The sequence below is a fragment of the Mus caroli genome, unplaced genomic scaffold, assembly GCF_978045245.1.
Source record: "Mus caroli unplaced genomic scaffold, Mus_caroli_1 scaffold_18, whole genome shotgun sequence".
NCBI lineage: Eukaryota > Metazoa > Chordata > Mammalia > Rodentia > Muridae > Mus > Mus caroli.
In genome coordinates this window covers 67260100-67403664 of record NW_028227273.1, presented here as the reverse complement: position 1 = coordinate 67403664, position 143565 = coordinate 67260100, and the positions used below count along the sequence as shown (strand labels likewise).

The 143565-nt window shown below is 49.3% G+C and overlaps 1 protein-coding gene and 1 pseudogene across 1 annotated transcript; both read left to right on the top strand.

The window, feature by feature from the left end:
- The first annotated feature begins 24210 nt into the window (after positions 1-24210).
- On the top strand, positions 24211-25278 carry LOC110283989 (small ribosomal subunit protein uS5 pseudogene; annotated as a pseudogene).
- A 17473-nt stretch (positions 25279-42751) lies between these two features.
- Ergic1 (endoplasmic reticulum-golgi intermediate compartment 1) lies at positions 42752-139995 on the top strand. The gene is made up of 10 exons (XM_085832533.1): positions 42752-42902; positions 91788-91849; positions 97551-97623; positions 107569-107663; positions 112540-112664; positions 117305-117409; positions 118897-118957; positions 121590-121690; positions 124389-124511; positions 138111-139995. Exons 1-10 carry the CDS (start codon positions 42883-42885, stop codon positions 138216-138218), a joined length of 873 nt encoding a protein of 290 aa, XP_085688659.1. The 5' UTR covers positions 42752-42882; the 3' UTR covers positions 138219-139995.
- The last annotated feature ends 3570 nt before the right edge of the window (positions 139996-143565 follow it).

The following is a 143565-nucleotide window of genomic DNA, read 5'->3' as shown; positions in this document are numbered from 1 at the left end:
CCTAGTTACATTGCTTGAGAAAATACTATAACCACAAGCAACTTGAGGAGGGAAGGATTTATTGTGCATACATGTCCACATCACAGTCCATTATTGAGGAAAGTCAAGGCAGGAACTCGAGGCAGGAATCAAGAGACAAGAACTGAAGCAGAGGCCACGGAGGAGTGCTGCTTACTGGCTTGCTCAGCCTGCTTTCTTGTCGAGCCCAGGACTTATCTGCCCAAGGTTGGCACCCCCACCATGGTCTGGCCCCTCACATATTAATCACTAATTAAGACAATGCCCTGTAGGCATGCCTGCAGCCCGATTTTACAGAAGCAATTCCTCACCTGAGGGTCCCTCCTCAGATGACGGAAGCTTGTGTCAAGTTGACAGAAAAACCAGCCAGCATGGATCCCAGTACTCACAATGTGGGAGAGACCTGAGGCTTCATAGTTATCTTCTGACCCCACACATGCACGGGGACATGCATGCACACACAGACTTATACGCCAGATTCTAAAAAATGCAATTTAAGAAGAAAATGGAAGAATTGAGACCCCTCCCCCAACACACACACACACACACCTCACACCATTACAAAAATCAACTCAAAGGTATCATTAACTTAAATGTAAGGGCTAAGACAATGCATCCAGGTTCTAGAAAAATGGGGACTGGGGAAATAGCTCATGTGCAAGCACATCTATGTATGTGAACACACACACAAACATTTTTGGAAGGATACACAGGGGAGGGGGGTCTTCAAAATTCATAACCATGGCTAGGCAGGAGTCTTTGGTACAACTCCAAAAACATGATTTATAAAGGAAAAAAAAAAAGGTTCAAAACCATTGTACCTTAAAATTGCCATTCTATAGGTCTACCTTGACTGTGGCCATCTGTTCATAATTTATACACAGACCAAATCACATCATACCCATGATATTTATATAATTTTATGTCACTTACAACTCATGGAAATAAAATGGGGGTGTAGCCACCATTAAGCTGCCACACACATAGTGAGTGCACGCCCCTCCCACATAATTAAAAACAACAAAGATAAATTTAGAAATAGGTTTTTTTTTTTTTTAAAGAAGATAAAAATAGCTAGAGGCGGGAGTGCACGCTTTGTAGTCCTATGATCGGGAGGTAGAAGCCAGAAGAGCACCACAAACTTCAGACCGATCTGGCAATATTGTAAGATTATGTCAATAAATAAATAAAGATGCAAGAGAGACAGAGACAGAGGGGAGAAGGGAAGCAGCAGACGAGGAAGGGCTGGAGGTATGGTCAGAGTATCGACGGGCTTGCCACACAGCCTAAGGACTTGATCGGGATCCACAGTAAGAGCGAAGAGAGAAAAGACGCTACAACATGCTCCTTTGACCTCCACACGTACAACACGGCATGAGTATTCCTCCCCCCGACCCCCGTCAGATATGCAAGACCAAAAATAAATAAAATAATTCTTTAAAATGGAAAAAGAAGCCGGGTGGTGGTGGCACACACCTTTAATCCCAGCACTCGAGAGGCAGAGGCAGGTGGATTTCTGAGTTTGAGGCCAGCCTGGTCTACAGAGTGAGTTCCAGGACAGCCAGGGCTATATAGAGAAACCCTGTCTCAAAAAACCAAAAAACAAAAACCAAAAAAAAAAAAAAAATGAAAAAAATTTGCAAAAACAACTTTGGGAAAGGACCAGAAACTTAAAAAGACAAAAGACCCAATAAAAAACTGGACAAATGATACGTGTAGACATCTCTCGGAGAAGATATACCCCTAGCTGGCAAGCACAGGAATAGGACTCAGCTCATCATCCTCAGAGATGTGCCCATGGCAACCTCAGAAGACCTCCACACACAAGAACACGTGACAGCTGGGATGTGGAGAAGCAGGAGCCCCTGGTATGACAGGGAAAAGTGTAAAATGGTCCAAACTCTTTGGAAAACACTTTGAAGGTTTCCCAGAAAGTTAGGTGTATGTATAAAATAAATATGTAAATTTAAGATGAGTGTATGAACCAGCATTTCTCCTAGGCATCCATCCACCTAAGAGAAGTAGAAATGTGTTCACAGAAAGACTAAAGTCAGCACTGACCACAGTATTGTTCATAACAGCCCCAAACTGAAAGTGTCCTCATTTCTCATCAGTTGATATAATAACTTTATAATAGGAAAGCAGCTAGACCAAGAGGCTGTCAGACAATATATCATATTCCCACTTATATGTCCTGAAAAGGTAACTTTAGAGAGACAGATGCCTAGGGGTGAGATGGGGATTCTGAACTGTACACTTGCACAGAGTGAAATTTACAATATTTAAAGTGTATGAGGGGCTGGACATGATGGTACACATCTTTAATCCCAAGCAGAGGCAGGTGGGTCTTTGTAAGCTTGGGAACAGCCTGTTCTATATAGCCAGTTCCAGGCCAGCCAGGAAGACATAGTGAAACTCAAACAAATATATTAATTAAAATGTACCACAATATACCTTTTTATATTTTTAAGTGTGTGTGTGTGTGTGTGTGTGTGTGAGAGAGAGAGAGAGAGAGAGAGAGAGAGAGAGAGAGAGAGAGAGAGGCCAGAGCTCTTACCACATAAGCCTGTGTGCTAGTCATGCCCAAAGTGATGCAGCCTTAGCCACAAATCCATTCTTTTTTCCAATAGGATTCAGCTTAATGTTGCTCTTCATGGTAGAATTCTATTTTACAGATCCTGCCAACTGTTAGCTACTATTTGAGGATATTTACCTATTAGTGGAGCTTTAAAAGAAATCCAACTTAGAGGTTTGTTTGTTTGTTTGTTTTTTGCATCTCAATACTGATGTTGAAAAATAGTAAAAAAAAAAAATAAATAACTGGTCAAAGACTTCATATCACTATATCCCCAGTTGACTTCAAGAAACCACTGGCTTAGCATCTCTCTGCTTAGCTCAGGCGTGAGCATCTCTGAATCAGGGCCTCTTGTCTCTCCTGCTATTGTGTTGAGCCCTGACTTCTATGATTATCTGGATGAAGCAGCTAAGTGCTTAACCAGTCACTAATATGGTGGACAGACAACACAAGTCTTTGAGGACATTAGGGGGTTCAGCTGAGGGTTGGGGATAAAAGTCCGCAGGAGATTTCATGTGGAAGGAAATTGGAAGCTTAAAGAATTGCAAAACCATTTATGCCTCTTTCCCCACATTCCCAGTGACTTTAGTTAAAGTTGGAATGGATGCTGACTAGGAAGCTGGCAGCCTTGGGGTGAGAGTCCAAGGTTCTGTTTGGGCTTCAGTTTATACCTGAGCTACACCTCCAGGCCTTCCTTGTTTGTGATAGGCTGGGCGAGTTGCCATCTTTCTATTCTTGGTGGATCATGAAGTGTCATAACAGCACGTCTGCCATGAAGACTAGCATGTACACAGGGCTCTTCCCTTCCTAGGAGACCTTATTTTCAGAATTCCAGAACAAAGTCCAGCGGCATGAGATCTCACAAGGGCCAGCAAGTCAATGAATAAATGTGGTTGGCAGGCTAGAGGTCAGAGCCAGGATCACAAACAGCCGCTCCTGAGCTTCATATGAGATTTACATTTATGGGAGGAGGAGGAGGAGAAGGAGGGGGTGGGGAGGAAGGAGGAGAGGGGGAGGAAGGAGAAGGAGGAGGAGGAGGAGGAAGAGGAGGAGGAGAGAAGAAGAAGAAGAAGAAGAAGAAGAAGAAGAAGAAGAAGAAGAAGAAGAAGAAGAAGAAGAAGAAGAAGAAGAAGAAGGGTTTGACAAAGCATACTGATTAATAAAATATGATTATCCTACACATCTGAGTGCAGGCAAGAGAAAACATGTGAAGGCCGCAGCTAATGATCCACTCTTTCTGACCTAGGAGAGACAAAAGAAGAAAGAAATGACTGGAAACTGTCTGGAAAGTCGGATACGTCTGGATAATAAAATCGTGCTACTCAAGAGAGAGAAGAGAGTTGGGATGGAGAGAGAAAGGGAGCCAATATGGCCAGGGCAGGAGGCCATCAGCAGGCTTGGGCTTCTCCTGGGAGTAAGGTCAGAACCTGGAGGCAGACAGCAGAACAGTGGCCTTCGCCCAACCCCAGGACAATGAGACTCAAGATGCGAAGCAAACAGTTCACAGAGCAGGGCGGTGACACATGGGAAGCACGGAAGCAACTAATTACAGTCATGGCTAGTGCTTTATCCCCATAAAACCCATGGGTTCCAAGGGGCAAGGTCGCAGCTGCTTGTTTATCGGCCCAGGAGGAGCCAGGCTAAGATCCTGACCAGCAGAGGAGATGAAGGAAAGAGCAGCCAAAGTCAGGGTGATCGCTCATCCACCACCTCAGCTTGCTTGGCCTCTGAACTTGTTCCTTGTCTGGGGTAGGGAAATGGTTATGGTGGTTATGGTACCTCTTTCCTGAGTCACTGAGGTGTCCAAAGAAGGCGGACCCTGATGTGGGTACTATGCAGTCTTCTGAGCCTAAAGTCTGATACTAAGCACCTGTTTATTGACATTTGTCTCAGGCCACACCAGCATAGATAATCAGATATACAAAGAGGCAAGATATATTTCCCCAGAAGCAGACACAAACACAAACACACAGGGTGATGCAGATACCCTGGCACGAAGAAACACAACATACACTCAAACACAGCCACAAGTACACACACTCAGAAGCAGACACATACATACATACATACATACATACATACTTACTTACTTACATACACAAATGCACACAGACACACCCCCTATACACACAAACACACCCACAGACATACCCAGAAATATAGACATGTAGACACACACACACAGATACACAGCCATATTCATGAGCTGCCCAATTGTCAAAACACTGCATTCCAGATAGGGGTGAGTGCTTATAGAATGCTTTCTGTAGAAATTGGCAGAGGTGTGGCCTGGGCTGACTCACTGCAAGAGACACAGTAGGCTATCACAGGGCAGACCCTTCTGGGTTCCCTACTGTGGCACCTGCCAGTCCCCACTGGCAGCTTCTGGAACCATAGCAATTTACTCTAGGAGAAAGAGAAGCTATGACATTATAAAGAGAACATGGTTCTTTCACTCATGCTCCCAGACAGAAAGCAGTACTGAGAAGTTGGGTCAGGAATATTAGCCACATCAGTTTCTCTCCAGTGCTCCACATCTGGCATCTTCAGGGGCCCAGAGACCTGGACTTAGGAGCTTTGAACTTCCCAGGGGTCTCAAGGGACATACAGGGCTGGAGACAAGAGTCTATTCATTGTCTAGCACTGAGAAAAAAAAAGTGGGGGCTTGCCTGGGGCTAGCACGTAGTGAGTCTTCAATACAGGCTCACTGAAAGGTTGACACGCATAGGTTGGCTCCCTTCCTTCACTTCTTCTTTTTTATCTCCTCCGCAATCTGTTCCTTGGGATGGTTCCTGCTGATCTTCAATATGTGCCATTAGTGCAGCTTCCGTAGGAAGGACACCCTCCTATGAGATGTGTTTTTCGTCCTGTAGGCTAACAGACAACAGCAGAGCAGCCAGTACACAAGACGACCACTGTGCATGGCTAAAGACCATGGGGATTTTTATAGCATCCTGGACATTATCCCATAAAGTAGGGATTGGAGCTCTGCACCGGCGCTTCCTCTTACACTTGTTTCCTCTCACGTCTTATGGAGAGAGATGGAGACCTTTTGCAAGAGGCATGCTCTTGCAGGGAGGTGATCACCAGCAGGAAGCCTTCCTTCCTTTATTTTGTGAAAGTGATTGTGGACATTCATAGATCCATAATCACAGACCAACTGAGTGCCCCAGAGCACAGCATCTTAAGCAGTGAGTCCTGGAGCTGGAGGTAGTGCTTGCCAAAACCGTGGCAACGTGAAAAGCTTTCTGAACACGCAGTAAATCCGAGATGTCTCTGGCTGTGCTCACCAGTTACGTCATGTGCTTTCTCTGCTGTTGTGGCTCTGAACATGCGTGTGTACACTTTGCTCAGCGTGTGCCAACTGGCCTTGCAAAGCCATGAACATAGACTGAGATACCTTGGCCTGAGCACCAAGATTCCTGAGCACCAGGAGTCCCAGTGGTGTTTTGTGTATGTAAAGCTCCCACTCTTACAAAACAGTGGTTTCACTGGGGAAAACAAACAACTTGAATATTCTCTACAATTCTCTAATACTATTCCATCAGCAAATAAGCACTACCTTAGTATATTTTTGAATTTAAAAAAATTGCTGTTTGAGTTGCTGACTTGAATCATAAAAAAAAAATTAGTTGAATTTTATCTTAGGATCAAGACAGAATTCCCAACAATTTCTAAAATGGCCCTAAATGGTCTCTTGACATTTCCTATGAAGTATTTATGCTAAGCAGTATTCTAAGCACTGATGATTATTAAAAATCAATTAACTTTCAATTAATTATAATACCAATAGCGACTGGAAAATGTTAAAGACACTCTATGTCCTGTAGTATCAAATATTCAGCCACAGTTTAATTATTTCTTAAGCAAAGCTGGGTAAATTGATAGATACCATTTATTTATGTATTTATGTATGTATGTATGTATTTATTTATTATTAATTTAATTTAACTTAATATCCCCTCCCGTGTGTGTGTGTGTGTGTGTGTGTGTGTGTGTGTGTGTGTGTGTGTAAAATGAATGCTTGGTCCTCAGTTGATGGAACTATTTGGGAAGGATTAAGAGGTGTGGTCTTGTTGGAGGAGGTGTGTCCCTGGGAGCAGGCTTTGAAGTTTTAAAAACCCATTTCATTCCCAGTTAGCTTTCTCTCTCTCTCTGCTCCCTACTTGGATTAGATGTAATGATTATGAGCCAGCATCAGTGTTCTGGGAATCAAACTCAGGTCCTCTTCAAGAAAAACGAGTATTCTCCGAGCTCTCAGCTACTGCTCTAGTGCTATGCTTGCCTACCTGCTGCCATGGTGGTCATGGGCTCACCCTCTGAGCTGCAAGCAAGTCCAATTAAATATTTTATAGATTGCCTCGGTCATGGTGTTTCTTCATAGCAGAAGAATGGTAACTAAGACAGTGTGTATGGGTGTTTTGCCTGCATGTGTTTATGTGTACCTCATGTGTATTCCATGCCCATGGAGGCCAGAAGAGGTTGTCGGATCCTCTAGAGCTAGATTTGTGGACAACTGTGGGTGATAAACCCATGTCCTCTGGAAGAATAACAAGTGCTCTTAACCACTGAACCATCTCACCAGCCCCTGAGGTTTTATTCTTTGTATACAAATAAATAAACACATCCATCTCATTAATACTTTTATCTTTAATAAATAGAAAAATTATATGTATACCAAAGGACGATTTTGAAATTCTTTTTATGATTTATTATCAGCAAGTTTTGGTTTAATTATCTGTTTTAAATACCAATGTAAAAACATAAAGGTTTTTCAGGTAAAGAGGCAGCAAGTGGAAAAAGTTTAATGAGCCCTTTGATAGAAAGTGAGGGCTGGAAACCAGAGCTAGGCATGGGGGTTGGGAGCCAGGGTGGAATGAGGGTGGGGGAGGTACCATAGCAGTGTCCTTCCTTCTCCTTTCTTTACCTATCCCAGGGACAGGATGTGCCCAGAATGCCTAAGGCAGGAAAGACAGCAATAAAGGCCAAGGAGGGAACTGAAGTACTAAGCCTTTCAAATCCCCTTTGCAAGTCCCAGCCTCTCTTCTGGGCCTGGCTAACCAGAACCCCAAGTGTGTAATTGGGGTAATTGAGAATTGGGACAGAATGAGGAGGTTTCGGTTTCCTGAGACACCAGATCTTGCGTCTCCTTTGCATCATGGTTGTTAGGAAGGCATACATCTGGTGACCTCACCTTGATGATACAACCAACCATCAGGCCCACCGCTGGCATTTCAGGGAGCACAGAGTTCACCAAGAAGGTTCATAAAGTGCAGAGGCCAGGGGTGCTTTGTGAAGATCCTGTCCTTAGCTTCCAGGGATCGTGAAGAAATTCAAGAGTCCCAAAGGCTGGTCCTAAACCATGTAGGCCTGGAATCTGAGTACTTCATAGGCCCCAGGGGCTCAACCTTGGTCCTTGGCCTCTGTCTCTGGGGTCTCCCTGACAGACAGAGCAGGAGGACAGGTGATGCCTATGATCTAGGTGAGGCGTGTGAAGCACAAGTCACCTGGAGCAGCATCCTAGCATCTGCTCCCGGACTAGAAAGAAGTACAGAGTTCAGGGAAGCCAGGACCTCACTGCCCCTGGGGAATTATTTCCCTATGTACACTAAGCTAAGTGCCCTCAGGTTAAATGACCTGAGTTCCCAAAGGTAACTGTGCTAAGGCTGAAACACAGGCTTCATCATGTACACTTGATGAGTACAGACCCCAGAACTTTCTCCAAATTCTGATCACTGCCCCTGGACCTCAGTCACCTCTACCTCCCTGGGAAGGTCAAGAGAGATGGACCAGAGAAAGAAAACCACAGCAGAGCCTCGGAGATACCACAACTTGGCTAAGATAAGCTGGGCTAGAAACCAAATGCAAGGGCCAGCATCTGAGCTGAGAACCAAGCTGACCACTGGCCCTCTGGTCCTCTGGCCCTGAAGTCAAGGCACACACAGCCCCGCTACCCCTCCGTTTCTTAGAAGTCTTCTCAGCCCAGTACTTCCAAGAGTGGCAGCCTCCTTAACCTCTTGTCTCCCATTCGTCACCAGGTGATGTGAATCCCAAAGGGGAAGGATCCCAGAAATGCAGGGACAAGATGACACGTTCTCTGTCAACCCCAGCCCTTACTCTCGGAGCTTCCACTTCCTCTGCTGTCGTGTGGAATTTATAACAGTTTGGAAAGCCATAATCCTACCTCCAGCAGCTCCCTCTGTGGCCCTGGTATGGAGCAGAGGTTTACTGCCTAATGAGAAAGCTAAACGCTGACATAAGAGCCTCACAGGTCCATGCACCCAAGGACCATGAGGTTACAGAAGTGAAGTCGTGTGTATCTGTGAAGAAGATATCATGAGTAGGAGGAATTCAGGTGATAAGGTCCCGTGGAAGGTCACAGGTTCTGAGCCACACTCTCTAGTCCATGGGGACTGGGGACTTGAGAAAGTCCCTCAGTTTCTCAGAGTCTCTCCTGGCAGGCATCATGGAGCACCTAGCCACAGAGCTGTGTAAGCTAGGGAGACACATGAGCCAGGCACAGTGCCTGACATACGGTCAGTGCTCACCAAACAGGAGTCATCTCTATTGTCTAGTAGAGTCGTCACTAAGCCACGTACTTAGACACACAACTGGTGCGGTCCAGATACCCGGTTATTCCCACAACAGAGCTGTCACCTTGACTCATGGGGCAGAGCTTACAGGAAGGGACAGGCATTCTTCTGCTCTTGCTGTGAATCCCTCCATGTCTTTCCGGGAGACCCGTGCCAGCTTCTATCCAAATGTTCCTGCCCTGGATAGTCACAACTGCTGTGTCTTCTTGAGGGACAATGAGGCTGGCACATTTCCCAGGCCACAGGGTGAAGAACCTGGGTGGGAAAATGGGAGTCCCTCTCTCCCGATCAGTTTGTTGGTAGCCTCCATTTGGCTGGGCCTTTCCACTCCCTGAGCATCCACACTCCCCTTAGAAATGTAAGGAAATGAGCTAAAATAAGAGCCTTACGTTCTTCCTTTGATGTGAAGGCTGCAGCCCTATTTTTACATCAATAGAATCACCACCCTCAGGAGGGAGTCTATTGAACACTTGCTGCCTACCAGAGATCTGTGTCACTGAATGCCACTGCCTCCTGGCCATTACCAGACTGTTCCATTGACCCTTGGTGGCCACCTGGTGCGATGACCTCACTCTCCTGATCAGTGGCTGATGTGACCCAGGACACAGCCCTTGACGCTAAGTAAGGGTCCACGTTACTAAGCCTGGTGAGGTAAGAATTACCTTCTCCCTTTTATTGATAAAGAAATCTGTAGCCAGGAGAAGAGAAATGAGTCAGTCCACACCAGGCACCCTGTTGGAGACGATGACCGCCCCCCCCCAAGGACGCACTGCCTCAGATCCTTATCTTCATTTCTTCATTTCTCCTTATACATCAGGGGAGGCTTGAAGGAAGCCTACTTCAACCTCATGACTCTGATTCAAGGCTCAACATCCCCTAAATGAGTTCAGCCTTTCAGAGCCACCAAAACAACCCCAGAGGCTCTCCTTTCTTGGGGACTCAGGACGGGTGGGAGTTTATCTTTCCAAGGTGGTAAGCTGAGGCCCTCCTCTCCTTACCCTTTCTGCTGCCCTTAGTGACTTTGCCAAAACCCTGGGATGACTCTCATTTTGCGGCAGGGGAAATTGAGGTCATATGGTTTATCCACACTTTTTTAAATTCCTGTGCAATGTGGAATCGGAGAATGTTTTTCCACTTTTGGCTAAGGAATTTGGATGCAGGCTGCAGGCCACGCCTGGCTAGGCCGAGGAGGAGGCCACGGAGAGAGGTGCCCCAGGGCCTCCAGGACCCTTCATTTCCAGTCTGTCCCCAATCTCCCCCACCCCCTGCCTCTTTGCTGGCCACCCTGCTGGTGGCTACTGCTTTGCCACCCCTCCTAAACTCACCTGGCTTCCCAAAGAACATTGTAAGGAGACTGAAGTTTGCTTCAGGGGCCCACGCAACTCCAAAATCAGAGCCCCAGAAAGAAGGACAGCGTGACTCATTCCCAGCCCAGGGGACAAGAGCAGAGGCTGCCTTGGGAAGGCCTGGGCTTTTGTTCCTTCATGAACCAAAATGAATCATCCATGCTACAAAGTCACTCTGGCCAGCCCCAAACTTTCCTGGGTAGAACCAACATGTGTGCAAAGGCGAGCTGGGTCATCAGCAGGTGGGAAGGGAGCAAGGTGGACCCAGAGGATGGAGTTCTAGCGAGATGGCCAGCCAGAAGTGACCGATCACCTGTGCCCCACCCGAAGCGCCTTTCTTCTCCGTACTCTGTTGATTCAGGTAGCTGGTTGGTTCATAAGCATGATGAACCTCACATTCTCTGGGTGCCGGGCACTGAGCACACTGTCCCTGTTCCTGACCATACCACAGAGCAGACCAGGAAATTATCAGGGACCCCAAGCAAGACCCATGCTACTTTTGCTTTGTCCTTAGAGACCTGGTCTTCATCAGCAGGCTCAGAGGCCCATTTCACATGTCAGCACTGGAGCCGGGCTGAGACAAAGCAGCCGGGTCATTTAAGGGGGTAAGGCAGCTATGAGAAGCAGCAGAAGCCCAGGGGGTGGGGGTGGGGAGCCCTGTTGGGGCTCAGCATTCCTGAAGCCAGATGTGCAAGCCTGCCACGACTAGCATGGCCCCAATTAGACATCACTCACTGGCTCAGACACTGCTGTCCCCTCTCCCCTCTCCCTCCTTCTTCAGCATCAAAAAGATTCAGGGGTGCTGGCAGCTGTTCTCTAACATCTGGCAGAACATTCCGCCCTAAAGCTGGGCTTTCCTCCCTCCCCAGGGAGAGCTGGTGACTCATGTTTCCATTTTCGATGCAGAGCCAGGCACTGCATCTTTCCATGACCCCAAGGACTGGCAGTGTGGTTCTGGGACATGAATTGTGATGTCAGACATCTGAGTTCAAATCCCCTCCTTGAAGCTTGGTAACTAGCTGTGTGATTTTAAGCAGCTGGTTTACTCTCTCTGGTTCCCATTTGTAAATGAAGAGCACAACTGTCGATTTCGATATCATTTTGTTTTTAGACAAGGTCTCCCCCATGTAGCCTAAGTAAGCTTCCAACACTCTCTGTGTGTATGGTGTATGTCTATGTACAGGGATATGGGAGAGGGGCGTGGTGTACAAGGAGCACATGTGGAAGCCAGAGGAAGACAGCCAATGTCTCTAATGCTCTCTGACTTAGCCCCTTGAGACACTCTCTGTCCCAACACTGTCACCATCCTTTGACTAGGTTAGTTGACTTGTCAACAAGCACCATCAATCCTCTGTCACCATGAGTCCCCTCCCACCAACACTAGGGTTATATATGCATTGTACAAATGCCTACAAAAGCCCACCAACCCTGGGGCTTTTATGTAAGCCCTGGGGATCTGAACTCAGGTGTACTTGTGAGCCCATGCGTCAGTCCGCCTCTCCTGCAGTTTCCAACTCGATCATCCCGCCTCAGCTTCCCAGGGGCTGAGTTCATAGGCATGTGCACTGGGCCAACTTCTCTTCTACTCACAACTCTGAGAGTAAGCTGTTGCCTTCCACAGTTCTCTGTTTTGATGACCTCTCATAATCCAAGCAAAGAGGAAGTTGAGAGTTCCATGGACGCCACGAACGTTCTTCACCCTGTTGTAGCATCAGCTTGGTGGTATTTTCACCCGTGTGAGCTTCTGAGCAGGTTTAAAGAGGCAGGGCTGAGCTGCGATGCTCTATAGGTTAAGGGTATCAAATGCATTTTGACTTAATGATATTTTCCGTTACATTGTAAGTAGGGGAATACCGTGTACTGTTTACTGCTGCTACAGTGCTATTGTCAAGTGTGAGCACAGCTTGTCCTTGACTGAGAAACTGAGGCCCAGGCAGGTAAAGTAACTTCTCTGAAGTCACACAGCCAGGAAGTGGCAGAGCTGAAATTCATACCTGGGCTGTCTGGCCTCACAGGCCAACCCTGTTCTGATGGATGATGAAAGAGATGGAGGGGGAAGTTGGTCCTGATGCTGACCTGGAGTGGGTGTTGTGTTGGAGTTTGCTGCTGTTATGACCACTGTCACTTCAATTTCTCATTATCAGACTACATCTCCACTTTGCCCTGAGGAGGAGCCAGAGAGGACACTCGTCCTTCAAGCCAAAGCCAACAGTTGAGAGCCCTGAGCAGGAGAAACAGGTGGTCTATCCCAAATGCACTGCTCTCCCTGCTGCGTGAGTGCTAGTTTCTGAGGCCTTGGGGTCTCCCAGGGGAGATGATCGTGCTCGGCTCTAGGGTGGGAACAGGCATTGAGGTGCTTGGTAAGGTTAGAGCCTGGGAAACATTAGCACCCTGACAGACTACTCTTATCAAAAGCAAAGAGTGTGCTCTGGGCCTTAGCCCCACAAGCCAATAACTGCTATGGCAGAGGCATATGTGAGACCAAGCCAGGCTGGAAGGTTCCAGCGGTGCCACGCAGAACTAGCATGAATCACAAACAGAACACAGACAAAGCATCATTGGCAGGCACAGAATACTGCAGCTGGCTGGGGCAGCGCACACCAGGAACCCTAGCAACTGGAGCACTAAAGCAGAAGCATCGTTGAAAGCATGAGGCCAGCCTGGGTTACGGAGTAAGAGCCTCTGTCAACAAAACAAAACAAAACAAAACAAAACAAAACACACCAAAAAGCAGAAGTCAGAGATAAGGCACTAAAGAGAGCTGTGACCACAGCAGTGTCCCCATGTGCAAACCACAGCTGGCTTCCTCTCACTCTGCTCAGACCTCTTCACCTCACCTATCTCTGCAGTCCCCTCCTGCCCGGTGCTTGTCCTTGTGTGGCTCCTGCGGATGAGCCAGCCTCAGCCTCAGCCTCAACCTCATCCATACTCTGTCTCCGGGGGCCACTGTGCTCACCCCAGCCTCTGTTTTCCCAAGGACTCCAACCTTCCTGCCGGCAGGGAGCTCAGGACTCCCAGAAGAAGGGAGAGGGAGAGCAACACTCATGCTTGCCAAGCCGCCCCATGAATACACATTAAATGTGTACGGAGCCCTTTGACTGAAGGTTCTGCCATTTGAGCCCAGAAAACTGTCCTGAGGGGTCTTGCGTGGCAACACTCTCCTGGAGATTCTGAGAATTCCCCTTGCTGACTTCGCACTAACACACATGCGCATTGGGTTCTCCAGCCATGCCAGGGACTGACCGCTCCACTCAATGTGCAATGGATGCAAGTTGCTCTCGAGCACTTCAGGGAATGGGAAACAAAGCCGAGAAGCTTCAAGTGATCACAGGGAAAGGAGAGGGAGGCCCCTCGCCAGGAGTCAGCATCTGTAGGATTGAAGCGACTTCCAGATACAGTGCAGGACTCGATGGCATGGGAGGTTACAGTCTATGGGGCTCAACTGATGCCACAACCCACCTAGCAGCCATAGGGTCTGCAAATAGCCACCTTCCAGGTTCTGGCTTTGGAGCTTAGGGCAGGCTCAGCTTCTGATCCTTACCCTCTTCTTTTGTGTGACATCGGCTAGGCTCAGTTTGACAGTCTGTGAAGTGGACATAATGCTGTCTTCCTAGCGTTCTGGTGTGAACAAATGACTCTGAATGGAATCTGTATCATTTGGTCTATGTTGACAACAGAATAAACGTTAGGGAAATGGGGCAGGTCCCAGGGTGCCATGGATATAGATGACCCAGAAGGAAGCTGGTGATGGGGCTCGGCCCTGAGGGAGATTGAGTGGCTATACAAGGAAATGCAAAAAGTGAATCAGCTCAAAAGTAAAAAAAAAAAGTGAATGATTCACAAGGCATTCCAGAATAGCAAGCAAAGACTCCAAGCCAAGTGACTCGGTTCCTCAAAATGAGGACGTCGTTCTGCGGAGCTAGAGCATTAGTCAGGTGGGGGAGGCGGTTACTGGGAAATTTCGCCCTGTTCAGCATTATTGAGAAGTTGTGGGTTCCTGGAGTCTTACTGATGTTACACAGCCCTGCGGGGTTAAGATTACCCAAACCTTGGGCCAGAGCAGTGAAAAGGAAGTGTTTAGTGCAGGATCTATATTAGAAGAAACAAACAGAAAAAAAAAAAAAAAAGATGCTCCTTAAAAGGCAAAATGGCCTCAAGGGAAAGTAGTTAGATGTGTTGGAGCATCTGGGGCAGCTGCACAGGCCAGCCAACATCTGCTCCAGGGAGGCAGGACTTGGCACATCTGGGAAGCAGTGATGGGTTACTCCCAAGGTCTGGATCTGATGCAGTCTTTCTGTCCATTATGGAAAAAACCCTCCACTGGGGACATTCCTCCTGTCTAAGTGGTAGAACAAAGGAGAAGGGGCGGTATCCCAACTCTGCCGCTTGCTTACTGTGTGATCTCGGACAAGTCAGTTGCTTCTCTGTGCCCTGTCTGGCATCAACAAATACCATGATATCTACTTTGTCATTGTCACAGACGAGGTCAGTCCCAGGGCCCGGCCCTATTTTTTCCTCCGATGACTTCTTGTTAATGGTGATTATAGATTCTAGAGTCAAGTAACTGAATGCCCCATTTGGTGCTCTCCCAGAAGGTATTATGTCACTACATCTCCACTTATGTATAACTACACCATGAAAAGCCGTGTTCTTATAAAAGAAAATGTGATACCAGGACAAACAGATAGAGGCACACAAAATCTCAAAACACAGGATGAGGGAAGTCCACTTCTAAAATAATGCTACTGTGTGCTGTATGTGAAGATGACCCCAACTACCACCTCCCCCAGATCTGGAAATAGCCAGATAAGCTATTTGGAGCATTTCGGGGAACCAGGACTCAGAGAAGTGTCACCACCCAAGATCAGCTCTGGTTCATTGTTTCAGGAAAGCTGCGGAGGCCTGGACTCTAGAGGTGGATCTGAGGGAAGGACCTTGGAAGTAGAAGAAGGAGATGTGAGGCTGGGAAGTGACGACTGCCTCTGTGGGGGACTGAAATGCAATTTTTCTGCCCAGGCATCAAGTCATAGCTCAGTCTGGCCCTCTAGTTCATCTTTGATAGCTAATTCCTCAAAATTCCTCAATTATCCATGAATCTTCTCCTCTTTTCCCAGCTATGAGCAGCATTCCAGGATGAAGGCAAGTTCAAGGTCAGAGGAAGAGGAGATTTGAGCTTCAAACAGAAGTTGTGGTAGGCCCTGGCTTTGAGCTCACTTCCTGTTTTGTGGGGGCCTGAGTGGGTCTCTCTTCTAGCGCTGAACATTCTGTTCCCTTTCCCAACACAGAACGTCCAGCTCCAGCCTGCTGATCAGTGCTCATCTAGTGGGAAAGTGGACCCAGCTGTACCCCAAGATGTCAGTTCACCCTAAGATGCCTTGGGGATTTCACCAAGTGTTTAGAGAAGTAGAGGCTGCCCTGAGTCACAGGCCCTGTGAGTTCATTGCCTGTCAGAACTGAGAGGGGCAGCAAGAGGAAGAAGTGGATTGCGGCACTGCGAAGTAGAAGCTGGGCTTAGGGTCAGAGCTGTCTTCCCTGAGCTGATACCAGAAGGTAGTTATGTCATGTTCCCTGGTTCCTCCAACGAACATTGGGTGCCTGTATGTCAGGCAGTGTTTCTCAGTTCTGGAGATATAGGGAAGGGACAGAGGACAGATCCCTGCGTCAGACAGATAATCCACACTCACTCACAAGTTCTTCTTGCTTTCACGGAGTGATTACTGTACACTGCCTGCCTCCATACTGAGCTCTGGGCCAACAGGATCTCACACAGCCCTTCCAGCACTGTCCGGGATGCAGCTCTCTGCTGTCACCCTGTCTCACAGACACATTGTCCTGCCAGATATTCTTCTCCTCCTTCAACAGGTTTTGACCTCTGAAAGGCAATGAGTCAAAGTGGGGTTCATATGGTGACACCGCACCCTGCTCCCAGAGCTGGATGACCTAACAAGTAAGGAATGAGGGATTGTCATCTTCCGATAAGGCCAGTCCCTGCCCCCCTAAACACCCTCCCCAGCTTGAGAGGTCTTTCTTGTGCCGGGAGCCTCCAGCAGAACCTTTCTTAGCATTCCTTAATCATCCTCACTTGGAGGCAGGCATGCCTTTGCTCACCAGTTTCTCTGTCCTCTCACATAGAGAGAATTTGACTCTTTCTAGGCAAGAGGATCCATGGTAGCATAGGTGGGTATCTATCCCTTCCATCCCAGAAGCTTCTCCTGCAGGACATGATGTGTGTGAGCTCTGTTATGTATCAGAAGCCCCCACGGGCAGAGGAAGAAGCAGCTATCTGAGGGCAGGTGCTGGGAGCCCAGATTGAACACAACCACACAGAGGTGACAAGAACACAGGTGTCCACGCTTCTGGCTGAGTCTGTCTAGTAGCAGAAACCACCCAGGGTTGGGGCTGTTTGGCCTGAGATGTGACAGAACAAATGGCTGTTGGGAGAGCTGCACAGAGGGCTGCAAGCAAAGAGACCATCAGAATTACCAGAGCAGTGAGACAGCCAATTCACAAAACCCCCCATGCTGTGTTAAAGAATTCACTTTGTTTAATAGATAATTGCCAACCGTATGTTGGTCCTGGGGACTGCTAGACATTGTGACACTATGAGGAGTAGGAAGGCCAAGCTCCTTCCCTCAATGTCATCTGCATCCTGGTGGGGAGAGTTGGAGCCAGGTGACACCTGCTCTGAGAAATAGATTTACCTGTCTTAGTGTCATGTTGGTACATTACATTAAAATCTACCATTTTAAACCACAGAAATTGGCAAACACTATCAAACACCCTACCATCATCTTGCATCCAAAGACTGGTCATTAATTACTTAAAAGTTGATTATTTGTAAGTTTCTTCATGGTGAAGACCATGAACATGTGAAAACAAAAACCATAGTGATCTAGCACACCATATTACAAGACAGTGAGGTAGACTTTACTGTGAAGTTCCTGTAGAACCTAAGGCAGGTGTGACACACTGGGCTTTTAAAGTCTTCTGGAAACTCTATTTTAACATCCTTGGTGTTTTCTTAATCTTCCTTCTTTCCCATACAGGTCTTCACCCTCCATCCCATGACCACAGCTAAGAATCTGAACACTTGGTCACAAATCAGTGGGCTGGGCTACCACCCCCACCCCCAGGCCTTCCTCATGCTCAGAGAAGAGCGACAAGAAAAATTTTACAGAATTGCTAGGATCTGGGACAGAACTTCCACTCACACCCCCCACCCCCAACCCCCACACCTCCCCTCCCTGCCCCCAGAGTGGCATTATTCGAATGGGGCAGAACCTTTCAGAGGTAGGGCACTCTGAGAGGTCGTCTGGCTGTCTGTGAGAAGGAGGGAGGGAGGGTGTGCTCTTGAAGGTGATGCTGAGGCCTCGGCCATTTTCTTTCCCCCTTTGTTTCCCACTGCTGTGAGGTGGACAGCTGTGCTCCCATCGTGCACCTCTGGCATGATGTGTTGTGTCGCCATCATGCGTGGACTAGGACCTCAGCAAACGTTTTCTTGTTAGCAAGGGCTTATACACTCCACATATGCTGTCATCCTTATGGTTGTTCCAGGTCCTGGCCCCAGGTCACACTCTGAACCATTTAAACAGAGACAGGAGACTCTACCTCTAACCGCTTGGGCAGATGGGGATTCACACAACAAAGATACTGCCAGAGTTATTTAAGTCCATCATTGTTGCTTGCTCCCTTTGAATAGTTGTTACCCGGGTTCCTCTTGCTCACATGCAGAATTAGGACTTTCCTTACAAGTGGACAGGGAACTAAATGACAGACCAGGACTTACTGATGATTGGGACCCTTGTGCTGCCCTTAGAGACATATTCTCTATATAAGGATGGGGCTAACGACTGACTGTATGTCTGGGTTGTCTCCTTTTGTTATGGGAATTGAGCCCAGCTGGAGGTCAATCTTGGTGAATAAAACATTAGCATAAACTCTCAGCAAACCCTCAACTTCAATTCTGCTACACAATTTTCTTTCTGACAGATTCTAACAACCCTGATTAATACAGGGCTACCTTCCAGTCATATTGGAGGCAGTGCTCCTTTAGCCAAATTCTGGTTTGGGTAATTTATTATTTCCTAAGCAAATTAGTAAATCCCTTATACTGTCTTACGCCAGTACAAAGACTTTAAGATACACAGTTTCCAACACTTACTTCCTGGTTGTACTCACTTCCTCAATCCAGGCTAAAAGGCTACGTCATCCCGTCAGCCTCTCTGCTGACGTCACCTCTTGCCCCACCCTGCCCCTCCCATCCACATCATTGACTCCTAATCCGAGTTCAGCTTTAGGTGAGAAGAGCCAGGGAGCCACACTTTCTCTCCCCCAGGCTGCTGCTTTGACCTTTGTCCTGTCCCTGTCCTATTTCAGACCCTCAGGTTCACTCCCGCAGAAGCTAAGCAAACGAACTGGAATCAGTGGGTCTGTGTCCCAACCCCCGCCCCCCGGGGCCATTTGAATGTTAAGTTAAACCAGGTTTTATACTTTGGTGAAAGGAACAAGATTATCCAGTGATCCCGGGAGCCAGAGACTTGAATTCAGATCCAGCTCTGTACTTCCTGGCTGAGGGTATTGCTGATCTGAGTCATTTTACTTCCCTGAGCCTCGGGGTCCTTACTGTCAAAAGCGTGGCTCTCACTCAGCAATTTTGTGCTGTAAATGGCTGATGTGTATAAGCCACGGAGTGGGAGCCACGCCAGTCCATGCAGAACCTGGAGAGCGTGACCTTAGGCTTACATCCTTCAGGCACCAGGAGGTCGAGGAAGGCTTTTTGCCTTCAGTATCATCACATGGTAGAATTAAAATGGAAGACTTGTTGTTCGAGAGACAAGATGGGGTCAGGAAGGAGGCTGGGAGACCAGGGAAAGCATGTGAAAGCTGACGACAAGCAGAAGCTGAGAGTGGGAGGGGCCCTGGACTACAGAGGCTTCATGGAGGCAGCTTTGCTTGGGATGCAGGGTCCTCACTTCTCTAAGTCCTCCACCCAGCCATGGCCATTTGCCTTTAACTTCAGCAAGAGCAGGAGGAAAGAGTAGGAGGAGAGAAAGAAAGGGTAACAGAAAATGCAAACCCCACTTTTTCTTTCCCAACTTTTCAAACACTGACTTCAGCTAGAATAATCAAGTCGTGGCAAAACAGAAGGGAAGGAAAGACTTCTGTAGAGAAAGCCTAAGAGCAAGCGTGAACTGAGTTCACAGACTCCATGATAGCCATCCATTCTGCTCCCCCATGGAGTGGCTGATCAGCACCACCTGCGTTTGACAACCTCACCAACGCACTGGGCGGTGATGGGTGTGGATGCTGTTGGTCAGCATGGTGCAAGCTTCTCAGAGCCCAAACTCAAAGTGCTTGGGGGAAACTAGACACCAAAGGAGGCTAGAACCAAATAAAACCAATAAACCAAAGAAATACTGACCAATAATATCACTGACTCCTAATCCGAGTTCAGCTTTAGGTGAGAAGAGCCAGGGAGCCACACTTTCTCTCTCCCAGGCTGCTGCTTTGACCTTTGTCCTGTCCCTGTCCTACTTCAGACCCTCAGGTTCACTCCCGCAGAAGCTAAGCAAACGAACTGGAACCAGTTCTGCGTCCCAACCCCCGCCCCCCGGGCCATTTGAATGTTAAGTTAAACCAGGTTTTATACTTTGGTGAAAGGAACAAGGTGGTGAGATTATCCAGTGATCCCGGGAGCATTCTTTCCTGTGTGTAGCAGGAACTCTTAATAAACAGTGTCCTGTTAGAAGCAAACATGTTAGACACAGTGAAACTATAGTATATATTTTAACAAGCCTATACAAGGTATATGGGTAGTATTTCCACGGGGCTGGAGAGAGGGCTCAGCAATTAAGAGTTCCTGCTGCTCTTACAGAGGACCCAGGTTTGGTTCCTAGCACTCAGCCTGAGCAGCTCGCACCACCTGTGACTCCAGCACCAGGGAATCCCACTCCTTCCCCCACTTTCCATGGGCACCTGCTCTCTCTCCCCCTCCCCCTCCCCCTCCCCCTCCTCCCCTCCCCCTCCCCCTCCCCCCTCCCCCTCCCCTCCCCCTCCCCTCCCCCTCCCCCTCCTCCCCTCCCCCTCCCCCTCCCCCTCCCCTCCCCCTCCCCCTCCCCCCCTCCCCCCCTCCCCCTCCCCTCTCCCCTCTCCCTCTCCCTCTCCCTCTCCCTCTCCCTCTTCCTCCCTCTCTCTCTCTCTCTCATCTCACACACACATACACACATACACAATTTCTAAATAAATCAATCTTCTTTAAAAATACTATTTACAAACTCAATCACGGATATAAAATATCCCAACATAAGTTGTGACCATCTTTTCAGGAAAATTATAAAATTATAATTATAAAATTAGGTGATATTAAAGAAGATCTGGGTATAACATATAGAGATGAATTCATGTTCATTGTCAAAAAAAGGACAATGTATACAAATTATTGTCTGTTCCAATCAAAGTTCAATAGAGCTTTTCATATAATTCAGTAAGTTGAATGTTCAATTTAGACCGACAGCAAAGAGTCAAGAAAGGCTAAATGCCTGTAAATCAGAATTCTGGACAGAGAGCTGACCCATCAAATGCCAAATTTTATTATAGTGACATGAAATTGGCATAGGAATTAACAAATGATGTCTAGTAGAGAAAGCCCCTAGTGGGCCACATACATTAGAAAATCTGATTTCTGTTAAAGGCTAGATGTTGTGATTCTGTATCAAAAGTTACCCAGTTACACACATTCACACATGTACACTCACATATACACACACATACATGCACAAATATAGACATATACACACATATGCACACATGCATTCATACACATTCACATACAAACATGTGCACACAAACTCATACACACTAATGCATGTACAAATACCCCCCACACACACACACAATTCCAGGTGGCTCCAAGTCTTGCGCGTAAAGAAAAACCTTGAAATTCTTACAAGAAAATATAGACTATATGAATCATCTCAGGTAGAGACAGGGGTCTTAAAATACAGAAAGAACAACTACATTTGCTCACTTTGAAATAATTGCTGCCTGTCCAAAAAAAAAAAAAGCATCACAAGGGATTAAATGAAAAAGAAAAAATGTATAAGACATTTGCAATGGATAATCAATAACTAATTAAGATTCAGGCTGGGTTAAAACACCTTAAAACTAAAACAGGTAATCCATTAGAAACAGGTATAGAAACCTAAATATATCTTCCATAAGAGGAAACAAATGTGACCAAGAGACATGTGACAAAATAGTCAGTCTCATTACTCATAGAAATACAAATCGAAGCCACAAGGAAGTGCAATGTCATGCCCGGTAAGCCAGTGAAAATTGAGAGTCTGGGCTGGGAATGTGGCTCAATGGAGAAGTCCTTGCCTCCATGGAGACTCCCTTAGCTGAGCAGGGAACTGACCCGTCAAATATAAAAAATGCATTCAACCAACCACACAAATCAATAAGGAATTGGCATGGGGATTAACGAACAGACAGCTAAAGTCGAGTGGAGGTCAACCCCCAGAACCACACAGTAGACAAAAAGAAGTGGCAAGTGCCAGAGCCATCTGCTTGATCCTGGTGGCAATGTAACTGGCACTGCCACTGTGAAGATGTCATACATATCTCACCTCCCAGTAATTTCACTGCTAATTATAGTTTCTGGGACATTTTCACAGGTGCACAGATGTATGTTAGGGTGTCAGTACATTAGGGAACAAGAATGGTTAATATCCTAGACTCACCTCATCTATATCTATTAAAGAGGAGGAAAAAACCAACCACACAGAAAATAACAAGTGTTAATGACTGTATGGGAAAATTGGATTTCTTGGGCATCACTGCCAAGAACGTAAAACAGCTCAGCTTCCCTGGAAAGCAGTGCAGTGATTCTTCAACCAGTCAGAAGTAAAACCATTACAGAGCAGTCGCACTTTGGTATCCACCAAATCGGCACTGGAGATTTGAATGGACATCTTGTCAGCAGGAGGTGAAGCACATAAAAGTTTATCCAGAGTGGATGGATACACAGAGGGGGTAGGCACAGGCGGTCCCAGACTCTGATCACGGCACTGAGCTGGTTTTCGTGTTTATAACGGTGTGAAATCGGTAGGAATCATGCTTTCAGTGTTGGCGTTTCCCAGGGCTTCCTCCTACCTCTGCACGTCAGTAGTGAACTGACGTTTCCAGTTGGGAGGTGAGACAGCAGAATCCATAGAGGGCTGCATGGCCAGGAGGTGCACTTGGTGAGCTGGGCTTCCATTCCCAGCTGATGTGTTTGTCAGCACATCCTTCCATGTTATTGTAAGAGCAGCTCTCAATACAGTGGGATAGATAGATAGAGAGATAGAAAGAAAGATAGATAAATAGATAGATAAGAGAACATAGACAGACATATATACATACACACACACACACACACACACACACACACACATGCTTTACTCATTTTTTTTCCTGCCTATAAAATCCCGAGTTCTAAAACAAACCCCCTAATGAGTATAGCAACTTTAAACTATAAGGTTAATACAAAAATATCAACTGTAACAGAAGAGGGCAGGACAGTTTCTCATAGACAAACCGGGAAGTCTGCTGTGAGATTTCCCCTCCTAGAAACATCAGAGAGGCTATGTCCATAAAGGCTCATCGACATGACTGCCTCTGCATGACCTGAATGGGGACAGCAGCCATAGACACAGAAGGGGGAAGCACGTGAGTCCTCAGCCCTAGGATAAGAACCACAGACACCTAAGGCGTGCCAAGAGCAGGAGAAACAGTGGGGGAACCCCCAGAGTGTACCCAACACCGACCCAATCCCTAAATCTTATATCTTATACATACAAGGAACTTATATGGACTAGGCATGAAATACATACATACATACATACATACATACATACATACATACATATCAATCAATGCTTAAAGAATGAAGGCCATGAACTTGGGAGAGAGCAAGGGTGGGTGCACAGGAAGGGTTGGAGGAAGGAAAGAGAAAGGGGGAAATGATGTGATTATGGAAAAAGACACAAATTAATTTCAAAAATAAAAATATTTGAACGTGTCCATTACTTATCTCTAAGTTAGCAATGAGCGGTTGGAGACATTTCACACTAAAATTAATAAAATACACATGATGGGGTGTTACTCAAGCTTTGAAAGGAAAGGATTCTCCACAGGTGGCTTTGTGCTAATGAGACAACACAGAGACTGGAACACCCTGCTTGTGTTTATTCGAGGTCTCAGGGTAGTGAGATCCACAGAAGCAGAAAGCAGAATGGTGGGTGAGGCCAAGGGCCAGAGCAGTGGAGTTATTCTTTACATTTTATTTGTTTTCGGGGGGGGGGGGCTGTGGAGGCCAAACGAGGGCTGGTGGGAGTTGGTTCTCTTCCCACCGTGTGGGTCTCAGAGAGAGAACTCAGGACACTGGGTTTACAGTAAGCACCTTTCCCCACTGAGCCACCTTGACGACCTGGGAGTTACTGCTGAGTTGGCACAGTTTCGGTCTGGGAAGATGGAAAGGTCTGGGGGTGAGTACTAAGTCGTTGGGTTCCTGTTGCTACGAAAAACACCGTGACCAAAAGCCTGAAGGCCATTTCAGAGAGGCATTTTCTCAGTTGAGGTTTCCCTTTTCCCAAATGTGTTGTGGTCACAACAACAACAACAACAACAACAAGCCTATATGGCACAAGGTGATGGAAACACATGAGAATGTGTTATATTTAATGCCACTAAACTGTCCATGGAAAACGATTATTTCAACCCCCACTAAAAAGATAGAAATAGTTTCTTCTTCGGGAAAACACCAAATGGCAGAGGATCCAGGGGCCCAGGATTAGGAGGCCGTGGCGACCTCCGCGGAGGATTCGGCAGCGGTCTTAGGGGCCGCGGACGTGGCCGAGGCCGAGGCCGTGGCCGTGGTCGAGGTCGCAGGGCTCGTGGAGGTAAAGCTGAAGACAAGGAGGTAGGTCTGGGCCGCTGGCGGGGCGGGCTGCTCGCCCCTGCACCGAGAGGCAGCCCTTTGACTGGTGTCTTCTTCCTTCAGTGGATCCCTGTCACCAAGCTGGGCCGCCTGGTTAAGGACATGAAGATCAAGTCCTTGGAGGAGATCTACCTGTTCTCCCTGACCATTAAGGAGTCTGAGATCATTGACTTTTTCCTGGGTGCGTCCCTAAAGGATGAGGTTCCGAAAATCATGCCAGTGCAGAAGCAGACTCGGGCTCGCCAGCGGACCAGCTTCAAGGCATTTGTCACTAATGGACACTACAATGGTCACGTTAGTCTTGGTGTTAAGTGCTCCAAGGAGGTTGCCACTGCCATCCGAGGGACTATCATCTTGGCCAAGCTTTCCATCGTCCCTGTGCGGAGAGGCTACTTGGGGAACAAGATTGTCAAGTCCCACACTGTTCCATGCAAGGTGACAGGCCACTGTGGCTCTGTGCTGGTGCGTCTCATCCCTGCCCCCAGAAGCACTGGCATTGTCTCTGCTCCTGTGCCCAAGAAGCTCCTGATGATGGCCGGTATAGATGACTGCTACTCTTCAGCCAGAGGCTGCACTGGCACCCTGAGCAACTTTGCCAAGGCCACATTTTATGCCACCTCCAAGACCCGCAGCTACCTAACCCTTGACCTCTGGAAAGTGACTGTGTTCACCCAGTCTCCTTATCAGGAATTCACTGATCACCTTGTGAAAACCCACACCAGAGTCTCTGTTCAGAGGACGCAGGCTCCAGCTGTGGCTACCACATAAGGGTTTTTATACAAGAAAAATAAAAGAATTAAGTCTGTTTTAAAAAGATAGAAATAATAAAATGGATGCTATATATGCTTTCACATGGTCCCTAGGATAAAAAAAAAAAAAAGCTTGTCGTTGACTTTAATAACATGCTTTGAAGTTGAAAAAGAAAATCCTAGAAAATTTCCACGTTATCAGAAGAAGCAACTTGGGAAACTGTATGCACATACCCTGTATTGCTCGCTCGCCATACAGCAGCACACACGAGTAAACAGGGCATGTGCCTCACTCTGTGGGGTGGAGTGTGTGTGTGAAAAGGACAGGTTACGAGACGTCACTCTCCAGTTATAGAAAATTCAAAAGCGTCTCATTGGGAACTAGGCAGATGACAGATGGATAGATTTAAAATTCTAACGCAAAGCATAGGGACAGGCCACCCTAAATTCAAGGTAGCAGTTCTCTGTGGGCTAGGAAAGGTGAGATATGTCTTCCAAGAAAGGCATGAGGGCTTCCGAGGCACTAGCCATGGATAAGCCAATATTCATATTTTACATGTGTATTACATCCTCTTTTGATAAATGTCTAATTTTGTGAAATCTTTAAAATGCTTTATATAGAAGGCGGGTGAGGCAAACTCCACGCTGATGTCTCAGTAGCGAGACTTTGATATTCTACTCTCTGTCTCTTTAAAAACACTCTGCAATACTTTTATAGGAAAGTGGTGTTTGGTAATGTTAAGGAGAGAGAAAAGAAATAAAGAGAGCCTTTCCCTCTGATTTGTTCAGGGAAAGGAGAAGTGAGAGGAGATGGTAGAGCATCCGGGCTTCCCCCAGCTGTGCCAGGAACAAGAGTCTGAGGCAAAGAGCCACTTGGAGGTAACACAGCCTAACCATTGCTTTAAGGGCGTGGATGTTCTTTTAAAGCAAACTCCCCAGTCTCCCAGGAAATCCCTGCCAGTTTCAGGAGTGGGTAGAGGTTCTGACACCACTGGCTTTTCAAACAACAAGATGTAGCTGCCACAGGGGTTCAACCAGCTCTTGTGAGACTGCAGACCACAGCCTTGGCACAAATCCCTTTCAATAGCTTTCAGAACCAGATGAATGAGATAGAAAGGGGAGTGGTTTGGTCTGGGAGATGGTTTCAGAAATATGCTCCATGAGTCTTCGTGCTTTGGACATTGCGACTGCCCTAGGACTCTCTTGCCAGCACTGCCTTCTTGTGTTCCTTGTTTATCTCCCAGATGTGGGGGACTGTCCACCAAGATAACACACCCAATCACTCATTCTGTCCAAGTGGTCTGTGTGTCTCACAGACACGTGCTCAGCACTTGCAGCCCTGCTGGGGGCTTGAGACTGGGGTGAAAGAGATGACGACCCCCTTGAAGGAGCTCGAGGTGCCATGGACCAGAGAGAAAGCCATCCAGCCAGACCTGTGCACCAGGCAGGCCAATCAGAAGGCGATCTTGAGGTCAGATGAGTTGAGAGCGAGAGTTGGCCTTCCAGGCAAAGAGGGCTGAGTGAGTTTGTCATAAGGAGAATTAGAAGTGGTTTTTATTTTATTCTTCTAGAATTATGATGATAAAGCTGAGCCTAGCTATGGCAGTATTTCAAACACTCTTTTCTACCAGGTAGAAGGACTCACTACAGTATTTGAGCAGTGAGAAACCATGAAGGCATTCTAAGGAAGGGAGGAACAAATAGGTCCCTTCTACTAAGATCCTCTGTCCTTTGAGTGATTTGCCATTCAATGATACCATAGGCCAAAAGGAGCTACTGAAAGAACCGAGTGGGGAAATCCCCACTCAACTCCTGATTAGGCATGCACCCAAGAATCACGAACAGAACAGAATGCCTTGATGTAAAAACACGAGGTAGTTTAATGGTGGAGCTCCGGGTTGAAACATATCTCACGCAGGAGACAGTAGATTCGACCCCGAGCCTTGGAAGTTAGGGGTTTTTATAGAAAAGGGGTGGGGCTGGGGGAGGAATTGGCACGGTTTCACATGATTGGTCCATTTAAACATCAGCAGACTGTACATGCAGATAACATTTAACTTAGGTCAGAAGGGCGGGAGATAGGGAGGTGCCAGGCCAGTCCGGACATGTCATTCTCTGTATCTTTATGGCCAAGCAGCCTCAGGAATGTCTTAACAACGGGCCAGCCCAGGCATGTCCTGGACGGTTCTGCTATGTTCTAAGCCCCAGGTTTCAAAGCTCACAAACAACTCTTTGGGCTATTTGACATAAATTACATGAATCACAGGCCTCAAGTTGTATTTTCTTTCACTACCAGGTCTGAGCACAGGCAGACTAGGGAAAGGGTATTATGCTAACTTTCCACCACTGTGACAAAATACTGAAGACAAAAAATTTATGAAGTAGAAAGGTTTGTTTCAGATGCTATATTCAGTCCTTAGTTGTTTGGCCTTGATGGTATCCATCTAAGGGGACAAAAATGCATCACAGCAGGAGAGACCTGCTCACCCCATGGTAACCAGGAAGCAAGAAAGGAGGCAAGAAGCAATTGAGATCCCAATAACCCCCTCAAAAGTTCACCCCTCCCCATGACCTAACTTCCTTCCAGCAGGTCCTACTCTTGAAAATTATCTCTCAACAGTCTTTCATACATGGGCCTTGAGGGGCACTCTGGATCCAAGCCACTGAAGGCATGTGCAGACCAAACTGTAAACTTACCTGTACATGCACCATGGCTCACCTGCTGCAAGAAGGCCCGAGTGTGGTCCAAGCCTCTGGTTGTTCATCTACAGAAGCCCTGAGATGTGAGAGATGAACAGATCTCTGACCTAAAGCTACCCTCCATGTGAACTGCTGACCCACACAGGTCGCTGAGTTACATGTATGTACTAGTAAACAGAACACAATGTATATGAAACATGAAGAAAAGACATATAAGAATTCATATAAAATTTAAAATAGAATTACCACTCCAAAAGAGAAAGAAAGGCTGGAGAGACGGCTCAGCAGTTAAGAGCACTGACTGATCTTCCAGAGGTCCTGAGTTCAATTCCCAGCAACCACATGGTGGCTCACAACCATCTGTAATAGGATCTGATGCCCTCTTCTGGAGTGTCTGAAGACAGCTACAGTGTACTCATATAAATAAAATAAATTAAATAACTCTAAAGCCGGGCGTGGTGGCGCACGCCTTTAATCCCAGCACTCGGGAGGCAGAGGCAGGCGGATTTCTGAGTTCGAGGCCAGCCTGGTCTACAAAGTGAGTTCCAGGACAGCCAGGGCTATACAGAGAAACCCTGTCTCGAAAAAACCAAAAAAAAAAAAAAAAAAAAAAAAATAACTCTAAAAAAGAAAAAAAGAGAAAGCAAAGGTTACAGTTGGGTCCAAGTGATTTATCTGCCAAGTTTCCAAATTTATGCAGATTCCTCTGTGACTTATATATTAAAAATTAATTACAAGAGCCAGGTGTGGTAGCACACACATTTAATTCCAGCACTTGGGAGGCAGAGGCTCCTAGTCTATAGAGTAAGTTCTGGAACAGCTATGGCTACACAGAGAAAATCTGTCTCCAGAGAACAAAACAAAACAAAAGTTAACTTAAAAATAAGTTGACAGGAGCCCTTGATAGCAAGTCAGTGTTGGGTCGGTGCTGACTCCCCGCTGTTCACTCACTCAGTAAAATCCAGTGTTTACCTTTCCATTTCCTAGTCCACCCTAATTCCAAACCAAGCCAGAGTTATTCTGGCCCATTGTAGTCTTTTAGTAAATATTTGTAAAAGAGAGAGAGAGAGAGAGAGAGAGAGAGAGAGAGAGAGAGAGAGAGAGAGAGAGAAAAGAAAAAAAGGAAAAAAGGAAAAAAGGAAAAAAGAAAAAGCCCTTTTCTGTCAGGTTCAGAAATAGACTGAAGATCTCTGGTGGTAGACCCCTGTAGAAGTTAGGCCTGATTCTTTCTCCTAGCCCTATACTCTCAGACATAAGACTCAGACTCAAAATATATTTACAATACCTTGGCCATATAGCTAGGCTCTACTCTGACAAGATCATAACTTAAATAACCCAATTATTTTAACCTACATTCTACTATGTGGCGGGTTCCCTGTACTTAGATACCATGTATCAAGAGAGCAGAAGATGCCCTGGGGGAGAGGATCCTGAAGCTATGGCCATGAGGACTGGCCAATCAGAGTAAGAGCAGCCCAGGCAGAACATAGTCATATCTCAGAGATGGAGGATTGACATCTGCCCACTTCTAGTGCAGCTCGAGGCTTATTACAAATATAAAAGTTTTGTCTTTTATCTGGGAACTAAGCCATCAAAGGTTGGGTAGAAATCCCCAATTGATATTAATTTTCACAACAGACCCCTCTCCCAAGACTGTGGCACCCCTGGGGACCACCAGAAGGTCTAAACTGGGTCTTCAACCAGGACCTAGTAACACAACTGACTTTCAAGTTCTTCCTCAGATCCTAGTCCAGAGTTTACTGGCTGGGAACGTCCAGGAATGCCCACCTTTAGCGCCTGTTCCTCCCAAAGCCGACTGTACTGAGAGAAGCCATCAGTAAGGATAGCCTTGGCCAGGGCAGGGTGAGTGCAGGGACCTTGCTGTCCTCTGTGTGCTTCTCCTGCTTGAGTTTTTCAAATAGAGAACTTTTGAAATTACACAAACAGTATTCCTTTAATTAAATACTTGGCAAAATAAAACCTGAACGTTCCCAAAGCAAATTCTCTTTTCTGAACTGTGCCGGAGGGCGTCCGATTACTGCATGATTCTGAGGGGTGGAATCGGAAGAAGACTGAGCCCCTCTATTCCAGCAGGGAACAATGAGGGGCGTTACTCTTGGGGGGCAGGCAGGATACAGTTGATGTCTACATCCTGTCTACACTACCCTAAAACACTTCCTGGGGCTTGGGGCCAGATTTCTTGAATTTAACTTAACTGGGAAGCTGCATCAAGGCTCTGCTGAAAATGAGGCTGGGTGTAAAGGAGGAAATGGGAGGGGGGACAGAGTGAACTGAATCCACGGGGGAGGGGGGACAGAATGGAATGAATCCACGGGGGGGGGCAGAGTGGAATGAATCCAAGGGGGGAACAGAGTGGACTGAATCCACGAAGGGGATAGAGTGGACTGAATCCATGGGGGGACAGAGTGGAATTAATCCACAGGTGGGAGGGACAGAGTGGAATGAATCCACGGGGCCAGCAGAGACTCTGATCACAATCCCTGCCCCTGCCCCTGGGGAGCCTCTGACACCTGCAGACAGGATAAGGCTCAGGATCCAGTCAGATGCAGATCCAAGGCAGTCATGACAGAGCCCACCCTGACCCTCACTTGCTCCATTTTGCTGAGGAAGAAACTGAGGCCAGAATGGGGACTGGGCAACCCCAATCAAGGTGACCTAAGTCAGCAAAGATTGGATCCATTCCAGGATTCTACTACTGCTCTGGAAGCTTTCTCTTCTGCCTTTGTCTCTATTTTGTGTCCATCAATACTCATGGGTGATGTGAACCGCTTCTCATAGGGGCTCTTCACCTGACAGCTGGAAGCTGGCTGGAAGCACCCGAGCAGACTAGAATGTTCCTGTTTATAGGATCAGTCACTGCACAGAGAGCTGAGTACTTCCACAGGGAGGGAAAGAGCTCATGGCTTCCCAGAAGGAAAGGAACAAGGGACGGTAGAAAGGAGGAAGAAGGCTTTTCACTCAGAGCCTTAGTTTACAAATGAAGAGACTCACAGGGGTGGCCAGTGTGGTGAGTGACTTCAGAGTCACCCAGCCTCCCTTGCTTTCCTGTTTCCTGAAGCTCAGCCTGACCCTGGGCATCACAGCCCACCCAGAGGAAACAACAGTCATCAGTCAGGATGGCAGAGACACCTGTCTCCGGACATCAGCTCCGTCAGTGCAGCGCTACCCACACAGTGACACACACAGGCGTCGGGACACAGGAATCCAGACAGACTCCCTTTGCTTAGCTAAGAAGCAGGAGAAATGGTGGATCCTGGGCGATGGGGAGGTCCTAAACCTTCGGAGGAATGCAAGGAAGAGCCTGCCCCACCCCCCACCTAGCTACATCACTAGAAGACTGCGGAGGAAGGGCCAGGTGATCTCCAGGTCAGATCCGAATGACTTGGAGATGAGCAGCTGGTGCTGAGTCACTCAGCCTACGTGAGCTATCTGACGCTGCAGGTGAGGTTAGCACTCCCTGGGTGCGACCTTGCAAGAAGATGAGCTTCAAAGCCCTGAGAAATGTAGCGGGAATGGCCACGCCTCAAACCAGAGGGTCATTGTGTGCTTGTACAAACACTCCCTCTGTGTAGTCTGGAAGATGCCACCAGCAGTCCCCTGAGAGTGAAAGGCAGAGGGCCATCTCAGTGAATGCAACCTGTGAGCTAGATTCCAGACATCAGCCATAAGACATGATTTAGAGCCACCACGGACCCCAGGTTAAGAATGAGCAAGCTGAGGCTCAGAGCAGTTCACTACCTGCTTTGGATCACACACCCTGAGAACCGAGGGGACGGACAGGGATAAGGATTAAAATGTAGTATCAGCATAGTCTAAAGCACACCATCTAGAGACTACTCAGCCAGTGTCCAATGCAGCCTTAACGCTGTGGGTTTCAACCCCTGTGGGGTCTTAAGTGAACTTTTCAGAGGGATTGCCGAAGACCATCAGAAAATGCAGATATTCACATCACAATTCATAACAATTCAAAATGACAGTTATGAAATAGTAACGCCACAACATAGGGAGCTGTATTAAAGGGTCCCAGGGTTAGGAGGGGTAAGAACAACTGCCTTAATGTGTCATCAAAGAAGGGTCTGGGTTGTGCCTTGCAAAGGAAATGGACATGGGGTCACCCAGTGAGGACAAGGGAGGCAGGAGGCAGGGCTCAGAAAACAGACCAACACATCCAGCATCTTCCAAGGCACACTGAAAATGTTAGAATTTCACCTTCTGGGGGTCAGGGCCCAAGGTGGGTTCTCTGCTATGGGGAGGATGTGACAAACTGGAAACACTGCATTTACATACACTCTTTTACATACATGCACACATGTGTGATAGAGAGCTGGCCACTAAGGCAGGAGGGCATTTGCATCTCCTCTCCACACTATACATGAGGGTAGGTGAGCTGATGTTACGTGAGTACCTACTGTGTGTGTGGCTGGCATCCTCCAGATACATGTGGCACCTTGCAGGCTCCGGAATCGATGTATTGACAATTTAGTTGAGTGCACTGTCGCTGTCTTCAGACACACCAGAAGAGGGCATCGGATCCCACTACAGATGGCTGTGAGCCACCATGTGGTTGCTGGGAATTGAACTCAGGACCTCTGGAAGAGCAGTCAGTGTTCTTAACCATTGAGCCATCTCTCCAGCCCCCTCAAGTGTCTCGGAAAGAGGAGGAGACCAGAAGAATTCTGGTTGGAGCAAACGCTGGCCTCAGCACTGCCTTTGTCCTTGAATGTCACCTGATCACCTTCTGCAGCTGTGACATGTGGAGTAGTAATTCCATCCTTTCTTCTAGCTCCCCAACTGATACCCCACTGTGAGGAAGAACTCTTATTTCTTTTCCATTTGTTCAGCTATGTCTTTACATTTAGCAACACAAACCAGCAGGTCTTTATTTTCTCCCAGATGGTCATCTGTGTCAATCATTATTGATGGTGATGTTGAAACTGCCCCAGATGTTGCTACTGGGAGTGCCTTCCCTCTGACTCCTGTGTCCTTTTGACATGCCACATCATACCTTGAACATGTCTTTACGTCTGACATTTAAAGACAAGGCTCCAGACTCATTCGGTACTTTCCCCATGCTGGGAGCCCTGTGTGTGGTGAGTGGAGTTTGGGGTGAACACATCTTTCCTCCTGACATTTAAAGACAAGGTTCCAGACTCACCTGGTACTTTCCCCATGATGCTAGGAGCCCTGTGTGATGTGTGAATCTGCTGCTTAGATTTAGACAGTAAGTGTGTGATGATTCTTCAAGCCCTACCGAGACTGGTTAAAGAGCTAGGGAGCTGATGTACAGATCTATGCAGGCACATACACCTGTCTGTTTATCATCATCCACCCCTCATCCATCCTCTCATTTATCCATCTGCACACATATTAAAACCCATGAACTCATCCAAACGTCTGTCACAGTTTAAATCTTGAATGTCTCCCAAAGACCTGTGGGTTGAAGGCATGTATTCTGTAGGTGGGCCTAGGGGGAGATCGTTAGGTCACTAGGGGTGTGCTGTTGAAAGCGGAAACTGGCCCCTGCCCTCTCCCTGTGCTTTGCTTCCTGCTGGGAGATAAGAACTCTTCTTACATCCCAGACCTCCCAGTCGTGAGGTGCTATATTGCCATGAATCATGACACCCTGAAATCTCAAAAGTTGTGAACCCAAATCAGTGTTTCCCTTCCATAAACTTTTCGTCCTAGGTATTTGCTCTCATGGTGGGAAGCTATCAGAACCCTCGATTCCATTTCGGAGCCACCTGCCTTGTCTAGGTCCCCCCATCTCTGTTTCTAACACCTCCTCATGCCCAGCATTACCTAGTCATAGCATCCTACCATCTCGGAAAGATGGCAGACTGTGTGTAAAACAGTGATCGCTGAAGATGATGGCAAGGCTGGAAACCTCTTGCAGGGACAGCAGAGTCAACATGGAATAATTTTACATGCTGCCCGAGTTTGAGAGGAGACTCCTGTAAGCATGCCTGCAGGGCTGTCAGCAGAGAGAAGTACAGCCACTCATTCCCGGCCACTTGATAAGTTACTGCATGACTGGCTCATGTACACACATACTTACTATGTATGCTTTTAAAAGGGGTTGTTATTTTAACAAATTGTGTGTGGGGGAGAGAAAGAAAGTGCAGGGGGGGCTGGGAGGGTGGTATTTGCACAAGTGTGCAGGTGCCTGTGGAAGCCAGAGGCATTGTTCCCCCGATATGGAGTTACAGGTAGTTGTGAGCTATCTAGGGTGGATGCTGGGAACTGAACTCAGGTCCTGTGAAAGGATTGTAGGTGCTCTTAAGTGCAGAGCCATCTCTCCGGGCTCCACACTATCTTTTTTTTTTTTTTTTTAAAAGCTCTGTTTCAGAGACATGGAGGGTACTGGATAAGGGTAGCAGTACAAAGACTCTGAGGCAGGGGCATGTCTTCTGTGCTGGAGGCCTGCCAAAAATGCACAAAGCAAGCAGAGGAAGGAATGGGAAAGGAAGTCAGATGTGACGAAAGGCAAGCCCCTTAGGTGGCTGCTGTGGGAACCACTGGTCCCTTACTGTGTGAGCTTCGGGTTTTATAGGTAGAGAAAGAAGACTCCTGACTTACAAGGCCAGGAGTAGGATGTATTTGACAAGAACAAGGGCAGGAATCCATCTGATAACAACATTTGATTTAGCTGAGAGAAGGCAATGGTGGCTTAAATCGGTTAATGGCCATGTAATGTCACTAGAGGGACTTTAATCTGGATTAATTTTTAGTTCGTTTGCTTGGTTGTTTGGTTTTTCCAGACAGGGTTTCTCTGTGTAGCTCTGGCTGTCCTGGAACTTGCTGTGTAGACCAGGCTTCCAGATGGTCGCCTGCCCCCACCCCCTGCTTAGAGACTAAGAAGCCTTCTGTTGGGCCTCCTTCTCCAACCCCATCTCCACTCTTGCCACCAGGTAGAGTGTCAGATTGCAAATTGTCAGAGCAGGATGTGCTTCCCCTACCCTTTTGCTTTGCATGATGGGAATTTCCCTTTAGTAGTCTCAGACTCCCCTTAACTCCCATCAGGGTTGAAGGGTGGATTCTGACTGCTGAGATAGGGTCGGGTTTTAGTTACTTTTCTATTTTTGTAACAAAACCCCATGATTCAGGCAGCTCAAAAATAGAGCATTTAATTGGGCTTGTGGCTTCAGAGGGTTAGAGTCTGTGAAGGCAGAACAAAGGCATGGTGGTGGGAACAGCCATCTTCTTTTGTTTGTTGAGACAAGGTATCTCTATGTCCAGGGTTCTCAACATGTGGCTCATGAAACTGTTGGCAAGCTTCTATTTCCAAAAATATTTACATTATGATTCATAACAGTAGCAAAATCACAGTTATGAAGTAGCAACAAAAACAATTTTATGGCTGGAGTTGCCACAACACAAGAAACTATATTACAGGGTCAAAGCATTAAGAAGGTTGAGAACTACTACTCTATGTGACCTTGGCTGTCCTGGAACTCACTATATGTAGACCAGGTTGGTCTTAAAGTCAGAGAGATCCACCTGCCTTTACGTCCCTAGTGCTGGGTTTAAAGGTGGGTGCCACCACACCTGGTTTGAGAGTTCACATCTTGATCCACAAGCAGGAGGCAGGAAGAAAGACAGTAGGATTGTCTCAAGTCTTCAGAAGTTTCAAAGTTTGCCCCCCCCAGCCCCCCAGTGATGTACTTTCTCCAGTAAAGCCACACCTCCTACTCCTTCCTAAATATTTCCACCAACTGAGGATCAAATATTCAAACACAATCATAGGGACCACTCTCACCAAAACACTACATCTGCACGCTGGTCCCCATAGGCACATGGCCATATGACAATGTAAAATGCATTCAGATCCAACTTCAAGTCCCCATAGTTTACCATAGTCTCAACACTATTTAAAAACAAACTACAGCCAGGCAATGGTGGCACCAGCCTTTAATTCCAGAACTCAGGAGGCAGAGGCAGGTGAATCTCTGAGTTTGAAGCCAGCCTGTTTGAGGTCAGAGCTTAGTTCCCAGACAGCCAGGACTAATGCAGAGAAAAATTACAAAAAAGCAAATTATATACTTTCAACATACAGTGACATGGAATATATATTACCATTCTGAAACAGCAGGAATGGGATGGACTGGACTGGAGCAAACTTGAAACCCAGCTGAGCTAGATCTCAATCCTTTAGCTCCATGTCTGGGGTCAGAGGACTTAGATAGCTCCACCTTTCTGGTTTTTCCTGTCTGCATTGTACTTTTCTTTCTTGGGCCAGTACCACTCCCTCTGTGCAGCCAGCCACCTGGAGTGAAGACAAAACACAGGCGAGTAAAAGAATGCTCTATGTCGGGCTATCTCAAACTCTAGAGTCAACTACCACAACCTGACCTAGCTTAAAATGTTTCCAAACCCTCACTGCCTATAAAAATTTTTTTGTTTGTTTGTTTTAAAAAAAACATTTCGCATGGCTCTCCATATCCTTTACTGTTTAGCTCCCTCTCAGTCAGCCCGCCTGCTGTTTTCCAGCTCCTTACCCAGTATGTAGACTCTGCTGGCCATTGCTGTCACCAGATACCTGGGGAAAGCAACTTAACGGAGGACAGGTTTATCTTGGCTCACAGTCTTAGAGCCAAGGGACACCCATCCTGGTGGGGAAGGATAATGGTAGGAACATCTCGGCCTATGCTGTCTGTCAGAGCATCAGGCAGAATGCTTGGGGTCAGACCCAGCGGTGGGAATTGCCTTCAAAGGCCTCTAAAGCGCTACTTCTACCCATAAACCCATCTCCTAAAGACCCCACAACCTTCAGAACAGCACCATATGCTGGGGGGAACAAAGCTTCAAATCATGAGCCTGTTTCAGATTCAACTCATAGCAGAAACTGCTTTATGAGAAAAACCCGTTTCCCCTGCCCCTCATTGTGCCACAAGCAATGACCCACAGAGGTCCATGGAGACCCAGGGCCCTAGTCCTCAGACACTGAAACATAGGTGGTGTTTTGGGATAATTTGTTACACAGCATTATGTCTCCCCATGACTAATTTCTTCTTGTTCTTCCTGCCTTGGCTCAGACCCCTCTTCTTCCTGGAAGCTCTCCCTAACTTCCTGTCCAAGCCATCATGTTTTAGTCTTCCAATATCCCCTGCACTGTCTCTAGCAATACCACCTGGAGCTGCCTTAGAGAGCGACTCTACTCCATCTGACTTGGTGTGTGTGCACAGGATAAGGCTGTGCACCCAGGGACACAGGTACCTCTCCTCCTTTCCCCTTCTCCCTACACCCTTTTCCTCTCCCCCCCTCTCCCATTTGTCCCCTCCCCTCCCCTTCTCTTCCTCTCTCCTGACATGGACAGTTAGCATTAATTTGAGATGATTTTTTACCACCTTCATTTGGAAGAGTTCAAACACACCCATGGCTTAGCTTTGAGGGCTTCCTCCCCTGGGACTTTTCTCATACTCTGTACCTGACATTGGTACCCACACCTTTACTAACTTCCTCCCCGGTTTCTTAAAATCAGAGCTATGCCATGTTCATCTCCACATGCAGAACATGTTCCATGAAGAGGTACCAGTGAATAGCTGTCTGCATAAGGAATGAGCAAGCACCTTCTGGCTGGTTAGAGGACTTCAGCGGAGCAAGAAAGAATAGTCACATTTTCAGAGACCTATTTCCCAAGATCTAAGTTCCTTTAACTCATCACCAAGTTTTAGACAATGGATTATTGTATTTTAATCCTTCATCCAGATCAGGCTGATCCAGCCACTCCTATAGAACAGGAACTAGTATCTCATTACAGAAAACAAACCCAACCCAGGTATTCCCCGCCTAAAACAACACGCTGTGATGTTTCTGGCAGAAATGGGTAGAAGAGAGTGAGCATGTGGGGTTAAGGAAGCTTTTTCCTTAGGGACATTCTTTTTGTGGATTCATCTAGTCAGCAAGCGTTTAATGAGCACCTACTACATGCCAGGCATTTCCCATCCTCAGACAACTTGTAGAGCAGCACATTTGATACCTGCTGTTGGGTCATGGATCAGGCACATTTAGGGGCTTAAAAAATTGCTATCCTGTAAGAATCAACTGGGTTGCCTCTGGTCAAGACATCTCAGAAGCCCAGTCAAGCTATCCCGTAGGGTTGCAATGTCCCAAAATGCAGCTGGAGCCAACCTGTCCCTGGCTGATCGCATGCTCATGGATGCTGTTGATTCAGTTGCAAGTTATCACATGGCATCCCTGGAGGGCAGCCTCACAGCCGGGCAGCTCCCTTCTCCAAGTAACTGACCCAAGAGGTAGTGAGTTACTGTCCCAGACAGAAGCTGCTCTCTTCTGTAACATAGTCTCAGAACCGACATCAATATGTGATGTTCTATTCATTTGGCAAAAGCTAGTAAATCTAGCCCATGTGCTGGGGGAGGGGATGGCCCAGGATCCTAGTACCTGAGGTCACAATCACTAGGGCAGTCTCAGGCAATCTGCCACAGGTATAAGGACTTAATACACTTAGCTCAGGCCTGGAGGTAGCCATTTCAACAATGTGTCCGGGGTCACCCAGCTAGAGACTTCTCTGACTCTAAAAGTGGTTTGTCCAAGCTGCCTGGGGTGAGGGAGGAAAGAGAATGCCAGTGTATGTTCCTTAACTGCAGTATAACCGATTTCCCACAGTTCAGTGGCTTAAATGCTCATTATGATATAGTTTCTAGGGGTCAAGATTTAGGAGCAATTTAGCTGGGGAATTCTGGCTCAGGGTCCCCTTAGAACTGGAGCTAAAGTGTGGGTCAGGCTGCACTCTGGGCTGTGACCTGGGTCAGTAGGCTTCCTGGAGGGCTCCTCACCTGGCTGTGGCAGGAGCCCTCTGAGAGAAAGCATCCTTAGGGCATGGTACTGGGATTTCCCTAGAAAAAGAGGCCTGTGAGCCCAGAAGCTCGGAATACCCAAGATACAATTTGCAAAACACATGAAACTCAAGAAGAAGGAAGACCAAAGTGTGGATACTTCGATCCTTCTTAGAAGGGGGTACAAAATACCCATGAAAGGAGTTACAGAGACAAAGTGTGGAGCAGAGACTGAAGGAATGACCATCCAGAGACTGTGCCACCCGGGGATCCATCCCATAAACAACCACCAAACCCAGACACTATTGCAGATGCTAACAAGAGTTGGCTGACAGGAGCCTAATATAGCTGTTTCCTGAGAGGCTATGCCAGTACCTGACTAATACAGAAGTGGATGCTCACAGTCATCCATTGGACTAGAGGGTCCCCAATGAAGGAGCTAGAGGAAGTACCCAAGGAGCTGAAGGGGTTTGCAGCCCCATAGGAGGAACAACAATATGAACTAACCGGTACCCTCAGAGTTCCCTGGGACTAAACCACCAACCAAAGAAAACACATGGTGGGACTCATGGCTCTAGCTGCATATGTAGCAGAGGATGGCCTAGTTGGTCATCAATGAGAGGAGAAGCCCTTGGTCCTGTGAAGGTTCTATGCCCCAGTATAGGGGAATGCCAGGGCCAGGAAGTGGGAGTGGGTGGGTTAGTGAGCAGGGTGGGGAGGGGATGGGGGGTTTTCAGAGGGGGAACCGGGAAAGGGGATAGCATTTAAAGTGTAAATGAAGAAAATATCTAATAAACCAAGCCTCAGGAGCCACACTAACAATATCCTGTTGACTTACACAGGCTAGACCTATTCACTATGGGAGGTGACTATTCAGAGACTGGGGCTACTGGAAGATGAAGACCACTGGAGATTGACCACCACAGGTACCATAATATCAGTAGTTCCCAAACTCAACTGTTACTAGCTGCTGCTATGTTCAAAGAGGTCTAGAGTAGTCCCACATCTTGTGACACATGTCTGATTTCCTCTGTTCCATCTCCCATGGTCTCCTAGGTTGGTTAATAGGAGATGCGCAGCTCACTTTGCTTCCAGACCTCAAAAGTCCCTGCAGGGTCTCTTTGGTGACATGGTCAGTCCACTCCCATCCTCCCTGAAGACCATGCGACCATGCTGCTGTAGAAATGTGCCTCCTAGCCGGGGAGTGGTGGCACATGCCTTTAATCCCAGCACTTGGGAGGCAGAGGCAGAGGCAGAGGCAGAGGCAGGCACATTTCTGAGTTTGAAAAAACAAAAAGAAAGAAAGAAAGGAAGGAAGGAAGGAAGGAAGGAAGGAAGGAAGGAAGGAAGGAAGGAAGAAAGAAAGAAAGAAAGAAAGAAAGAAAGAAAGAAAGAAAGAAAGAGAAGAGAAATGTGCCTCCTATACATGTGGAGTCTCTGGGTGGCTGTGGAAATCTCCACTCAAATTGGGGGTGCAGTCACTAGCCAGTTAATCCAGTCCTGAGTTGTGTTAAGTTCTCCCAAGGTGGACTGGCGTATTCTCTGTGCACTATTTGAGCAGTCAAGTGGTTAGGCGGGATATGAGTGTTACCACTGAGTTCCAGTGTAAGCGTTCAGCAATCCAAAACAACAGTAGTTCCAATAAGATGGATGCTTATTTCAGTCTTATATAAACACATAGAACGATGGAGTGATAAGACCTGGGCTCTTTCTGTCTTGTTGCTTTGTTCCATGTGGTTTCCATTTGGTTGTTTGAGATAGTGGCATCCACATTCTAGGCAGCCAGCTGCATAAAGTGACACACAGGATAAAGAACATACATGAACTCTTCCTAAAGTCACCTTCTCCCTGCATTTCAATAACATGATCACATAGACATGTCTAGCTTCAAGGGAAGCTGTGAAATGCAAGTTTCTATGTACCCAGCTAAAAACTGTGTAAAAGATACCAACACCAGTCAGTCTTTTGGGATTTGTTTGTTTGTTTTGTTTTTGTTTTTTCAAGACAGGGTTTCTCTGTGTAGCCCTGGCTGTCCTGGAACTCACTCTGTAGACCAGGCTGTTCTCGAACTCAGAAATCCACCTGCCTCTGCCTCCCAAGTGCTGGGATTAAAGGCGTGCGCCACCACTGCCCGGCTCAGTCAGTCTTATCGTCATTTACTCTGCTGGGCATTGTTACCCTCGAGCATGCTCAAGGGCACATCTGAGATTCTTGAGGAGAATCTGGGCTAAAGGTGAGAATAGTCACCAAGATGTCCAAGAGCTAGTCTCTGGATCATGTTCTGAAAAGGGAAGACATGAGATCAATTGCCCACACCATACAACTTCTGTTTTGGTTTTATCTGTACTCAATGGTTCCAGAAGGTCCCAGGATGCGTTTTCTTTCTGCTGCTCCCAGGCTCCAGGACTGGCTGAAACTTTCTCATTTCCCATACATCAGAGCATGGGGTGCATGTACTTGTTGAATGAATGAATGAATGAATGATGAATGAATGAATGAATGAAAGGGGGATTCCGGTTGTCAGAAAGAGAAGAACCTGGTGGAATCATGCCCATCACTGCAGACCCTGGATCTTGCTGCCCTCTTATCCTTCAGGAAACCAAGGAGCTTTTTATGTCAGGACACTGCCTCCCTGCCCATCCTGCCTTTTGAACTTGGACCCCCACTTTCCTTCTTAAGTTGCTGTCTTAAATCGCAGCTTTGAAGAAGGCGTCAGCAGCAGAACCCAGGGAAGTTCAGAAATCAGATTTCCCCTACATGGGTGTCCTAGTTTGCTTTTTCTCTGCTGTGATAAACTCCCACCAAAGCAGCTCTGGGAGCAAAGGGTTTATCTGGCTCATACATCCACACGCCCTTCAGGGAGTGAAGTCTGGGTAAGTAGGTACTCAAGGTAAGAGCCATGAAGCAGAAGCTGAAGCAGAGACCTGGGGAGGATGGAAGGCTGCTAATGGGCTCCACTGCTCATTCGCAGTAGCTTTCTGATCCCAGGATCCCATCCTAGGAATGCTGCTACCCACAGAGGGCTGGGCCTTCCTACATCATTACTTAGGAACTAAGAAAACGTTACATACATACAAGCCCTTAGGCCAATGTAGTGGAGTCATTTCTTCAACCTCTTCCAGGTATGTCAAATTGACAACTAAGACCAGCCAATCACAAAAAGTTTAGAGTTCAGCTGCCTCCTCCTCTAGCCCAGCAAGTTGAGGGAGGTTTTCCTCTGTACTTCTGTGTTTCTGAGAATGGAGGCTCTAGGGGCAATCGGCGGTGTGTTGCCATTTCTAACCGTGCAAACTCAGAGCCTCTGGATAACCCTGCACGTTCCTGACTGCAGGTTGGTAGATGCTCAACGAGTACTGGTTGGCGTCAACCCCAAAGAAAGATGATAGAAGTGGCTAGCTAAGCCCACCTCTAACAGGTGGGGAAGCTGTCACTAGATGCCAGGCTGTTCACTAAAGCAGGGCCCCAACTACCTCCTTTGATACCTATGGAAAGTTGAAAAGTGGGATTAGCAGTCATGCAGATAGAGAAAGGGGTGGTGGTGGATCTCGGGAGCCAGATGGTTTTTCCTAAGAAGCCACAGATGGGTGGGAGGTGGGTGGACTTTCTCAATCTAGGACTGCGTTGCCCATCCCCCAGTTTTAACCTTCACCCAGAGCTAGCACCAAGCAAGGACCCGCAATTTGTAGCATTTCTCTCTGATCTTCACAACGCAATGGCTTTGTTTTATAAGCACAAAACCCACTGCCAGAGGCAGAACGATTTGTCCTGAGGCCCCACTTACGCTAGGAAAAAAGATCAGAGGCCAAAAAGAATCAAAGCGAGAGTCTTGGAGACCTGGGCTTGGGTAGCATCCCACTCTCAGGCCTTCCCATCCAGCGGGCCTTCAGGCCCCTTTAATGGGGCGGCGGAAGGGGCGGCCGGGGGATGTGGCGGCGCCCAATGGGCTGCGTGGAGCGTCACTTCCCGGCGGCGGGAGGCGAGTGGCGAGTGGCGAGTGTCGGGCAGGCTGGCGGGGGCGGGGCGGCCGAGGAGGCGTTGGCAGCGGGCTCGGACCCACGCGGCGCTGCGGCCCGCCTGGCCTGCAACGCTCCCACCGGCTCGGCGGCACGATGCCCTTTGACTTCAGGAGGTGAGTGAGACCCCGGGCCCGAGGCCCTCTGCAGCCGGCGACGACCCCCTCCTTCTTCTCTGTCCCCCGTTACGTGCAAATGCGACCCTGGTGCACTGTGCACGTCTCGGCAGGCCCTAGGGGACCGCGGCCTTCCTCGGGGTTCGAGCCCTACCCCCACCCCTCGTGCAGCCCTGGCAAGCCCTCGCACTCTCTTTCTACAGCGCGGTGTCCCCAGCTTGCCCCTGACATCTTTCATTCCCCTCCCCCAACCTGGGAACCAAATCTCCTCCCAAATCCCAAATAAAAGGAGCTCAGGCATCCCCAGGCTTTCTCCCCAGTCTTCCTTAGTGGACCCTGTCCTGGCTGACAGGTGGGGCCGCGCGCCTGGCTTTGCCCGGTAGGATCTGAGGGCTGCAGCCCCATTCAATCTGGCAGCAGCTGGAGAAGCTTAGTTCTTCAGAGCCTGAGAATCCTCTACCTACCAGATGTGGAGGCCTGTTCCCGCAAGCCATGGGGACAGTGCGGGAAGAGGAGGATGCTGGGATCTCGAGGTTCTGCAGAAGGGCCAGGCTTTCTGCAGGGACTACAGTGGGCGCCTTTGTAGGGTTCTTTGCCTCCTGGAATACCATTGTATAAGGCCAGGCCTTCTGGAAGCCTGCATGGGAAGGGCCTCCCCACCAGACATTCCCTTGACATAAGACGCTCTGAGATGCTCTGGGCTGTTGGGATACTTTGGAGGAAAAGGATTAGAATCCTGGCTGTACCTCTCTACCCAGCGGTTTAGTATGTTCTCAATGTTAGAAGCAAAGGCTTAGGGGGCAGCCCCTCACCGCTCAGCTGGCTGACCCCAGCAGGTGTCTGGGCATGCTCAAAATAGGGTTTCACCTCTTGCAAATTGGTACTAAAAATAAGGTCACCACCTGAAAGACAGGGACCGTAAGGCACCCCTGACCCAGTCTCCATCGCATGGAACTCAGAAGTAGGGCATCTATGACTGAGGAGATCTGTGAGCGCGCCCCACAGCCAGAGAACGGGTATTCCTCCATTGGTCACAGTTTTCCCTCATCCTTCTTCTCTTACTGATGTGTATAGAGGCAGGACAGAGTGACAACCAATCTAAAAACGGCCCAAGGTTCAGATCATGTTGTGGCATATGGGCAACCTGGAGTCCAGGCCCAGAGAGGACCTTGGTCTCAGACCTCTCAAACAGCCAAAGTGGTTTTTAGCACTGGGCACTGGTACTATCTGGAAAACCAGCTTCCTGCTTGCTTGAGGTAGCCCTGGGGTCCATAGCTGGGCTTAGACAAAAGCATACAGACCATGGCAGCTTTGAACCGGGAGGGCTTTGAGCCAGTTTTAGGGACACCCATTACCACAGTGTGCCCATGCAGAAAGAAGGGCAGTGGGCACATCCGGGTCCCTCAAACCTCCCAGGGTTGACCGGAAAGGGTACCAACCCTCCTCTGTCCCCACACGGTTCTGCAAGTTCTAGGGATTTTGAGTTTGTTAAAGAAGCCAATGTTCTTGTTACTTAATCTTGTCAGCTCTCTCCCCTGCCTGCATGCTGGAAGGGCTGGGCAGATCTGGGCTCCAGTTGGAAGTTTGGGGGCTGGGGGTAGGTGAGATGAAAAAAAAGAGAGAAAGGAAAACAGCTGGGGCCAGCTTTAGCCTTGTCAGGGCCTGCTTATTACCAACTAGTTTAAGGCATTGATATTTAAGGAGCACACCGCTCAACTCTCGGCTGCTACTGCCCTGGGGCTTTCTGGATGTGTCTCAGGCCCTGAGTGCCCGGGTGCCACAGGATCCCCACTAATGCCAGTTGAGAAAGTCCTTGCTTGCTGGGGCTCACTGGAGACCAGTAAGAATGGATTCCCCACCGTTCAATCTCCTCACGCAGGGTGAGCTGTGGGTCCAGCACATGTCTTCTCTTTCAGACATTGACATAGCAGAGCTCCAGGACTCACTGTGAAGGAAGGCTCCACCGTTCTACAGACCTTTACCACATACAGGGCCACTCATCGGCTTGCTGAGGGTTGTACCCAGTGTTTAGCCACCTGCCACTTGGACTATCATTAGGGGATGGGTGGCATATGGCACAACCCTGTAGAATTGCCAGAGGAGTGTGCATGTGTATGGGGGAGGGGGGGGGACGTGTCACATGACTGGGTTCTAGGAGTAGCCACTATATAAGCAAACTTGACATCCATCCCTTTGTCACTGAAGAGAGTGAATGAATCTTCCTTTTAAACCATGGTGGGGGTGACCCCTCTGGCAGAAGCCCTTTGCATGGATATACATAAAGCTGGAGTCAGAGTTTGGCCTATTGGCACTGAAGCCTTAGCTCTGGGCCACAAGGGGAATCTTGGAAAACCACCACTTTGTCAAACCTTTTAATAGTGGGGAGCACAGGGGGTGTATAGTGATTAGAACATCCCCATCCCCACCAGTTCAAGACCAAGGGGAACCCAGCTTCCTAACTTGGGTGTGTTTTCCTGCCCATGCTGCCCATGAAATGGGTATGATCGACATCCTCACATGAGACCAGGTGGCGTGTGGGACCAGCAAGCACTGTCCTCTGCCTGCCGCCATTATTGTACCCTTTGACCGAGGCACCGGCTCTATAATTAGCGAATTCTGCCATCTTCTCTTCCCTTTCATCAGCATCTGACCTCCTAAGGGCCAGGATTTATATCCAGTTTATATGTGGTTGTGTCTACAGGTGGAATGGTACTTGACTAGAGGTTCGCCCTTGGGCAAAACACACCTCTCCAGTTTGTCCAGTGTGATTGCATGTGCCAGCTGCTGGTGGAGAATTCTGCATCCCTCTTTCCTGATTTTGGTGCTTGGAGGAGAACCCAGGCAGGGCTCGTGCATGCTCAGCAAATTCTCTCCCATGGAGCTGCATCCCAAGGCCCTCTCTCCTCATCCTTGAATTGCCCTTTCTGAGTTTTAGGGGTTAAGGGCGGAGGTTGAGCCTTACATGATTACCATGTTTGCTTTGTTCCCGTTGAGCAGTTTTACTGATACTGATCATTGAACTCACAGAACTGGCTTTTGTTACCTAGGTCCGGGGGTGTTGTTCCCAGTTCCGGCTGGCTGGTGGCACTTGCTGCCTGTTACTCCAGAGGCTTTGACAGCCTCCCTCCCCAGAGCCTGAGCCCCACTTTCAGGAAAGAGGCAATGGCTAGCTCTGCCACAGTGGCAGTCCCCGTGTTGAAACCCCATGATCTAAGAGTGCTCCTCCCCTGGCTAGCTGTGTGCTCACATCAAGGAGGGATGGGGATGTGTGCTGCCTGTGGGGCAAGAAAGCTGACCTTGCAGCGCAGAGCCCAGGTTCAGATGCTGATCTGGGGGACCCAGTGCACAATGCAAGTTCAGTTCTGTTGGGTGACCCCGAGTGACAGCGCAGGTCATTTGCTTGTGGCACTGGCCCCATCATGACTTGGTTTGGTCTCCTCCACTGCTTTCTTTAGCTTTCCAAAGGTCTTCTCCCCTCAGGGGACTTGAGTGGACCTTGCAAAAGTCTCTCTCTCTCTTTCTGTCTCTTGTGTTTCCCTCTTTCTTGTTTGCAGTGCTGGGAATGGAACCCATGGCCTTGCACATGATGGGCATGTATTCTACCACTGAGCTACCCCACCCAGGTCCCAGCATGACCCACTTGAAGTTGGCTTGAGGTTTTTCTGCACCCTACTTTCAGTCTTCAAATGAGTGACGTTAATCTGAGAATCCAGTCTGGTTTCCTCAGGGTCTGACATGCCTTCCCCAGTGGGCCTTGCGGAAAACTGAAGTCCCTTACTCCCTGTGGTAGGCTAAGCTGACCAACCACTGAGGCTCTGACACTTCACTGTCAATTGAGGGACCAATACAAATGCCCCCATTTCTACCTTGGCATTCCAGGAAGAGCCAGAGACCGATGGGTTAGTCCACGTACTTCACGGCATGTTTATAAAAATATTACTGAAAATTCAGACTGGAGGGGAACAACCTGTAAAACCCAGGTTGAGTTTATTGAGCTTGTCCAGGTGCTGAGCCCTGTTGAGTGAGCGGCACTGGGGGAGTCTCACAGGAGTGACTTGTTCAACCCTCCCCTACACACACACACACACACACACACACATGGCAGGCCGTGAAGACCCTTCTTAGTCATCCCACTTTAGTGAGCAGGCCTGAGGTCGATTGCAGGAGCTGATACAATGCTGCTATTCCCTTGTAGAGCAGCAGCATGGGCTAGAAGCACTCTCTTTCCCGGTCCCTAAATTCAGAGAGAGGCAAAACCTCCTCTAAGAATGCATCTCCTTCCTCCTTGCTAACCCTGACCCAGCGTGCTCCTCGTGAATCTTTTAACCGTCTGCAGGCACTCCATGCTTCCCTTTCTACCCCCCTTTCCTCTCTTCTTCTCTCTATCACCTGATTCCATAATCTTCTAAAATTAATTTTTGCTAAAGTCCCCATCCCAAACGTAAATGTACCTTTTATTCGTCAGATGTGATTGTTGCCTTGGAGGCTCACTGCTGGAATAAACTCCCCCTTTCGAGCTCTTTCTGAACTCTTGGCTGGCTGATTCAGCTCAGTTGTTTTGGCCCAAACTCCTGTCTAAGCTGACTGATTCAAACTGGCTCCTCTCAGCTTCTGACTGAATTGCTCTACTTGGCCTTAAGCTAACTCTGGCAGTCTGTTCTAATCTTCTGGGTCCTTCTCGTTCTCTGGATAAGAGCCGTGTTCATGCACTTGCCTGGAACAGTCCCTCTCTGGCCATTTGGATTCCTGACTCTGGTAAGGAAGGCAGGCATTCGGCCTGAGGCTTGCCTCGCACCTCCAGATCAGTGAGGCAGCGCCTGGTTGCCCATGGGCATTGCTTGAAATCAGAACAGAGCTAGCTGTGGGTCTGCTAAAGCTTTTCAGTGAGTGATGCCAACCCAGAGGTGAGAAGGATTGCTCTGAGTTGGAAGAGTCATAGGCAGGTGGGCTGGAGCCCTCAGGGAGCAGGGCATTGGAGGAGCCCTGGTGGGCAACCCTGGAGAAAAGAGTTCTGGCTCTACCTGACCCTCCTGTTTGATCTTAAACAGTCTGGTTTTCTACTTCTACAGTGGCCAGTAAAGAGAGCCAGTCTCAGATCTCTCTCTCTCTCTCTCTCTCTCTCTCTCTCTCTCTCTCTGTGTGTGTGTGTCTCTGTGTGTGTGTCTGTGTCTGTGTCTGTGCTGGATATTAAGTGTAGGGCTAGGCTGCTATTCTCCCACTGAGTTATACTGTCACCCCTAATATTTTGAGATAGGACCTGCAAAATTGCCCATACTAGCCTGGAATTTGAGATCCTCCTGCCTTAGCTCCCCAAGTAGAAGGTTTGTAGGTGTGTGCACCCTGTCCTTTCTGTTAATATCTTTGCTTTTCAAACTGAAATCCAAAGGCCGTCAGCTTCACAGCAAACCTGGCGGGGGGTGGGGTCCATGCCCATCTTGACTCTGCATCTGTGCTCTGGCAAGCCTTGGGGATTAGAGCCATGCTGAGTTCTACAGAGCCTCCTCCTCTGTGCCACTGATTGGACCCCACAGTTCTTCCAACACTTAATGTGTTCTCCCCTAATGCTTGACTGCTCTTCTATAGCAGCCATGAAGGACTGCATGGAAGGACCCAGGGCCTGGGTCAGCCCAGTTGGTGCCAGATGTGTGGTCTAAGGAGCCCTGCTGTCTTGTGCCTGGCACCGTTTCTCAGAATACAGTTTGACCTGTTAAGGAAGGGCAATTAGCCTAATCATCTGTTGTCAGCTTGAGCGTGTAGGTCTATTAACCTAATTACATTGGTTATATATGTGGGAGGAGTACAGGATAGGCAGCCCTCCGGCACTCCTGTGTGTTTATTCTGAAAGTTCGTGACCCACAGGGAAAGCAGGAAGAAGCCCTATAAAAGCCACCTCACCCACAGAGGCTGCTGCACCTACTTACCTTGTTTCACAGCCATGGAGGTCGACCCCCAGACATTTTAGAGCTCAAAGTTGGTCTTCCAAGGAGGCCCTTGGTCCCAAGCACACCAGAAGGCACGGACTCCCTGTCCCGGAACACCAGCTGCCCTCCAGGAACCTGCCTGAAGCCTAGCTGGACAGGAAGCAAGGGCTATCTGAAATGCTCATCCAAATAGTGGGAACTCTGCCCGAGATGAGAGGCCTGGCAGTGGCCCAACTTCTAATGCAGTGAACTCACAGGTCTTATGTATATGTGTGCATTTTTGTGCTTATAACCCAATTTTAAAGATGCACAGAGGACCCAATATACAGCTCTCGAAGAATAGTCAGGTGGCTCGTGGGGAATTGAGAAGTTCTACATCAGCCCTGGGAAATGAAAACCGAAACAGCTGTAGCTGCCACTCACACCTGGCAGCTGCTGCCTGCCTGCTGGTCTGGAGTCCCAGCCGCTCCTTCAGCCTCCCTTCTTGCTCCCATTTGAGGCTGAGTCTTGGAAGTGATGTTTCTTGAAGTTTCTTAAGCACTGAGCCAGTCCGCACACATCACCGACAACCGTGCAGGTCCCAAGAGACAGACACAGGCAGTAAGACTTCGTTGTCTTTGCCTTATTTGCGTCTGTAATAACCATCCAATAAAATGGATGGTTGTGTGTATGTGTGTGTACTTCTAATGATATATAAGACACGCTTGTGAAGTCACAACTGCCATGTGGATACAGAACAGGTCCAGGACCCTAGCAAACTCGTGCTGTCACTTTATAGTCAGGTGGCGTTAAATTGAGTTTTGAATTGCAGGGAGAATACATGAGATCTGCCCTCCTGAGACACTCAACATGTTAGCTGTGGGCACATGTCGGCAGCAGGTCTACAGAAGGTAACCACAGTGTATCTGAAACTGTCTATGGAACAGTTCCCTCTGTCCCCTCCCTGGTCTGTGGCAACCACCACTCACTTCTCTGAGCTTGCCTGTTTTTAAGAGTTTGCGGAGAGGAGTCACTCTATGTTTGTCCTGTGGCTGGTTCACAGCATTTAGCATTAAGTCCCTCTATATGACCTCCTTTTTTAGTGCTGCGTAGTACTCCGATGTGTACTCACTATGCTTTCTTATCTGCTCATCTCTCAGGGGACCTTGGAGTTGTTCCCTCAGCTTGACTGTTGTGCTTAATCCTCATTGAACAGAGATGTGGAGACACTTCTTCATGAGATTCCTACTCAAACTTGTGGGGAGTAATAGATGCCAAGGAACGAGGTTGCTGGTTCAGGTAGTCTGTTTTCAATTCCCACGGTGGTTATGCTGTTGTTAGTCCCAGCAACCTGACTCCTTGCCCTCACCAGCCTTTACCTTTTGTCTTTAGATGACGTCATGCAGGGAGATATGAGGTGAAGCTCCAGGACTTGTTTGTAACCATGAACTTTTCCATTCATGCCATTTTGTTCCCCCATTTTGTTGGTTAGACTCTAAGATTTTATATATATATATATATATATATATATATATATATATATATATATATATGAATAAATGCCTAGGCTAAAAGCCTTGGATCTTTCCCTGACTAGCTCATACCTTAAACCCCTTTATTCTAGTCTAAGTTCTGCCAGGTGGCTGTGACCATTGTCCTCTGTCCGTGGGGCCAAATCTTCTCTTGGCATGACTGTCCCTCTCCCAGAACCCCCTCCTCCTACTGGGTGTCCCACCTTCTAATTCTGCCTCAGCTCATTGGCCAATCAACTTTATATTGACAATTGAATCTTTCAGAGAGTGCACGAGATTATCCCCACACCTATTTGCCTTGTACCCTCTACTCAGACCTTCTCATGGGCCACGAGTACTTTTGCTGTAGAGATGAAGGGCTCCCTGTATGTCTTGGATAGAGTCTCCTTGTCAGGTCTGTGGTTGGAGAATGTTTTCTCCCATCCCCTAGGTTGCTTTTTCTTTCCAGTAACTCTTTCCTCTGCTGATTCCGTATTAGAATAGGAACTTAGAGCCCAGAGCTGGGAAGTAACTGGCCAGGCACATAGCTACTGAGTTGTGTGCAAGACTGGAATCTCAGAGCTCACTGCAAGGATATCCTGCTTTTTCAGACACCCTGAGCATACTGGTTCTCATGAATCCTGGTGAGGCCTTGTCTGCGTCACATTCACACCAGAAGCTGTTAGTGCGTGGGAATTAGCTAAAACGTCCCCAGAGAGCTTTTGGAGTCCTGGTGTTGCTTGGCCTGCTCTGATGTTTTCCTGGGTCCCAGAGTCCATTCATGGTATACAGTGTCTCCAGACCTCCCAGGAATGTGACACAGAGTCTGGGCCAGGATGCTCTTCTCCATTGCAAATGCCCCAGAGGATGCCTGGCTGCTCTGAGCTGCCCCAAACCCTTCCCGTGTGGCAGGTCTCTCGTGATGGTTCTTTTCTCACCATTCGGTAGCTGGGGTACCCTGGACCACTGCAGGCCTTAGTTTTTCCCATTTGTAGATTAGAGTGCTCTTTCATTGCAGGGATCTGGAGAGGCCCTGGCCCAGCAGCTATTTAACCCCTGTATTCTCACTGGGACTGGTAGACCACAGTGACTGGGCACATGGTGTGTGACCATGGGAAGCAGGGCCCTGGCTCTGCAATGCCAGTGATGCACACCTGAGAGTCCCTGGGACAGGTTGGATCTGGGCTACCCTTTGCAGCAACCATAGGTGACATCAGTGTGCTTGCCTGAGAGGAAGGAAGTATCGCACTGAGATAATCCAAGAGCTGCCTGTGGCTAGCTAAAAAGTTGTGTCTGTGTGCAAAGGTGGCTTCAGTGTGTCTGTGTAGCCCTCATCTTTTAAGAGATGACAAAAACCTTAAAATGATGTACAGATGATCGGCTACAGACTCCAGTTTTGTTTCTGTTAACCCTCATTGTGGGCCTAACAAGTCTCTTGTGGGACACTGGCCGTATACAGTCCTGTGTCCCACTTTCTGGCCAGTGTGATCAGCATGTGTTCACTGGATGGACAAGGACTTTGAGCAGAGCCCCTGCGACTCTTGGCCAGAGGGGTATGTCAGGGTTCTGTTCTCACGGGCTGGTCTAGATGAGGGGTGAGGCTGGCTCTTGAGCTCCCCTCCGAGCAGCACTGGAGGTTGTAGCCAAGGCTAGCCAGCTCTCTCCTGAGGGGTGTGCCCTTCCTCCACTCTGAGTACCATCAGCACCCAGCCATCAGGCTCCCTGGGGCTGTGCTGCCCTGGCACGTAATGTGCCCACTGGGCAGCTTATATGTGGGCTAGGCCAGAGGCTTGCCGTGGGTCTCCTCGGTGCAGAGGCAGGGAGGAACTTTGTCCCCGCTGGCTTGAGAAAGGACCGTGGCTAAGATAGCACAGGGGCAGGTGACGCAGCTGAGATTTACGTGCCCGTGTGACGTTAGAGCTGGCTTTCTCAGCAGCCTCACACTCTGGAAGACGTGTTATCACTGGGGGGGGGGGGGGGATCCCACAGAAACCCCGAGGTTGGGTGTTATCTACTCAGTTGTATTTATGGTTTGTTGCTATGGAAGCTGGGGGTGGAGGCAGTGGTAGGCCAATGGTGAAGCTGGAGTGACTATTTCCTGTCACTGTGGACATCTTTGGGTAGGAAGTTACCATTGAGCACTGCTAAGGAGCGGCAGAGCAGGCGACAGGACTTCCTGTGTGGGCTCGCAGAGTGCCTTCCAGAGGCCGAAGCAGCCAGGTGTGGGCAGTTGTGCACTGGTCACTAGGACCTCCTGTGTGCCAGGGGTTCTGGGATCTGAGGTGCAGACAAACCCCTGTCCCTGACTCCTTGGGCTTGATTTTAGTTCTGACATTCTATTTCTCATTTTTAAAAACTCAGTGAACTTTCCATTTTGAACTAACTTTAGGTTTCCAAGAAGTTATAGATAAGGCAGAGCTGACCGCTGGCCCCACTGTGCACGCTGCCCATTGCCACATGGGTCATCCCAGCTCAGGAAGTGACAATGGCATAGGGTCAGTGTCCCATGCAGGCCTCCACGTGCCTTCATGCTGCAAATCCAGTCCCCACTGGCCAGGGCCATTGCACAATCCTTGACTTTCATGACCTTGGCTGTCTTAAGAGCTCTCCAGGGGCCATGCAACATATTTCCCTCCTGAGGCCTGCTGGCCTTTCTTACCAGTAGACCGGGTTGTGTGGGGCTGGGGAAGCAACCAGAGTGAGCAGGCCTTTCTGGGTCACCCTCTCAGGACACCAGAACCGCATGGCATGCATTCTGATCTCTACCTGTCCTGTCTTTCTTACCTTGCTGCTGATAAGCATTATGTTGGGAAGTGACAATCCAGTGCCAGGCCACCTTGGGTGACTCACACGGCAGTGGCCCCACAACAGTGGGCCGCTGGATTACTTTGTAGCTATGCAGCTATGATGGCACAGGTGAGGAGGTTGTGAGGCACAGGCTCAGTCGGGATCTAACTTCCTTTCATTGAAGGTCTGCAGGCTGGGATGTACTACCAGGGTGAGAGTGGGGAAGAGCCAGTAACAAAGGGTATAGGAACTAAGTCCTGAGAAACCTGGGAACCCAGGAGAGGTGACCCTGGGCATGTGATCTTAGCACTTGGAAGGCTGAGTCAGGAGGAGTACTCCAGGAATGAGGTCAGCATGGCCTATAGAGTAAGGCCCTGGCTCAGAACAAAATCATCTGTAGCTGTGTCTTATTTAGCACTGGAAAGTGTTCTAAGGAGCATGAGACGGCAGCTCTTACAGAAAACACCACCCCGAGGCATCACCCAGCTTCCTTCACGTGACTCTTTGGAAGCAAATTATCTCTGTCACATCTTAATTCATAGCCACGACAAAGAACAGCTATGACCTCGTATAGCAAAGCCCTGTACACAGTACGCACGCCGCGTGTGTCTTCATGTGGTCTTTCTCAGGTGTGCTCACCACATTGTCTGCTTTCTGTTCTCTGACTCATCCTTCTCACCCAGCCCTGACCCTGGTAACCACTCTCCTTTGAGCGTAGTGGGTTCTCCTTCCCTTCACATCTGCAGTTTGTTTTACTTCACCTCGTTTGTCTTCCATCTAGGTCCTTTCTGGCACAAGGCGGGATCTCTCTCTCTCTCTTTCTCTCTCTCTCTTTTGAAGGCTGAATAATATTCCACTGTGTCTGGGAGCTGCATTTTCTGTGTCCCTCCATCAGTGGTGGCTGTTCCACATTGTGGCTTTAGTGACTGGTGCTGTAGTCAGGGTGTGCAGGTAGCTTTTTGGGATTTCATTTCCTTTGGGTATGCAGAGAAGAGAGATTACTGGGTCGTTCTATTTTTGATTCCTTGTTTATGATACTGGCTATGCTAGTCCACACCCCTGACCCAGCTGTGTGCAAGCATTCTCCTAACTCTCCCCCACCCACACTTGTTGCGTTTTGGATCCAGTGGCTGCCGTGCTAATGGCTGTGTGGTGGTATCACAGACCATTTCAGTTTGCATCTCCTTGACAGTTAGTTGGTGTCAACCACCTTTTCGGTGTGTTCTTGGCCGTCTTGCTCATTTTTGAAAAAGTTTCTCAAATGCCCACCCATCTGCTTGCTTGTCTGCCCTTTAAATCTTGGGTATTAAACCCTTTAATCAGATACACAGCTTGCAAATGTTTCTCCCTGATTATCAGCCGCCTTTTCATTTGTCTCCTTTGCTGTGTAGATACAGAGTTTGCTGTAGTCTTAGCCATGTGTTTATTATCTGTGACACATTATTACTCATTTGTTACTCTTGTAGCCTAATCTGGTTGCTATTCAATAAGCCATATTCTGCCAGGTGCTGTGGTGCACACCTTCAATTCTGGCACCCAAGAGTCAGAGGCAGGAGGACTTTTATAAATTTGAGGCCAGCCTGGTCTACAGAGTGAGTTCCAGGACAGCCAGGGCTACACAGAGAAACCCTGTCTCAAGCCTCCCTCATCCCCCGCCCCCCACATCACCCCCTAAAAGTCATATTCCAAGCTAGTGATCTCTTCCAGGAATCTTGTGGTTTCTGGCTCTACATTTAGGTTAGGTCTTATGGTTTGTTTTTCTTTAATCCACATCAGGATGATTTTCACATGTGGAATAGGAAAGGCATACGATGGTCTTACCCTTTTACACGTAAAGGGGCAGGCTTCCGGGCACCGTTTACTGAAGGGATTATCTTCAACCCTTGTGTTCTCTTGATGCCCTTGCCAGTATGAGTTGACCATGTGTGATCTGCCCCCCAGGGCCTGTGCGTTGGTTTTTATGTTGGAATCATTCTGAGCTCATTACTATGGCTTTGTAGTATAATTTTATATCATGGAGTACGAAGTCTCCATCCCTGCTCTAGCTGTTTGGAGTCTTTTGTGGCTGCAAACAAGTCTTAGACTTTCTTCTGATTTCTGTGCAGTCTCGGGGTTAGAGGTGCCTTGGCTGCCTTTTTCTTTCTTTTTCTTTCTTTTCTTGCCTGACACGTCTGCTGATCCTGAGTGGAGGTGTGGAGAGCAGCACCCAGCCTTCTGCCGGATTCCATCAGCTGTGGAGTTTTCATAGATGACTCATGGCAAAGACCTTTCCCTCTCTCAAGGGTAGCTGCCGTCCTAAGCTTGTAGAGCCCCTCTGCTGGTGTGATGTTTCTCAGCTGCCAGGACAGACCAGCCTCGCAGGCCAGGGCTGGAGTGCGCACCTCGTGACCTCTTGTGTGCGTGCTGGGCAGGTTTCTGTCCCCTGCGTTCACCATGCACACTGGCTTGTTACTTTCCTGTGGTTCCTCTGGCTAGGTATTAGGGTGACATCAGCCTCATAAAAGGGTCTGTTAGGAATAACTCCTCCCAGCCTTCTTCCTTTTTGGGAGAGCTGATATCCTGGCATCGGTTGATTCTTTTTGCAGAGGCCAGAGACTTCAGCTGTGAAGCTGTCTTGTCTGTGGGCTTTTTCTTCATTGGGAGGTTTGTTTATTTAATCCAATTTCAGTATCTTTTATTCCTGGCTTCTTACTGGTCCTTACTGTAGACAGGGTAACAGGCTTTTCTGAGCTTATCCCTGAGGACTAGGATGTAGTGTTGGGCTCCAAGGACAGCATCTCACTACCTCTGCTGCCAGCTTCAGGTACCTCCTCCTCCAGGAAGCCCTCCTCCCCATTCCTCCCCAACACTGTCCATCCCTGACCACTTGGCCCTCCCACAGCCTCAGCTCTGTGCATGTGTCTCATAGGCCCTGTCATTTCCTCACTAGTGGGCTTCCAAGGCCGTGGTAGAGGGAGGTTTGTGCTGTCCTTAGCAGGACCTGGCCGAGAGCCTTGCACACAGTCAGGTGGTAGCCCCCAGGTGGTGTGCTCAGCAGAGGCACGGAGACGTTACAGGGCTAGCCATCTGCTTCAGGTCACAGTGAATCTGTACCTCTCTCAGCCTCAGTGACCTCGTTGAAAGGTCTAGGCACAATGATAATCATACCAGGACTGCTGTGAGTACCGAGTGAGCACTCTGATGTCTTAGCATGGGGCCTGGCCCCCTTGGGTGCTCATAACCTGTCTGTTGTATGGGAAGCACCGGCTCACCAGGCTGCTGGGGAGGATGGGTGAAGGGCAGACCCCCCAGAGGTGCTGCCTTTGCTGTCTGTCTGTCAGCTTCTTCCAGAAAGGACCCAAGAAGCTTGGCGTCTTCGTGCCACACAAGCTTGTTTTCTCCCCGTAAAGTCCGAGCAGAGTTGACGCTCTGCTTTCGTGGATACCAGGAGACCAGGTTCCTTCACTCAAAGTATATAACCTGCAAGGTAGGTTAGAGTACCACTCACTGTCTCTTGAGGGTAAGGAAGCGAGGTCTGGCCATGTGCCCTAGAGGAGAAAAGATGCTGTCATCTCTGTCACCATGACTCCAGTCAGCGCTGTCTGCCTCTCCCTTCCGCCAGTTTCTTTTCTCTTCCTTCATTGCCCCCCCCCCCCTCGAGACAGGGTTTCTCTGAAGCCCCACCTTGTCTTTGAAGCAATCATGTTTCTTTTAAGTCAGTGTTTGAAACTAACACTCCGACTGATGAGAGGTGACTTTACACATCATCAGAGCGGAGAAGCAGAGTCCCCTGCATAGACGCAGTCCCAGCTGCCGCCGGATCGGCTCTGTTTAAGAGGATCCAGCGATCCTCCGAGGCCCCAGTGCACACCTGAGCGTGCTGGTAGAGTACCATCCCCCCACATGCCCTGCTTTTCTATTCATACGCATCTCTGGTAGCTTCATTCATAAATTAGAGCCAAGAACTGCAACTAAGAATAAAGTAATGGTAATTGCGCACCACACTGGAAGGACGTTACCGAGTAAAACTGGGTTCCTTGAGCACAGACCCTGTGAATCTTCCATATGGGCGGTCTGATAACTCAGGTACAGCTGGTGTGCTTGGCTCACAGGGTAGGAGTCTAGGCTCCTCCCATGTTCTCAACTCCCTTCCTCTGGGGTCTGTCTATCCACTCCAAGTTAGAACATCACCAGCCGTGTTCATCGAAGGCCCACTCATTGCTGGCCCTGCCAGAAGCATGGATTCCCACTGTGGGTAAGAAGTGAGTGGGGTCCCGGGTGTGCTTGCCCTCCCTCCCTCTCTCTCTCCTCCCTCCCTCTTTCACTGGGGCTTCTGAGAAGCTAGGACCGCTTCCCCCATCAGCTGTTCTAGCTGCCAGGAGGATGGGTAGAGCTACAATATGAGTGGGTGTTTTCCACGCAAGTCCTGAAAAAGGAAGGAGCAGGTGGTGATAAGAGAGAGCTAACAGTGACGTGTTAACGAGGCCTCTTCCTCAGAAGGGCTCTCGTTGGCAGCCTCTGGGCTCCTTTGGGCTCTCTGGTTCCCCTTCTCTCCTCCCCAGTTGCTGCCAGGCTCTGCAGGCCACTGCGCTGTTACTTGGTACAAAACAATGGTCCACTTTTCTGTTCAGCTGACCCCTGCCTGCCCTGGTGGGGAACACACCTGAGAACATAGCCAAGTCCACCCACTTAGGGGGCCTGGCGCTGGACCCGGGCTCTGCACCTCTAACCCTGTGGGTATAGAAGGGAAGAGGGAGGGAAGAGACACTGACAACCTCCGTCACACAGCACTGAACCCTGCAGCCCCCATTGCGAGAGGACACCTCCCTCCTCAGGGATGGACTGGGTACTTTGTGGCTTCATCTCTCTGTTTAGATCATGTTCCTGGCCTTCTCCTAAGGGTATAAGCACACAGGAGTGGTTGGTCATGGGGCCCTGAGGAAAAGGAGACTCAGTTACTCGGACCCCACACTCTTCCGCCATCAGTCTACAGGCTTCCTTTGAAATGTCCGATGAGTCCCCAGAGTCCGCATGAGGGAGGTTAGGGGAGAGAGGACACCTCACTCTCCACATGCTTGAGAACTGGGCATCCTTGTAACAGGAGGAACCAGAGGCTCAGAGAGGTCAAGCTTGGCCCAGAGCCACACAGCTGGGAAAGTCAGAGAGCCAAGCTGTAGAGCAGTGCTCTCTGAAGCTCAGCTTTTGGCTTGATCACTTGACCTCGAAATCCATGTTGCTGGGTTGGGAACTCAGTCGTTATATTAGTAATCTGGCAGTTCTCCTCAGTTGCCTGGGGGCCGTGCTGCCCCTGGAGGGTCTGCATCAACTGACCCAGGAATCCACACCTTTACCAGCTGACTGTAGAAGTCCTTGGCCAAGCAGTCGGGGGCCCTGAACTGGGACCACCTTTCTGTACTCAGCCTCAAAAGCAGCCAATGGGACTTGAGAGTTTCCAAAGGCCTTTGAAGACAATTCGGAGTCTCCACAGATAAGGACTTTGAGGCCCCAGGGGAGGGCGAGTGACACTTTGGTGCCACACAGCTGGAAAGAAGGTCACAGGAACACAGATTTTTCTTGGCTGATGATGTAGGAATCCTGTAGCCATGTTGCTGAGGGCTCAGTGCCAGCTTCCTGAGCCGTGGACCATAGCGTGAACTTTATGCAGGCTACCTTTGCACAGCTGTGATCTAGTGAAGTGTCAAAAGTGAGCTGTCACATTCAGCAGGTAACGTGTGTTAAAAAGTACTCGGAAAGCCGGGTGTGGTGGCGCATGCCTTTAATCCCAGCACTTGGGAGGCAGAGGCAGTCGGATTTCTGAGTTCAAGGCCAGCCTGGTCTACAAAGAGAGTTCCAGGACAGCCAGGGCTACACAGAGAAACCCTGTCTCGAAAAACCAAAAAAAAAAAAAAAAAAAAAAAGTACTCGGAAGCCGGGCATTGGTGGTGCACGCATTTAATCCCAGCACTCAGGAGGCGGAGGCAGGCAGATTTCTGAGTTCAAGGACACAGAGAGAGAGTCTGTCTCAAAAACAAAACAAAACAAAACAAAACAAAACAAAACAACAACAACAAAAAACCAAAACAACAACAACAACAAAAGTACTTGGAGTTAGACTGGGCGCCGTGTGCTAAGGATCTGCAATATTGGATGCTAACAACAGCCTGGTCTCAGGTAAGGAGGCTCAGGTAACTTGCCCCAGGTGACAAAGCCAGCAAGTGGTAGAGCTTAGAGTCTCCCAGGCTGCCTGCCAGGGCTCATGGTAAGCGGAGGTGCCCACTTGCAGATGCTTGTGACAGGGCGTAGGTTTTGACTGCTCAGTTTCAGAAAGATGGAAGGGAACAGTGTGGTGACAACAGTGTCATCACCCAGTGCAAATGGAGGACCTGTCACTGTGCTTGGGTCTCACTCTTAGCCATTTCCTTGACCAAGAACGCCGCCGGGTGGAGAGTTGCTGTGCACAGCTCCTGCACCCTCAAGAAGTACAGAAGTACAAGTACAGAAGCCTGAGAGGGGGTGCAACAGGCAGCTCTTGGTTTCCAAGGGAGGGAGCTGAGCTGTTGAAAACATGGAGTCCTTGTCCAGATTCACCAGCAAGCCGGTGGCAGCAACTGACTCTGGCTTTCCTCACCTACAAAACTGGGTCAAACCGGAGGCCAGGTGGTTTGTCACATATGAGTTAACCCCGAGTCAGGGAGGGTGTAAGAAAGTTTCCCGTCTGGGCCAGGTCCCTCACCGTACATGTCACCTCTGCCTGCTCCCTCATGCCCCTGAGCATGACAAGTCAGCCATCCAGGATTCTGTGCTGGGACAGCTGGGGTGGGGTCAAGTTGGGGGTGGGGAAAACCCAGGGCTTCTCGTGGGCCTGGGTCCCATCTCTGCACTCCACTTGCAGTGTTTCCATGGGCTCCTTTCTCACTACACTGTGAGCTGGTTCACTGGGCTGCAGGAAGGGCTGCTTGCAGAGAGCAGAAGCTGGCTGAGCCCCGGGTTCCTGTGGCTCCTAAGCCAAAGTTCGGACTTACCTTTTCATGAAACTTCCAGATAGACTTGATCTAGCAGGATGCAAACCAGGACCCTCGAGCTTATATCAATAAAGGAAATTGGCTTAAATGCAAGCATATGGGAATATTTTAGCTTTGATTTCTCACACTTGTTTGAAAGTGAGCCTTGCTGACCACTGACTACATGGCAGTCAGTAGCCAAGGCTGAGGTGCTGCTGGATCCTCCCCAAACACACACACACACACACACATGCGCGCGCGCGCGCGCTCTCATACACTAGTACGAGCAGAGTGCGCACACACGCCCTTGCTTCCTGATGGGCTGGTTTATGGAGATGACAGAATCTAGGGGAAATGAACTCGGGAAAAGCTCTAGCACTCTGAAAGTGGGGAGGTGTAGCCGGGTCTGTGGTCAATTCGGGGACCTTAGTTGCTGCAAGGGTCTGTCTGGAATGTCAGAGCTATCATTGGATCAAACTGAATCCTCAGTGGTCTTCAGGAGCCTGGGTGTCTAAGACCGACTCTGGGGTAAAAATGTTTTTGCTCCATGACTCAAAGCAAGGTATATAAAGTTCCTGTGCCCCCCTTTTCTCATTTGCCCAACAAGCACCGTGGGTCACTGATGTGAGACGCATAGTGCCGAGTGCCCACAGCTACTACTGTGCTTCAGTGCTAAGAGTGCAATCCAGGTCCCCATGCATGCTGGCGCTCTTCCACTGAGCCATACCCCAGCTGGAGACCAAAAGGGTGCTCCCAAGGTTGCTGGTGAGAGTATCCGAGACTCCAGGTGGTTTTCCTGGTAGCAGAACCAGCTGAGGAAGGGTGGCGGAAACCTCTGATTATCGTCTATATTTGATGGCTGGGGACGTGAGTATGGGGTGTGGGGTTGTGTTTCATGCTTTTACCTTGAGTGCCTCCCTTAAAAGTGCAGCAGTGGCCAAGATACAGAACAATAGAGTGAGAGGGATGGCTTCTGATTTTCTAGAACATAGGTGGGGTCTGCTCTGGTGTCCTTAGGCAGAGATTAGCCTGCAGGGCCTGGATTCTGTCAGCAGTTATTAAATCAAAGTGGTGACAGAGTGTCTAGCGCAAGCCACCTCCTTAGAAGGGGCAGCAGGGACTGGGCTGGGGTGGAGGTGTGTGTCTCTCTATGGAAGGAGTCGGTGGCTGTCTTTGGGGAAGACAGTATGGACTAGTCACTAAGTTCTCAGTGTCCCAGTATCAGGGAACACTCTGTCTTGATCACCATTAGGTCCTTGGGGTCAAGGGACATGCCAAGGGCACTGAAGACACAGAAGAATGTGGCAGAGCTATGGAGTGAGTGTGCAAGCCCTGTCCTATCCTGGCTGAGGAGAGCCCTTCCTTCTCAGGACACTGGAGTTTCCATGAGATAAGACTTGGGAGTTCCTCAGCCCTGCATCCAGCCATGATGGACAGACAGCATAGGAGTGTCGGTCATTATGGTTTTACACAGTTATTCCTGTCTCTAGACCTTCATACAGGCTTCTGTGTGATACTGGAGTCTGATGGTAAAGGGTTCAGCTATCCTTTCAGAAGTTTCCCACTACCTTGTGATAATGGCTTAGAAAAGAGAGGTATGTGGTTCCATCTGAGGTGGGGACCTTACGGGGAGCCACCAAATGTCCTACAAGTACTTATGTGCATGTATGTGCACAACATAGGAGTATGTACATATGTGAGGCTGTGTACTTGTACCCGTCTGTGCCTCAGTGGCCTCACAGTTAAGTTAAGGCATCCCAGTGTGGAACGTGGGACCTGGGCTTCATGTCCCTTCACCAGCTGCTTTAGGTGCTGTTATTTCAGATAATTGCCCAGAAACCATGCAGTATGCAGTGTGCCACAGGACCAGCTATCATGGTAACTTGATTGGCCTCAAGGTCTCCTCTTGCTTCAGGGAGAAGCAAGCAGAGAAATCCTGCCCTCAGCCCCCTGCTGCATGGGCTGGCTTTTTTGTTGTTGTTGTTGTTTTGTTTGTTTTTTTTTCTATTTATTTATTTTTTTAAATTTTTAATATTTTTATTACATATTTTCCTCAATTACATTTCCAATGCTATCCCAAAAGTCCCCCATAGCGCCCCCCACTTCCCTACCCACCCATTCCCATTCTTTTGGCCCTGGCATTCCCCTATATTGGGGCATATAAAGTTTGCAAGTCCAATGGGCCTCTCTTTCCAGTGATGGCCGACTAGGCCATCTTTCGATACATATGCAGCTAGAGACAAGAGCTCCGGGGTTCTGGTTAGTACATCATGTTGTTCCAACAATAGGGTTGCAGATCCCTTTAGCTCCTTGGGTACTTTCTCTAGCTTCTCCATTGGGAGCCCTGTGATACATCCAATAGCTGACTGTGAGCATCCACTCCTGTGTTTACTAGGCCCCGGCATCGTCTCACAAGAGACAGCTATATTTGGGTCCTTTCAGCAAAATCTTGCTAGTATATGCAATGGTGTCAGCGTTTAGAAGCTGATTATGGGATGGATCCCTGGATACGGCAGTCTCTAAATGGTCCATCCTTTCATCACAGCTACGAACTTTGTCTCTGTAACTCCTTCCCTGGGTGTTTTGTTCCCAATTCTAAGAAGGGGCACAGTGTCCACACTTTGGTCTTCATTCTTCTTGAGTTTCATGCGTTTAGCAAATTGTATCTTATATCTTGGGTATCCTAAGTTTTGGGCTAATATCCACTTATCAGTGAATACATATTGTGTGAGTTCTTTTGTGATTGTGTTACCTCACTCAAGATGATGCCCTCCAGGTTCATCCATTTGGCTAGGAATTTCATAAATTCATTCTTTTTAATAGCTGAGTAGTACTCCATTGTGTAAGTGTACCATAATTTCTGTATCCATTCCTCTGTTGAGGGACATCTGGGTTCTTTCCAGCTTCTGGCTATTATAAATAGGGCTGCTATGAACATAGTGGAGCATGTGTCCTTTTTACTGGTTGGGACATCTTCTGGATATATGCCCAGGAGAGGTATTGCTGGATCCTCCGGTAGTACTATGTCCAATTTTCTGAGGAACCGCCAGACTGATTTCCAGAGTGGTTGTACAAGCTTGCAATCCCACCAACAATGGAGGAGTGTTCCTCTTTCTCCACATCCTCGCCAGCATCTGCTGTCACCTGAATTTTTGATCTTAGCCATTCTGACTGGTGTGAGGTGGAATCTCAGGGTTGTTTTGATTTGCATTTCCCTGATGATTAAGGATGTTGAACATTAGCCGGGCGTGGTGGCGCACGCCTTTAATCCCAGCACTCGGGAGGCAGAGGCAGGAGGATTTCTGAGTTCGAGGCCAGCCTGGTCTACAAAGTGAGTGCCAGGACAGCCAGGGCTACACAGAGAAAAACCAAAAAAAAAAAAAAAAAAAAAAAAAGGATGTTGAACATTTTTTCAGGTGCTTCTCTGACATTCGGTATTCCTCAGGTGAGAATTCTTTGTTCCGTTCTGAGCCCCATTTTTTAATGGGGTTATTTGACTTTCTGGAGTCCACCTTCTTGAGTTCTTTATATATATTGGATATTAGTCCCTTATCTGATTTAGGATAGGTGAAGATCCTTTCCCAATCTGTTGGTGTTTTTTTTTTGTCTTATTGATGGTGTCTTTTGCCTTGCAGAAGCTTTGCAGTTTCATGAGGTCCCACTTGTCAATTCTCGATCTTACAGCACAAGCCATTGCTGTTCTATTCAAGAATTTTTCCCCTGTGCCCATATCTTCAAGGCTTTTCCCCACTTTCTCCTCTATAAGTTTCAGTGTCTCTGGTTTTATGTGAAGTTCCTTGATCCACTTAGACTTGACCTTAGTACAAGGAGATAGGAATGGATCGATTCGCATTCTTCTACATGTTAACAACCAGTTGTGCCAGCACCATTTGTTGAAAATGCTGTCTTTCTTCCACTGGATGTTTTTAGCTCCCTTGTCGAAGATCAAGTGACCGTAGGTGTGTGGGTTCATTTCTGGGTCTTCAATTCTATTCCATTGGTCTATTTGTCTGTCACTATACCAGTACCATGCAGTTTTTATCACAATTGCTCTGTAGTAAAGCTTTAGGTCCGGCATGGTGATTCCACCAGAGGTTCTATGGGCTGGCTTTTGATGTCCCCCTGTACTACCCGGGTCCAGGGACCAGAGACGGGCCAGAGGTATCTGCCTAGACGTGTCTCACGTAGTGAGTCAGGTCAGCCTGGACTAAAGAGTAAGACTCTTAATCTCAAAAGAGCCAGAACCAAGTCGGGCGTGGTGTCGCACGTCTTTAATCCCAGCACTCAGGAGGCAGAGGCAGGCGGATTTCTGAGTTCGAGGCCAGCCTGGTCTACAGAGTGAGTTCCAGGACAGCCAGGGCTATACAGAGAAACCCTGTCTCGAAAACAAACAAACAAACAAACAAAAAGAGCCAGAACAGGTGGGGAAGGCCTATAGTCAGCAGCATTGGGGAAGGTCAGGAGTTCAAGGTCATCCTAGGTTGTATAGCAGGTTCCAGGACAGCCTGGTGTCTCAGCAACAATAGCGACAACTCCTATCCCCATTAAATAGCACCACTGTGGGTTCCAGGCCCAACATGGAGGTGTGGCATGGTGTAGCAGCAAGCATGAACTCTGGATCTCCCAGGCCCTGACCGCCCTGCAGTCTGCCTGGCTGGGGCTTAGTCCTTCACTTCTCTGTCCTTTAACTTCCTGGCTTGGAAATGGAGGGAGGCCTGGATCCTGCCTCTCAGGGACACCGAAAAGTCCAGGCCAGGCTCTTGTGTGCCTGGTGTGTCGGAAGTATTCAGCCATTGATTGTTGCTAAGGGACCACATGGGACTTACCTGAAAAGCAATTTCAGAAACAGAAACCAAGGCCCAGGAGCGTAACTTCATGATGGTTTCCCGCCTCCTTTAAATGACTGTTCTAGGCGGGCTCTGCACACGTGCTGCTGGAGCTGCTGGAGTCAGACTTGCTCAGGCCCCCTGCCCGCCAAAGAGAAGTTAGCTTCTGAGAGATCACCTGACCCATAGATACTCGGCCACTGGGGCTCCTAAAATGAAGCCTTTAAAGAGCTGCTTGGGGTATTGGTGTTGGACAAGGCCACTATGGGGCTGAGTGCCCTTAGTGGGGCAGGCACAGCGTGAGTGTCACAGGTCACTGCGTCAGCCCCCGTCTCCCCTCCCCAAGTGCTGTTTCCTACATTCCTACGGCATGAGTGGGAACAGAAGACAGTAAGGGACAGGAGGACAGGAGGACAGCATCCTGCCTCGTCATTCATGCTCTCCATCCCATTCCCCAGGCTTCTGCACAGGCTCGGCTGGGCCAAAACTTCAATGCAAATCAAATCTACTAAGCCAACTCAAATCTCAGCCAAACGTCCCAAACGTCCCTGGTCTGTTTATCACTCACGCAATGACAGCTGCATGCCACTGATCGGGCAGAGGATGGGTGTCCACCCGACCTCTGTGGACATGGTGCCCACCCTGCTGAGACTTGCTTTCCACAGGAGTCCATCACCAAAAGTTTTCTAGCAAGAATGCCCAGAGCTTTAAGTTTGTTCAGGATTCTAGAAGGTTCTTCCATGGTCTTTATTCTGAGGACTTAATGATAAACAGAGCTGGTTTGGTGCTGGTACAGAAAGTTCCAGGCTGCTCTGGAGGAAAAGGCCGTTATGAATGGGTCTTCATGGTAGGTAAGCAGTTCCCTGAGGCCTGGGAAGGAGCATGCCCTCTGGGCTTCATATAGCCAGGACCAGAGGTCTGCAGGCCAGGGATTCTCAGGGTGGGTGCCTGCACAGGCTCAGCTCTAACAGCAACCCATCAGGCTGGCAGCAGCTGGCTCTGGCAGCAGCTGGTCTGTCTGCCAAGATCTCTCTTTGATTCACATTTTCCACATTGAAAGATGTTTTGAAAACCTTGACCTTCAATTCATCACATGTCCCTTATTAAATTGTAAGTCACATCCAGCCAGTTAATGAAAAGACAATGGGCGGTGACGCAGTACAAGGCATCTTGGCAGGAGCTCACCAAAGCACTCTAGCCACAGAAGACCTGACCTAGTGATACCCGTGTTCCAGGGCAGACAGCATGTCACAACCGTGAAGGGCTGGGCTTAAGAGAGTGGCAAGGCTGCAGTAAGGCTGGAGAAGCGGGGATATGCTGAACATTCAGCAGGGCCCAGGCAGGTAGACGGAAACCCGACTTAAAAGAGGCAGAACCCACCGGGGAAGGTGGGAAGGAGTCACACGTTTGACTGGAAGAGAAGCAAGTGGTAGATGTGTGAGGGGGTCAGTGTGGCAGGGGCTTCTTAGACGCAGGCACGTAGACAAATGTGAGTTGGAGGGAAGAGATGGCATTGTGACATTGTAGTGTCTGTCCCCAGTGAGTACTGTGAGGTGGGAGGGCAGTGAGAGATGGAATAGACAGCTGAGGTGGACCTTCACATGCTGGTCACTTGGTGGGAGCCACAGAAGGTTCTAGAACAGATGTCATTCTGAGGAAGGTAGGAGCAGCTGCATGGAGAAACACGTAGGTGCAGAAGAAAGTAGCTGAAGGCCTGGTGGCATGGGTAGGCCCAGTTTCAAAGATGGCAGAGGGTGTGCTCTCCCTTCTAGGCCGACTGTCCGTCACCTTGCCTCGTTCATGGAGGCGGGGCAGAGAACGAAGACTGAGTTCTAGCTTGCCTCCTTGGCCTCACTCCTCACTACCTCCACTTACCACCGGAAGCAGCAGCGTTCTGCCTCTCTCAGGGGTGTGGCAAGAGTGAATGAAGCACTGCGCATAGAGAGTGTTAGGAGAGTACTGGGTGTGCAGATAGCTCTAGGTGAGTGTCACCAAGGGCCAGAGAGCCTACACGGGGACACCCCAGCTGGGTCTCCCGTGGGCCAGTAGACTTTAGGGCCATGTTGACATATGTCCATGCCCATTCACACTCTCTGTCTTGACTCTTGCACTGGTGAGCAAGGGAACCCGTGGGGCTTCAGTTTGCTCACTGTGAAAGGGGATGGAGGCCAGTGCCTGGCTCACGGCACTGTTGCAGAGGTGAAGTGGCCTGCTTGACGCTGGAGAAGGACTTGGCGATGGGCATGGCTGGGGTCAGTCCTCATTCACATCCAGGTTGTTGACACTTCCATAGTAGAAGCATCATTTCCTGTCCAGTGCTTTCAGGAAGATGTCTCTCCTCTCTTCCTGTCACTTCCTTGTAGAGACTCTGGACCGGAGACTCCTCCCCTCCCCCAGCCCCAATGAGTCTTGAAGTCTTGGCCAGACTTGTGTGTAGTAGGGAATGGTCCCAGCCTGGGCTCCACCCCTTGCTGGCCATGGGAAGTTGTGTAGGTCTGTCATCACTGTGGCGCTGCCTTCTCATCTGTAACAATGGGCTGATAACCCACACATTGTGTGAGGGCAAAGCTGTGTGGCACACATGAACTACTGCGTGTGCCATCTCCAGGGCCAGAAGCCTCTTGTAGCATCCTCTTAGGCAGGAGAGGATCCTGGAAGAAGGGTTCACAGAAGAGTCACAGGTTCAGGGCAGTATCCCAGGATCTTCAGCACAGAGTGGGCTGGAGGCATCTCAGTCAAGTATTCCAGGGTCGTGGTATGTGACAGTGTCAACCCAGCCCAGGAGCAGGAACAGCTGTCCACCCTGGCCAGCCAGTGTGCACACTGGTCAAAGTTTGTTGTCTTAGCTTTTTTAACACCCTGCGAATATGGGAGCAGCCATCCCTACTGTCCAAGGGTCGAAGCTGTTGCAGGCTAGGCATGTGGTAAGAAAGCCCTGACAGGGCATCTGTCAGTAGCCTGGGGGCATACCCTGGAAGTCTGTTTGTGGTCCTCTTCTCCATACCTTTCCTTATAGCTTCTTAGGCTGCAGGGCTGGGAGGCAGTGTGTGGCCTACATAGAAGACTCTGCATCACATCAGAGAATTAGCATGGCCGGCATCTAGGCGGACCCCAAGTTCTTCTCTCTGCCCTGCATCCCCTCTATACCCCTGCTAGGGTCACAGCGGGGCCGATCCCTGTAAATACCAGTCCGCTTACATGTGCATTTTTCCTCTGTGATCTTCCTGTTTTGATGAGACACTGCCTTTGGCCGCACGGGTTCCCTAGGGGACTGCGGTCCTGAGGCCCAGCCCTAGCCAGTCATTCAGGAATTCTGCTTCCTGGCACCCCACACCCTGCACATTCCACCAGGGCTAGCGCCTCCTGCTCTGCGTGAATGGGGTCTGCCTTCCCCATTCCCACGGTTCCCATGGCCACTTCCTTATCACCCTCCCCAGCTGACTGAAAAAGGCCACATTCCAGGGCAAAATTAGACTCACCCTCCCTTTCTGTTTTCCTCCAGCGGGCAGGAGAGTTTGCTAGAGTAGACTGGCGCTGGAGCCCACGGGTACAGGGAACAGACTTGCTGCTTGGCGTGTCCCCTGAATCTATCACTTTGGTTCTTGGATCATTTGAGGAATGCACTGGGTTTCTGCTGTATGCCAGGAAAAGCCCCAGGGACTGGGCTTACAAACATGGGGTTGTAGAGTGTAGCATGGGTACAGCTGCTGGGCTTGGGGTTAAGCTGTTTTCATTTGCTCCATATTCTAGATTCAGCTGATGCCTCCATGTTGCTGGTTGCTTCTGAGGCGTCATTTGATGGCGTTTCAAGGTGTCTGCTTGTTTGTGCCGTGCTGGGGATGGAACCCAGAGCCTTTGCATGTGTGCTCTACGGCTGAGCTGTATCACCAGAGGGCAGAATGGGGGTTACTTTAAGAGCCCCTCTTCCTTCTAGCCGAGGCAGCACAGAGCCACACCTGAGCACCGATGCTATGTTCTTCAAATGCCCCATGCTTCAGAAGCACAGGCCAGGTAAACCTTGTGGCAGAACTTACCCAATCTGTTAGAGCCACAGGAGGTGACACCTGGCAGCATCTGACAAACCCAGGCTGGGACCTTCTAAAAACTACCAGTGAAACCAGGGGAGGGGACAGACTGCAGCAGTCTGAAGGGTTCCCTTCAGAGGCCTCCTCCACTCAGGAAATCCCATGATTCCTGGCTTCACTGCGGAGAAGAATTTCAGGATGATTCAACATGAAGCAGAATTGGAGTTCATGAGGGAGGTTTTCATGTAAGTTTTCGGCCCAAGTACTAAGGGGAAATGAGGTGTTTGGGAAGAGAGTAAGACACCAGAGAGCCTGGGTGTGGGCTTCTCTGAGGGCCACGCCTTTGTCTTTACAATGGGCAGGTATAGGATTATGGTGGATTTAAAAGATAATATCTTCAAAGGGTTTGTTATCTGCTAAGAACCCAGTGTGATCTCTGGGTAGTCCTGAAGGGCACCTGACAGGGTCACACTTGAGACAGAGGGTCACAGGCAGGTGGGAGATTCCCCACTGTCAGCAATGTTAATAGTCCTGCTTAGGAGAGTCAGAGATGATGTCTAGTTCATTACTATTTTAACAATATCTCTATATGGGTAAATTATAAAGCATCTATCACATTTATGGTCATCTATTACTTATTGTAGGTCTATCACCCATCCATTTATCTATCTATCTATCTATCTATCTACTGACAACCATCTGTCTATTCTGGCTTCTCAGCCACTTAGAGGCTTCATGGAGACTTCAGAGTCAGGGGCCCTTTTTCATTTCTCACATCTCTATGATTTCCTTGTCTTTCCTACTGCAGAAAGTTGAGGACCAGTCACAGATCTGGGGGAGGCTCCAACAACTGAATGCAGTGTGGTACTGGAGCCCAGCAGAAAGACAAGAGAGCCAAACCCTGAGAAAGTTGGCAGCCTAGTTGATGAGATCATGTCAAGTTTCTTAGTTTTGAGATGTTAGCATCTCATCCAGGAAGCTGGTGGGAACCTGTAGTCATGTTTATCCTCTGGAGATAGAAATAGTTTGCCAGGCGTGGTGGCGCATGCCTTTAATCCCAGCACTTGCGAGGCAGAGGCAGGCAGATTTCTGAGTTAGAGGACAGCCCCAGGACAGCCAGGGCTACACAGAGAAACCCTGTCTCGAAAAACCAAAAAAAAAAAAAAAAAAAAGAAAGAAAGAAAAAGAAAAGAAACAGTCTAAAGTGCAAAGTTTATGCTGAATTTCTTTCCTTCCATAAAAGGAAGAAACGAGAAGAGCAAGAGGAGAAAATGTGAGGGGCCTAGTGGCTTGTCATCCCAGCTATTTTGGAGGCCGAGGCAAGATGATCACAAGTTCAAGACCTGTCTGGTGCACTTAGGGAGAGCCTATCTCTGGAAGAAGGAGAAGGAGAAGAGAGGAGGAGGAGGAGGAGGAAAGAAAAAGAAAAAGAAAAAAGGAAAAAGAAGAGGGCTGGCAGTCTGTCTCCATGGTAGAGCTTGTTTGCAATGGGCCTTCTGAACCTACAGGCTGTACATTCACAGATTCAGATAACCATGGGAAATACTCAGAAAATCATGTCTGTCTTTACTGTGTATAGATTTCCCTGTCTGGTTCTTGATCCTGAACAATGCTGTTTGGTATACTCACCAACAGTGTGTTCTTGGGTAAGTCACTGAGAAGTGATTTCAAGTATATGGAAGGATGTATGCGTTCTCTACCTACCATATACATTCTATACAACACATTTGTGTGTCCCTGGAGTTAATGAGGAAGTCCTGAAGCTAGTCCTCCAGGATATCTGGGACAACCGTACATGTTTGGAGAAAGGCTTAGCAGGTTAGCTGGCCTTGTTATCTGAGCTAGAGTCAGTGCCTGGCCCCTGGCAGTAACTGACAACCAAGCTTGACCACCATTCTCATTGGTCTCCGTGGAGGTCAGTGTGGCCACATTGGAAAAAGGAACCAATAAGGAGATCCAGCAGCCTCTGTTGAGGGCTCCTGATGGGAGGTTTAGGTTTAAACAGAAGGCCAGAGTCCCCATCAAAGTGTGCCCCACTCTTCTTCCTCTGGGCTGCAGGCTCTCCTGCTAGGTAGACAAGCTGGGACTCTGTGGAATGTCTTTCTGGCTGGCACTAGGCTCCATACAGCCTTTTCTTCTCCAGCATGAGGTTCCGGGGGGAGATTCCAATTCCTTGAGCTATATGGACTCAATATTCCGATAGCCAAAGAGAGGGACACATGTGTTTCTTTAGAATGTATTCACTTTTGCCAGGAATAGCGTTTCCTGATGGGGGTCTGGGTCGCTCCTCCCGGGAGGGGGAGTGTGCCCCTTGCTGGTGTCGCTGGCTCCCAGCTAGGAAAGGGGGCTTGTCCTATGATCCTTTCCAGTGTGGCCCACACAGCAGCCACTCTTGGCACCCTCACAGTGTTTGCTGCATCTGTCACACGTCCACCACCCTATGCACACAGCATATTTTACTTGAGTAGTCTCGTTTTTCAAATGGATGGATTTTCAAAGGCAAACATTGATGTCATCCCCACAAGTGGAAAACAGTCCTCACCAGCGAATCCCCGAAGCCCTAAGTGAGCAGGGAGAAGGCTTGAGCGGGGATTATTGGGGTTGTGGGTTGGAGGTAGCTCCGAGGTAGAGTGCTTGCCTGGTGTGTGCGAAGTCTTGGATTCTACCCCAAGCACTGTTATATTAGATTGTTTTCGAATTATTTTTTGTTATTTTACAAATACGGGCTTTATATTTTAAAGTTGCATCTCCGGGAGCTAGGGAAATGGCCTTGTGGGTAAGAGCGTTTGCTACATGGGTGTGAGGGTCTGAGTTCGAATACTTGGCACTCACAGGTAACTTCAGAACTGGGTGCTAGGGCTCAGAGATTGGAGGATCACTGAAGCTCGCTGGCCACTAGCTTGACTCCAGGTTTAGTGAGAGACCCTGTCTCAGGGGAGTAAGATGAATAGTTACGGAACAAGATACCCAGCGTCTTCCTCTGACCACTGCAGGCACCTGTACACACCATTGTACACACCTGCACACACCACATGTACATGATACACATCTCCAATACAGAAGTGGACTGCTGGGCCAGGTAGCTTGCATGAGACGCTGCTCCCCCTCCCAGCGACTCTCCACCAAAGTGAGATGATCAGATGTTCAAAGGTCTGCTGACACCAGGTGAGATTTTCTTTTAAGATTACTGAGACACCTGAAAGAGAAATGGGAAGTGTTTGCTGTCTTTTCTGGGTTGTCCACATGACCTTAGGCACAAGCACTGGCCAGATCCGCCATTGGCATAACAGACTTCGATATCAGGCTGGGTGCTCATGTGGCATGGCCTGCCTCTTCCAGGAACTCAGTGCTGGTGGTTCTTAGAGGTCCAGTCTGAAGCTACTTCCTTCTCCTCCACAATTTCATAGCATTTCTTAAAAAGCCAAAAGTTAGATAGGTGTTCTTCTAAGAAGTATGGGGGTTATTTTCCAGTGTGGTATTGTTCTTGCTTAATTCTGAGAACTGGATTTTGGCATATTGAGTCAGTGCTGTCTGAGTGACAGATGTGTGTAATCCTGGCATTTGGGAGGCAGAGACAGGCCAATCACAAGTGTAAAGCTAGCTGGGGCTACATAATGAGACTATCTCAAAACAAACAAATAAAAACAAAACAGAAAACCAAACCAAACAGTAAGCCAAACATTTAAACCTCAATGTGGCAGAGGGTTTTTCCCCTCTCTCCTGATTATAATTCACTAATTTGATCTCTGACCTCACTAACTTGATTTCTGATCCCACTAAGTCCTTAGAACATGTGTTTGGGAAAGCCTCCTTTCAGAGGGTTAAAGTTAGCACCACATTAACATGGCCCGTTAAAAACAACTACCTACTGTGTGCTGTGCACAGTCCTGTACTCTGCCTCACTCAATCCCAGACACACTGTGTGTCAGCCACCAGGTCTCAGAGAGGAACATCATTTTGTCCAGCTTACAAAGCAACTGGGCCGATTCCAGAACCTAGGTCAGGCTGGCTCCTGCCCATGTCCTTTGGCCTCGGGGGACTTCCTCCACACACCTGCTGTGGGTCCTTATTCAGGCTGTTCCTATAGGCGGTGTGGTCAGCATGTGTGAGGGGAAGGGTCTAGCAACTATTAAAATAGTGGAGAAAGAAAATTTCTAACAGAACCCTAGGCCAGGCAAAGGAGTCCCAGGGCTGGCTGATGATTACGAAAGAGAAAATTGTTTCCTAACTTTCTCGCTGTGTTGCTGTGTTCTATCCTGTGTGTCACATGTGTGGAGTTACAGTTTGGATGCCTTTTACCTTCCTGATCTGTAGCCATAACACAAGTGGCTAGCTCAGGAATCCATGCTTTGTTGTTGTCATAGTGTCTGATATTCTTTGTGGTGTTCTAAGTTTTAAATATATGTATGTATGTATATAAACATATGTGTGTATATATATATGTATATGTTTCCTATATATCATATATATTTCTAATATATATCACATATATATATATATATACACACACACACATATATGTATATGATATATATTGGAAACATAAAACCATGCAGAGAGCCGGGCAGAGTGGCACATACCTTTAATTGGGAGGTAGAGGCAGGTAGATCTCTGAGGCCAGCCTGGTATACCGAGTGAGTTCCAGGATAGCCAGGGTTACACAGAGAAATCTTGTCTTGAAAACCATAAGTAAATAAATTAGATAAATAATAAAATAAAATATAAGAATAAGAACACTCAGAAAATAACATACATTCATCTTTTCTCTTAAAAAGCAGACCTGCCCCGACATCTGTGTGGACATTTGCCTGTCGATTTCTACCAGAGGCCAGCAGAGCCAGTTTGGATGTGTTCAGGACCCATGATTAACAGGGTGGGTTGGCTCCATACTTCCGAGTCTTTAACAGATTGTTAATTTAAGTGAATGCATCTGCACACGCCATGCATGTGGACAGGCTTGGTTATTTGCTCTGTTTCATCCAGTTAACTTTTGTCAATGTGCTAAGACATTCTTGGATCTAGTGCCTCACTCAGCTCTGGGCTATCAAGGGGCAAAGCTGAGAAGGAAAGCCTGTCCAGGAAGCAGCAAGACGCGTGCAGAAGGCAGAGAGAGGCAGGCAGGCAGGCAGGCAGGCAGGAGTGACCTGCAGCCTCAAGGGGATCCTGGATTGCCAGGGCTCCTTGGTTTCTGTCTGGTCCTGAATCCACTGGGAACACAACCTGCAGGTATAGGGCCTCATTTCCTGCCTCCTTGGATGCTGGCTCTTGATTAAGTTAGCCCTCCAAAGGACTGGGGGTCAGGACACCTTCTTTTGGAATGTCCACATATTCTGGGGAAGCGGAAGAACTCAGTCATGGACTCGCAGTGTGGTTTGTGTACTAACAGAGACTTTCTCAGAGCAGTCCCCCTGCCTCTGCCAGCTGGAGAAACTGAGGCACTGGACAGTGAAGCAAGTTCCTCAAGGTCACAGCTAGCAGATGCTACATTTTGGATTCTTTAAAAAAGTAATTAAGAGCCGGGCATGGTGGCGCACGCCTTTAATCCCAGCACTCGGGAGGCAGAGGCAGGTGGATTTCTGAGTTCGAGACCAGCCTGGTCTACAGAGTGAGTTCCAGGACAGCCAGGGCTACACAGAGAAACCCTGTCTCAAAAAAAAAAAACCAAAAAAAAAAAAAAAAAAAAATATATATATATATATATATATATATATTATGAGAATATGGTTTCATTTTAATCCCAGGTGTGAGATCTGGGGCTGCTTCAGACTGTCCACAGCAGCTGACTATGATTTGCCTCGTGCTCTAGCAGGGACATGGTTTTGCCAATGGCAGACAGTCTCTGCGATTGTGTGACATTTGGAATTCTAGGGACTTTTCAGAGTGTGTAAATGCTAGTTCCCCGAGAGGCAGGCTGGATTGTTAGTTATTGATTGGTTGGTTTTTGGTTGCTGATGGTTGTGCTTTGTTATATAGTCATGACGCAGAAGAAAGAAGAAATTAGGTATCCTGGGGTGAGAACAAACTTGATGCCCCTGATCAGCAGGAGGTAGTCTAACTATAACATCGCCCCTTTTCCTCTCTATCCTTTTTTCTCTCTAGTGTTAGGGAGGCTGAAAGGGTGAAGAAGGGTGGAAGAAAGAAGAACCCACAGAGCAGCAGAAGTCAGCTACACTGCCCTGTGCTCAGTGTAGCTGGGCATTTCCACGTTTCATCCTCTTTCCCATGAGTCAGGGTCTTACACTGCCATCTTTCAGATGAAGAACCCTGGCTGTTCAGAGACAAGTGTTTCTAAGCCACTCAGCTAAGGCCCAGGGGATGGAACCTGGGCCTAGTGGGCAGTAGGGGTTAAAAAACCAGGTACCTGGCCGCATCCAGACAATGGAATAGTATTTGGCACTGAAAAGCAGTGAGCTGTAAAGGTGGGAGAAGACATGGAGGGTCCTCAGGACATGTCACTGAGTGTAGGAAGCTGGTCTACAAAAGCGCCAGAGCCATCGAACAACATTCCAGACGAGTTAGGGCAGGGTCACTACCCATCTGTCCCCAGTTCTCCAGGCTTATCTCAAGAGAGGAGCTACCTCTGGGTCAATGACACAAGGAAGAGAATTTAATTTTTTGTAGAGATTCATCTTATCCATGACTCCTTAGAGACAACATTTTTCTAAACAGAAAGGAGTGTCCAAGCCTTGACGAAGCCATCGGCTCCTGCCACCTTACAGACACAAGCTGCCCCCAGTTGTGGACCCAGAGCTGGTCAAGCGGTCTGGCACAGAGAGTGCCTAGGCCCACTGAGTGCTCATGGCCCACCTCTGGCCCAGCCTGCCTCTCCCATGAATGAGTAATGCCTGAGACTTCAACATGCTGGCTGCCCAAGCTCCAGTTGAACTTGGCTCTTGAGCAAAATGTACTTTTCCAAAAGACATTGATTCAACAACACTTGTATTTTGCAATGCCTGGCAGGAGGGAGGCCCGCCTCTCCCCGCCCCCAATGCCAGCACACGCTGTCCTGGGGAGTGGGGCCCACAGAACACAGTACAATCTCCCTCCTCCACCCATCTCCCAAGCCTTCCCCTGGCATAGCCCTATTCCTCATGCCAGCCATCACCTGAAGTATCTGACGCCTGCCTCTCTCCAGGCCCTGACATAGCACATACTGCTGAGCTAGGTTTCAGATGACACCACAAAAACTGGCTTGGAAGGAGAACTGGCCAAGACAAGCCTCAGCCTGTCCTGACTTAGCCTATCCCACCGGGGAAGCCTGTCCTCTGTAGAGCCATGGAGCCGACGATGTGGGTGCAGGAAGAGCAGACTGGTGACATCCCAAGAACCAACATGCACACCGTGGACTTGCTCTCTTCCAAGCAGGTTACTTGGAGTGGGAGTTGGGGTTTGGAACAGGCTTCACACAAGGGACCAAAGGTCCATGACCATTCTACATCATCAGCCTCTGAAAAGACCATGTTCTTAAGAGAACCTACAGCAGTTTAGGGTTACAGCAAAACTGAGTGGCGGGTATTGAGTTCTCATGTGTGCCTGCTGTATCAGCATCCCCAGACGGAGGTCACCCAAAGGCCATGGTTCACTTGCATTCCATGTCCCCGGACGAACCACAGATGACACTCCAGTTTCTGTGACTTTGCCATTTGGGGCAGCTTTCTGGACCTTTATCAACCCCCCCCTCCCCCACCACCTTTAAAATGGGTCTGAGTAGGCATGACCATGCACAGCTATAATCCCAGCACTAGGGAAGCTCAGCCAGAAGGATTGAGAGTTCAAGGCCAGCCTGGGCATAGAGTGAATTTGAGGGCAGTGTAGTGAGTTCTGCTTCAAAAACAAAAATAATCAACAAACGTAGGAGCGCTTGCATCGAATCCGCCTCAGTGACTATCTGGAAGGTGTGCATCACGTTCCCATGCTTATGTCCTTGGCAGACATTACTAATCCATCTCAGCATGTACACACTAGGTCAGGGCTCAGCCTCAGCTGCAGGGCTTCTAGACCTGTAGACCCGATCCCTTTCATGGAAACTTCCCTGGTCTCCAAGTCCCCATTGAGCTCTGCGGCTTTCACTCAAGCCTCTGTTCTCCTACTGTCTACAGTGCCGCCTGTTCTGCTCTAAGTGTATCTCGTTGTCAAGATTCAGGGCTGAGGTCACAAGCTGATTGGTTGTCCTCAAGCCAAATCTGATGTATAGATATTTGTGCTTGGCAGTTCTTTTTATTCTTTAAAAACAGTAGTTGGCAGACTTTTTTTTGAAATAGTAGTGCCACATAAGACCTCCAGGTCTCTGGGTTTCCCAGATCTGACAATTCTAGGGCCTCTCCAGTCACTTCAGGGCCTGCCTGGCCCATTTCTCCATGACCAGGACCTCTGGAGCCTTGTTCTATATGCTCTACATTGGAGACGTGAGGTATGGTTGGCTTGATGTTTCTAGAGGGGAGATTACTCTCCTCTCTAAACGCTTCTCTGGGGAATTGGCACTAGGCTTCTGGTTTCCCGTGTGGTTTTTCTCGGAGCCAGAGCCAGGTGAGCCGGAAGCTGTGGAGGTAAGTGCAGGCTGTAGTCACTGGCCTGCTTACATTGATGCCATCTGTGACTGTCACTGTCAGCAGGGCGGGAAACTGCCAGGCTCCCAACACTCAGAGCTCTGTACATTCCCAGGCACATGTGGTTCAGGAGGCCGTTAGTTGCTTCAAGATGATACTCCTACTTCAAGACTGCTGGGGGGTCGGGTGTGTGTGTGTGTGTGTGTGTGTGTGCTGGAGAGGTGGCTCAGAGGTTAAGAGCACTGACTGCTCTTCCAGAGGTCCTGAGTTCAAATCCCAGCAACCACATGGTGTCTCACAACTGTCTGAAATGGAATCTGATGCCTTCTTCTGGGTGTCTGAAGACAGCTACAGTCCATAGCTTTGAGGACAAGATACCACCACCAGTTTAAGTAAGACAACATAGGCTATGCTGTTCATTCCTGAACACAATACACATGGGTTTAATGACTACATAGTGAAGGTGATGACAGGGCTGGGGATGCATCAGAAGGGACAGGCGGGTCAGCTGGCTTCAGCTGCAGGAGGAATGTGTGAGCTGAGTTTTGAAGAACTACCTTGGACATCAGTCTGCTCCTCCCATTCCACCTGAATCTGCCTCCCTGCATTGCAGGAACCTTCCAGGTGTGTGCTAGCCACTGGGCCTTTGGTCTTGCTGTCCCTGCTGCCTAGAATGTTCTCCTTAGATATGCACTTGGCTGTTGGCCTGTGTAATCCAGGTCTCTATTATTTGACTCCTTGTCAGACTTAGCAGGCACCTCTCTCCTCACTCCTGCACTGTCTCACTTTTCTTCAAATGCTTACCAGTGCTTACATGTGTTCATTCACTGATTGTTGTCTTTCTCACCAGAGCTCAGATGACTCGAAAGCAGGAAGGTGACATCGCTGTATTCCCAGCACCCAGCCCTGTGCCAGGTCCATAGCAGCTACTCAATAATGTGGAAGAAAGGCAGATAGGAGAGAGAGCAGATGGGGTGCAGAGGGCACAGCCAGCCATGTAGAAAGGCCTGAGGGTCTTCCAGAGACAAGAGTATAGGTGGCACCATGGGACAGAGAGAAGGGCAGACCAACCAGGCCTCCTGAGACACAGCCTAGCTATCTTCATTTTCTCACAGATAACCAGCCTGTCCCAGGAAGCGGACATTGCTAGCCACCCTCATAGGAAAGAACTCTCCAGAACCGGCAGCCAGGTCTGTGCAGCCCGCTTCCTTCCTTCCTTCCTTCCTTCCTTCCTTCTCTGGGCCCCACCGTAGAGGACTGTGAGAAGTCTCCTCACTGTAATGTGATGGGCAGATTTCTCAAGTTCACAGTTTCCTGCCCGGCCCCACAGTCAACCATCCCAGCTGTGAAGGCTGATCCCAGCTCACTGAGTGACCGTGAGCCTTTACAAGAACTGCCCTGTGCCCGTGGCTCCTCCCACACTTTTCTCCAGACTTATTTCTTCTTGTCTTTCTAGAATCAGGATCTCCATCTGAGCGTCTTCTCCGGGTTTTCTGAGCCTTACTCTTATTAGAAATAGGGCTAAGTCTATTTTTTTTTGTGTGTGCCTTGAATTGCCATCATCTAGTTTTGAAGATCAGATGAGGCAATATGAGTTAAGACTCAAGCTCAGTAGACGTCATTCACTTCCAGGTTAAAACCTTCATCTGGTCTTTTTATCCAGTCCTAGCCAGACTCGGCCTTCAGTTACTTCCCAAGATCACAGAATGCTGTCCAAAAGGTTTTCTCGGCTCTCAGCAACACTGAGCCCGGTGACAGACCCAAAGGACATACAGACTCCACTCAAGGGCACCTTCCGAAGCTATCCCTACAGGCTACCCTCCCCAGCGCCCTCCTGAGTATGAGAAACACTATCCCCAGCCCCCACCATCCAGCCCCTGTTTGTTGGTTTTAAACCTGTTGGAAGCCCGCCCCTGGCAGGAAGCCACAAGCATGAGAATCTAGTCCAGGAATAGCGCTTGCCGCTCAGCATTTAAATGCTGCTGTATTTTTACCCCATGATGGGTCACTTTTGAAAGCTCTTCGCTCATGTTCTCTCCCTCTAAGAATACATTTCCATTTATAGCATCTGTCCAGGGGGTGTGGGGGCTCAGGAGAGCATCCTGTTTCACTGAGTTGGAAACACTTTAGGGGATTCCTGTTCACTAGCAGGAAACCTGAATCCAGGCCAAGCCCCAGGTGTCTTTCTACTTCCAGGGTCTGAGCTAATCTGACTGTTACAGGCTGGGAGACAGGTGGGGGTTTGGGCCGCTTGCCAGCTCTGTACTGCCTGGGTCTCCCGGCAGTACAGCACTGTGGTTCTGCAGTACTCTCTGGGGTACTCTTTCTCCTTCATTCACCCACCAAATGCTCACAGCCTTCTGTTAGCACAGGTTCTGTAAGGGTACAGGAGGACCATGCTAGCAGGGGCAGTGAAGACCCTGGGGGTGAAAACAGTTAGGGTGTGGTCGGGAAGAATTATCTGGTACACCACTTTGGTTCCTCATCAGGCTCCAATCCCCATTCAGATTCTGTGAGCCTAGACAAGTGATTTGGCTTCTGTGAACCTCCTGCATTTGTTAATGGTGTTCCCTGGGTGGTGGGCAGGATTGAGCAAGATAGAAACAATCAGGTACCTGGACCAGGAGGTGGGAATGTGGTGTGTGTGTGTGTGTGTGTGTGTGTGTGTGTGTGTGTATCCTAGGCCCCTCCCATATCCGACTGTTGACTAGGGTAACTCAGGTGGGTTTAGACTGAAGGTCTTATGAAGGTGGGTGTTTGTTGTTCTCAGAAATGGGTGTATGCTATCTCAAATGTCTAAGCCCCTCCTGAACAGCACTTAGTGACCCCCAGCCCACCCTGAGTGGGTCATTCTACAGTCAAGCCCAGCATCTGAGAATCTGATGGTTTCCTGGAGGATTCTGAGGGAGTGTGTACGGACCCCACTTGGAGGTGTGCCACCCCTCCACCCACCTTGCACTTGTCTCTCGGGGCCTCTGTGGGGTGCCTGAGGATCTGGGTCTCACAGTGTAGCCCAGTGGTGGAGTCAGGCAGTACACATGTAACTGCAAGCAGAGAGGAGTGACACAGAGCGTTGGCCTTCCCGGAAGGTGATGTTGGAACGCAGGCATAGGTGAGAGAGCGAGCCACGCTACCGCGTCGACACACTCCAGATACAGGAAGTTTTGTTTACAGAAGGTTGTTATTGGTTCAGAAATATTGATTGGAAAATTGTAGCCGTGATTCATGTTTTAAACATGTCCCAAGTAGCATAATGAATCTGTCACCCTAAAGTCTGAGTGTCCCTTTGTCTGGAGCATTCACCTGTGTACTGACAGCCCACTATCACTTAGTGGTCACCCTAGTCATCTGACTCAGTGTCGTCGTATCACGGGGTTTGTTGCAGTTAACCATTATATTTTTAATAATGGCACTAAAACTCATGAGCAGTGACAGTATAATGTTATAACATTCTGTTCATTGCTGCTGGCGTCTTCCTGTGGCTGCTTTATAAATTCAACTTCTCAGAGCTATGCTTAGGAAAGGGTACCTGGTTTCAGGGACTCACAGGGTGTCCTGCAGGCAGGGAGACTGCAGAGGGTGAGGTGGGGGTGGGGAAACACGTGCCCAAGTTGTCCCACTGATGCACAGAAGTAAGAAGACTTCTTCTGTGTCTTTTATGTTTTATCTGTAAAGAAAACCCAAGTGGAAGTGGCTGAATGTGTTTTGTTTTTCTAATGTAATATAAGGACTGGAGATGTTAGCAGTTGTGGGTTTTGCTCCAGTAGGATGCCAGCGACTTTATCTCTGCTGCCTCAGCCCTGGGTGTCACATCCACATCTAAGATGGGAGGGTAGCAATGAGGATAGTGTAGTTAGAGCAAGGGACACCTGGCTCTATACTATAGATAGTCTATATAGGTAGTATATAGATATACTATAGTCTATAATCAAAAGTTCACAGTCCTACATACTTCATAGCAAATGTCATTGGCTGGGCCGCTGGAGACATGGCCCAGTGTAGCAGTAAGGTGCCTGTCAGGCAAGCCTGTGGTCCTGAGTTTGAATCCCCAGCATCCATTGAAAAACTGGGTATAGCAGCATGTGTCTACAACACTAGCCCTGGGGTCAGGATAAAACTAAGAGAATCCCTGGGGCACCCTGACTGACCTTGGAAGGCTAAGAGAATCCCTGGGGCACCCTGGCTGACCTTGGTAGGCTAAGAGAATCCCTGGGGCACCCTGACTGACCTTGGAAGGCTAAGAGAATCCCTGGGGCACCCTGGCTGACCTTGGTAGCTGAGGAGATGAGCACCAAGTTCAGGCTGAGCTGTATCTCAAAAACTTAAGGTGGTGAGGGATCAGGAAATGTACTTGCCACCGTCTTTTTCCCCATCATCTCTTGATTTATAATGGAGATCTCGTCACTTGTTCTGTAGAACAAGAGGTAGTTTTCTTTTTTTTTTTTTAATAATTTTTAAGATTTATTTATTATATGTATATGAGTACACTGTAGCTGTCTTCAGATACCCAAGAAGAGGGCATAGGATCCCATTACAGATGGTTGTGAGCCACCATGTGGTTGCTGGGAATTGAACTCAGGACCTCTGGAAGAGCAGTCAGTGCTCTTAACCGCTAAGCCATCTCTCCAGCCCCAGAGGTGGCTTTCTAAGTCCTCTAACTGGTAAGCTCAGGAGCCTTGGGTGGGTCCAGGGTTAGTTCTCTTGGCAAGAAGTGTTTCTGGTAGTGCTGTGCTTTTGCGTTGGTGTCCCTGAGACTTGCAGTGATGGCACAGTGGCCTGGCTCGTCTGTCTAAGGTTCCCATGCTCCATGGGTATCCCCTGGACAGGAGAGCTTGCGCAAGGTGAGTCTTCTGATCCTCATTGGATCTGCATATACTGTTGGAAATCCTTCTGGGAGACAGAACTTGGCCCCGTCAACCGTTCCATGACCTAGAAATAGATATTGTAAAAGATTGTTGTAAGTGTTGTCTGTCTAGCAGGTGGTCTAGCATTGTTTGTTCAGCATGGCTGTGGTTTGGAAGGCCTGGATTATATTACGTTATTTGATACATTATAATCATGACCGTTATTCAATTTATTGGCCTTAACATGACACGTAGTTACGTGGCACCTATTATTGCTATGTGCATACCATTATGTCATCCTAGCCCAGAATGTGTCCATCATTCCCGAGAGCTTCCTTATATCCCCACCTGCAGTGATCTTCTGCGACATTTTCCAGAGTCTAATATGAATGAAATTACCCCATCTGAACCCAGTTAACTTTACCCAGCCTCCAGGTCGTTTTCCTCTTTGACCAATATAAGGAAAGCTTCCTGAGTGTTCCTGACTGTTCCTGAGTGTTCCAGAGTGTTCATGTGCACACCCCTGTGTATGTGTAGTTTTGCAGTTCTCCGGGCACACGCCTAGCATGGCATGGCTGGGTCCTGCAGTGAATGCGAGCTGTGGTTTTAATACAGTTTAACTGTTCATGGCTTATGAGGCTCAGCTCTTCGGTAAGCAGGTGTCAGGACTGGCAGGTGACTAAGGCCCTCCACCTAGTAATCAGCCAGCGCTTTCCTGCAGAGTGGATCAGTTCTTCTGTGACTCCAGGAAGGGGGTCTTGAGGTTCAGGCTGCTTTTGTGGGAATTAGTTAAGGTCTTAAGGGACTGTATTCCCTAATTCAGAGACTGCATGATCGTAAAGGAACTTGACACCTTTCTTTCTGTCTGTCTCTCACACATGTGCTTCTTCTGTGCATACCTGGAAACTTCTCCTTGCTATGTCTCTACTGTGATTCAGTCTAGCACAAGGTCCGCCAGCAGTGGACCAGATGTGGCTACAATGTCATGAATGGAATTCTACACCCCAATAAACCTCTTTTCATAAATTACCCAGTACTTTAGTACAGCAACAGACACTAGACTAAAACAGTGGACTTTTAACTTTTTAAGACCTTGCTGAATTCTTCTCAGATGGCCACACAGTTTTATGTTCTCCATGGCAACACACGAGAGTTCCAACTGCTTGATTGGTCCATAGTTCCAGCTCTCCCGCGATGCTAGCTAGCATCCCTTCAGGTGGTCTTTGATGTCAGTAAATCTTTGAGGAAGTATCAGATCAAACCCTTTGCCCAATCACACAGTGTAGGGCTTTCAGTTACCGAGGTTTGAGAGTTCTTTAGCCTGGACTTGTCTTTTATCAGACATGTGATTGACATGGTGTGTGTGTGTGTGTGTATTTTTCCATTCTGTGTCTTGTATGTGTTCTTTTTAAACACATCTCTTCTTCAAAGAGGAGAAGTTTTTTTTGTTTTGATGCTGCCTGATTCATCAGCTCGTTCGTTCATGGATATGCTGATGGGAGTGTGCTCTATGGTGTCTCATTTGGAAAAAGCTCCACCCAGTCTTAAATCACAAAGATTTGCTTCCGGCTATCCAGGGCTGTGTCTGTAAACACCCAGGGAGAGTTATTTATCATGGCTGGAACAGGGAGACTACCCCATAGGTGTTCATGGACACAGACGTATGTCCAGAGCATCCATGAATCCGGTACTCCTCAGACCAAAGGGATGCGGGGCTGACAGGTGCCAACACAGCCAACTGTGGTAGGTATGCCAAGGCAGCATGGGTCAGATAGTGTGAGTCTGTCCCCGGCAGGGCTGGCCATAAGTCTTCTAGAAGAAAATGAGCAGATCTTTGTGAGCCTCAGGACGTCCTTCCTAGAGTCACAGAAGAACTGATCCACTCTGCAGAACTGGAGGTTTTGTTTTTAAGGCAAGACTCCATCCCCCCACCCTCCACCCCCCTTTTAGAGCTGGATCTTTGCCTGTCCTAGAACCTTTACCTGTCAGTGTGAGTCTTAGAACCATCCTGTCACTGTGTGTAAACTTGGCTTGTGGTGGTTTGGGTTGGAAGTGAATTAAACACAGAGATCAGTTAGGGAGGAAGTGACCTTTGCTAACACTGACCCATTGCCTTAGTGTGTCCATCCCTACCTTCTTAGTCTTTAACACCCCTGCACGCGTGTGCACACACACACACTTGCCTTACACTTCTGTCAGGTTTGTCCTGAATTTTTAACATTTCTCTCAGGACTCGTGGGCGTGGTCTCCCATGACTTGTGGGCATGGTCTCTCAGGACTTGTGGGTGTGGTCATCTGTTTACACTTCAGTCTCACCTTAAGTATAAATTGCAATCAACGTTCTCCACTGTGCACCCAACTCCCACACCACACAGCCCTCACCCTTGGTTGCTTCCTTTTGTGCTTTAGGAGGATCCTGGTGTTCCTGAGAGTCCCTGTGCCCCTTGACTGTGCCACCCTCCACGTTATGGCTGCTCTCTAGCCTGGGCTCTGTCCCTCTCTTTTGCCCTGGGGGTTTGGCCTCGCTTCAGACATTCACTACTGCAGTACAGTAAACAGGCTTCTGCTCGTACCATTTCACATTTCAACCTCAAAAATACTCATTAACGGGTAAGGCCTTGCAAAACCCAAGGAAGAGTCCAGGATGAAGCTAACCTGGCCCAGCATAGCCTGCTGGGAGGCTTGTAGGGAGCTGTGTGGCTGCCACAGCAACACCTCTTCCTCTTCGGCCACACTTGGTATTTGTGGGAAGGGAGGAGGAGAAAGGCCGGGACTCTGTGTCACAAAGGGAGTTCTGGGACTGGAGAAGTCATGTGTGGGATGATGGGGCAGAAGTGGAGGCTGCTAAAGCTGATGGCCTTGCAGAGGCTGGAGGGTTTCATGTGGGTACCAGGTGTCATGACAACAGCTCAGAGCCTGGGCTGGAGGGAGAAACCATATCCGTCTTAGGGACCACACAGCGACTTCTGCTGGACATCGTACCAAACCCTCCTCTGCCCTCAGCCTGTCCCCTCCTCCAGGCAGGTGTGTGGCAGCCCGGGTAGAAGGCAGATGTCCTGAGGCAAACTGAGTTCAAATTCTAGCTCTGCATCAGGGACGAGATGGAAGGAGACACATGACCTGACATAGGGTTAGGAAATGATGAAATAGTGAGGCAAAGTCTGAGCCTGGAGCACAAGTGATCACAGGGGAGGTGGGGGAGGGGGAGAGGAGAGGATGGGGGAGGGGCAGCACCACTGTGATGATTCTTATCATCGCTGCTTCTCATTCAGCCTGGGCTGTCTCCTGCCAGGCTGTGTCCCATCCACTGGACACGATGGTAGGAATGCATATTGCCACGTGTCCAGAATGTCCCTTCAGGGTTCCTGCAGTTACAGCGGTTCCAAGGCTCATTCTCACCATACCCCTCAGGCCTAGGTATGCCCATTTACCTGTGTGCGCATCGTGTTCACACATCCCTGCCTCGCTGATGCTCTGCAAGGTGAAGGAATGACTAAGTGTGTGTATTCGGCCTCACTCCCTGGCCCCACGCCAAGGGCTTTGCCAGGCCAGTCGACAGGGCTGACCAGGCCAAAGGTCCAGCTGAGTGTTTTAACAGCTATTTTGGGGAACAAATGACCCACTACCCAATGACCTGCTCCTCAATAGATGTCATATAATTTCATTAAGCTTTGGAAACAATGACATCCTGTCTTGGAGCCACCCACATCCAGGGAAGCACAGAGCTACAGAAATTTAACTGCAAGAACAGGGAGAAGCAAGGCCCAGGGCGTACAGTTAAAATAGCTCAGCTAAGGCATTGCACTGTGGAAGGAAGTCACGGAGGAAGTCAGTCAGTCCTTGCAGCAAGCGCTTCCCTCCGGGCTGGAGAAGTCGCACGGGCACTTGTGTGTGTGTTTTGAGTCAGGCTGTGGCCCCCTCCCTCAGGCTGGAGGTGGACTGCAGTCTGAATTTCTGTGAGTAAATCCTGTTTCCAGTGCTGATGTTAACGTATGGTTCCCACGGCACCATTTCCTTCTTAGCACCGAGGGAGGGCTTGCACGGTGCACCGTAAAACAAATGGCACACATATGTAACTGTGCCTTCATGGCAAGGTGGAAGGCAGACCCAGGCGGTTTGACCCTCTTCCTGTAGGTTTCTTTGCTCAGTTTTTCCACCTAAACTTTGCCTTTTCCGATACAGAGTGAGAAAGATCAAAAAGGCTACCTAATTCCAGGATCATGGTGTCTATGGGACCAACAGGGCCATGGCTGTGAGTTCACTAGCAAGAGCAGATGCCCTGAAGCCTCTAGAGGAGGACACAGGGTGGAGGGGGGGGGATGAGCCCGTTTCTTGCTGTTCTATTCTGCAAAGAACAGGCCTTCTTGGCCACGGGCCTGTGGACAGTGGTTGTAGCCATTTTCCCTGCTGGAGCTGTCTCTGCAGCTGGAAAGACAGTGGCATCTCTGGCCTCCACACACTAGGTGATCCCCTGAGAAACACAGCGGCACCATTGTTCCTCACAGATCCCCTGACGCGCAGCTTCTCAAAGACACAGAAGCTGCCAGTCCTTATTGTCAGTTTGATGGGATTTGGCCTCGCCATGGAAATACACACATCTATCTGTGTGTGTCTTTGAAGATGGTTCCAGGAAGGTGTAACTGAGCAGGGAAGACTCAACCCTGAATGTGGGCAGACAGCACCATCCCGAAGGACAAGAGATCCCAAACTGAATAACAAGGAGCTGAGTGCCAACGTTTATCTCTTCCTGTCTCTTACACGATAGCTTCCTTACAGAGGACCCGGGATTGCGGGTGTGTGCTGCCATGCCAGGCCCTGTTTTAAATGCTTACCCTGGGTAGGCTACTCTTCTCGGAGGGCCTCTGGTCTCTCTTCTAATTTGAGAGGTAACATGGGGTAGCTGCAGGACCGGACGTTTCTAGAGCTGAGAGTGGTGACAGGTGTTTGGGGCTCTCTCAGCAGGTGGTCACAGTGCTGTCTGCCCACCTCTCTGCCCACTCCAGGCCTTGCTCCCATCCCATTGGCTTCTGCACCCAGGCTGGGCTTCCTTCAGTTCAGGTTGGTCTTTTGCTTTAGTATCACGTAATTTTGCCTTATTTGAGAAAAAAATTCCTCAAACCTCTATCAAATGATGACCGTGTGTGTCACCCTGGCTGCCACTGACCGCTGTGGCTGCCTATCGTGTTTCAGGGCCTTAGTTGATTTAATTTTGTGTTGTTTTATTTTGTTGTTGTTTGGCTGGTTAGGTTTTTGTTTGTTTTGTTGGCTTGTTTTGGTGTGTGTATGTGTGTGTGTATGTGTGTGTGTGTGTTTGTGTCTATGTGCACATCCACGCGCATGTGTGTGTTCACTCTTGTGGGTGTCTGGGAAGGCCAGAAGTTGGCATTTGTCGCCTTCTCAATCCGTTACCTCCCCTCTTTCCTGTGTTTGTGTGCTGGTGTGTGTGGGTATGTATGCATGGCCATGCCGGAGGGTATACATGTGCGTGTGTGTGTGTGTGTGTGTGTGTGTGTGTGCATGGAGAAGCCCAAGGTTGATGTTGGGTGTCTCCCTCCATCAGCCTTCTGTCTGTCTCTTTTGAAGCAGAATCTAGAGACTGGAATGGGAGGTGAACCACCATGCCCCAGGGTTTATGTGGGTTCTGGGGCTTTGGTCCTTTGGGTTATGTGGTAAGCACTTTAACTGCTGAGCCACCTGCACAGCCCAAGCTTCTCTCATTGAAACTAAAACTCTTTATTTTGGCTACACTGGCGAACCAGCATCAGGAACCACCTGCCTCCGTTCGCAAGGGCTAGGGTTCAGGTATAAACTAGCTTGGCTTCTAAGTTCGTGCTGGGTTTGCTGGCATGCTGGATGGCTGATACCCTGAGCCATCTCCCCAGGCCCCACTGTTATCTTTGCTGGGACAGGGTTTTGCTCGGTAGCCCAAGTTGACCTGGAATGCATGCTCCTCCTGCCATAGCCTCCAATGTAGCCTAAGTGTCCAGTCTACAAATGTGGACCTTCCTCTGGGCTCCCGGGCAGCCTTGGGCCTCATCCTTTTGATGGAAAGTCTCATGTAGCCACAGACTTGCTATGTAGCTGAGGATGACCTTGAATTTCAGATCCTCCAGCCTGCATCACACACTTGATATATACGGTGCTGGGTCAGGGAGGGAAAGCCAAAGGCTTTGCCCACAGTTTGTTGTTGCTTTGAGACTGGGCCTCACTGTGGCCCTGGCTGTCCTGGAACTCACTCTGTAGACCAGGCTGGCCTCGAACTCACAGAGGTCCCATCAGCCTCTGCCTCCCAAGTGCTGGGATTACAGACATGCACCATTGTGCCCAGTGCCAGTCCTCATTCTTGTGTTGGTCCGTTCATTGGCTGAAAGGCTAAAACTAAGAAACTCCCAGGTGAGAGAGACATGGGCAGGAAATGAACCTACCCTTCACCTTTCTCTGTGGCGGCTGACGGATCATGAACCTTTCTTCTGAAGTAGAAGCAGTGAGAATGCAAAAGGCATCTGATCCCTCCGAGGTCCTTCCTTTCTGACCTCCATCTGCAAAATGAGAGCCGACCTAACTCGGGCTGGTGCAGAGAATCAGATGAGAGCACAGATAAACCTCAGTACATAGGCAGCAGCAAACATCCTGTTTCTTTCTCTCCTGTATTCTTTACCCTTTCCTCCACATTCTCTGAGGCAGAATGGCTAAGACTGACCGCATCACCACTGCGAGGACCTGACTAATCCGAGCCAGAGAGGATGCACAGCTCACTTCCTCATCTGTCACATGCCTGGGCTTCTCACTAGCCTCCTGGTGGGCCAGTTTCCCAGGACAGTCACTCCTGACTCACTTGTTTTGTGGTTACCTCTGAAACCAGGCTCCTTGTCTGCTCTCCCTCTACCCCACTACCACTCTCCAATTTGGGTCTGATGTGTGGGAATAGATCTCTGTCACTTGTCACAGGTGGCCTCTGCTGAGGGCAGGGACCATATCTGCCTTGGTCGGTTCCTCTTTCCCAACCTTCTAGAACACTGCTGCATATGATGCCTGTTTAGTATGTATTTGCTGAACAAATGATGGACTTCTGAAGTTTCTCTTGGCTACCATGCAGCATCCTTGGGAAAGTAAGTGATTTAAGCCTTGAGACCTTGGTCTGGCCCCCAGGGTGTGGGGTGGTGGGAAGATGATGGCTTGGAGACTCCACACCAGGCTCTGCTTCCCAGGAGCTCAGTGACATAGGGATTCCCCAGGAGAGTGGGAAACCAGTAGTCAGAGAGGTGGGTACTCACAACAAAGCTAAGTGTGTATGGTAAAAGGGCCCAACCTGGGCTGGAAGTGGCCGTTCAGCATCACGATTTCTAGAACTTGGCTTCCTGTGCTTTGGTCTGGGTCTCACCTCCCTGTTACAGCTTAATTGGACATCTCCCTGTCCCTCGTCCCCCAACAAGCCATAAAACGTGGCTTGCCCCACAGCACACAGCAAGCATGGTACCTCTAATTCAGGTGCCCACGGGGACCAAGCTTCTTCCCCAAACAACTTTTGAGTTTCAAGCTTCATTTGAATTTTTTTCCATCCAAATTTTAAAAATAATCTCTATTCATTGTGAAATAATTTTATACTTATCCCCAAATTGCAAAAATAGCAGAGTTCTCATATGCCCTTTACCCAAGTGTCCCCAAAGGTCAGCATCTTACATCATGTCCTGGACTGGATCTGTAATGTCCCCAGAGGCCCTGTGCTTAAAGGCGTGGTCCCCAGCACAGCAGTGTTAAAGCCGATTGGATGAGGACTCCAGCATCATCCGTGGACTCAACCACTAATGGCTTCAGAGCTCAAAGCTTTTGGGATGAAATGAGAAGTTTAAGAGCTGGAGCTGAGCAGGGGGAAGCAAGTCATTGGGGGTTGTCCTGGAAGGGAATCTTGTCCCTGGTCCCCTGATCTCTGTCTGTCTGTCTGTCTGATGACCACCTTCCTCTGCCACCTGCTCCCATCAGTGAGGTGAGATGCCCTACTGCACCCTAGGACCTAAGCAGCAGAAGCAGCCAGACAGACTGAGACCTCTGAAGCCAAAACAGACCTCTTTCTTCTGTGAAGATGGTCTTCTTTGGTAATTTTTTGCCGCCGTGGAAAGCCGCCGTGGAAAGCTGTCCCGCATAAGCATAATGCCACCATCAGAACACAAATAATGACATTATATGGTGCTATCAGCGACGCCACAGGGCTTGCTCAGTGTCATTTCCGGAATAGGAAATCTATGGTGTGGTGATCCCACACCAAGTTCAGTTATCATGTCTCATACGTCTCCTCTATTTGGGGCAGTGCCCAGGTCACTTTTATAACCTTCCAAGCGTGTGGAAGCCTCCCCTGGGGACTCTGTACCAAGTCCCTCACAGAAAGGTTTTCTTACTTGTCAGTAGTAGCCCTGCATTTATAGACAAGGAAACGGAGGGCACTAGAAGTAAAAACACACATGGCAAGGAAGAGCATTTAAGATTTAAACCACAGAAATCCAGATTCCAGAGTCCTAACCCCTACCTGACTGAGAACAAGACAGGGTGAGAAGTCAATTTGATTCCAAAGCCCCGCAGTCCCCCATCATATTCCAGGACTTCCCTGGCCCTGGTGATGTGTTTAGGAGAGAAAAGCTGGGGTGGACAACCAGAAGCAGAGCCAGCCTTACCTCCAGCTGACCCTACCTTATCCTGTAGGCAGGGAAGACAGGGACAGTGGACCAGGATGGGGAGGTGGAGGCAGGAGAAGGGATAAAGAGATGACGCAGAGTGACATTCTGACAGAAGCAGGGCCCACCAAGAAACACGCACAAGTATAAATATATGAGTGTGTAAAATAATGGGTGACGAGCTGGGGTCTTCACTGAGACATGATGGGATGTAGCAGAGGGATGTATAGGTGGGCTGGCTAGATTTATGTCAATGTGACACAAACTGTGGTCATCTAGGAGGAGGGAACCAAACCTTAATTGAGAAGATGCCTCTATAAGGTCAGACTATGGGTCAGCCTGTAGAGCATTTTCTTAGTGAGTGATTGATGGGACAGGGCCCAGCCCATTGTGTATGACACCATCCCTGTGTCGGGGGTTCTGGGTTCTATAAGAGAGCAAGCTGAGCAAGCCATGTAGAACAAGCCAGTAAGCAGCACCTCTCCATGCTCTCTGCATCAGCTTCTGCCTCTAGGTTCCTGCCCTGCTTGAGTTCCTGTCCTGACATCTTTGGTGATGAACAGTGATGTGGAAGTGTAAGCCAAACAAACCCTTTTCTCCCTAATGTGCTTTTTGGCTGTGGAGTTTTGTCATAGCAACAGAAACCCTAAGACAGTAGGGCCCTCATAAGGCCTCTCAGAGGAGGCTGGAAAGGACTCTTTGCTAAGAGCTGTGGTTGCTGACCCAGGTGGCAATGCTGCTAGCACCCCGTCTCTGCCTGTACCCCACACCTGTCTAATCCCCCTGTTTCTTCTCCACAGGTTTGACATCTACAGGAAGGTGCCCAAGGACCTCACGCAGCCGACATACACTGGTGCCATTAGTGAGTAACTGCCCTTCTCACCGTCAACCCAACCCTCTGCCGAGACCTCAAATATCCACACTCCCACTCTCTGCAGATCTCTGGAGCCTCTGCCGAGACCTCAAATATCCACGCTCCCACTCTCTGCAGATCTCTGGAGCCTCTGCCGAGACCTCAAATATCCACGCTCCCACTCTCTGCAGATCTCTGGAGGAAGCAGGAAAGAAGGAAAGGCAGATGGGAGAGGAGACATGCCTAGCATCCCACAAGCCCTACACCTCTCTCCATGAAGCATCTCTATCCTTGCTATGTAACCCTGCAAGGTAGAGTGGCCAGCTGTAACTATATAGCCAGAGCAGCCAGCCATAACTAGAAGGATGCAGAAAATTACCAGTGCAGGTTCAGGATCCCTGATCTTAGAGTCTAAAACTAAGTCTCCTAGATCCAGAACTCTCTGAGAGGATCTAGCATGCACTGTAAGTGGAAAGTCCACCCCTGGCCCTGTGTGATGAGCGGCTTTGAAGATGTGATAGTACCTCCAGGCTGTAAGGATAAGTGCGCCAGAAACAGGAGCCACCGAAAATCTAAATAGAGACCAGTGAGATGACTCAACATTTGCTGTGCATGACTGAGGGCCTGAGTTAGAGCCTCAGAACCCATGGTGGAAAGGTGCACTTGCACACGCGCACACACACACACACACACACACACACACACACACACACTCGCTCATCATCATCAATAATAGCAGTATATTAAATACAAAAATTTAAAAAGTAGCCAGGTAGTGGTGGCCTATGACTTAAATCTCTTTAATCCAGCACTTGGGAGGCAGAGGCAGGCAGATCTGAGTTCAAGGTCAGCAGAGTCTACAGAGTGAGTTCCAGGGCAGCCAGGGCTACACAGAGAAACCCTGTCCAAAACAAACAAACAAACAAACAGACAACAACAAGAAGCAAACAAAAAAAAGTCCAAGCAAGCAGATACAAGGTATGGGAGGGAGGCTTGCTTTTACCTTCCTGCTTTTGAAACGATTTGAATTGTTAATAATTTTAGCCACTAAAAGAAGTCACAAACTCACTCTGACTTAGTTCAATTAGAGGAACCAGGGCATCTCAGAAAAGTGGCCATTTGCAACCCCAGGCAAGGAAGAGAGTTTTGCGTCATGTCAGCAGGTCAAAAGGACCCAAGGACTCAAACTGGAGCATGACTCTGGTGGACTAGAACCCAAAGAATTAGGGGAAAGGCCTTTGAGCCTGTCATCAAATGAACTGGGGAGGAGACGAACTCACTCAAGAACTCTGGTGACCCTGTGAATACCACTCCCTCCCTCTCCCTCCTCAAGTGTCAGGTGGCTGTAGCAACTCACTTACACAGAAAAGAGAATAGAAGTGTAAGATGGTAGCTTTCCTGTAGGGAAACCTGCAGATGGCAGCTCGGCTGTGGGAAAGAAGTTGGCACCACCACGATTGGTTGAGTGGATGAATGAACGCCTGATGTGAGATGTGCCTTGCCACTGAGGTATCTTTCCCACTAAGTTACCACCCTGGCGAATGTGACAGAGCAGTAGGGTCCCAGCCTGGGGGGGGGGTCTTCTGCCAAATACCTGACCTGTATGCTGCTAGAGGAGCAAGGCTGAGGGGAGCAGAGGGAAGAGGGAAGGGTGGATTACAGAAGGGCTCAGAGGGAGGAAACTCAGAGTAGGAGCCAGGATTTGTTCCTGCCTAGAAACAGCCTTTCTGGGAAGCTGGTGAAACCTGTGGCTGAGTTAGGAGCACGCAACAGTGTGGATTCCTCCACACTGACAAAGGGTGACCGAGTGCCATGATTATGTCAGATGCGAACAGGGCATCTAGGAGAAGCTGTGCAGGCACTGTCCTGGCTTTGCATTGATTGCTGTTCCACAACAGAAAACAGCCCCCCCCACTCCCCACCCCATCCCCAAATATTTAGAACAAACCAAAGTCACCAGCAAGGAAGTGGGTAGGCTTTGGCTTCACACCTCAGCTGCTTGAGGAGGGGAAGTGACTCATCTAAAATGTCACTGCTTACAGGAGGGGCAGTCAGGATTAGGTCTTGGATGCCCCCTGCATGCTTGGTATGGGACAGAGAGCCTCACAACTGCCCCAGCCTTGCTGTGTGAATGGAGGCCAGGCTGTCAGCCTGGAGTCTACTCTCAGGTAGATTGGTGACCTTTGGGGATCCCTGCAACTCCAGCTGTCTCTAGCACTTTCTCCAGCTGGGTTTCTTAAAGCAGCAGGCACCTTCTCCCGTTGTGAGGAGAAGATGGCTCTTCCTGGGTATTTGCAGGCTTTCCCGTGAGGAAGAGCTGGCTTCATCCTCTTGGTTAGCACCTATGTGTCCTGGGGCAAGTCCCTCCACCACCAGCCCCAGGAAAAAAGACTTTCTTAGTCTATGAGAAACATGGCCCCCTCCGTGCCACCACATAGCAGTCCCCCTCCCTGCAGATCTCTCTCCAGTCATTATCTAACCTGGTGAACAATCAGGAGGTACCGCACATGGTCCTGCTCAGGGACCAGCTGTGCTACATACCCGGCTCCCTTGTCTCTGTTGCTGGACATACCTCTCCCACCTCCACCAACAGCTCTGCCTTCTATCCAGCTATCTCCTGTGGCATCATGGGTGGCCGGCCTGATTTTAGCCTATTGTCACACAGATGTCCTTGTCATGTTTTTGAATCTTCTGTGGTGTCACTATGAGGTAGCTCTCCAGGGCTTAGGGACACTGAGTCAAAGGGGACGTGCATTTGTCACTGTTTAGAAAATTCTGCCTGGAATGCAGCCCTCAGGAATGTGGTTTGATGAGCTTTTCCTTACATGAGGGGAAGATCTGAGGCATGCGAAGCCAGCCCTTAGCTACCATTTAGTACACAAATATTTATTAAGCTGGACCTAGGGCCAGACCCTGTGCCAAGCCGGGACAGTGCTGATGAATGGGCTTCGGTCTTCGTCCTTGAGGCTCAGGCAGCCAAGCCAGGCGGGCCAATTCAGGCCTGCGCCATTGCATTATGCTGTGGGATGGTTGCTATTAATAGCTGAAGGAGACAGCGAAATTCTGGGGCTTGAACGTCAGCCTATGGATTTTGTTTCCTGCCCTACATGGCTCTTTCGACCTCAGAGGGACTCCTTGACTTCCTCCTGGGATATAAGGGTCTCAAGCTTGGCTCCTTCAACTTGGCAACACCTGGCTTCTACTAGCAAGCCTCTGCTGGGGTCACATTCCAACTTCCCAGGGCCTGAGTCTGGAGTCAGAGAGCCTCCAAGCCTTGCCCAAACATGGACTGAAAGCCTTCATCCAGCCTTTGAGATCTGAAGGTCTTGCTTGGAATACTTCCTCCCTGCTTTCATGGTTTCTCACTCTTTCAGTTATTCAATAAATATTTTTTTTTTCTGTGCCTTCTCTGAGCCAGCAATGTTAGGCCCTGAGGCCACAGTGGTGCCAAGACCTCACCTCTGGTTCCTTAGTCTGAGACAGGAGTCAGGTGCACCCACCATAAGTACGGGTGGGGACAGGGCCATTGGACCCCACTGAGTCATCCTGTTTACCTGCTGGATTACCGGGGCTTTGTGCCAAGCCTTGCGGAGGGAAGCACACAGATCTCAGAGAAAGGCCTCCCCAATCTCGTCCCCCTACTGCAGAGCGGGTAGTCAGGACTTTGGGGTGTATCTGCAGGTGTGGAGCAGTGACAGCAGCCAGAAGACTGTCATGTATTCTAAAGTCAGCAGCAATGAGCCTCAGAAAACCTCCTGTGCCATACACTCACTGCTGTGTCCGCTGAGGCTGGTGTGGACAAAATGGCGCTGAAATGTGGGCCCTGGGTGGCACTGGACAGAAAGGCACTAGGTCCGACTGCAGGAGGCTTCGCCTGCTGCAGGTTCTTCCCCGAGAGGCAGTAACTACCACTGTAGGCAGGAGAGCAGGAGCCAAGAGCTGGCTTGGTAGCTGAGCCACGCAAGGGGCTTCATCCCCCAGCTGGAAAGGATATTTGAGCTTAATCTCCATGCCGTGGACAGTACAGACCAAGGCCACTGTCTGGGGCCAAACTGTTAACTGTTGCTGAGTATTTGAAGCATGGCTGAAAGGGGGTGTCTGTCATGCTGTTATTAATTTAGAACAAAAAGGGCCTTAAAGTATGTATATCTGCATATACATATATGACTATATATATGTATATATACATGTGTGTGTACACACACACCCACTTTTTCTTCTGTTTTGACTTTGAGTGAGAGTCTTGGCTAGCCTGGAACTTACTGTGTAGTCTAGGCTAGGCTTAAAATTCGGCCAGTTCTTCCCACCTCTGCTCTTGAATTCTAGGCTTATAGATGTGGCCACTAGGCTGGCCAATAAATACTTGTGTGTGTGTGTGTGTATATATATATATATAATATAGTATTTATACTATATTATGTAATTATTAATACATGATGTTTAATAGTCACATGTGCTTATATGCCCAGCTGAAACGTTTTCTTGTTTATAATATGCACACATTCTCTATTTCTCCCCAGAGTAAAGCCTCTAAATGCCATCTCTCTACAGCTTCATCAACGTGGGGCAGATGTTATGAGTATTCCAGTCCCCATCTCTGTGTAGCTACAGACTCATCAGGCAGTTTGTGGTATCCCATCTTACCCTTGCAGCCCAGGTTCTCAGGAGTCTTTCTAGGGGCTTAACCATAGAGGATAGGGGGTCCCAGTTCCTTGTCGCTTAACCTGCATTTCTACCCCAGAGCCACCATTAGGCTGGCACCATGGTGTCATGGTGGGGTAGTTTGTTAATGTGTCACCCTGGGCATATAAATAGTAGGTGCTCAAAAATGATTGTCCTTCCTTCCCTGAAGACAGATAGGAAATTAGACAGGCGGCAGATAGACAGATGGACATGGATGGAGATGCTTTTCCACTGTTATCTACAGCCCTGTGTCACAGCAATGCTGCTGTTAGTTCAAAAGAGCAGAAATAGAAATGGAAGTCCATTCCAGTGTGTGGCACACCTCAGCTCAGCCTGGTGCTGTGCTGGCTGTCCCTGTGAAGACCGCATGCTGACCAGGAGCAATGGCCCTCTGCCACTGGCCAGCAGCAGGACAGGACTGTGCCTGTCAGTAACCTGGGAAGAGAGTCCAAACTGCCGAATGGTTTCTGGCGAGGGAGTCCACTCTCACCCTGTTGTAAAGCTGACAACTCCCAAGATGGACACTGGCTACAGACAGAGGGCCAGACCTGTGGCAAGCTGTGCCGAGTTCAGTCTTTGGTTCACTAACGTGAGAGAGAAGTCAGGTGGTCACATGGTATCTCCCAGATGTTCAGTGTGGATTTGGGGTTCTAGCGTGTACGGCACTCAAGCAGACAAAGCACCTTGTCCACCAGCATGCAGTCCTCTTCCAGGGCAACCTCTGCATCAAAGAGATCTTGAGGAGTTGAGCAGGGCCCATTGCCTGTGTGAGGAGGCCAGCCTGACCACAGGGCCGGGCCAGAGGCCATTTTCTGGGGAAATCACACTGAGGCCATAAAGTAAGAAGGGATCTCAGTGAGGCAGTGAATAAGAAGGGGGCCTTGATGATCTCCGCAAAGGCGCCCTCACCCTGTATGTATGCTGGGGCCTCTAAGCAGCTTTCCTTCAGGGTAGCAGGAGGGGCAGTGGGGACTGGCCTCCCTTGTGGAGCATCCTGCACCCCTAACACTGTCTGTGTTTCCCACAGTCTCCATCTGCTGCTGCCTCTTCATCCTCTTCCTCTTCCTGTCGGAGCTCACCGGGTTCATCACAACAGAAGTGTAAGTTATTTTTCTCTGGGGCAGCTGTCTTGCTGGGGTCCAGATGAGAAGAGGGGGCGATTTGGAAAGGGATGGAAGCCTCGCAACCGGCTTGCTTCTATTTCCAAGCATGTGACATCATAAAAGGGCTTTGAGCTCAAAGCCAAACTGAGCCTCACTCTGTGAATGCCATTCACATTCCTTCGGGCCTGGGATGCCCAGGTTCACAGGCAGAATAGAATCACCAACTCATCACCACTGGCCCCGAGTTTGGCCAGTGGGTTTCCATGAGTCCTTTGATGTTGTAGCTGGAAGGTGCTCAGACAACCCAGGTAGCTTCCTCACAGAGAGCAAGGTGGTCCTCCTGGAAGCCCCTCTCGTTTCTCAGGCCCACGTTCAGGAGTCAGCATGGGTTTCCCGGCATCTAATACCACAGTCATCCATCCCTGATTCCAGAATTAGTTGTCATCCACAGCCTGGTAACCCTCCTGCGTTGGGTCCTGACCTCATGCTTCAAAGCCTCTTTGTAGCTGTGTTTACAGTTTGTGGAACTGTCATGGGGCTGGGCCCTGGCACCCCCTTCTCTCCTGCCCAGCCTTGGAATTTTCTCTTTCTCCTCTTGGAATGTCTTGGTTTCCTTTGCTTCCTTCTCAGCCATGAGACAATAGGAAGCTAAAAACCGGCGTCATGGCTGCAGCTGGATCTTACTACCTTTGTCACCAAACAGCCCCTGTTTTATGGGGAAACTGAGGTTATATGAAGTAGCAGTACTTGCCCACAGTGATCAAGTGAGGTGGCTCCTGAGTTCTGAGAAGCTGGGTTCACCTTGTCTTAACTCACATCTGGATGTAGCTGCCCACCTGTCACTGATGTGAGAGCATCTGCCCCGCTGTCACTCTGACACTGGTCTGGTTTTTTTGGTTTTTTTTTTTTTTTTTTGGTTTTTGGTTTTTGGTTTTTTGAGACAGGGTTTCTCTGTGTAGCCCTGGCTATCCTGGAACTCACTTTGTAAACCAGGCTAGCCTCGAACTCAGAAATCTGCCTGCCTCTGCCTCCCAAGTGCTGGGGTTAAAGACGTGCACTACCACGCCCGGCTCAGACACTTTTAACCCAGGGAGTTTCATGGGCCTGTGGAGAGAGCATCAAATAAGACATTAGAAGACCCAGAATCAGGATCCTACTTGGCTGTGTTACCCTGACAAGTTCCTGAACCTCCCTGAGTCAAAGAAGTGAGAGTAGATCAGACTCCAACTCCACTTCCAGCTCTGGTGCTTTCCGTGATAGCAGACCGTGTAGGGATCATCAGAAGTCCCCCACAGTCCCCCACAGGTGACCGTGACCATGGGGAGCGTCCTCTCTGTGTCCCAGGGCTTTGGGCTTTGGCTGTGTTCTCCTAAAGCTGCTCTCACTACAGTACCTCTGTGTCTGCTGGCTGTGGACACAAGCAAAATACACTGCAGTTATTCTAACTAACTACAGTTATCCTTGGGAATTCGTTTCTGGGACCCTCACCTCAGCGGTCCCAATATTCCAGTACAATAGAAGATTTGCATAAATATACATATCATCTACATAAAGCTACATATAATCCTCTTATGTACATTTTCTTTTTTTCTGTAAGAGATTTGTTTTTATTTCATGCGTATGATTGCTTATTGGCATGTATTTCTGTGTATTATGTGCATACACGGTGCCTTCAGAGTCTAGAAAAGAGGGTATTGAATCCCTCAGAACTGGAGTTACAGAGGGTTGTGAGGCTCCAAGGGATATTGGGAAGTGAACCTGGGTTCTCTGCTAGAGCAGCCAGTGCTCTTAACCACTGAACCATCTCATCTCTCCAGCCTTTTGGTTTTGTGGTTTTGTTTTCTGTGACAGAGTCTTACCAGGTCTTACTACATAGCCCAGGCTGTCCTCCTGAGGACTGGAATCACACATAGTTGGATGTCACCACTCACAGTCTTCCTTTATCTACTTCAAACTGTCTTCATCTTACTTGAACATCTAAGTCATTGCAATACCACAGCGGAGTAGTGGGAGGTGCTCTGAGGACAGAATTGTGAGGTGGAGCGAGATAGTGAGGCCAGGAGAGGGAGGACACAGGACGGGCCTGGTGCTTTCTCAAGATTAAACGGGATGGCCTGGCTAAAGAGTACTTAGCCCAAGGCCTGTGAACATTGTCACCTGACAGACTGTGTCTCTTGGTGCCTCTGTGTTTCCCCCGTAACACTTGAGGAAGCCTTAGTCAACTCAGCCCAGTGAAGGCATGCCTTCAGCACTGAGGCATGGCCACATCCAAGTGACCTTTGATGTCAGAGCTTGGGCCTGCAAAGGCTGTGTAGCAGACTGGGCCGCTCAAGCAAGCCCAGACAGTAGACTTTGCCCACTGTTTACCTAAGGCAGGGCTGTCAGTACAGTGTGTTCCCCATTGTACCCCTCCCTGTGCAGGGACTTCCTCTTCCTACCTCCTGGATGCTGTGGTCCCAGGAGGAAGGAAGAGGGCTGAAGAGTCTCAAGCCTGGCCCGCTGGCTACTTGTTGCTGTTGGTGGGAGCCTAATGCCCCTCCCTTCTTGTGCTTCCTTACCATGGTACTGACTTGTCAGGGGTCCAGGCAGGCCCAAGACTTAACACTACAGCCTGGAAATGTTTGCTTTGCCCCATTGGGCCCCTTTCTCTATGGAGGCAGCCCTGCCTGAGAAGCATATAGGTTAGGGGGAAACTGAAGGGGGGTTCATTCTCTTTTGGGAGGCCACTGATCCTGTCTGATGACTTTGCTCCCACAGAGGGTCAGGGGATCCCCTCTTGCCATGAGGATGTTCATAACTCAAGGAAACGAAGTCATGGCACAGCCCTGGCCTGTGGCTGCCAGTGACGAGAGGTGCTCCTTCTGGCCCAGTAGAGTTAGAGGGAGGTGGGTTTGTTTGTGTGCTTGAGTTCCAACCTAAGCTTTGGCCAGGCTGGTGACAATGGGGAAAGAAGGTGTCCCATGGGATTCAGTTTTAACATAATATCTCTTTTGATGCTTTCTAGGTATTGTAATGCTAGTCTCTGTGCCCAGGTTAGCATCTTCCAATGATTGCCTCAAATTTTTATAAAACCCCTTGAAGTTTGTGGGGGAAACTGGGGCACCAAGAAGCTAAAAACCTGTAAGGTTCATAAAAGGGGCAAGGGGGAGCAGAGTCTAAGCCCAGGACCTGTGCACACCTACAGTGTGAGCACCCTACCCCGTCATCCCTCCCGTGTCTCTGCAGGGCATGTTTTAAAGCCTCAAGTCATGAAAGCCACAGCTTTTGGGTAAAAGTTATTGATGGTTAGGGACAAAAGCTTCAGCAGGCAGAGCTTATTCTTATACAAGCCTGGTGGCCTGAATTGGGTCCCTGGGACCTACTCCACTCCACAAACTTGTCCCCTGACCTCCATGAGCGTACTCACACACGTCATGCATACGCTCATTAGTGATAGTACATTAAAATTAAACTTCAAACCTATGGACTGGGAGACTCAAGATTCCCCTGTAGAATTAGGTGGCAAACTAGAAGAGGCCACTTCAGTAAGTAGAAGCTTGGAGGTTACCTTGAGTTGGTTCCTAAAACATCCCTGTACTGGGCCAAAATTGGGGAAACTAGGAGTTTATTCAAGAGAAGAGTGGGGGGCTCCATCCTGCCCAGCACCCCTGAACTGAGTCTCAATTGTAGCTGGTTGGGATTAGACTGTCACCAACATCCTCACCCTTAGCGATGGGAGGCTTAAAGGCTCCTGGGCACAGAGCGACAGATCACCCCTGAAAGGTGGGTCTGGGGAGGGGTGAGCGTGAGCCACAGGCCCTGGTAAGGAGTCCGATGATTGCCAGGAGGAAGAGGGGTGGCTGGGCAGCTGGCTGTGGAGGGCATCCATCCAGTAGGCAGCAGCTGTGTTTTCCCTGTGTTTTAGAAGTCAGGGTTTAAAAGCCAAGGTTCCTGAGGCTTACTGGTCAACCCACCCGCCTCCTCACTCGCCTCCCCTCCCACTCCCACCCACCAGTCACTGCGGCCTCCATGCCAAATGGAAGTTTCCATTTGACCAGATTGTTAAGCATGGAGGCCAGCAACCTTGGGCAGGAATCTGAACTATTCAAGTGCTCTTCAAAAAAACAAATAAAATTGTTTTCCATAGATGTCATCAGGCTCACGCCTCAGCCTAGAATCTCAAGGCCTTCGGCGACATTCCACCTACATCCCCGCTACCAGTACCTCCCAAGCCCTTCATCCTCTCTCCCTACAAGGCCGGTTCTCACCTACCTCCTCCCCATGCTCTGGCTGGCGCCCCCCGCCTGGAATGTAGCCCCATTCCTCCACCAGCACACACTCTTCCGCTTCCTGGAACTTCTGAGAACCTGGCACCCACACTCTGCTGTGCACCCCACAAGTTTGTGTCCACTTCACAGAAGGTGCTCAGGAGTTTTCATTCCGGTTGGGGGTTGTGACACTGTGGCTTCCTCTGGTGTGACAGAGGAGGGGTTAGAGGGAGTTTTGCAGAACAGAAAGTCATTGGACCTAGGGAACCTCTATATCCCATAGGCCCTGTACTGGCTAGTTTTATGTCAACTTGGCACAGCTGGAGTTATCACAGAGAAAGGAGCTTCAGTTGAGGAAATGCCTCCATGAGATCCAGCTGTAAGGCATTTTCTCAATTAGTGATCAAAGGGGAAAGGCCCCTTGTGGGTGGTGCCATCCCTGGACTGGTAGTGTTGGTTCTATAAGAGAGCAAGCTGAGCAAGCCAGGGGAGGCAAGCCAGTAAAGAACATCCCTCCATGGCCTCTGCATCAGCTCCTGCTTCCTGACCTGCTTGAGTTCCAATCCTGACTTCCTTCAGTGATGAACAGCAGTATTGAAGTGTAAACTGAATAAACCCTTTCCTCCCCAACTTGCTTCTTGGTTATGATGTTTGTGCAGGAATAGAAATCCTGACTAAGACAGGCCCTGAGGCCCTGGGGTGGTACATCTGAAGATGATAAGAAAAGACAGTGACACTTGCATCACAAGTCTCCCTAGGGGATGCCCTGCTTTCCAGGGATCTCTGTCCTCTCCAGACAGTGTTAGCACAGTAGGAAAGGCAAAACATGAGTGCCCGGTAGGTAGCATCCTCCTCTTACTCTCCCAGGCTGTGTGATCTCAGCCAGTTATTTGTTCGGCTCGCTGAAGACACAGTGATCCTGCCCAGCACTGCTTGGCCATGTTACAGGAGCTGCCACATGCAAAAGCCCGGCATCTTCCAGCTTTTAGTGGGGCAGAATACACGTGAGGCAGGGCTGCACTGGGCCTCTTACATGCATAATGCCCTTGACCTTCACACTGGTTGGCCATGGATTGGGGGCCCTATTATTTTATCTCATTAAAAGTTGGTGTTGATAATAAAGATGGTGGCTAGAGACTGAACATTCAGTCTGTAAGGAGACTGTGCTCAAGACTCTGGTTCTCATTGGCCACCTTAGCAGCCTCATCCTTGATGTATACAGAGTCATTGGGGGTTGCTGGGACATAGAGAGTATGGCATTCTCATGTCACCTGCGCACCTCCTCTACCTGTGTCAGATCCCCCAGATAACATGCCACCCTGTGTACATACCGTGTGCATAGTTGTGGCACCATATTGTGTAAGGAACAAGGAAAGAAGTCTGTATATGCCCAGTTCAGACTCAGTGTCTGCTTCTGAGGGGTTTTGTTTGTTTTGTTTTGATTTTGAACTTCAGCTGGTTGAACCCAAGGGTAGAAACCCTATAGCAGTGGAGTATCAACTGTTCTGGGAGAGCCCCTTTTTCTTTCTGGGGAAACTGAGGCCATTGAGAACAAAACCCATTGTCCGAGCTCAGTCTACCAGGAGGCGCTGCAGCCAGGAGGCACTGCAAACCTTGGCATCTTGGGCTCCCCTTAGCATTGTGTTCTCTCTGCCAAGCAGAGCCTGTGGTCAGCTCTAGAGAGAAAACGAGACACGTGCTTACACCACACACACACACACACGCCCTCACACCACACACACATACACACACACACCACATATACCATACACACACACACCACATACACATACACATGCCATGCACACACATGTGTGTACACATGCACACACAGCCTGGCCTGCAGCTTTGGCCTTTCAGTAGCCCCAAGAGGTGTTAATTCTTGCTCGTCTCCTTTTCCCCTGCTGTTCCTTCACTGGTTCCCTCAGTGAGGTGTGTGACTTACAGCAGAGGCACAAGCCCAGAACCCAGTGATCAGTGAGTCTCCCCCTCGCGGCATCGTCTCAGCTGAGACAGGATGCATGAGCCATGGCTTCTGCTATCTAGAAGGTTCTTTTGCAGTCCTCCTCCTGCCATTCTTTAGACTTCTGTTGTCCTGGATTAATTTGCTTCTTATAAACTCCACCCAGGACTCCTCCAGTTACCCTGATGAGGAAGCTGGGGCTCAGAGCTGAAGCACCTGTCCCAGGTACCTCAGCTTCTAAGTGGCAAAGGCCCACACGCCTTCTTACCTCCTGAGCTGGCTATGGGGTGTCAGGCCAGTAAGAGTCCCTAAGCTGTAGTATACCCACAAAAATGTTCCTTTTCTTCAAGGCGACCTGGTTTTTGGCAGACTGTCAGCCTTTTAAAATCGGCTCATCCCCAGCCAGTGGACCCGGTCAGCCTTGGCAGCCCTACACGGGCGGCTGAGGCTGCACCTGGGGTGGCAGGAAACTAGCTGGCCTGGAACATTTCCCTTGGACACAGAAGGCAGCCATGCTGACCTCATCTGTAGGCGGTGCAGACAACTGAACCATATACATCTTACAGGCAGGGGAACAGCCAGTTCTGCCCTTACATAACCACTGGCCCAGGTTGCCACAGGCCATGCATTTATCCTCCCCTCGGGCACCTCAGCCTCTTCGTGCTGTGTGGCCCTTCAGCCCTGGCAGCTGACCGCTCCAGTTCTTCTGGCTAGGAGACAGGGAGCCGTGCCTGGGAGAAGCCTCCCCAGGGGCAGTGAGCTCACCTGAGCCACACCTGGGATTTGCCTCACTGCTGAGGTCATCTCCCGGGATTGCCAAGAATGACCTCATCCCATAATCCCCAAGCAGTGCGCAGATGTCTAGGTTTACCAGGTGGGAAAGGTAAGCACTCATGGAAGAGTCTCCCTGGGGAGGGGAGCCCTCTCCCTTGGCCGCTGCTCAGTTGATCACACAGCAATTTCCTTACTAGCCTGGCAGTCCTTTGGAATTAAGGCTGTGGTAGACATAGGTGCTGAAAATCAGGAGGGCAGAAACAGGCCCATGGCCTGTTTGTCTTTTGCCCACTGGTTCTGTCCAATACCTACCAGTACCCTGAGCAGAATCCTTCACCCTGCATAATGAGGTGGAGAAGAGGAGGAAGCTGGGTAGCCCTGGAAGACTTGAGCGTGAGGTTCTAGCTCAGCTGTTTTGTGCTGTGTGTGCGCTCTTGGGATAGAGCACCCCTCCTCTGAACCTTGGTTTCCTGGGTGTAGAGTAGGAACGAGGACTTTGCACAGGAGCAGATAGGATGACATAGATGCATTTATTCGGCTTTCTTGATTAGTGGGCATCCCTCTCACCTTTTGCCTAGCTTAATGGGTCGAGTGTTCAGCAGCCTGAAGAGCAAAGTGTGTCTGTGACTTTCATGTCCCCAAGTATGTATTTGTGGTTCTCACAAAGTAGCAAACTGTTCCTGAACCACAGTTCTCAGTAATTAAGCACTATATATCACATATATAGTATATAATATATACTAATAATAGATCGCATGGGATGGGGCCTCGTCGAGACAGAATTCACTTGCTGGGCCTGATCTGTTCTTTGCCAACAGGAGCCATTCCCAGGGCTCCCTGTGTGTAGGACCCAAGGGACCTAAGTGATCTGGGTTATGTCATTTGTTTTATAGCTTTTTAAGGGAGAACGTTTATCTTTTGTTCGTTTGTGGGAAAATATTTTTTCTTTTTTTTATTAGATATTTTCTTTATATACATATGTTTGTCATTTTAAAGTGTGTGTGTGTGTGTGTGTGTGCTCATTTGTAGAGGCCAGAAGAGGGCATGGGTTCTCCTAGAGCTGGGGTTGCAGACATTGCAAGCTGCCTAATTTGGGTTCTGGGAACCAAACTTGAGTCCCTGAAAGAGCACTAAATGCACTTAACCATTGAGCCATCTCTTCAATCCCATGTTGTTTCATTTTTAATTGGCAAAATGGGGCACAAGGTAATATTTTGGTAAGCTGTCAGATCACCAGCTCATCTAGTTAGTATGTCTGTTACCTTAAACAAAACATTTATGCTGTCTGAGAGACATTTAAAATCTCTTCTTGCTAATTTGAAGTACACAGTGTGTTGTTATTGTAGTCACCATGCCTGTGCAGTAGGACAGCAGGACTTCTGTCATCTGTATCTTCCTCTCTATTGGCCAGCATCCCTGGTCCCCATCCATGAGTGTTCAACATAGCCCAGCCCCCGTATCCAACACTGCTCCGTTGAGCAGCCTTTGAGGCTAGGCCTAGAGATGGGTGCCCTCCTCCCCGTGGGGAAGTATCTAGGCAGCTAGCCTCTAAATTCAGCCCCTCTCCCCCCTTACTGCCTCTGCTTTATCCTCGAGGGCCCCTGGCTCAGTGAGGAGGGGAAGAACTGGAAGCGTCCACTTCCATGCCTCTCGTGGCCCATCCCTGTGTATGCCATCAGCATGCCATGCCTGCTCCCAGCAGCCATGGGTTCTGACCCACTATGGACACCTACAATCTGGTGTCTTTGATACACGGTGGCTCCTCCAGGTCTCAAGCCTGCTGAGACACAAGCTTTCTATGTTCAGTGTCACGTACACCACCTGTGTCCCAGCACCAGATCATAGCTGAAATAGGTCACACTTCTTTGGCTCTTATACTGCATCTGCCGTGACCCTTTGCAGACCGTGAGCCTATACCCTCCCTACTTCAGGCCTTGGCACATTGCTGTGGGGGCCTCCCTCCCCCTGCTGAGACCGTGCCTTTTTTAGCATCTTGGAGACTCGACGGCCTCTTTGTGGCATTTACCTAGGAGGTGAGTGAGGTCTGGTTCTGCTTGTGACCTTGATCAAAACAGAGACTAGATCCGACTTGATGCCATTTCTTGAACCTGACAGGACTGAAATGCCACCAAACTGTTAAATGGATATGTGTTGCTACTGTCCCTGGTTGTGAAGTGGTGTGGCTGTCTGTGGCCACCTGCCCTGTGGTGGCAGTGACTCTAGTGATAGAATAACGATCTTGTTGCTTACTCCTGCAGCCTAAGGTTGTGCTACCCACATGCCACATGGAACATGACAGATGTGGTCACATGAAGGGTGGGAATGGCTATGTTAGCCCAACGGGCCACATAGAACCACGGGGTCCTGTGTGAGGGTGCAGGAGGGAGAGGAGGGAAGGTACTGTGCACACACGTGGTAAGCTTTAGTTAAGCCTTTGGCTTTGTGACACTTGATTACAGCAGCCCTAGGAATCCAGTACAGGCGTCTGGTCCTGTGGGAGACCTGGATGTCACCCCTGTGACTTTATGAGGAGCTCCAAAAAGCACAGGCAGTGGGTGCTCTGTGCCTGTTGGTACTGGGCCATGAGCTGTACAGGACTCTGTGTCTTATCTTACTGTTCAGCAGTGTCACTCCCATTCAGCTGATGGGTTTATAGAGGTGACCATAGGAAGTACTGGAACCAGGATTTGAACTTGAGTCTGGACAGATGTTCTTACCAGACCCATCCTTCTTCCTGAGTAACTGCTCTCTCTCCTGGTGAAGCTGTATTGGAGGGTGGCTTTGAATCTGGAACCCTACCTCCTGGGACCTGGACATGTGCACGCTGTTGTACCCACATGGATATCTGGATCACTGAGTGCTGGCCACCAAGCCAGGTGGCCCCTGGCTATCTATCCCCTATGGGCAGAGTCCGTGTCTCCTTCTCAGTCTAGATTTCTGTCCTTGTCTGTCCCTCAGGGTGAATGAGCTCTACGTCGATGACCCAGACAAGGACAGCGGAGGCAAAATTGACGTCAGTCTCAACATCAGTTTACCCAATTTGCACTGTGAATGTGAGTATTCCAATAGACCTCTGTTTCAGCTACCCAGCCTGTGGGTGATCTGTGTGCAGACATGCTGAGCCATCTGGGGTGAGCATACATGTGTGTGTGTGTGTGTGTGTGTACATACACATATACACACATACATACACACATACATACCTGCAAACCACACAGAGCCTATGGCAGCCCCCACCTGTTTTCTGGAATCAAAGATGCCTCCCATAGCTCTGCAGAGCAACCACATTTGATGCAGGTGGCGCAGGGTGGTGGAGTCTCTCTGGTTCATTTAAGCCTAAGATCCTCGAGCAAGTGGCTTATGGAGAGGAAGAGGCTTTAAGGGAGAGAGAGATGGGACTTGATCAGGCAAGAGGATGAGCCCAGATGTATGTGCAGCTGAGGTCTGGTCTGAGGCTGACCTCCCTGCATGAGACTCAGGAACGTGGCGACACCAGAAAGCTGCAACAGTGGGGCCAGGACTGTTATTATCCCCATCGGTGGCTGATGGCCACAGATGGTTCCTATGGGAGTTACATGAACTCTCAAACAGTTATGGTGAGATGCCAGTTGTGCAAGCCCCAGCCCTTTATAGCCCAGAGCTGCAAAAGCCAGTGGGACCCTCAGGGAGAGGGTTCCCTGGTATCTTCCTTTTTAACTATAGATCTCTTCATTTGCTGTTTTAATCAAAAACAGAATTATTTCTCTATAAAACAAAACACAGCAAAAATCTGATTTGGAGGCGGATCCTGCCTCCTTTGCTCAGGTGAACCTTGGCTTCAGTTGTCTGTTTCTCCTTTAGCATGGTAGACTTAGTAACCATTACCAGAGTTTCCAAGGGGATGGCATCTAGCTTACTGGTTATTGTCTCCCGTTGTGAAGGTTTGAGACATCCTCAGCCCCACTAGGTCTGCAGCCTAATGTCGCCTACTTAGCTTCCTCCCTCCGATCACAAGACGTGGCTTAGGAACACATCCCACAGGGACAGAACATTGGGTGGGCCCCCGACAGGGACAGGGACACATTCAGCTCTATTCCTGCTTTTGGTGAGAGTGACATCACAGCTTTTAGCCCACACTGAGTACAGGGCCAGGGAGCCTGTTGAAATAGGTCACTTTTATTTGTCTTTATGTTTTCATTTTTTTTTCTCTTCTCTTAGGAAAATAACTCACCCGGCAGCCTCTCCTGCAGGGCTGATTGTATCTCTGAAGCAAGGGAATTCTTAGTCAGTCAGGCCAGAGACCAGACCAGCAGAGCAAGGGCTGAGGGGGTGTGGCTCTAGGCTCCGTCCCAGATCCAGACAGTGTGACTTCAGACAGGACAGGTGTCCTTGGCTGCCGACTATGCCAGTCCTTGTGCTGTGGTCCCCTTGGGTCCTGCTGGCTCTGTAGGGTTATGTCATGAATCCACAGGAGCTCAGCACAGTGCCTTTCTTTCACCGACCTTCAGGGCGGTGTATGGCTCGGTGGTTTGCCCAGCGTGCTAAGGATCCATGGTTCCAGCACCACTGACACGAAGAAAGACTTTCAAAAATGTCATACGTAAAAAATGCCTGTTGATCTTTGTACCTCTGGAAAACCCAAAGAAACAAAGAGAAGAAAACACCTATAATTCCACTACCCAGTGACAAGGTCTGTGGACATTCTGACACCATTTTGTCCCATTGGCTTCTCTCCTGTTCATTTCTGACCATGGCTGAGGTCAGACGACCGGTACCCTACCATAGCCTGCTTTTAGTCCAGAGTGGAGGGTGAGAGCCCTCGCCTGGCCCAGGCTCCATTCCCAGCACTGTAAATGTGTTATGACAGTGGTACTCTTCTTTACGCACCAAATACAAGGGTTGTTTTCTGGGATCCACTTTGAAAACACAGAACTGCAGCGCAGTGGCAGAGTGTTCATTTATTATGAGTTAGACCTTCGTACAGAGGGAAATAGAGACACAGGAGAGGACTCTTTTGTGTTCATTTTTTGGTGCCCTAAGCAGCCTATGTTGACAACAGAGGCCTCTTTTCCCTCTTTTTTTTTTTTGGTTTTTCGAGACAGGGTTTCTCTGTGTAGCCTTGGCTGTCCTGGAACTCACTCTGTAGACCAGGCTGGCCTCAAACTCAGAAATCCGCCTGCCTCTGCCTCCCGAGTGCTGGGATTAAAGGCATACGCCATCACGCCCTGCTCCCCTCTTTTCCCTCTTAGAGTGTGCATCTGTAAACACAGGCACTGTTTATGTGCACCTGCACACACAGGCACTGTCTCTACCTGCAGTTTCACACTCACAGATCCAACAGCCACAGGGCAAAAACATTCAGAGGAAAAGAAAAATACATTGCATCTGACCTGGCAATGTACAGACCTTTTCTCTCGTACTTACTTCCTAAACAGTAGGGCTCTGGAAGTCACTGCATTACCATTTTGTTAGTGTAAAATGCCAGAGATCACCAGCATGCGGAGAGTAAGGTGTGTAGGGTCCCAGCATTGTAAGCTTCACCCTGTACTCAGCCAGCCCGTTGCTATATACTATGGTGGGAACAAGGAGTGGGCAGATGTTGCACTTAAGTCAAAGAAGCAAAGGAAAGAGGGCAAAGAGCAGTGATGTCACTGTCCCCTCCAAGGGTCTAGCCTAATAACAATAAGGACCTCCCACTAGACCCCACTCCCAAAGGTCCATCATCGCCCTGAACCACCACAGGCTGAGGTCCAAGCTTCTGCCACGTGGGATGCAGTCTGGCCCCAAGCGGAACTGTTGAGTCAGCCAGGATTACTTGCGTTTCTTTAGCTTTCTCATTACAGACCAGTGGCATCATTTGTAATGGCCGTGTCATGTGCCCTTCCACACTGGCTGGCTCATAACTTCCCTACACCCACTGAGGAACGTGGCTGTTCCCATTTTCCCTTTATGCCTGGTTGTCTTTAAAATAGCTTATTTTAAAAGAGCTATTCTTTCTCTGAAGCAAGCTTCCTCTGATGTGCCCTTCAGGAAGCTTGCTACATCCCATGGTAGACAAGAGCCTCTCTTCCCTGAGTGAGGTAACCCAGTCACAAAAGAACACACACGGTATGAGCTCACTGATAAGTGGATATTAGCCCAGAAGTTTGGAATACCCAAGATAGAATTCACAGACCACAGGAAGCTCAAGAAGGAGGAAGACCACAGTCTTTTTCTTGGATACTTTGGTCCTTCTTAGAAGGGGGAACAAAATACCCATTGGAGGAAATACAGAGACAAAGTTTGGGGCAGAAACTGAAGGAAAGGGCGCCCAGTGACTGTCGCACCTGGGGATCCATCCATATACAGTTACCAAACCCAGACACTAGTGTGGATGCCAACAAGTGCTTGCTGACAGGAGCCTGATATAACTCTCTCCTGAGAGGCTCTGCCAGTGCCTGACAAATACAGAGGTGGAAGCTCACAGCCATCCATTGGACTGAGCACAGGGTCCCCAATGGAGGAGCTAGAGAAAGTACCCAAGGGACTGAAGGGTTTTGCAGCCCCATAGGAGGAACAACAATATGAACCAACCAGTATCTCCAGGGCTCCCAGGGACTAAACCTCCAACCAAAGATACAGAAGGAGGGACTCGAGGCTTCAGCTGCACCTGTAGCAGAGGGTGGCCTTGTGGGACATCCATGAGTGGAGAGGCCCTTGGGTTTGTGAAGACTTGATGCCCCAGTGTAGGGGACTGCCAGGACAGGGAAGCAGGAGTGGGTGGGTCAGTGAGCAAGGGGAGGGGGGATGGGATAGGAGGGTTTTCGGAGGGAAATGAGGAAAGGGATAAAACTTGCAATGTAAACAAAGAAAGAAAACATCTAATAAGAAAAATGAGCCTTTCTTCCTGCACATACTGGTACCATCTCATGGAGAACACAGTAGTGCAGCCTTCTCATTGTTACAGTGCAGAAGCTGAGCCACAGTAGGGCTACAGAGCCATGCTGGAGTCAGGATAGGCATGGGGTCAGGGTGGGGCACAGTCTTCTAGTGTGAGCTAAAGAACCTCATAAAGAGTTCTGTGCTCCTGCAGGCTGTAGCTTGGCTCTTCCCATGATGCCCCCTGGTGCTTAGGCAGGAGCATGGGGCCTGGTAGTTATAGACACTGAGTAATGGAGGGTGTGGATGAAAGACAGATTGTAAAGAAGGAATGGATGCCTGGACCCAGAGTGTGAGGCACCGCTTGCCACATGCTGCAGTCAGACGCTACGCTAAACGCTTGCCACACCTACCACCTCTTCGATCCACACACTCTTCCACTGAAAGTTCAATGATTGTCACCTCATATGTCAGAAAAAAATAAACGGAGGCATTGAGGGTAATGAGTACCTAAGCCACGGTCACACTGGGGAAAGGCACAGTCAGGATCCAGGTGACCAGCGTAGCCAATCCCTCTTACCCCACAGCCTTCATTTGGCCTTGCATGTAGCTGAGTCATGCTGGATTCTGCATCTTTGGCTGGTCTAGCCTCTGCTTCTTCTTAGCTCTTCCTTCATCCTCTCCAGCCATAGGCAGTGGTAGAGGGTGCTGTCCACTCTGGGGGTGGGTGGGACTGTTTTGGATACTGTGATTGTGAAGGAGTGGAACTGTCTTGAGCACCGTGACTCTGAGGTGGGTGGACTGTTTGGGGGTGCCACTGTGTCTCTGGGGGGAATGCGAAGTAGTTTTGAGCACTGAGACTCTGAGGGCATGGGACTGTTTGGGGCACTGTGGGTCTGGTGAGGATGGGACTGTTTGGGTTGCTGTGACTTTGCTTAGCCAAGTAACCCCCTTCTCCCCTACTGGATGACTTCCCATGTAGCCTGGGTTTCCTGGGCATCATGTTCATGGAGGGCAAATGGGGCCTCTGTAGAAGCGGGCTGCTCCCCACTCTACATGGGTATGGGTAACTGCTCTCTTTGTCCCCCACAGTGGTCGGGCTTGACATCCAAGATGAGATGGGCAGACACGAAGTGGGCCACATCGACAATTCCATGAAGATCCCGCTGAATAATGGAGCCGGCTGCCGCTTCGAGGGCCAGTTCAGCATCAACAAGGTATGGAGGGAGGCCCTGCCTGGGCCCTTTTCCTGCCCCCTGCCCACTCGACCCTAACAGAGTCAGCACATGACTGCCGAGAATTCTCCTGAGACTGGGTAGGCTCTGCATTCCCTGAGATTCTAGAGCCTCTGGTGGTGGGTTCAGAAAGAGCTGCCCCTTGCTGGAGTGGAAATTACCAAGGGAGGTGAGACCTGGCTTCAAGTCCTCTTCCTCCCCAGCAAGCAGTGGCCACAGGACACTGGGGTTTACAGCTGTGATGACAGCAATGCCACAGTGGCATCCACCACGGCACAAAGCCCACGGGTGTAAATGAGAAAGCACACTGTTCATTCCAGGGCTGTAATACGCACCTTGAATCAGAGTCAGAGCTAGGCTCCATCCGGTAACACTGTGCACAGGTGAGCGAGTGAGGTCCCAAGGCAGGTGGCGATACACAGCCAGAACATGCCTGTCACTGCCTTGCATCTGCCGATCAGCTCAGTGTAGGTCGTCCCCTTGGTGGGCTACATGGGGATGGACCAGAGGAGGCCAAGAGCTGAAGTGGAAAGGGATATAGAGTCAGCAGGTCTTCCTATAGGAGTGAGCACTGGACAGTGGTGTGGGAAGTCATAGGTTTAGACTGCAGCCACCCCCAATGGGGACCCCCAACAGCATCACCTTGGAAGTGTCAGGGAGGCAGAACCTTGGGCTCTACCTCCAGCATCCTGAAATGCTCCAGTCACCAAACTCTAAGGATGTCAAGTCTCCTAAGGAAAGTGTGGAGCCATATTATAAACGTGGGATCCATTAAACCCCTGAGAAATTCATCTGCAGACACCCCAAAGAATGTACGTAAGCCCCATCTTTGTTTTTAACTAGGCTCTAACTCTTTTTTTTTTTTAATTATATGAGTATTATATGTAGGTGTCTTCAGACACACCAGATTCCATTACAGATGGTTTTGAGCCACCATGTAGTTGCTGGGAATTGAACTCAAGACCTTTGGAAGAACAGTCAGCGCTCTTAACTGCTGAGCCATCTCTCCAGCCCTAGGCACTAACTCTTTTTTTTTTTTTTTTTTTTTTTTTTGGTTTTTTCGAGACAGGGTTTCTCTGTGTAGCCCTGGCTGTCCTGGCACTCACTTTGTAGACCAGGCTGGCCTCGAACTCAGAAATCCGCCTGCCTCTGCCTCCCGAGTGCTGGGATTAAAGGCGTACGCCACCACGCCCGGCGGCACTAACTCTTAATTTAGCATTTTCTACTTTAGTTAATACAACCAAATCATTAGCAATACTTGTGGCTTTGCTACTAGAAACTGCTGGCATTCACACTACATTATAGTTGTAAAGAATTTCCAGGTACTGTGCACACATCCCCACTTTGAGAATGACAGCCACCAACATATGGCTTGGGGGAAAACACACCACTTTGATAATAGAGTCAGACAGTGAAGCGGATGCTTCGGTGGGGCTGCAGGGGAAGGCGTCTACTGGTGGTACGTGTCTATACGTACTCACTTCCCAGTCGTGAGATGTGGTTACTCGCCTTTGAACATGCATACTCCTGACAACTCAGGCGTCACACTACCTACCTCTTGGCAAACATGTCCTCCATTCCCTTGGGTGGGCTGTGTTGTGGCTCGCAGATAGCTCTGGGTGATCCAGAATTTGCCTTTTCAAGTCAGATCAGCTTGTGTTCAAAAAGCCTGACTCAGGCCAGGGCATCTGTGGAAGGGTTATCCAGTCCTTGTGCTCTGGCCACTGTTCAATGGACTCTTACCTGGCTCTCAACACCAAAGCATGGGAGACAAGTAGCATTTGAGAGTTGAGGGCTAGGTCTGAACCCAGGCACTTGGGCCACTGGGCTCTGCACTCTGCATATGGCTACTGCTTTTTAACATGTATATTACACAAGCTAGGACTAGAGTGACCATATTCTCCAGGCACAGCCTGGACCACTGTCTACCCAACCCTTTGCAGAATGTGGAGTCACTTCTGACATCACCCTCTCTCCTTTGTCGGGGTCTTGTGTCTCTGAAGAGTTGTCATCAAGATAGCAGTGTAACAGCCTAGTATGAAGACAAGGAGAACAGCTGTCCCTCCCGTCTCCCATCATTAGACACAGACTTGTCCCATGGTCCCTTTATCCAACCATCAGGACATTGACCAATAGCCAGATACAGAGTTCACTGCAGGTACCCTGGCAGCCCCCAGCAGCCCAGACCGAGCCTGCCCAGTAGCCTCACTAATCATGGCTGCCCCTGGAGGGAAGGCAAAGGGAAGGGAGAGTGGGGGCTGACTCCAGCTATATATTTTTAAAATCCATCAGAGACACTGACGTAGGTGCCTAAGTCACAGGTTCTAAAAGTGTCGCCTTCTGTTTCTCCAGCTCAGCGTGTGCTAGTGTGACTCAGACCCCTGTGGTGGATTTGGTGTGGAGTGGAGTAGATTACTGAGTCACAGCCTTGAAGGGCTGGCAGCAGGCGGCAGGTACCCAGGAGCCAGCCTTCTCTGTTCTCTTAACCCTGGGGACACAGACCCCAAACCCAAGGCATTCTGTACCTTTGGCCTGGCCCACTGCCCAGAAAACCTGACAGGACACCTTCAGTCTCAGGAATTATGACTGTATCATGTAAGGGGTTTCTTTTTTCACTGCCCACTGCCTCCTCCGATGTTGGAATGGATCCCAGAGCCTTGTGTATGTGAGAGGCAAGATGCCCTTCCTGACGTAAATGTCTAGCTTCATCCCCACTGAGCTACACCCTAGCCCTGTGCAGATTTTGTAATGGAAATCAGTCCAGGTACTACTTACACTGTGAAAGGAAGCGTGAAATTGTTTTTTAAAAGCAGTGGCTTTTCCTCACACCCTGTTGCTGGCCCGCCCAAGGCCCTTTCTCATCGAGAACTGAAGCGTGCTCATCCTGTGTACCTGCACACCTCTTGCCATTGCAAAACCCTCTGTGGTCATCATCCCCATTCTCTGATGGGAAAACTGAGGCACAGAATGATAACTGGGCTTGAGCCCAGGTGCCAGATGTGGAGAATCACTTTTACTGGGTCCCTGAGGTAGACCACGCTGATGCTGTGCTCACTTGAGAGACCTTCCTGGGTGGCCCCAGTCTCCCTGGGATGCATGCTACGGCTGAAGCCAGCCTGATACTGGTGAAGACCCTGGGTCCAGTGCCTGAAATGGCACTGACTCCCTAAGGGATGGTCACACACCAGGCTGTAGCAGTGACCACCCTCCTGCCCCAGCTGGTTTTCAGTGTGTCAGTTGGGATTTTAGCTCCCCAGCCTCACCTGCCTGCGTTTTCTTCCCATGCCTTCCCCCCACCTTGACCAGCTTCTGTTTAGGGCTTTCCTACCTCTCGGGCTTGCTTCTGCTGCCTGTGCTCTGAGGCCTTTCCTTGTACCTGAAATAGAGCTGAGGGTCCTCCCCAGCCTGAGTGTAGCCCTCAGCAAGGTGGGGAAAGCTTTGTGGACAGGCATTTTAGGAAGAAGTGGCAGGCACAAAGGCCGCAAGGCGGGGCTGTGCAGGGTACTGTTCCCAGTGCGGGAGGCTGGGGGACTCCAGCGGAGCTGAGGGTGCTGCTGATGAGGCCAAGGGAGATGGACTGAGTGTGACCAGTGGCCAGAATACATCACAGGAGCTCTACTGGGTCGCTAGGTTTTTCCGTTACTCTGAAATGCTGAGGCAACGATGAAGACGGAAAGAACTTACTTAGACCTAGAGGCTGAAAGTCCAGGATGAGTCCTTGTCACTCGGCCTCTGGTGAGGATCTCTCAGTGGACAATATCACAGTGATGGACACAGGACAGAGAGGATCCTAAAGGAAGGGTGGTGTGGTGGGACAGGAAGCAGAGAGAGGCCAGGCCCGGCTTCCTCTTTTAAAAATCACATCGGCCCCTCCTGAGGTCAGTGTCCCTCGGTGACCTAAGGATTACCACCCCCACCTAGGCACCACCTTGCTCATGGCCACAACCCCAGCACGTTGTGTAATAAACTCCCTTCAAAGAAGAGACTGGTGCTCAGAAGCCTTGAAGGACTTAACTTAGGGCTGAGGTGTGGCCCAATCAAAGATAGGGTTTAGCACATTTTCTCTCATGGCCCCGGGGAAGGGGCTGCAGGGAGAGGCAAGGGTGAGCAGACACTGGGAGCCAGGGCAGAAGCTACTTTGAGATCCTCCACAGAGATCTTGGCTAGGGATAACAATGGCCTACAAGGCCACTGTCATCAGTTTCTGACGGTGGTGATGAGGCTGACTGGGTAGCTGTAAGCTTAGTTTAGAGTTCTTAGAGGTCACTTTGGTCTCCTGGCTTAGAGCGCACCCCTCACCCACTGCCGAGCCAGCAACCTGGAGTCCACAGATATGGGCAGAGACTGCTGTCGTTTTAAGTCCAGGCTTGGTGTCAGGTGCCCACATGCGCACTTCACACGTACTCTTGCCCTGGGTTGTCCCAGATACTTCTTTCAGTAGCTCCTGTGAGTGTACTGTTCTTCTTCAAAGTCATACAGTTAGAAATGCTACAAGCCAGGGTCCCGGTGCCAGTGTATGTATGACTCTGGTGCCCCAGACCATGCACGGATCACACAGCCCTTGCAGTCAGCCCCCCTTGGACAGCCACCCAGATATATGAAACCTGCCTTTCTCTCTCCAGGTTCCCGGCAACTTCCATGTGTCCACACACAGTGCCACAGCACAGCCACAGAACCCGGACATGACACATACCATCCATAAACTCTCCTTTGGGGATACACTACAGGTGAGCAGGGGACAGGGCCACATGGCTGTGAGCTGGTCCCTAAGAGTCATCCACATGAGATCCTCTTTGTCCTGTCTTCTGAGGATGTGCCTGTGGTGGCTATGGTGTCAGTGGTACCACCAACCACACAACAGACTGAGATGCTCAGCCTTGGACCTGGGCTGGGAGGGAGGTGGACTCCAGGGTTTGGCTCAGTCCCTTCATAGCTGCTTCTGCCCGTTTCCTGTTGCTATTACTGAGCAGCACAGACTAGGTGGGTGTTTAGTGAACTGAAATCTATCTAAGCTAGAGCTCTGGAGGCTCTGAAGTAAGAGCATAGAACCAGAACGGTACTGTGGAGAGGGCCTCTCTCTTCTTGCATCCAAACGTGGCCAGGCCCATGATGGGCACTGACACAAGGCCCAGGCAAGGACACGTCAGACACATTACCCTCTCTCAGGAGGCCCTTCTACACTACATACAACCCTTCATTTTTATATTCACAGACTCTTAAGCTGACATTCAGGAAAATTGATAAACATGTATCTGTGACCCCCAGAATGACACATGTAGACATGAAATATCAAAGGTCTGAGTCACCTATGAGGGCTGCTCTCAGTTGGCTGAACACCCAAAGTGATGACTGAGGAGGTAGGGAGCAGGGAATTGGGTTTGTATGGGGAAAACCTTTGCTTGGTTGATGAAGAGGATGCTGACAAGTGCGGCCCCTGCACACCAAGTATACACCTGCCACGAGGAAGAAGGATCCACGCAGCAAGGCTGTTGGCATGAACATGAGGGAGGGGCTGGAGCCTGGGTAAGGAGGGTGAGGACCTAGGCTAAGGCAGTGGAGAGGGCCGACCAGAGCTACATGCAGGCTCAGAAGCAAAGGACAGCAGCTCTGCTTCACCTGAGTACACAGATATTCCAGCTCAGAGCCAACCCATACCATCTGCTCGCTTGAAAAACATTTATCAAACATCTACTGTGTGCCAAGTCTTGCACATATTGGTCAGGCTGAGGGTGGGTCCTGCTGGTCTGACTCTTCCAGCCTAGAGGGCGGGCATACCATCACATCTCCATCCTTGGGATCAGAAACCAAATCTTCACACTTCTGGTCCCAAGGCAGCAAATGGACAGCCCTCCCTCCCCCGCGAGTGGGTTCAGCCTGAGGGACAGGTCACTCACCTGCTAAAGTGTTTTCTCTACAGGAACCTACCCCGTCTACTGCTCTGATCGCCCTCCCTCCCGCTTCCCTAAGGTCCCATGGGCCTCTATCAGGCCCAGTCTCCAGACTCAGTTCTTTGCGAGGTCTGCTTATTTGGCCCACTTTGGGCCTCCCTCCACATCCATGTCAATTATCCCTCCTCCCAGAAGCCCTTGCTAACTCGGTCCAATGGCTGGGTTGCCCTTTATGACCAAATGGCCCCTGGTCAGTCCCCACAAGCAAGGCCAGGCTTGAAGATGGGAGCCCCCAAGGAACTGTTTCTCACTGTGCTTCTCTGCAGGTCCAGAATGTTCATGGGGCTTTCAATGCTCTTGGGGGAGCAGACAGACTCACCTCCAACCGTGAGTATCTTAGCCTGAAGCAACCCCCCCCACACACACACACAGAAGTCCTCGTCCAGCCAGTGACATGGGACTAGGGAAGCCAGCGGGGCAGAAGTCAGGTGCTTGCTGCAAGCCAAGGTCATAGTCTCACACCATTCCTTCCCCCACAGCTGCCCTGTGTGGTACACGGACTCATTCCTGTCTTTTAGAAAGGGAAGAGGGTAGCCTGTCCCTAGGGGAGGTCGATTGTACCCCTGAACTATTGCCAAGCTCCAATAGCATCTGCTGTCACTGCTACTGACCACTGTTTTGCCGTTGTCCTGAGTGGAGGCAGTCACCTGGATCCCACAGAGCAGTTACAGAACCAGAACCCACTCTGTGAGAACCAGCTCTGTTGGTGGCCAGTGGGGGAAACCAGCTGGTCCCTCCCCTCCTGCCCAAACCCTTCCTATCAACCATTGGCTCCTTCCAAAGGCTTAGTGCAGAATCTCTACTTGCCAAAGACTGCACGCACACATACCTCCATTCTTACACATGCCCATATGTGCATGTTGTGCGTGCATACACACAAAATGCTAAGAAAAATAATGTCCACTGGGTCACTTTGACACAGCATTTATTAGTGTCAGCCCTTGCGCGTGGTAGGGACCTGCATCTTGGAATGTGGGCAGCTGTTGGCCATGATGGCCTCAGGACTGTTAGGCAGTCAGACACTGAATGCATATTGATCAGGCACAGTACCAAATTCTAGAGATAGGAGGGTGAGTAAATGAAGCAAGCAGCCTCTGCAGGCCTCCATTCTGTGCTGTCAACTTGGAAGTGTTCATGATACCTGGGCCTGAGGCAGAACCCCTGTGACTCCTTAAGGACATCCGTCTGGCGTGTTCCTACTGGGGAGGAAATGTGAACTGGTTCTCTGTGCACAGTAGACATAAGGGTGGCTCTTTTTTTTTTTTTCCTTTTGTGACTGCCTAATGTTTTGTACAAACAACAACAATAGTAGAGTTATGATTTTCGCTAAGGCCTTCCTTTCTTCAGGTTTTATCCTTGGAGAGTGAGAATTTGAGACTTGTACTTCAAGGTGATCTTTGGCCTCCTGGTTTAGGTATAGATGCGAGCCCATCTCATGGGAGTCTCCAAGGATGAGGACTAGAATCGGCCTTTAACCCCATGTGACCCTAGTACTCAGAACCCTGAGAGCCATTGTGGGCATGAGCAAGAGGTGTTGGGTCCCCTGTGCTTAGCTTAAAGGCTCCAGGGATTTCCCCAGTTTTCCTGAGGGTGTGTGTTGGGGGGTGGGGGATGGGGAGGGTCACCTCCATCCCAGGAGTGCTGCCCTTTTCTGAGGAGACAGCAGGGCCAGAACTAGTCAAGGCTGGAATGCTTGCTCCATGCTCACCACTCTTACAGATCTGAATCTCATCTGCAGAGACCAGGATTAGAGCCCAGAAGACTAAGTTCCCATGTTCTTTTAGCTCCATGGTTCCTAGCCCAAGGTTCTAGAAGGAATAAGAGGGATAGGCATTGGGCCTCATTTCTTTTTTTTTTTTTTTTTTTTTTTTTTTTGGTTTTTCGAGACAGGGTTTCTCTTTATAGCTCTGGCTGTCCTGGAGCTCACTTTGTAGACCAGGCTGGCCTCGAACTCAGAAATCCGCCTGCCTCTGCCTCCCGAGTGCTGGGATTAAAGGCGTGCGCCACCACGCCCAGCTTGGGCCTCATTTCTTGCTCGGGAAGGCTGAGGCAGCTCTGGTTAGCTCATGTTTATCAGTAGCTGATTGATCCCTTCATCCTTTGTCCAGCCATCCTGTCCACTCCTTTATTCAGCAGGCCTTGCCACTGTCTGCCCCGTCCCAGGCTCCGTGCAGGGTTTAGGGGCAGGAATGTAAGACTTTGTCCTTGCACTCAGCATCTTTGCCATCCAGGCTGGGAGGAGACGGGGCGCTGGGTGAAAGGGTCGCGTTAAACTATTACAGGGCTGAAGGGTCAGCAGTTTACTGAGAAAGAGGGAAGACAGTGACCAGATTCTGTTGTTTGTCTTGGCAGTGTTGGGATTGAGGCCAAGGGCAGGGTTATGCCAGGCAGGCGCTTGACCCCAGCCCTCTGGGTTCGATCAGTCTTACCTAGTTCTTTCTGGAGCCCAGAGCCCAGATTATTTTAAAAGTTAAAAGCAGGCAGACAATACCTACAATGAAATGGGGTCTTTCGTGAGTCCCACCTTTCTCCCTGGAAAATTTCTGTGTGTGTGTGAGGGATGGTGGGGAATGTAATTTTGCCAGTCTCTCTCTAGTCTAGGGAAGGATGAAACTGAAGCTGCTCTGTTTCCTGGGGCTTCTCTCTAGATAATGCTTGGTGACCACACATTAAAGAGGATGTGTTCCCTGGCCCCTAGTTCACAGGAGCATGCTGCTCCTTGGCCTGAATCTCAGAGAAAATGCCCTCTCAGCACCCCTTGTTAATGGCTATCCCATTTGTATGTGGCTCAGAGTATTATATATTATGTAGTGCAGATCTAACAATCCCAGCAAGCCACAGTCTGAAGAGAAAGGGGAGAGGACACTGCAGTACCAGGAGGACTTGAACTTGGGGTTACAGGCAGAGCCACCTGCCAGGCAGTGCCCACCCCGTCTCATCTTGTGCTGTATTCCTGCAGCCCTGGCCTCCCATGACTACATCTTGAAGATTGTACCCACAGTGTATGAGGACAAGAGCGGCAAGCAGCGCTACTCCTACCAGTACACAGTGGCCAACAAGGTGAGTGGGCCGTGAACGGGCTGAGCATTGCAATTGCGCCCTCTGCTGGCGAAGGGCATAGGCGATGCCCCGCACATTCTGCTGAAGGGAATTTAGGTGGGGTGGACAGGGAGTGGGGAGTCCTACCAGGCTCATTCTCTAGTCTGGGTAAAGATGAAATACCAGTTCTTGCCGTGGTAGTGGCCTCAAGGTCCAGGTGAGAAACTCTTAACAAGGAGATACGATGTATTCTGTTTGAAGTAGGCAGAGGACCATCCCAGCTCTGACATTGTCTGGTCCTGGTTTCTTCAGGCTCCTGTTGATCTGTGGCAGATGCTTTGCATTAGGCAAGGAATCCTATCAGGGTGGCTGCGGACGTCTCAGGACCCCAACACTCCAAGAGACACACAGGTCTTCTGGGAAGCCAAGGGACATCCAAGCCAAAGAAATGAGATGGCACAGCAGTTAGTGGCTTGGGCCTCTCCAGAAAGCATGGCTTGTGCCAATGGAACATAAGCACTTGGAGTAGGTGCCCCTGCTTACCACGAGGCTCGTTTCTGCTGTTGCAGGGCCACCCAGACCCTTAGTATAAATGATGGACTGTTCAGCTCAATTAACTATCATTATGGGTGAGGAACTCACCGAGCTGCGTAGTTACAGTGTAGGAATTAGACCCAGGTTCCTCTTGGGCTCCAGAGCCCCCCTGGTTGCTCACCCACTCAGTCCAAATAGGGGTGGTCCAGGCTTGCCCACTTGGACAGCCTCTTGGTCATGGGTCCCTGTGCTCTGATTCCCTTTGATCCGTAACTCTCTCCGCGAGACTTATTGCTTACATTCACTATTTCAGGCCGTGTCTGTCCTACTCTCTGGTGACATAACAAAATCCTAAGAGCCTAAGTAGTAAGTAAAGAATAGGAGTTAGCCAGGCAGTGGTGGCGCACGCCTTTAATCCCAGCACTTGGGAGGCAAAGGCAGGTGGATTTCTGAGTTCGAGGCCAGCCTGATCTACAGAGTGAGTTCCAGGATAGCCAGGGCTATACAGAGAAACCCTGTCTCGAACCTTCCCCCTACCCCCCCCCCAAAAAAAAGAATAGAAGTTAATTTATCTCGTGGATTGGGAAAGAGGAAGTCAAAGAGATGAACCCCAGCCTGTGGTGAGCCTTCTTGCTGTGTTGTCCAGTGGAGGGCAGGGCATGGAGAGACACAAGCATACAAGCTTAGAAGTGCTTTCCTCTTCTTATTGGAGAGCTAATGCTGCCGTTGACACTTACCTCGTGGCCTCATCTAACCTAATCACCTCCCAGATTACCACCTCCAGCCACCACCAATGTAGGCTTACTTCCGGGTTCAGCCCCTTGATGTACACAAAGGACCTGCAACTTTAGATGGCGAATAGCCGTGGTCCCCCTGCCTCACATGCACTGGGCTCAGCCCAGCACTGTAGCATGCGTATGACTTCTGGGGAGCATATTTCAACTATTGTACTCATTATAACCTCCCCCACTGCCGCCACACATCAGCAGGAAGCAGGGCCCTGGATCACACTGCCCCATCCTAGCTCAGTCATATGTCCTTGTTTGTAATATGTCCATGGCAGTTACTTCGCAAGATTGCTGTCAAATGAAGCAATGTTTTCAGAAAGCTCCGAGCCCACTGAGAAAGCTGGGTAATTGGTACACTACTGCTGCTAGATTTCATTCTGTCTCTTACCCCTCAGCTCTGGGCTGTGGCCCAGATAATCACCCTGGGAAAGTTGAGGTTCCTCTGCTACAGGCTTCCTCCATCAACACTTTGGCAAGGGCCTGGTGACTGGACCAGCTCACTCAGCGTTCTCTGTGGCTTTGGCCCCAGCCTGTTCTGTGAATGGAGGTGGCTGTCCAGTGGGTTAGCACTCAGTGGTGTCCATGGGATCAGTCCAGCTGCTCAAGACCAGTGCTGGGGAAAGAGGGGTTGGGCCTGGGGACCCTGGCATCCATCTCCATTTGTTGTAAACAAGAGACGCGAGCCCAAGCCTTTCAGGACCCTGAAGTGTTCAAACCAGATCCTGTGGGTCATCAGCTCAGATCCCTGTTCCTTGGCCAATGCTATGTGCATCCTTACGAGCCATGGCAGGTTGGGCACTGTACCTTCCCTGTTCTCTGTGCTGGCCCTACTTGGTGGACAAGTTCACACCCACTTGGTTTACCTGTCAGGCAGGCTATCTTCTTATTCATGGTTTAGAATGCCCCTTCCTTAGTGAGTCTTCCCGATCCCCATGAGCAGAACTGGCTCACCTATGGCCTGCTGAGCACCCTCCTCCACCCTCCCTACACGGATACTGTTAGAAGCTAGTGATGTGATGATGTCTTCATCCACCAGCCTGTGACTCCTCTAAGGAAGGGGCTTCATCACCCCAGGAACCTTAGGACAGCAGAGGTGGCCAGCAGAATAAATGAGTAGATTTCGTGTGACTGGGAAGTCAAGGGGGAAATGCTCAGACCGAGTTCAAAGCCCACTTTCCTCTTCCTCGTCACCCTCGGATCTGTGCTCCGTTCTGGCTCCACTTCTAAGCTATGTGGTCTGTTTCCCATAGTTGAAGGGACCCAGTGTGCTTTCACTGTGCTGCCTGTCCAGGGCTTCCAGAGCAGCTGAGAGGAGGCTGCCTGGACACCCTCTGCATCCCACACCCTCACCCACCTGAGGCTGGTTCTGCTTGTAACTCCTTCCTCCTCTCCTGCAGGAGTACGTTGCCTACAGCCACACGGGGCGCATTATCCCTGCCATCTGGTTCCGCTATGACCTCAGCCCCATCACAGTCAAGTACACAGAGAGAAGACAACCCCTGTACAGGTTCATCACCACAGTAAGTACCCAGAGCCCAGAGCCAGCCGTGTAGCTGCTGTCAGCCCCCTTGCCAAGGCAACCCTCCCTCGCCTATGCTTGCTGGAAGCAGATGGAGCCTGCTGGGCCCCAGTTGAGCACAGGTGGCTTTGATTCTCTGACCCCTGAGAAGTGTTACCAGAAGCAGGCTGGAACCTCTGGTGTCCCCCTAGCTGGTGTGTTGTGGGAGGTGCCACTTAGTGCATCTGATGCCTGAGGGAAATCTCCACTGGCTTCAGGCCACTGGTGATTTTTCTTTTTTGTGGAAAACGTTTTCAGCACTTGGTTTTTTGAGACAGGGTCTCACTATTTCAGTCCTGGCTGTCCTAGAACTCATTCTGTAGATCAGGCTAGCCTCAGATTCAACAGAGATCCTGAGTACCAGGATTAAAGGTTTGCACTGCGACGGCATGCCCTCTCAGTTTCTTCTCTATGTCTTCTCCAGCCCTGCTGTCCTGGGTCCAGTGTGGTCTTTCTTCCTGCTGAGTTCTCTTCCTTTGCTTTTCCTTCTCTTGGCCTTGTCTTCTACTCTGAGCAACAGTAGGATGTCGGTATTCTTTTACACTGACTCTCTGTCACATGAACAGTTTCCTGGCTTCCAACTCATCACCCTTGGGTCCAGAGCTGGTGGGTCACCGTGCCTGCTCCACCCAGGAGGCTCCAGAGATCTGGAGTAAGCCAGAGTCAGCAGAGGTGACAGCCAGGATGGCTCTCTACCTGTCAGATTTGGACACTGGGCCTAAAGATGGATGCAATTCTGGGAGGCCTTGTGCAGGGGAAGCAGGGTCTTACTGTGTAGCCCAGGCATAGCAGCCTCCTACGTAGCTAGGGGTGCCACTTTGCCCAACTCTATACTTTGAATAATGGCTTGAGGTCAGGGGTCTCAATCCTGGCTGGTACATTTCCTGCTGTGGCAGAGTCTGCATTAGTCAGGCTCTTTTAGAACAGATGGGATCTATGAAGCTGGTTTGATTGTTGGGTCAGCAGCAGACATGGCTATATCTAGTCATGTATCTGTCCGGGTCTTTCAGTCTGTTTGTCTGTCTCTATCCTGGCTTCCTTCTCAGACAGAACTTAGCAATAGACACTTTCTATTTCTCTGTAATCCCAGGCCAAACCCCAGAAAGGACAATGTTGTCCTTGTTCCAGCTGAGGTCCTTCTGTCCTTCTGGCTTAGAAAATGGAATTCTCTGCTTGGTCTAGGCTAGGTCTCTTATCCTCTCTGGAACCAGAGATTGTGAAGGGGTAGCATTACTGGAGAGGAAACTCCAGGCCAGTTTCTGGGAGGAGGATGAGCAGTCGCTGCCAGGTGTATGGTCAGGGAGGTGTCTGTGGCCAGGCCATTGCTTTTAACCAGCAACATAAGAATAATGATCTTTGTTCTCGATACCTCCCAAGCCTGTGAGGCTCAGAGTGTCCTGGAAGGGGCAGATGCAACTAAAAAGAGCAGGTGGACACACTGAGTGTCATTATCTTGGGGCTTAGATAAGCCTCCAAACGGTCTTCGACTGCACGGGAGTCCAAACAGTACCGCACCGGGGCTGGAAGGGGCGTGTCTGCCACACAACTGCATGAGGGGCATTCAGCAGCATCTACATAGAAAGACTTCACAGCAGCACCCAAGTGGCCAAAAGGAGCCAGGCTGGAGCGAAGGAACATTGCTCCCCCGGCATACCCAGTGAACGCCGACAGTTGAACTTGAAAAACGTTGTCAAGACCCAGTCAAGCAATATTCAAAGTCTGCCCCTCAACACGAAGAAGGAGAGGAGATAAAACTAGGGACCCACATGCAGGAAGGAAGCTATACGGGTGTTTACCTCCAAATCGAGAGATTCATGAACAAGTGCTTCTACCCAAGATCCCCCGGGGGAGCACATGCTAAGCGCGGGTGGGCGCCGACTTTTCCTATTCTGATCCCACCACATACCCAGAATAAGCCAGCCTCTGAGATCTAAGCAGATGTCCCCTGCGCTTCCAGGCAGGTGTGGCCTGTCCTCAGAGGCCCAGGGGGCTGCACTGTCAACTGTAGCATGGACACACCGCACTGCTAGGCTGAGAAGGTCCCTCCTTGGGCTCCAGAGCACCAGTTCCCATTTGTTCATGGGAAGCAGCTGAGCCCATGAGCATTAAAACCTCTTGGCAAGTGGCTGGCAAAATGAGACAGCTTTGGTTGCTCCTTTACCGTTTGTTAGAATTTGCCATGTGAGGTCTCAGTGAACCTGACCTTCCAGGAGTTTCCCTGTAGTGTGTGGAACACATAAGAACACAGTGCTGGGGCTGGAGATTCAGCTCAGTGGTTAAGATCATTGACTGCTTTTGCAGAGGACCTGGGTTCAATTCCCAGCACCTACATAGAAGCTTACAACTGCCTATAATTCCAGTTCCGGGATCTAACACCTTCATCTGGTCTCTTGTGGACACACATGCACATGGCACTGTGTATACATATGGCCAAATACTCTTACATCTAAAGTAAAAACAACAGAAAAAGAGAGAGAGAGCACTGTGCCAGGAGATTCCTGCTCCCAGGTTCCACAGTAGCAGAGAGGAGGCTCTCACACCTCTTCAGCAAAGCCCTGACATAAAGGGAGAAGAAGGCTGTCTTGGAAAGGGCCTTATGTGTTCAGAGACACCAATCCAGCAGGCCTTTCCAAGACCAACCAGCTCTCTCCTTGGGAGAGACCCTGTTAGGTCAAGGTGAGCCATTGACCTTTCAAGAACTGGAGGATCCACAAGCCACAGGGAAGATCTTCCTCACTACACCCCCTCCTCTTGTTTTTCTCCCCCCCCCACACACCCCCAACCTGTCAACCATCACCATTGGGTCCACTTCTGCTGGAATAAGGCCCCATAAATCCTCAGGCTTGCTAACCACACCACTCCATGGAACCTCCTGACATTAACTTGGTTTGTTTCTGGAAGGCCCCAGGCTGCCATCTTGGTTGCCATGACAACTGTAGGGGTGAGCTCCTGAACCAGCTGGCTCCTGGCAGATTGCGTCATTGTGGAGCTTCAAAGCCTCTTGTCAAGAGACAGCAGATGTGAGGATGCTGCTGGCTCTCAGACACACTGCACAAAGACCCCTGGAGCCTGTGGAGGGTGGGTGGTGCTGTGGCATAGTGGAGACACCTGCCGCAGCCTTCTCTTCCTCGGCTCTTAATACCAAACACTTGTGTGCGAAGCTCTAAACTCCAAGTGAGTGCCCTCTGCAAATAGCCCTGGGGGGCAGGGGGGGCTTAGGCCAAGATGTCATGTGATGACTTCAGAGGAAGGGCAGCAGCTGTGGATGGCATAGGGGGCAGAGCTTTTTCACATACCTGATACCTGGCTGATTGTGGACTCTCTTCAGAGTCAGACTGCAGAGGACATGCCCTACCGCACTCAGTACCAGAGTGCTCAAGGCTTCTCTCTCTGGGCCTCACAGCACCTCAGTCAAAGCTACACCTGTTCTACCAGAGCATTCGTCCCCATAAAGAATAAGCCTTGCATTTGGCAGTGTGCACGTGCCTACATCTCCCCGACCCCCACTCCTCCATATCTGTCCCAACCCCACCCCCTGCTGTCAGCTGAGATTGCCTGTAAGTGGGCTGTGGTGACAGATTGGATGACTTGAGGTGTCAGATCTCTGTCTTTGTGTGACTTATTTTATCTGAGAGAGGGAATACCCAGAAGCCTTAAGGTGACAAATTGAGTTGGTGTGACTGTAAGAGCTCTCGCCCACCAGAAAGTACAGCGGCTGATGGCATGCGCCCTTTGAACGCTATCATGCAGCCGTTTCAACTGAAGAGACACTTAGGGGCCGCCAGATGAGGGAATTTTGCTGGAGTAAGCCCCACCCACTTATATTCTTCCCACTGTCACGCTCCCCACCCCACCCCACCCCACCCCCATGCTTTCCTTCCCAGGAGAAGAATGCCCCATGCTGGAGATTGTACCTCACAGCTGCCAGGGCCAGTTATAGCCTCTGGCTGTCATGATTCACTTATCAGTGTCCCCAGATTGCAGCCCAGGGCCTGGCCCAGACTCGGGTGGTCACAGATGTGTAAGGGACCTGCTGACAGAGGTGATGGTGACTACCTTTATTAAGTGCCTGCCACGTAAGCGCCTGCCACGGATCAGGCAATTTTGTAATTAGCCCTTAACCTTTCCAGGAACCTCTGAGTAGATTCTAGTTTGCGTTTTAGATATGAGTTCAGCTAAGGCTCAGAGAAGTAAAGAAACCCTTCCAAGACCACACAGCTCGTAAACGATGAGCTGGGACTTGAGCCCCGGGCCCACCAACATCTTCTCCTCACCACTTCCATTTTCACAAGCAAGGGCTCTCAAGAGTGGCACAGCCACAGAAGTCCTGAAAGTCATGACCCTCTTGGTACAGAAGACACCAAGGCGAGGTTTGCCGGGACCTGCGTCTGTTGGGTGTCTGCCTGCCTTTCATAGCAAGAGCTGAGGAGGCAGGAAGAGTTGGTTGGAACCAGCAGCACTGGGGCATAGCTCAGTGGAAGAGCGCACACTTAGCAGGCAGGAAGCTGGTGTTTGGCCCCTAGCACTGTTTGGCTTAGTTTCATTTGGTTGGTGGGTAGGTCTGAGGCATTAGCTTGCTTGAAAAGATTTGGGGTATGGTTGCAACCTCACAGCTGGGAGGCAGAAACAGCTGGCTCCTGGGGCCTCACTGGCCAGCCGGCTTGCTCAGCATGTTCCCAATCAGAGAGAGACCCTGTCCCAAGGTAGATGGCTCCTAGGGGTCTGGCACACACGTGTGTGCATATTTCTGAACACACACACGGTTGGGGGGGCAGAGTTTTACACTCATCTAAGGTTATATAAGTTAAGAAAAGGCCACTTTGCTACCTGGACAGGGAACAGTCTCACAGCCTCCTCTGGATGGCTGGATTCTCTCCTCTTCCTGCTTCTCTTCCCTGAACCAAAAGCTACAAGTGTGCACACCTTGGTCCCCTCCCGTACCATCACTGTGATGTGCAGGACAGAACAAAACCCAAAACAGAAGCTCCGTGATTCAGGGCTGGAATGTGCAGGGGCCTTGGGATCTGTTCCATCTGGGGCAGCTGAGTGCAAAGGGGTCTTTCGGAGAGCTGTGTGCAGGGCAGGTGGAAGGAATGGGGCAGAATGAGGTGGAAGGTCTCACACTCGGGTCTCTAAAGTCAGTTCTACAGGGTGAGAGGGATAGGGAAGAAGGCAGTGGGCACCATGGGAGGTGGGGTGGAATGTTTTTAATGATGCGTAGCTTCTAACCTCCCAACCTCTGTAAGCAGGGGTTTCAGATATCCTGATCGCAGGATATTTGCTGTGGAAGACCCTCATAGAAAAACCAAGAAAACAAATACAATAGGCTTAGAAGTTCGCCATTTACAAGGAGATGCACTGAGGGGCGGGACAAGGTGGTCTAATAGGAAAAACAGGCCTGCAACCTCTTGAACCCAGGCTTGGTGATGCCTGCTTTCTTAATGGCTGCATGACCTTGGACGAGCCGTCTTCTCCCCTTTGGCACAGTCACGAGCACTGAGTGAGAAAGAAAGCAGAAGGAAACAGTGTCCCAGGGCAGGATGTGGGTGCTCAACCAAGGTGCAGCTTTGTGGTAGGGTGGGAATGGGTATTTCAGTTAAGCCCCCTTTCCCTCAGACCGTCCCTCCAGTTAGGGACTGAGGATAAGAGGTCTAGAAGACATGACATGCTGAGTGGTAACCACCACCCCTACCCTCCTCCCATCCCCAAACTCTCCCGAGCCCAATCATCAACTTCCCTTCCCGACGGCCCCCACTCTGACTCTGCGACTTGGGTGTTCTCATCTTCGGCTCCAGCCTGTCTGCCTCCGGCAGCATATGCTGAGACTCAGTTCATTATTTATTTCCTCTGACGGTGCCTTTTCCACAAGCTCTGAAACCTCACTGCCTGCCTGAGGAAAGATGCGCAGTTCCTGGCATTTGCAGTCACCTCACCGCCATCCCTCTCGTAGGTGAGAGAAACTGAGGCCCAGAGACATAAACTGGCCTTCCTGGCCAAAATCACAGAGCTGGCTTCCACCCAGGAGTATTTGCCCTGCCCTGGCGCCTGCTTTCAGTCTCTTCCCAGAGTGGAGGTGATACCGGCTTTTTCACAGCAAGCCACTGAGCAGTAAACACAGGCTCAGAGGAGGATGTTAGTCCTGGTAGAAACATGAACTCCACTCTCTAGCCCAGACCTTCTGTAGCATAAGCAATCAGGGGCCACAGTTACAATGTAAAGAAATACATCTTTTAAAGTTAGGCTAGGGTATAAACTCCAGGACAGAACACTTGCCTGGCATGCTCGAGGCCCAGGTGCAAAAAAAAAAAAAAAAAAAAAAATCAAAACCAATGAACTAGGCTAGGTGAAATGCTGACTCAGCATGTAAAGATACCCACCTCAAGGCTGGGGACCTGAGTTTGATTCCTCTCCTCCATGTGGTGGATGGAGAGACCTGGCTCTTGCATACTGTCTTCTGACCTCCGTGTGGTTGCCACAGTCCGTGCATTTGCATGCACATAAGTAAATGTAACTTAAACATGAATTACAAAGTGCAATATTCAGGTCAGAGGACTTCATTCTGGTCAGCACAGAAGGTTGGGAAGCTGTAAGTCTCAGAAAGAAGGTGCTAGACCAGAAGAGAGGTGTGTTGGTGGTTAGTGCTCATTAAATTGCTGCTTCTGGACACACTGGGGCCTGGGTAGGGAGGCAGGTAAGAGGCATAGTGTCCTTCTCTGGCTCAGCAGCACAGGGAGGTCCCCTTACCCTGGTCACCCCTCTGTCCTGAGGACTGGCGGAGGCAAGGCCACTGTCGTAAGCACGGAAGTGTGTATGCGTGCTCATAGCCCTTATCTCACAGCACACTGTGGGTAAGAAACATCCCTCCAAGCCAGCTGCTGATGGCAATGACTCAGAGGGCAGAGGCGGGAGGAGCTCTGAGTTTGAGGCTAGCCTGGTCTACAGAGTGAGTTCCAGGATAGCCAGGGCTACACAGAGAAACCCTGTGTTTCTTGGAGAGAGAGACAAAGACACACCCAGATACAAGAGTGTACTAGGAGGCAGATAGCCACACTGATGGTGGACAAAGCCTGGTTCTACAGACTGTCTTAAGCAGCAAAGTACCTCGAGGCCCCAGGCAGCAATTGCCCAGGCTTGGAGACTTAAGGTGCCACTTAGTAAATGCCCGCTCTGTACCAACGAACTTCTGTCTCCTCTCCCTTGGCCTTGAAGATAAGAGAGCAAGCAATAGGGTTGACCCTGTCTAGACACCAGGGGCTCCCCGACTAGGGAAGTGAGAAGGGTCTCTGACCTAAGGAACCAGGCCCAGAGGGAGGCTCTTCATTGTGAATACTCCTTGACACGCCCATGAGACACGTATCCTGGATAGGAGTTACCTGTTACAGTTCAGGCTGACTACAGAGACCCATGGCCAACATGGGTCTTGGGCCGCTTCGAAGTCTTGAGAGAATCTTGGTATGCTATTCCTACATGATAGCTTGTCTTCCTCTTAAAGTGCCAGGAGGATGGGAATGGAGACAGAAGGCTCTAAGAAGTAATCGGTAGGATTCCACACATTTTTTTTCTTTTGTGATTAAAGTGGATCTCGGTACATAGAAAGCACCACTCTCCGCACCAAGGTTGGAGCCTGAGATCATTTACTGAGCACCTACTGAGTTCCAGGTACACTGGAGGTCGGCTCTGCAGAACGACTGTCAGTGAAGTCAGGGTGCTTTTCCTGTTTATAGATGGGACAGCTGAGGCCCTGAGAGACGTGTGCATGGCAGCCACGGCTCAAGTCCCAGGGGATGAGTTCTGTCTCCTGTGCCAGCCAGGAAGGCCCCAGACTCCCCAGCCCTCACCTCCGGCCTGCCCTGGTTAGTTGTATCGAGGAGGCCCATGCCTCCCCACCTAACCTGATCCCCAGAGAGGCTGTCAGCAACAGACGGCAAGTTTAGTGTCTTCGGCAGCTTCCACTCCATCTCTATAGTTATTCATTTATTCATGTGGACCTTGGGCCCTCCCTGCAGGTCAGGGCGATGCTGAGTGTCCAGTGGCCTGCCCCCTCTCCTGGCCATTCTTAGCATCCCTCCTGCACCATCTCTAGCTTCATCTCACAACTGCTCTATTCATTTTTTTCCCATGTTCCCCAAGACATCATCAGTGGTGAAGGAGGACCATGACGCCCTCGTGTGGCCCACACCTTCATTTCCCATGTAGGAGCCCTGACCTTCTCAGGATAAAAGATGACCATGAGTGGCAGTTTCCCTAGTGAGTCCCAGTGTGGTATCTCCTTGGTGCTGGTAGCTGCCATGTCCCTTTGTGTGTCAATTCCAGGATACTCCATACTTCAAGCCCCTTGCTTGTGCCTGTAACTGTCACCCACCTCACTCTAGTTGGGATTAAGGATGGGGATGAGATCAACAATGTCCTTAGGGCTTGTTTCCATAGCTACAGTGTGAACGTACTGAAAGGGAATTTTCTGACATAAATGTTTCGTAGATCTTAAATAATATTACTATAAACATACTATTTCTATTTTGTTATCCTTTGTCTTTTATTGTGCCTAGTTTGAAAACTAAGAAATTAGTACTACTATTTTAAAAGTGTACATTTAAGTATTAAGTTTGAAGCTAACTAATTCTGTACACCTCTGGGAGTCTTATAACGCATCCGCTTGAGGCTGAGGTAGCACTGTAGTGAAAGCAAGGGCGGGCCCCTAGAATCTCCTCAGCACTTCAGAAGCCCCCGAGCTGTATCAAGATTCCTGTCTTCCTTGCAGCCCACAGAATCTAGTCCTTCAGACACGCCACAGGAGTGGGTTAGCTGACACCAGGAGGTAAACCTGGAGGGTTACTGCAGCATCTCTGGAGCCTCCAGGCTGACAGTGACTTACACTGGGATGGGGCTCTGGCTTAGCTTACATGCTTCCTCAGTTTCCCCAAAGGCTGCATCTTCTTGTGGGCCTCAGTCATGGGTCATCTCCCTCTAACCTGGGCCAGCCCAGTGAAAGCAGACCTTAAGACGGTGCCAGGCTTGTGTGAGTCATAGGAACCCAGGCTCCGAGTTGTGTGTGGACGAAGGCAGATGGCAGGGTTATTTTTTATTTTTTGCTCCATTCCACTGAAGTCACATTTTCCTACCCAAGCTCTAAAAGCATTCTGTGGTATAAAATCTGCCATCATCTGACCCACGCTACCGAAATAAAGCAGCTCACTGCCGTCATTCTCCCTGAAAAGTGCCTCTGTGTCATGCGCCAGGACTGGTGGGGAGAGGCCTGGCCTGCTTAAAAACACTTCATCATAATCCCCACAGCGTCCCCCATCCTCTTAGCTCCCTGGGGGGCTGCTCGGGTTTCTCAGGCTGTTATTACTGGAATGTCAGCTGCTCTGCTTCCAGGCCATCCACACAGACCTGCTCTGTCTTAGGCCTCCGCCGCCTCCGCTTAGCTCATTTTACGAAAACACCATTTCAAAGATAAATGCCAATGCGGCCTGCTTTCCTGTCACTGTCTCTGTGTCCTCTGGCTTCCCACCCCTTGGCATCAATTGATCCATTAGGGCACCACTGCCACCCAGAGTCCTGTGGTGGTTATGTGTCATTGATGTCTGTCCACAGATGCATACCCAGAAAGTGTGTGCGCCTTTAATCCCTGCATATGAGAGGCAGAGACAGGTGGATCTCTGAGTCTGAAGCCGGCTTGAGCTACATACTAGATAATCTGGGCTACCCAGAGAAACCATGTCTTAAAAACAAAAATAAAATAAATATAATATATATGAATGTGTATGTAAAGCATACATAAGTTAAGTTGCAAATGGAGTTTCACAATTTAGCTAGTGCAGCTGCTTCTCCATGTGTGTCAGAGTTACAGTCCATGTTCTCATCTTAAATTGAAAATAGCAAAATAAAAAGTATACTTAGGGGGCTGGGCATGGAACATATGCCTTTCACCCCAACACTTTGAAAGCAGAGGCAGGGGATCTCTGTGAGTTCAAGGCCAGCCTGGTTCACATAGTGAGTTCCTGGACAGCCAGAGCTATGCAGAGATACCCCATTTAAATGTGTGTGCATGTGTATGTATACAAACAATATATAATTTATATATTATTTTATACATTAATACATTGTAAATTAAGTATAAGCATTTATATAATATTTTAATGTTATCTGTAAATATAAATACATAGCAATATAATATTGTTATGTATTTAATAATACAATATTATTAGTATAATATTTTATATAATTATATAGTATGAATATTTAATATACATAAATTAGGTTTTTAGAACATATATTTATATGGGCTGCAGAGATATCTGGGTAGGTAAAGTAATTGCCCTGTAAATGAAGGATCCAGAGTTCAAATCCCTAGAACCCAAGTAAAGCTAGGCTCAGTAACACACACATCTGTAATCAGTGGTAGAATGGGAAGCAGAGACAGGAGAACCCCAGGAAGCTCCTGACTCAGACAAGAGGACTAACATCCAAGGTTGTCCTCTGGCCTCCAGATGAGTTGGGTAGCATACGTGCATCCACATTCTTATACATAATGTACACATACACATTATACAGACACAAATGTCTTTTAAAGGTATAGATTTAATACAGGTGACCTACCCAACACCATGGCTTTGCCCACTTACATACATTAGCCTAATCATTCATGTATGTGTATATATATATATATATATATATATATATATATATATGTATGTGTGTATGTATGTGTGTGTGTGTGTATATATATATATATATATATATATATATATATATATATATATATACACATAACACACACACACATACGAATGAATGAATATCCTACAGGCTGTGCTGTGGTCCAGCTAGGCCAACAATGGCTGTCTACCTTCAGAAAATCCAAGAATCCAGTAGTTATTCAATCCACAAGGCTGGATGTCCCAGCTGATCTTCAGTATATGCTGGAATTCTAAAGAATGTGTTAATGTCCATAAAGGAATGGACTTCCCAGCAAGAACAAGAGCAAGCAGGCAAAAAGAGAGCTTCCTTCTTCCATGTTCTGTGTATATGCTACCAGGGGAAGGTGTGACCCAGATTAAAGGTGGATCTTCCCACCTCAAAAGATCCAGATTAAAGATGGGTCTTCCCACTTCAAATGATTTAATTAAGAAAAAAATCCCTCACAGATGTAGTCAAGTTGATAACCAACAATAGCTATCACACCTGTAGTTGGTCAGAGGCACCGAACAGGAGGTCTGTTTTGCAGTGAAATGTAAGAACGTGGCCTTCAGTTTACTGAACGTTGTCCTGCAGTGGAGAAATAGTGGTTACAGACATGCCTTTGCGCCACCGAAAGCTGGACAATACTAAGTCAAATCTGAGGGGGCCCAGGCAGGGAAGCAAACCCTTGAAGAATAAGAATGAAAACTCAGTTTGGTTTGGCTTCATCCGCCTGCATCAGACTCCAGGGAGTCTAATGCCAGTGCTTTGTTGCTGGCATGTTTAAAACACAGTAGTTTGGGAAAAGGTTTCAGGCAACAACCAGTCCAATTCCAGGGGCCCAATAAAGCTTTAGGTGTGACTGCATAGAAGCTCCTTTGTGAAGTACATGTGACCATGAGGGTGGCTTCTACAGCTAAAAAGGCCTAGAATCTAGTGTGGTCTCTGATAGATCGCATAGAGGTAAGCAGGCTATTAGGCACATGTAGCATCTCCCCTAAGGTTAGGTTCAACTGGGAGCTAGAGATAACGGGCTAGGGAGGGAAAGTCTGGGATAATCGTTCTGGGAGATTTGGATGATGCTGCTGCCACAGATAGCACAAAGGTATCCGGTCATTAGTGATCCCTGTGCCCGGGCAGGAAAACGGGTATTTGATTGGAGAGAGGCCCCTGTGTGTTTAACATTCCTGGTTCTCTAGTGCTCTGTGGGCACAAGGACCTTCATAATCCCAACCCAAATCAAAGGCTTTATGCTATTCATTTAGGTGGGGCATTTCTTACCGAAGAGGCAGTCAAGTTAAGAGCAAAGACTCAGCTGGGTATAGTAGTGCATGTCTGTGATCCAGGAACTTGGGAGATAGAGACGAGAGAATCAGAAGTTCATGGTCATCCTGGTCTATATGAGTTTGAAATTAGTCTGTCTCAGTGAATTAAGTCGGCAAACTTATAAAATGAGTAAGTAAAAAACACGGGCTCTACTATTTTGAGTCCCAGTTCAGCCATTTGTTGAACATGATTCCAGCCCTCTGAACTACTGTTCCTTAGCCTTTAAAGGGGGTTCGGGGTCACCAGCCTGGAGAGATGGCTCAGCGGTTAAGAGCGCTGGCTGCTCTTCCAGAGGTCCTGAGTTCAATTCCCAACACCCATATGGTGGCTCACAACCATCTGTAATGGGATCTGATGCCCTCTCCTGGTGTGCATGAAAACAGAACACTCATATCCATGAAATAAATAAAGGAAAAGGACTGGAGAGATGGCTCAGCAGTTAATAGCACTATTCTTCCAGAGGTCCTAAGTCCAATTCCCCGCATGGTGATTCATGACCATCTGTAAAGGGATCTGATGCCCTCCTCTGAAGTGTCTGAAGACAGCTACAGTGTACATTATTTATGCTTAAATAATTCTTTAAAAAAAATAAACCTTTAAAAGCACACACATACACCAACATCCTATGGCTCACCTGGAGATTCTTTGAGGTCATAGGTCTGTGCTGTGGCTGTGGAGTTGGACAGCTGCTGTTGCCACCACCACCTCTTCCCCCTCTTTCCCCTCCTCCAGCCATCCTTAGCAATGGTAATATTCACTTCCAGGCTACATTGAACAATATTTGGTGTCAACAAGAGGGCAAGTCTGTACAATTCTGGCATCGGCCAATGCATGGGGTAACTTGCTATGATGAAGAACTGTCTGGACCCTAATGTCAGGAACACCACTAGAAGCCGCCTTGGTAGTACCCTCCGAGGCTATGCCCTTGCTGTTTGGAGTTTGCTTGCTTACTACCTATCAGCAGAAGAAATGCCAGCTCCAAAGACTGAGTTTTTCCAGTCCTAACCACCCAGGCCATTTGCCTATTCCGTCACAGCAGACCAGCAGACGCTGGAGCTGTCAGATCCAGACTCCAGTCCCAGATGACCTGTGTACATATGACCTTGGGGGCCAGAGGCACCACATTTCAGACCCTCCATCGTTTATCTGAAAATAGGATCATAAGTAGCTGGGAAACATAGTAGAAGTTAATACTACAGCCACCAAGGTCAACACAGACGTGAGTTCAAATCTCAGCTACTTACTTGGTGAACTTTGGGAAGTGCCCTCACTTCCCTCACCTGTGAAATGGGTCTGATAATCCCCTTCCTCCTCCAGAAAGTTCATCTGGGAACTAAAGGAGCTGACACAGGTGATAATTGCTTTTATTGTTATCCAGTTCATCCAACAAGTGGTTCTCTTTGATTCCCTGAATACCATCAGGGACAAGGTGGCAAACAAAATGGTATCGTGGGCAGCGTGTCTGCATGAGTGCGCTTCTTGTAATGCAGGAGGGTGCCCGCCTGATGCCCCTCAGCACTGATGTCTGACACACTGTTCTCTCACCCTCTTGCAGATCTGTGCCATCATAGGTGGAACCTTCACTGTCGCTGGCATTCTGGACTCCTGTATCTTCACAGCCTCAGAAGCGTGGAAGAAGATCCAGCTGGGCAAAATTCACTGACATCCTGCCCAGCCCAGTGACTGAGGACCAGGAACCCTGCTAGCCCTGCCTCTGGCGTCCTATCTCCTTCTGCCTTCGCTGGCCCAGTGTGTGTGGGAGGAGGGTGATGGTTATGGGTGGCACCAGGTTCCCCAGCTACCTCTCTCCCCATGTTTTAGATAAATTAACACTGCCTGGAGTCATGTGTCCCTTTCCCTGCAGAGCCCCAAGACCAGGGTCCAGCATGGGGAGGTACTCCAGGGATGCTGGTGACCTCTCTGGGAAGGCTGTAGTCTATTCTCTGTTAGGGAATAACCTAGAGTACAAACAGATAAGCTTTCAGACAGGCTTTGACAATCTTTAAGCCCCCATCATTTGGACATGCTAATAGCTTGATTTGTCTCCCGGGCAGCCAACCTGCGCTCTCAGCCTTGGGACCAGACGGCCCAAAGGTACTGCTGCTTGGCGCTCTTGGTATGGAATGGTACTTGGCAGGGACACCCATAGGCACGGCACTGTAGCTGGAACTTGCTTCTGCCTCATTGTTTCATGCCCGACCTAGAACCCGGGGCTTATCTCCTACCCCAGCCCTGCCTCCTTCTCCGGAGCAGATGCCAGATTGCTTGACAGAACGGCGGAGACTCAGATTTGCCCACCAGTCCTGAGGCAGCTCACAGGTGCCCCTTCCTCTCTTGTCTTTGCTTTTCTGAATCCCCCACCAATGTGCCTCAGCTGCTGTGCTATGCGGCAATAGCATTTCTTGGTGAAGGGGCTGGTTCCCATTGCAAAGCCCCCCTCCCCCCACAGTTACATTCTGCAGTGCCAAGGGATGGGGCCATGTGACTGGAAGGTCATCCCTGGAAGACCATATAAGGCACAGTTTGTACACTTCTGTCCAAACCAGAAGCATCCTTAAAAATGAACCACAAATGATCATGTCTGACATCTACCTGTGGTCCCAAGGCCTTAGCTGGGGAAATGAAGCAGGTTTCTTCTCTTTCCATCCCTGCCTTGCAGGGTCCCAAAAGATGCCCAGCATCTGGAACCCACTTGCTATTGAGACCCCCTGTTAGCTGAGCACATGCCAACTCATTCTTAGACCCAGGGGGCTCCAGTGTCTCCCTCACTTCCTCCTGAGTTAGATCTCTTTGTTGTTCCCCCTCATCCTTCCCTTTTTTTCCTAAGGGGAGGGGCAGTGGTCTAGGTGTGAATTCCATGCAGAGAATTTTAGCTGTGCTCTCAAGTCCAGAGAGAGCCGCAGGCCTGGGCTTCATTTATATTGAGATTGTTTGCATACTTTTGTAATGAAGGGGAATCTGCAGTAGGAAGTTTTGGGTTTTTTTTTTGTTTTTGTTTGGTTTTGCTTTTGTTTTTCTTAAATAATCTCTTATGGGTAGCTGGATTCTCTGCCATTTGTAATTTTTCCTCTGATTCCAATTAGCAAAACTTCCCTTTTTATATGAGTTGATTCTTATTGTGTATGTAAACTGCCCCTGGCCACTTGGCTAGATTTCTTATCTTCTTTTAAACATTCTGTTCCACAGTTTAAGAAACCAGTCCCTTTGGTGTGTGAATCTGTCACCTGTGGAGGGTTGGGCAGGGTGGGATGGGACGGGAACTATGTGGCATGCGTATAAATTGAAATCCCACTTTTGTGAGGACACGGGATGTCAGTTTCCCATGGAAGAGACGCCTCTGGCCTGTTGTTCTTGTAAAGGTAATTCTTAAGGGGACATATGTTTTGATTCTTTCCCACTCACTGGGTTCAATTAGATATTAAAAGGCTGCTTTTCAGAAATATTGCTGTGACTCTGCCTTGGTGGTGGCTGGGTAGCCCAGAGTCTAGGGTGGGAGTGAGAGTGAAATTTAATTCTACAGAAAGAACAGAGGTTGACAGTGCTGAAGAGAGCCAGGTGATGGCACACACCTTTGATCTGCCTTAAGCTCATAGGAGGCTTAGCCAGGCAGATCAGGTCAGCCTGATCTACAGAGTGAGTTCCAGGACAGAGCAGAGAAAACCTGTCAAGAAAAACAAGAATAATAAAGCCAGGTGTGGTGGCACATGCCTTTAATCCCAGCACTCAGGAGGCAGAGGCAAGAGGATCTGTGTGAGTTCAAAGACAACCTGGTCTACAGAGAGAAGCCCTGTAAAGGGAGGAGGAGCAGGAGGGGGAGGAGAGAAGGTCTGCCAAGAACCAAGAAATCTTGCAGGTTATGGTTACAAACCATTGACCTTGAAGAGCCTAGTTGGCTTTATCCCAGTCAGATTATATATGTAGAGAGTTGTGGAAGCTTCTAGAGAGAGGATTTCTTCTAATCGAGTTTAACTATGGGTACCTTAGAGGGAGATCACCCTGGGAGGAGGGGAGCCTGATGTCACTGAGCCATGGGTGAGGCACCCAGGCTGGCAGTCCATTCACCCATAGAACACTAGTTTTACTAAAGTGTTTGCTAAAAACAAAAGAAGCATTTCCTGTTTGTCCTCAAGCGGTAGCATTTCCAGAAATTTTGAGAGATCCACCCTGGGATGCCACCTGTCTGGAAAACAGACCACCAAGGAACTTTCTCCGTGGATGCTCCTTGGAACTGGATTCATGAATTGACAAATGTATTTGAAGTTGACATAGAACATGGAAGACTGAATCATAGCCAGGGGCCCTGGGCTGCAGTGCTTCTAAGAGGCAGTGGTGGAGGGGCATCCCAGGGAGAGGTTCAAGTGCTAGGCGAGATGGGTGTCGTCATGGAGGAAACCTGGGAAGAAGGGAAGTGTAACAGGACTCAGAGGAAGGAGGAAGAGGGGGGTTTAGACAGGGTAAGTTGCTTTTATTTACTAGAAACAATGACAGGCCATTAGAGGTCTAAATCCTTTTTTAAGAGAAAATTTTTGGGGTGGAGGGGATGGCTCATCAGGGAAAGGAATTTGCTACTATAACTGGGCTTTGCTACTTTGTGGGTTCTTTTTCCCATCCTTTATCCCCCCAGTTTCCCCTGCTATTACTACATAGGAAAGGATAGCAGGAGAGACAGAGATCTCTGAATCTATTGTTTTTTCTTGTTCCTCCTTTAAGCAGGACTACTAACAAACTGCAACCAACCCCCCACACCGCACTCCCAAACAACCACCAACCACCTGCAATGCCTCTTGGGGCCCTAGCATTTATCTACCCTCTGAAAAGTTCCCAGAATTCTAAGTATCACACAATCACAGAAACCATTTGCAGCCAGCAAAACTGTGCCTCTGCTAGAGCACGAGGCAAATCATAGCTGCTTCGGACAGTCAGAAACAGCCTCACATCCCACATCCCACAGCTGAGATTAAAGGGAACGCACATTCTTTTATTTTTGTGTTCTTTTTTGTTTGTTTGTTTGTTTTTTCAAGACAGGGTTTCTCTGTGTAGCCCTGGCTGTCCTGGCACTCACTTTGTAGACCAGGCTGGCCTCGAACTCAGAAATACGCCTGCCTCTGCCTCCCGAGTGCTGGGATTAAAGGCGTGCGCCACCACCGCCCCACTTGTGTTCTTAAAGAAACCAAAATTGTCACTACAGCTACCAGTCCTGACGACCCACATGATGGAAGAATTAGCCCCCTCATTGCCATGGGATATAATGTATGAATGTATACACACACAAGTAAATACAGAAATGAAGTTAAAACTATTTAAGGGCCAGTGAGATAGCTGGTGTATGCGATGACCTGAGTTCAATCCCAGAACCCATGTAAAGTTGGAAGGAGAGAAAGATCATCACAAAGTTTGTCCTCTAACTTCAGTGCGTGTGCCATGACGCTTGATCACCCTCCCATATAATAATAAATTTTATCTTTAAAAAATTATTTTAAAACTTGTTTTTGGGCTAGAGGTGTAGCTCGGTGTTACAGGCCTCCTCCCACCCCCAGCACCAAAGCAACAACCAAAGCAACCTGGTGCATGCTTCTAAAGTCTTATCTGAAGATAGACGCGGTAGCGTGCGAATGTGAATGGGAACTCACGAGGGAGGGCATTCTCTGAAGACCCCTTTTCCTCCCCGCAGCTGCTCTCTGCCAGTTCTTTGCTGCTGAGGTCATGCATTTCATTCCAACCCATCACTGGGAGGACTTGGCATTCTCAGCATGCCAGGAAGAAACAGGGGCGTAATCACGCCCTGGCCACACAGCTAGCAGGTGGTAAAGTTGAAATTCCAACCCAGATCTGCCTGACTACCAGGTTCTGAGGAAGCACGGGGCGGGGCGGGGCGGGGCGGGGGGGGGGGACGGGGGAGGGGCGGGTGGCTGTTCCTCAGCCCTAGCGTCATCTGAGCTATGTCAAAACAGAAAGCCAAAATGGAGGAGGGTCAGAGCAAGAGGGCCTTTTGTCTCTTTTCTTACAGTTCTCATGTGGTAGTGGCCTCCAACCATAAAATTGTTTTTGTTGCTACGTCATAATTGTAATCTTACTGTTATAGATTGTAAGTGCCTTCAGAAGTAGAGAGTTGCCATTGGGGGTCGCGACCCACAGGTTGAGAACCATTGCGTTAAGCCATCCTGTAAGAAAATGGGAACATTATAGAATCAAAATGCTTCCACGTCTCTTAACAAAGTTCTGTACCAGCTTTGTGGAGATGCTGAATAGTCACTACTTGATTGAACATGGGAGGAAACCAGCAGGGAAAGATCCGAATGTACAGTAGAAGAGGCTGAATAAGGGAGCCAGAGAATGGATGCACTCACTCCCATGAAGGTCTGCTGTGAGGACAACGGTGACCCTGCTGGGCACAGTCATGCTGGCACCTGCCCCCGAGTTTCCATAGAAACAGAGAGAGTGACTGATGGTAGGCCCCATGGTACAACTTTAATCACAGTAGAGGCAGCCGATGGCAGCCTTTCCCAAACCCTTCTGACCTGGACACACTGACAGTGGGTGGTACTCCAGTTGCCGTGGTCTCTTTAACCACAGTAGGACACTTTGTCCAGACGGAGCCTTCCTCCAAAAATCTCCAACACAGGTTGCAGAGGCGTCTAGAATAAAGTACCAAACCAGACCCTGCAGTCCTCAGAGCTCCAGGAATACTGGTTTTGGACAATGTATCTTCCATCTTACCAACTCTGATAAACTAGGACTATGCACAGGAGCAGTGTGAAGATGGCTTTGGGCAAGACATCTTTTCTGTATCTAAGGGTCTCCATTTGTTAAGGGAACATTACAACCTCATATCCAGAATCTGGCACAAAGTAGGTTTTCTGTCCATGCACCATGAATGGATGAGTGGCAGGGCTAGAGACGATGAACGAATAATACTTTGCACAGAATATCACTTGGGTTCCTAAGATGAAAACAGCAGAAACCAGAGGCCCTTTCCCTCCCTTCTCACTACTACAGTGCTCAGGACAGGT

Coding starts and splice junctions, on each gene's coding strand:
- Ergic1 (XM_085832533.1), top strand. CDS start 42,883: ATGCCCTTTGACTTCAGGAG. Junction 42,903..91,787: donor ATGCCCTTTGACTTCAGGAG/GTGAGTGAGACC, acceptor TCTTCTCCACAG/GTTTGACATCTACAGGAAGG. Junction 91,850..97,550: donor GACATACACTGGTGCCATTA/GTGAGTAACTGC, acceptor TGTTTCCCACAG/TCTCCATCTGCTGCTGCCTC.